The sequence below is a fragment of the Sciurus carolinensis genome, chromosome 4 (assembly GCF_902686445.1).
Source record: "Sciurus carolinensis chromosome 4, mSciCar1.2, whole genome shotgun sequence".
Classification (NCBI taxonomy): domain Eukaryota; kingdom Metazoa; phylum Chordata; class Mammalia; order Rodentia; family Sciuridae; genus Sciurus; species Sciurus carolinensis.
In genome coordinates this window covers 80,208,925-80,353,103 of record NC_062216.1, presented here as the reverse complement: position 1 = coordinate 80,353,103, position 144,179 = coordinate 80,208,925, and the positions used below count along the sequence as shown (strand labels likewise).

The 144,179-nt window shown below is 39.4% G+C and overlaps 3 protein-coding genes, 1 long non-coding RNA gene and 1 pseudogene across 7 annotated transcripts; 2 read left to right on the top strand and 3 right to left on the bottom strand.

The window, feature by feature from the left end:
* Positions 1-40,332: 40,332 nt before the first annotated feature.
* Cdkn1b (cyclin dependent kinase inhibitor 1B) lies at positions 40,333-44,266 on the bottom strand. Its single transcript, XM_047550368.1, has 3 exons — positions 43,245-44,266; positions 42,593-42,722; positions 40,333-40,451 (listed from the first exon to the last, which is right to left on the bottom strand). Exons 1-2 carry the CDS (start codon positions 43,717-43,719, stop codon positions 42,601-42,603), a joined length of 597 nt encoding a protein of 198 aa, XP_047406324.1. The 5' UTR covers positions 43,720-44,266; the 3' UTR covers positions 40,333-40,451; positions 42,593-42,600.
* Positions 44,267-61,925: 17,659 nt separating this feature from the next.
* Gpr19 (G protein-coupled receptor 19) lies at positions 61,926-99,839 on the top strand. 4 transcript variants are annotated; one of them, XM_047550367.1, is made up of 4 exons: positions 61,926-61,940; positions 63,126-63,178; positions 75,906-76,062; positions 98,514-99,839. In XM_047550367.1, the coding sequence occupies exon 4, from the start codon at positions 98,535-98,537 to the stop codon at positions 99,780-99,782; it is 1,248 nt and encodes a 415-aa protein (XP_047406323.1). In that variant the 5' UTR covers positions 61,926-61,940; positions 63,126-63,178; positions 75,906-76,062; positions 98,514-98,534; the 3' UTR covers positions 99,783-99,839. The 4 variants fall into 4 exon arrangements, with proteins under 4 accessions (XP_047406323.1, XP_047406322.1, XP_047406321.1 ...); XM_047550366.1 differs by lacking the exon at positions 61,926-61,940 and adding an exon at positions 62,327-62,539; XM_047550365.1 differs by lacking the exon at positions 61,926-61,940 and adding an exon at positions 62,327-62,769.
* Positions 65,534-66,647, top strand: LOC124983238 (solute carrier family 35 member C2-like; annotated as a pseudogene).
* Positions 72,877-75,861, bottom strand: LOC124983240 (uncharacterized). Its single transcript, XR_007108381.1, has 3 exons — positions 75,625-75,861; positions 74,640-74,716; positions 72,877-73,326 (listed from the first exon to the last, which is right to left on the bottom strand). It is a non-coding gene; the product is annotated as an uncharacterized LOC124983240 (long non-coding RNA).
* Positions 99,840-111,906: 12,067 nt separating the features above from the next.
* Positions 111,907-133,849, bottom strand: Crebl2 (cAMP responsive element binding protein like 2). The gene is made up of 4 exons (XM_047551106.1): positions 133,554-133,849; positions 118,169-118,366; positions 116,152-116,296; positions 111,907-112,046 (listed from the first exon to the last, which is right to left on the bottom strand). Exons 1-4 carry the CDS (start codon positions 133,566-133,568, stop codon positions 112,042-112,044), a joined length of 363 nt encoding a protein of 120 aa, XP_047407062.1. The 5' UTR covers positions 133,569-133,849; the 3' UTR covers positions 111,907-112,041.
* Between the last annotated feature and the right edge of the window lie 10,330 nt (positions 133,850-144,179).

Here is a 144,179-nt window from a genome sequence, read left to right as displayed (position 1 = left end):
AACATGGTTGAGTTCCATCCTGCCCTGCAAGAATGAAAGCTTGTGTTCTCTTGATCTGACTGGCTCCCACCGAGGAAAGAGTGAAACTAAGTCAATCATGCTCAGTTTATTATTCCAGAATTTATCAATCAGATCAAATCACTCTCCCAAGAACACAGGAAATATACTAAATTAAGTCCTTCACAAGCTGGGCACAATGGCACATGCCTGTCATCCTAGAAACTCTGGAGACTGAGGCAGGAGAGTCACAAGTTCAAGACCAGCCTCAGCAATTTAGTGAGGCCCTAAACAACTTGTGAGACTCTCTCTCAAAATAAAAAATAAAAAGGGCTCACTAGTTAAGTACTCCTGAGTCCAATCGCAGGTACAAAAAGTAATCTGGTTTGTTGTTGTTTGTTTGTTTGTTGGCAGTAGTGGGGGTTGAACCCAGGGCCTTGCACATGCTAGGCAAGGGTTCTACCACTGAACTATATCCCCTGCCCCTAGTACAAAAAATAAAGTCCTTCACACAGAAGGCATTTGAGTCTTCTGTTGCCACAAAGAGTTGCTTAAAATAATATTTATTCTCTTATAGTTCTGGCGGTCAGAAGTCCAGAATTCATTTCACAGGGGTAAGGTCAAGGTATCAGCAGGGCTGGTACCTTTTGCAGGTTAAGAGAAGAATATATTTTCTGGCTTTTTTCAGCTTCTCGTGGGTTACTAGTTTTCTTGACTTGCAGCTCCATCCTCCAACTCCAAAGCTCATTCCCAGTCTCTGCCCCTTTTTATCACATCACCTACTCTTATACTGACTCCTCTGTGGTCCTTTTGTAGGGTCCCTGTGATTACACCAGACCAACCAGATAACCCAGGATGACCTCCCTATCTCAGGATTCTTTCACAGTCTCAAAGTCCTTTTAGCCAAGTATGATAACATGCTCAGGTTCTGGAAGTTAGGATGTGGACAGATTTGGGGAGTCATTATTATTCAGTTATCACAGAAGGTAATATCAAGAAGCTGGGGCTGGAAGCACAAGGCCCTGGGTTCGATCCCCAGCACCCCCCCAAAAAAAAAAAAAAAAAAAAAGAAGCTGGGGCTGGGGTTGTGGCTCAGTGGTAGTGCACTTACCTAGCACACGTGAGGCCCTGGGTTCGATTCTCAGCACCACAAAAAAATAAAATAAAGGTATAAAAAAAAAATCAAGAGGTTGGTCCTGGTGACACATGCCTGTAATCCCAGTAACTCAGGAGGCTGAGGCAGGAGGATCACATGTTCGAGGCCAGTCTCAGCAACTTAGCTGAGACCCTCAGCAACTTAGTAGAACTCTTATCTCAAAATTTTAAAAAATAGGACTGGGGACATGGCTCAATGGTAGAGCACTCCTGGGTTCAATCTCCAATACCAAAAAAATGAAGAAGGAGGAGGAGGAGGAGGGGAAGGAGAATTGGTTAAGAATGGCACATACCTGTAATCCCAGCAGTTCAGGAGACTGAGGCAGGAGGACTGTGAGTTCAAAGCCAGGTTCAGCAACTTAGCAAGGCTGTTAGCAATTCAGTGAGACCCTTTCTCTAAATGAAAAAGAAAAAGGACTGGGGATGTGGCTCAATGGTTAAGTGCCCCTGGGTTCAATCTCTGGTACAAAAAAAAAAGAATCATTTCCCACTATTATCCTTGATTCTTGTCCTCTGAAGTCATTCATGTGACCATCCAGGCTATGCCAACCATAGGTGTAACTGACCTCCTCTGGAGAGGCTCTCAGTAGCCTGTCAGGATAGTCTACCCCATCTTCATGATGTTACCTCACCCGACTTTGTACCCTCCCAGGAATACTAGTAGGCAATAGAGACTTGCTCATGAAAGCTTCCAAAATAGTTCTTTATAATGTATTAATTAAATAGTTCAATGTCATTCTGTATCCAACACTTAAATTTAATTTGATTTTCTAATACCCATTTTTATTTTGTAATTTTTGTTAGGTGGGAGGTACTAGGGACTGAACCCCAAGGGCGCTTTACCACAGAGCTATATCCTCAATCCTTTTTCATCTTTTATTTTGAGATAGAGTGTAGTTAAGTTGCTGAGAGTCTCACTAATTTGCAGAGGCTGGTCTCAAACTTGTGATCCTCCAACCTCAGCCTCCCAAGTCACTGAGATTACAGGCGTGTGCCACCCCACCTAACTTTTGATATCCATTATTATTATGCTGCAGACAAAGGCATTGTGACACAGGACATATTGTTCGCATGGTCTATCAGGATCAGTAATGAGATCAAATGGCACAGAACACTACTTCAATAATAATATGCAGAAAGAAACTTCAATAAGTGTCAATCATACTGAGAGAAAAAACATATTTTAACATAAATGTCCTCCTTTTATCAGGTTTCCACAGAAAAATTAAGGTCCAAGAAATAAAATCCATCCCTAGTCAAAATCATGAGAAATTAAAGTTCAAAATAAAATTGTCTTGTTTTTTAGGGATTGAAATACAAAGAAATTAAAAATCCAAATTTGTCTCCCCAACTTCTCATTCTGTTCTGTCTCAGTTAGAGGGCTTCCAATGCTTGGGTAGGGTCACGGATTCTTTGGCAGCTGCCTCTTTAACTGTATCTCACTGGAGGTAGTTCCCTCAGGGCCTCCAATTTCAAAATATTCCACTCAAGGCTGTGATATGTCTTTTTTTTTCCTAAAGAGTCAGTAGATGTAGTTGAACATGCAAAAGGATCATAGTACTGTATCTATCCCCACCATATTTAGAAAACAAGTCAAGTTTTAGCATGTATCTCAAGCAAACTTATACACCAAGAATCAATACTTGGAGTTGCTAAATATGTTGCACAGATTTTATCCTCAGCAAGATGCCAGTGGATCAATGTCCAGAATCTAGTGCCTGTGAATTTAATCTCCATCAGTGGAAATATCCTAGCCAATAGTTTAATTTCAGTACTACAGCACCTCAACTATGACATCTGAGAAGATCCACCTCTGGGTACCATCTTCTTTTCAAACAGAGCACTTGAGAGGATGTTTCCTTCTTGCAAAGTTTAGAAATGTGCAATGGCTGGGGCTACGGTACAGCTCAGTGCTAGTTCCTGGGGTGGGGAAGGAAGGGAGGAAGGGAGAGATCGCATGCCCTAAGTCATCACATCTTTTTGGGGGGCAGGGACAGTACTGGGGATTGAACTCAGGGGCACTTGACCACTGAGCCACATCCCAGCCCTGTTTTGTATTTTCTTTAGAGACAGGGTCTCACTGAGTTGCTTAGTGGCTCTCTTTTGCTGAGGCTGGCTTTGAACTCTCCATCCTCCAGCCTCAGCCTTCCAAGTCACTGGGATTACAGGCATGCGCCACTGCACCTGGCCAGTCGTCACATCTTATTTGAGGAGCTGCTCTTTCCATCTATATTTTCAAAACCTTTCCATTTCCATGTCCCCATTAGCCTTTAGGAGCCTGCACTGCAGCACTCAATGAAGATGAACTCTGCTTAATAACAGAGCTCCCCCATGGCAGTGATCCTTATTCCTGTGTCACGATGCCTTTGTCTGCAGTCTTTCTGTCGAATTCCTTATGACTAAGAAAACCATTGCCTGAGCCAGGCAGAGTGGCACACACCTGTAATCCCAGTGACTCAGGAGGCTGAGGCAGGAGGATGGTGAGTTCAAAACCAGCCTCAGTAACTTAGCAAGAACCTGTCTCAAGGGACTGGGGAGATAGCTCAGTCGGTAGAGTGCTTACCTTGTAAGCACAAAGCCCTGGGTTCAATCCCCAGCCCCCCCCCCCCAAAAAAAAGAACCTGTCTCAAAATGGAAAAAAAAAAAAAAAATTAAAAGGGCTGGAAATATACCTCAGTGGTTAAACACCATTGAGTTCAATCCCCAGTACCAAAAACAAAACAAAACCCATCACCTGGAGTTTGTCCAATCAGTTTCTAGCAACTTCGAGAATGAGTAGAGGGAGTGACCCTTGAGCCACATGAATTCAAACATAGTTCATCCACCCTACCCTCTTTTGCCTTTGAAGATAGCTCAAAACAACATAAAAGAGGGATTAAAATTAGGGCAGTTCTTTTTTTTTTTTTTTTTTTTACATTATCTACCTAGACCTAGCCCTAACACATTGAATCTCTCTCTAATGCTCTGTGGCCCATAGAAAATCCAGCTGTCCCACAGTTTAAAAACAGCAAGTATTTTCATCTCCCTTAATTTCTAAAAGGGCGGTATGTGAAAAGACTGCCCTTCCCCATAACTGAATCCTCGCCTGGGCTGTGACTGCTTGTTAAGGCCTCTTCAGCCTGCAGGTCCCTGCTCAGGCCTCTCACAGCTCCTGTGCCCCTTGCCAAAGCCCTCTTACAGCTCCTGAGTGGTTTTTCCAAGGTCTTTTCCCCCAGGCCACAGCTGTTAAGAGCCAACTGCACCACCGTAAAAACCTACCTGGCCCAAGATAAGCCTATAGGAACTGCCAAGATCAAACTGTCCCGCACACACATGAAAGAACAAGGCCCGCGGCCAAGGCCAGGCCCTTGCCACTCCAGGAGTCTCCGGCTGTCCATATGTATTCACTTGCTTCTCCCTAACTGCTCTCCTTCTACTTACCAATTTTCTGGTCAATGCACCAAATGCTGGAATGTTGAAGGAGTACCCAATAAATCACACCCCTCCTCCTTCTCAGAGTTCAAAACAAACTCAGAAATAAGATAAGAAAATAAAAGGAAAAGTGCCAATCATTGCCTTATTCCTGATAGAGCTGGGTGGCAGGATGCAGTTTAACATGAGAGAGAACATCCCAACACAAGCTGCAGACTAAGATCCAGCAGTTCTGGTCTAAAGTAGATTTTACCCACTAGAGAGGGAGTCCCAGATTTGCCAATGAAGGCACCAACCCCGGGGGGCAGAGTTAGGAAGGAGCAGGTTTGTACTATTGCAACTCCTATCTTCTGAAAGGTCAGTTTTTGTTTGAAAATCCTCCCCCATTCATGCTGGAGATTGAAGTCAGGGCCTCACACATGGTAGGCAAAGTGGTCTAACCACTGTACTACATCCCAGCCCTGACATGATTTTACTAGTAAAACATGTCTGCATTATTTGGGTGATTAAGTAACTTGATTATTTTTAAAGCCAAGATGTTAGAGGCTGCTACTTGTTGCCATGGTTATAATCTGGAAGTCTTAAGATGTCTCTGATATTATCAATTAACATTAGAGAATGTTGTCTTATGTTCTCAAATAGATTTTTGCCGGGGGGCCAGGGCGAGGGGAGCTGTTATTGGGAATTAAACCAGGAGCACTCTACCACTGAGCAACAGCCTCAACCCCTTTTATTTTCTATTTCAAGACAGGCTCCTGGTAAATTGCTTAGGCTGACCTCAAACTTGTGATCCTCCTGCCTCAGCCTCCCAGGTAGCTGAGATTACAGGTGTATACCACTGCACCCAGCTAAAATATCCTTGGATTTCCTTCTCTTGCCTCAAAAAATTGTACAGTTCACCCATGTCTGCTTTCTCCTTTACATTCTTTTTCTCTTTTTTCCTCCTCAATCTTCTCAATCTAAGTATAACAGCAATCTAATTCATGCTTTGAATATAACCCTTGCTGTTCTAAAATAACTATATTTTTTCCCTCCTCTCTGACCTCTACTTCCTGATCATCTCCTCCCTGTTCTTCTCCTCCCTGATCTCACCTCCCTAATCTCAGGGATTCCTTTTTGATCAACTCTCTAAAATTCCTCTGCTCCCCCTGATGGGGAGAATCACAGGCTCTGGGACAGAAATTCCCTGGGTCTCTACAAGGAAGAGCGTGTCTCAATAAAACTTCTTTTTCCTTTTCCCAAAACCTTGCCTTGGTTATTGAATTAGCATCAGGGATGAGGACCGAGCTCCCTCATTTTATGTTGGGCAGAGCAACTTGGTCTCTCAGCATTTTAATTCTCCTCTCTGCAAATCACCCTGCTTAATTCAACAAAGGCCCTCTAGTGAGTTAAGTATACAAAGCATTCATTCTTCCTTGTAGACAAGAAAGGAGGTGTTGGCAGTACATCTTTTTTTTTTTTTTTTTTTTTTTTTTTTTTTTTCGTTACTGGGGATTGAACCCAGGGGTACTCTACCACTGAGCTACATCCCTAGTCCTTTTAATTTTTAGATAGGGTCTTGCTAAATTGATGAGGTTGGACTTGAGCTTGGGATCCTCCTGCCTTAGCCTCCCAAGTCACTGGAATCACAGACATGTACCACCATGCCCCACTATTTTTTTATTTTGAGATAGGATCTTATAAATTGCTGAGGCTGGCCTTGAACTTGCAATGTTTTTCTCAGCCTATCCAGTAGCTGGAATTACAGGTATACACCACCATGCCCTGCTAGTACATCACTTCCATACATATTCCCCTCTGTCAAAAAGACATAAACCAAATTCCAAGAAGACCAGAAGTATAGGAAAGAGAAAACAATGTCAGAGTGAAATAAATATGGGAGATAGGTAAGCCCAGGCTTATCATGATATTTGGCAAAGGGAAAGCAGATCAGGAATATCAATCTTGAGTCAATGGCAGACATTCTACTTAAAACCAGATTCAGAATGGGGTCAGATCACCTGTGCAGGAGTTGGGAAAGGATTTTCAGGAAGACTGAGCCTGGGTAACAGAAGTAAGTAATAAGCAATAAACCTAGTTGTAGTACAGCACCCCATAAACTCACTGCAAGCATGAGAATTAATCCCAGTAGCAATGACACTGATTCTGAAAATGGACAGTCAATTCTAGAGTCACCTGGCTAGAGTTGGGAGCTGAGGAATCAGGAAACCAAGCAGTTCTCTACACTTAATATCTTCCATTCGCACTTAAGGATACAGTCAACCCTCCATATCCATGAGTACATCAGTGGATTCAACAAACTGTAGATTGAAAACATTTGAAAAAAAATTGCATCTGAACTGAATGTGTACAGATTGTTTTTCTTATCCTCATTTCTCTACACAATACAATGTAACAACTATTTGGATAGCATTTACTTTGTAGTGGGTCTTGTAAGTACCCTAGTAATGATTTGAAGCAATGGGAGAAGGTATGCTGGTTATATGCAAATACTATGCCATTTCATATAAGAGACTTCAGCATCTGTGGAATTTGGTATCCTAAGAACAGTCCTCCTTGGATATCAAGGGTTGACTGTAACACAACCTCCTTATGTATCTCTCCTATGCTGTCATAACAAATTACCACCATAACAAATTGGAGGCTTGAAACAACACAAATTTAATATCTTGCAGTACTGTGGCTGGGAGTTCTGTGTGGGTCTCACTGGGCTAAAACCAAGGCATGGGCAGGGTTGCATTTCTTTCTGGATTCAGTGGGGGTCAGTCCACTTCTTGCCTCTTCCAGCTTTGGGGGCTGCTAGCTGCATTCCTGCCTCATAGTCGCCTTCTTCCATCTTCAAGACCAGCAACAGCAGGTTGAGTCCTCACAGCACATCACTCTGACCTCTGCTGCTTTCCTTAATCTCATGTCAGGACCTTATGATTACACTGATTCCTCTGAATGATGCAAGTTGATCACTGTTAGGGTTTGGATGTGAGGAGTCCCCCAAAAGCTCACATGTGAGACAATGCAGGAAGGTTCAGAGGAGAAAAAATTGGGTTGTAAGCGTCTTAACCCAATCAGTGAATTAATCCCTGGTGGGATTAGTTGAAGTGGTAGGGCATGGCTGGAGAAGATTGGAATTAGGGTGTGGTTTGGGGTATATATTTTGTATCTGGAGAGTAGAGTCTCTCTCTGCTTCCTGATGATGCAAGCTGCTTCCTTCTGCCACGCTCTTCCACGATGATGTTCAGCCTTATTTCGAGCCCCAAGGAATGGAGCTGACCTTCTATGGACTAAGACCTCTGAAACCGTGAGCCCTCAAATAAACCTTTCCTCCTCTATAATTGTGTTGGTTAGATCATTTAATCACAGTAGCAAAAAAGCTGACTAAAACAACCACCCTATTTGAAGGTCAGCAAATTAGCAAACTTAATTCTATCTGTAATTTCCCTTTGCCACATAACATATTCATAAACTCCAGAGATTAGGATGTGCCCCTCTTTGGAGGGGGGCATTATTCTGTTTCCACTTAGTGATAAGTTCTGAAGAGAAAAACAGACAGGAAGACGTGGTGACTATTCTTCTTTCCTCATATCTTCTTCTGACCACATATGGAAAGATTGTTCTGTGTGTCCCACCCCTGGTACTAGGGATTGAATTCAGGGGTGCCCTACATGATCTATATCCCCAGACCTTTTTATCTTTTATTCTAAGACAGGGTTTCAAAGTTGTCCAGGCTGACCTGGAACTTGTGATCCTCCTGCCTCAACCTTCCAAACTGCTGGGATTACAGGAGTGTACCGCCATGCCCAGCTAGGTGATCTGCTTTTTGCAGTCAAGGATTCATTTTATTAGATCAGGTTCACCTGGATCATCCAAGATACCCTCTGCATTTCAAGGTCTTTACTATCAGTCACATCTACAAAGACCTTTTGCCATTTAAGGTCACATGTTCACACATTTTGGAAATTAGAGTATGTCTATCTCTAGAGACCATTATTCTCAGTCACATCTTAAATATGAGGAATTTGCTAGGCATTTGGACTTGCCATTAACTCTTAAATTTGGGGGACAGGGGTTACTGGGGATAGAACTAGAGGCATTTACCACTGAGCTACATTCCCTAGTCCTTTTTATTTTTAATCTTGGGACTGGGTCTGGCTAAATTGTAGAGGCTGGCCTCCACCTTGCAATCCTCCTGCCTCAGCCTCTTGAATTGCTAGGATAACAGGTCTGTGCCATCATACCCAGCTGACCCTGAAATTTTGACTGGCGCTCAGTCAAAAGGCTTCGCAGAGAAATTGGATCTGATTATTTCAATTTAGTCAGAAAACAAGGTTTCTCACTATAAGATCCCTAGACAGGAGAAACATGTGCATCTTTTCTGTTGACTTGGAAATGAAGCAGCAATATAATGTCACCACCACCAAGACATAGGAGGGTTACATCAACCCAGATAATTCTCTAGGTTGTCTGTAATCAATACCTCTTCTAACACCAGGGCCCTAGCACCACTGATCTCGTTTCCATCCTTTTACTTTTGCCACATGTAAAAATACCTAAGTGAATCCCATCACCATGCCCACCCACAAGAATGGAGTCCTAATTACAATAAGATATATTCTACACTTGTATAATTCTATCAAAATGGATTCTACTTTTGCCATATGTAAATAGAATCATATGGTATATAGTTTTCTGTTGTTGTTTTGTTTCATTGTTTTTACGGGGGTTTGGGGGGTTTTGGTATTAGAGATTGAACCTAGGGGCACTGAACCACTGAGCCACATCCCCAGCTGCCACTTGCCGCCGACCAGCGGGACAAAGGACACGTACACTTCAGAAGTTCATGAAGCAGCTTCCGCTTTATTCGGATAACACCCTCAATATATAAGCAGTCTCATGCATAAGCAATTGTAATCACATACCTCCATCCAATCCTATTAAAGGTCAAGCGATCATGAGCTCAAGCACACATGTAAGATATATCTGTCCACGTGCTAGGCGGCTGAACTAATTATCATACAGCCAATGGTAAACGCTTCCTGTTTTTCTCAAGGCGCATTCAGCATGCCCTTTGGCTCTCTGCCAGTCACCATCTTTGTATGCATGTGGCGTAATCCTGGGCCCTGGGTCTCGCCCGCCACATTTCCCCCTGTTTATAAAGGAGACCGTGCCTGTCTTAGGTTGTCCACGGCAGAGCAACATCCTTACCTGTCATTGGACAATGAGGCTCTAGCCCTCATTTCCTGTCTTAGGTCGGTATGAGCTCCCCATGAATCTTACCCGTCTTTGACTACTGGTCCAGCATATTTAACCAGACTTGGGGGGATGAGCCAGCATCAATTGCGACCAGAGCTTGGTGAATAATGGCTGTTTCTCTGCGCCGATGTATACGCATTTTGTATAAACACTATATGCACAGAACAGATACAACACACAATAGACCTCCCACGGACAAAAACCCAAACCATTCTTCTCCCCATTGAACAGCAGACTGGAGAAATGTGACCAATTGTTGTAAAAATAGGAGGATATAGAATAGAAGAGTTGGTAAGGGGTACAGGATAGGGCCACGTCTTTACTATCCCCCATAGTTCACGCGAGTCTCCTCCATTAACTTGGTGAGAAATCGCCAACACCATCAGCGGGAGAAGCCTCCTCATCTTCTTCCTGTTTTGGGGTCTCTATTGAGGACTTGACCAATCTCTCCGGCACCCAAATTGGCCATTGTGCGTCCTGTGGGAAAACACAAACAGACCCTCGGGTCCAGATTAACACCGGATCTGGGCCTTTCCATTGTCCTGATGGAATGTCCTTCCAGAGCACTTGAGGTAGATGTTTTTTATTAGGCTCTGAATGACGATCAGCAGCTGATTGGCCCTCAGAATCGAGATTTTAAAAATTTAAGATGAACAAGGCAACAGATAATTTGTCTTTTGGGGATCTGTATGATGCCCCTATTCCCCCTTTTTGTTTATAAAGCATGTTTTTAAGTGTTAAATGGGCACGCTCAACAATGCTTTGTCCAGTAGGATTATAGGGAATTCCTGTGACATGTCGAATACCAAAGGTGGAACAAAATTGTTTAAAGGCCTGGGACGTATATCCAGGACCATTATCTGTTTTAATTTGTTTGGGAACCCCCAGGATGGAGAAAGAGTGTAAACAGTGTGTTATTACATCTTTGGTTTTTTTCTCCAGTATGAGCAGAGGCCATAATAAATCCTGAAAAGGTATCAATAGACACATGAATGAATTGTAGTTTTCCAAATTCTGAATAATGAGTTACATCCATTTGCCAAATATGATTGGGCTGAAGCCCTTTTGGATTTACTCCTAACAAGGGGTTAGGAATAAGTGTAGCACATTTAGCACAAGACTTGACTATGTCCCGAGCTGTTGCCTTAGTAATTTTATAGCCTGTATGTAGAATGGAAGCATTTACGTGAAATTTGGAACGAAAAGTGTTCGCATTTTCAAGCATATTAAAGATGTGTGGGTCTCTGGTGGCCGTGTCTGTTAAATCATTGTGTAAACTTAGAGGACCTGGAAGGCCAGTATGAGCCCGAACATGCCCAATAAAAAAAGGATCTTTTCTGTCCCAGATAAGTTTTTGTAAGCATTGTAAATATTTAGTAATAGTGGAGGTGAGGGAAATCAGACCAGTTAATTCTAAATTTTGAACAGCATTAACAATGTGTTTGCTATCAGAGAATAGGTTAAAAGCTCATGGTGGGTTTTGAATACTCCTATAGCTACTAATAGTTCTGTTTGTTGTGCAGATAGAGTATTAAATGCCAATGTTTCTGTAACATTATCTATAGTAATAGCACCCATACCATTTTTTGATCCATCAGTAAATATAAGGGTAGCTCCTACAATAGGTTCTTTTCAGGTGACTTTAGGGAAAATTATAGGATGTTGACTCCAAAATTGGAGAAGAGGATCAGATGGCAAATGACTGTCAAACACAGCAGAAGTACTACTAAAGACCATAGCCCATGAATTTGAATTATTAATAAGATATTGTATCTGATCAGTAGTATATGGAGTAGTGATTGTTGAGGGATGTGATCCAAAGGTGGAAAGGGATACTTTTAACACCTTAAGGATTAATTCTGCCACAGATTCAGTAAACAAGGATAAGACCTTGTTAGGGGCATAATTCATGTGAACCCATAGAATAGGACCCTTTTGCCAAAACACTCCTGTGGGTAACTTATTTCTGGCCAAAACAATGAATGATAAAGGCTTAGCTAGGTCAATACGATCAAGATGAACCTTTTCCATAGCTGTTTCAACAAGCTTGAGAGCTGTTCAAGCCTTAGGGGTAAGCACCAGCTTAGAAAGGGGGTCAGAATCACCTTTAAGAATATCAAACAGGGGGCAGTCCTTTTTCATGTGTCCAAATTGTTTACAATGATAACACTGTTGGCCTGGGCGGGAGCTGCTATTACCTCTAAGACCCTGTGCAAGCGCTGCAGCCATCACCTGACCTTGAATAAAAGTCTCATTAATATCCCTACAAGCCTTTAAGTAGGCTCCAAGGTCTTTGTTTTTCCAAGGTCTTATTGCTTCTTTACACCATTTATTTGCTTGCTCATATGCAAGCTGTTTGACTAAAGGTATAGCCTGGTCCACATCTCCAAATATACATCCTGCTGTTTGAATCAATCTGTCTACAAAATCAGCATAGGGTTCATTATGACCTTGAATAACTTTAGATAACTGTCCTTGAAGATCGCCAGCACCTGAAAGCGTTTTCCAAGCTTTAGTGGCAGTAGCACTAATTTGTTGATACACACCGGGGTGGAAATTAATCTGATTACCTTGCCCTTCATATGGTCGTTGGCCTGTCAGCATGTTTAGATTCCATTGAGGATTGCCCGCAACTGCATTATGTCAGGCAGTATCAGAGCATAACTCTTGGTTAGCTACCTTCCACATGAGATATTGTCCCCCAGATAAACATGCCTTTGCTAAATTACCCCAATCAGTCGGAGTAAGATTTTGACTTGCAACATTCTCTAATAAAGAAATGGTAAATGCAGCTTGTACTCCATAGGACATAACTGCCTCTTTTAATTGTTTTACTAATTTTATATCTAATATTTGATGGTATCTCTGATTGTTTTGATCTTCAAATACTGGGAATATTGGGAACAGGGAACACTGATTGAGATTCTACATCAGCCCACTGTCTAGGGGCTGCCCCTGTGCAGCAGGTACATGCACCCCTACAACTTGGAAAAGAGTGGTGATCTGGATTATACGCCAGAGGGTGTGGCACAGTAGGGGTTAAATGCCACTGAGAGAACTTCTTTTCTAGCTCTGTCTCAGATAGCTCCTGTTCTTCAGAGTCACATCCCTGTTCTGAGTCTGAACATCTACTTTCTCTTTCAGAAGCTCGACTTGATTATTCTTCTTTTACAGTTTCTAAAATCTTTTCCCCTTCTCTTAACTGTTCTTGAAATTTTGGTTTTTTGGAAGTCAGACAAAAATGAACTAATGTCCATATCGCCACAACAACAACAAACAGAAACGAAACAAGACAAGGTAACACAAATAACACCTTACACATATTCATTTACTACAGGACGTCCTTTGCTGTCTCTTAGGACAACCTTCCGTCACGTTCCCTCACTAGGGGAACCTTCCGTTACATTCCCTCACTAGGGGAACCTTCCGTTAAACCTTAAGGCCACCGTTTCCTCAAATAGGGAAACCTGCTGGTTGACTGCGAGTTGACTGTGCTAGTGAAAAATTTTCTCCTTTATTACTTACCTGAGTGCTCACTGTTCCCCAAACGGGCCACCACTTGCTGCTAAAGGACACGTACACTTCAGAAGTCCATGAAGCAGCTTCCGCTTTATTCAGGTAACACCCTCAATACATAAGCAGTCTCACGCATAAGCAATTGTAATCACATACCTCCATCCAATCCTATTAAAGGTCAAGCGATCACAAGCTCAAGCACACATGTAAGATATATCTGTCCACGCGCTAGGCAGCTGAACTATTTATCATACAGCCAATGGTAAATGCTTCCTGTTTTTCTCAAGCGCATTCAGCATGCCCTTTGGCACTCTGCCAGTCGCCATCTTGGATGCATGTGGCATAACCCTGGGCCCTGGGTCTCGCCCGCCACACCCAGCCATTTTTATTTTGTTTTGTTTTTAAATTTTGAGACAGGGTCTCACTAAGTTGCTTAGGGCCTCTCTTAGTTGCTGAGGATGACCTTGAACTTGTGATCCTCCTGCCTCACACAGGCCATCTTGTCCTGCAACATAGTCTTTTTGACCTAGCTTTTTTCATGTAGAAAATGTGTTTGAGATTCGCCCACATTTTTCCATGTATCAATAGATCTTCCCTTTAGTATTCAATTGTAGTATTCAATTGTATGGATGTTCCAGTTTGTTTACCCATTCATTGTTGAAGACATTTGGGTTTCCAATTTTTGATGACAGAAATAAAGCTGCAATAAACATTTATATATAGGTTGTGTTACCTTAAGTTTTCATTTCACAAGCATGTTCATTTTTTCCACACATTTTTTATTGGGCCATTATAGTTGTACATAATGATGGGAGTTGTTGTTACTCAAGCATGTTTATCTTAATAAAAAAGTACCAAACTGCTTTGCAAAGCAGCTGTACCACTTTGTTTCTATTAGTAATGTATGAGAGTTCCTATTGCTCTATGTCCTTGACAGCATTTGGTATTGTCCAGTTATTTTGTTTTGTTTGGGGTTTTTAGCTATTCTAATAGATTTGTGGTATTATCCCATCTTTATATTAATGAATAAATATATATGGGATGTTTTCCCACTGAGCTACACCCTATCCCTTTTTATTTTTTATTTCAAGTATCTTGTTCAGTTGCTCAGGCTGGCCTGGAACTTGCCATCCTCCTGCCTCAATATCTTTTTTTTTTTTTTTTTTTTTTTTTTTTTTTTGGTGCTGGGGATTTGAACCCAGGGCCTTGTGCTTGCAAGGTAAGCACTCAACCAACTGAGCTATATCCCCAGCCCTCAATATCTTGTCACTGAGATACAGGTGTGTGCCACTGTGCCCAGTTTTTGCTTTTTTTTTTTTTTTTTTTTTTTTTTTTTTGGTACTAGGGATCAAACCCAGGGCCTTGTACACGCAAGGCAAGCACTCTACCAACTGAGCTATCTCCCCAGCCCTTTTGCTCATTTTTAATTGGGCTACTTGTTGTGTTATTGTTAAGTTTTGAAAGTTCTTATATATTTCCCATATAAATCCTTTGGCTTCCTGTGAACTTTAAATCATCTCTAGATTATTCAGAATGCCTAATACAGTGTAAATGCTATGCAAATGACTTTTATACTATCTTATTTAGGGAATAATGTCAAAAAAAAAAAAAAGAAAGTCTATACATATTCAGAACACATGCAATTTAAAAAAAAATACATGGTTGGTTAAAACCACGGATTTGGAACCTATGGCTACAGTGTAAACTGGATGGTTTATAACAACAAAAATTTCTCAGTTCCAAAGTTGGGAAGTCTAAGAGCAAGGTTACAGTAAATTCAGTGTCTGATGAAGGTCTCTTTTCTGGTTCACAGATGGCACCTCCTCACCATGACCTCTCATGGCAGAAGGAGCTTGCAAGCTCTTTTTCATAAGGCCACAACTCTCGTCCAAGAGGGCTCGGCCCTAGAGAACTAGTCACCTCCCAGAGGCCATCACCTTGGTGATTAGGTTTCAAAATATGCATGTTGGTGGAACATAAACATTCAGACAACAATATCTGTTAATAAAACTCCATCTCAGCAAAGTCTTCCCAGAGTTGTCCTCTCCCTGTGTATTCTCATAGAAGATTATTCAAATCTATTTTATTGTTCAAAGCTCACAGTGGCACAGGCCTCTAATCCCAGTACCTTGGGAGGCTGAGGCAGGAAGATTACAAATTTGGGGCCAGCATCAATAACTTAGTGAGACCCTCAGCAACTGAGCAGGAACCTCCCTCAAAATAAAAAGGGATATAACTCAGTGTTAAAGCATCCCTGGGTTTAATTCCCAGTACCACCCCCCCCACCCACACACACATACACACACGCGCACCTACACTACTAAGTTCTTTGAAGGCTAGAGGACAAGGCTAATGTTTTATATAGTTAATGCCTAGCATATAGTAAGTGCTCAATGAATATTTTGGAAGCATAGAGTACTTGACTAGCATGCACAAGTCCTTGGGCTTTATCCCCAGTCCCCCAAAAAAGGAAAAGAAAGAAAAAGAAAAGAAAAATAACAGAAGGAGGGAAGAAAGGAAAAAACCGAACTGATACAGAACTCCTTTCAAGAAGATATTTCTATGAATTTTGTACAAATGTGTATCCTCAAACCTGTGCATACTCATACTGGTTATAACAATCATGATTCATATTTTACCTTTTTTTTTTTTTGAAACAGGGCCTCATTATGTTGCCCAGGCTGACTTCAAACTCCTGGGCCCAAGCAATCATCCTGCCTCAGACTCAGAGTAGCTGGCATTATAGATACACACCACATGCCCCAGTTATTTTACCTTTATTTTACCTCTCTTAATGGCTCAACCAGGTGACTGCAGAATGGTTTATACAAGCACTGATGTAGTTATAGCATCCCAATTTGACCTGAACCTCATTTGATCAAATATGTTCATGGTTAGGAGTGAGGCCCTGGCCCGAGGAAGCAGGCCTAACACCCCATCCCTGAATAAAACATACCTATTATTCAAAGTATGGTCCATGTTACATCAGATTATTAAGCAGTGTTACATGCTCCTGCCTTTGCATTGTTCTCAAAGTTCCCCAGATAAAGAAGTTTTTTTGTTTTCTTTTCTTTCTTTCTTTCTTTTTTTTTTTTTTTTTTTGCACTGGGGATTGAACACTCAAGGTTACCACTGAGCTACATTCCCAGCTCTTTTTATTTTTTTAAGACAGGGTCTCACTAAGTTGCCAAAGGGCCTTGAACTGCAATCCTCCTACCTTGACCTCCAGAGTAGCTGACATTACAGCATGCCACTGCTCCTGGCTACTAATCATGGTTTTCACGCAATGATAATTTTGTAAAACACTTCCAGATATGTTATTCTGGTGGATTATGGCAACAACTTTCTGAGGAGGATATTAGTTTCCCTCATAAATTTTGTGAGATTACACACAAAAATAATGCCCCAACCTTCATGTTTGTCCTGGCCAAGCAGAGGGAGCTATCCCACTGAGGAAAACTGCCTTAGATTTCAACTAATTAAAGCCACGTTTTTTCTACCTGCCCCCATCAGAAAAGCAAATGATCTTTCCAGAGTCTAAACCCTGAGGACTAAATGAAAGCTGAAAAAAAGACCTACAGCTCCTGGGAGGAATTCCTCCTCACTGCCCAAACTCCTGGACTCAAGTGAGCCTCCTGCCTCAGTCTCCCCAGCAATGGGAACTATAGGCACCCTAGGAGGTTTTTTTGTTTGTTTGTTTTGTTTTTTGCGGTGCTGGGAATCGAACCCAGGGCTTGTGCTTGCAAGGCAAGCACTCTACCAACTCAGCTATCTCCCCAGCCCACCCTAAGAGTTTTTAATCACACAAAGCAAATGACATTTTTAATGAGATCTTTGCAAAATAAACAAATTAGCAAACAACAATTAGTTGGCTCTCATCTACCTATACCTACCCCCAGAGTAAGCTGGATCTACCTTCTCAGGCAAATGATCTCTGGTGAGAAACCAACAAAGTCAAGTTTGGTAGCTACAAGGCTTCTGATCTGGGTAACCATGCTTCTCTTACCATACAATGACCTTCGTCCTGTGAGAAAAGGTTTCCCAAACTTAAAAGTCCTGTGGTAAAAATGGGGCGGGAGGGGATGAGAAAAGGAAAGATAGAACGAGACAGACAGTATTGCCCTATGTATATGTGTGATTACATGAATGGTGTGAATCTACATTGTGCACAACCAAAGAAATGAAAAGTTACACCCCATTTGGTACAATGAATCAAAATGCAGTCTGTAAAAATAAAAATTTAAATTAAAAAAAAGTCCTGTGGTAGTTGTTGACTGCCTCCCAAAAGTGGCTGCCCATCATAATAAAAGTGACATCCACTGTTTCTCTTCTTCCCAAAGTAACCTCAAAAAGTGATATTGTGTCAGGCATAGTGGCACATGCCTATAATCCCAGTGACTCAGGAGGCTGAGGCAAGAGGATCACAAGTTCAAAACCAGTTTCAGCAATTTAGCAAGGCCCTCAGCAACTTGGAGAGACCCTGTCTCAAAATAAAACACTAAAAAAACAAAACAAAAAAAAGGCTGGGGATGTGGCTTGGTGTTTAAGGGTCCCTGGATTCAATCCCTCGTTGAAAAAAAAAAGTAATATTATTCTTTCTATCTTGCCCCAGGAGACTAAGGCACAGTGAAATAAAGATTATGTTCCTACAATTATTCCTAACATAGCTGGGGCTCTGTTTTGCTTCTTAATGAAACAATTATTAAAGATATTGAGGTATCATTTTTCAATAAATGGTGGAACATTGCTGGCCAAAAATATTTAATCCCCATAAAGTCTTTCAGTCTGGCAGAGAGTGAAAGGATAAATGTGTGATCAAGTGTCACACCGAGCCAGTTGGCCTTGCTCTGGTGGAGATTATTTATAAGAATGACAGAAGAGCCTCTAAACCTAGGGTGGGAGTCAGCAAAACCTAAATCTATGTCCTTATTCTCCTGGCTAATGTGACCTTGAGCAACAGCTCCAAGCTGTTTCCTCATCAATACAGCTACTTCCCAGACTCTTCATCAGGATTTAAAAAATAATGTAGATAAGTAGCTTAACCACACCATTGCTGCATAAATATTGGCTACTGTTATGATTTATTTAACCCTAGAGAGAGAACATTTGTTTATCAGACTGTATGCCTTGTTTTGTTTTTTCCTGGGTGCAGACTCTAACAAAATGCAACCCAGGAACTCCAGGGAGATATGACTCAAAACCTAACACTTGGAATCATATAAACTGGGCACAATCCACATGCTATTAATAAAATTGAGTTAGTATGCCTGTAATCCCAGCAGCTCGAGGTTGAGGCAGGATCACAAGTTCAAAACCAGCTTCAGCAATTCAGCAAGACCCTAAGCATCTTAGTGACACCCTGTCTCTAAATAAAATATAAAAAGGGTTGGGGATGTGGTTCAGTGGTTAAGTGCCCCTGGATTCAACCCCCAGTACCAAATTAAAAAAAAAAAAAAAAAAAATTGAGTTACTAGAAAAAGTAGGAAGTTTGCAACAGGGAGTCCAGTTTAAAACCTAGTATTTGGTCATTTTTTTGAAACTGGGGGTTGAACCCAGGGTTGCTTTACCTCTAAACCACATCCCCAGGCCTTTTTATTTTTTATTTTGAGACGGGCTCACTAAATTGCTGAGGATCTCAATAAATCACCGAGATTGGCCTCGAACTTGGAATCCTCCTGCCTCAGCTTTCCAAGACAAAGGATTACAAGTGTGCACCACCACACCCAGTCATCATTTGCATTCTTGTATATTTTCCCAAATTGAGGAAAGAATGAAAAGACATAATTAATGAGTAAGAATTTCAGATAACACTGGGCATATCTGTCCTTCCATCTTCCATATGTGGGCAGTGGGGAAAGGAACCTTGAAATTTGTGGTTGCATTGAGGCTTCTAATTACCAAGTCCGGTTTGGAAAGCATTTCAGAGTAGCCAAATCATTTTTAAGGAAACAGAAAAACTGAACACTGTTAGCACAACTAGTTCAGAGGAGAATTATGCCCTGAAGTCAAGGTTCCTTCCTTCCTTCCTTCCTTTCCTTCCTTCCTTTCCTTCCTTTCCTTCCTTTCCTTCCTTTCCTTCCTTTCCTTCCCTTCCTTTCCTTCCTTTCCTTCCTTTCCTTCCTTCCTTCCTTCCCTTCCTTCCTTCCTTCCTTCCTTCCTTCCTTCCTTCCTTCCTTCCTTCCTTCCTTCCTTCCTTCCTTCCCTCTTTCTCTCTTTCTACTGGGGATTTACCCAGGGATACTTAACCACTGAGCCACATTCCCAGCCCTTCTTATTTTTTTATTTTGAGATGGGGTCTCACTAAGTTGTTTAGGGACTCTCTAAATTGCTGAAGCTGGCCTCAAATTTTCAGTCCTTCTATCTCAGTCTTCTAAATTGCTGGGATTACAGGCATGTGCCACCATGCCTGGCTAAGGTTCCTTTACTGTTAGGACAATGCAGAAAAGGGAGGTAGAAATGATGAACAGAGGCAGCTAGGACCTCATGGCTAAGACAAGAGTGTTCACAGATGATGAGATCTGAGAAAAACCCTTCTTAATGAACAGTAAGAGTTAAAGTACCTGAGTTTGTGATATTAATTATATCATAGCTATACCATCATATTTTTATAACCCATGTAAATGATAAACGATAATTATATTTCTTCTAATAAAGGTCTGAAATTGCCTGCCCAACCTCAAAATGAAAAGTTCACCATGACCGGACGCAGTGGTGCGTGCCTGTAATCCTGTAGCTTGGGAGACTGAGGCAGGAGGATTAATAGTTCAAAGCCAGCCTCAGCAACTTAGAAAGGCCCTAAACAATTTAGCGAGACCCTGTCTCAAAATAAAAAATAAAAGGGCTGGGGATGTGGCTAAGTGGTTAAGAGCCCCTGGGTTCAATCCCAATACCAAGAGAAAAAAAAAAAAAAAAAAAAAAAAAAAAATCACTATGCCCAGCACTGCAAAAAAAAAAAAGGTTTATTATGAAAAGACAGCCATTACTCAATGTAATTACGTGAACCTTAGAGCAAGTTGATAAAATAGATTTTCCCCTTTTATAAGTGCTTAGCAGATAAAATTACCTTTGCAAGTTATTCCCAGATTTATTTTTTAATGCTATTTACTGTTGCTATTCAGTAAAGGATACATTTCAAACGTATCTTGATTAGACAATCACATGTAACAAAAGTTCCTTTCTTGAAAATGCCTGCAGGAGTTCAGAAAACATAATAACTTCACTTTACTGTAACACTGATACGCTGTTCCTGCTCCAGCTTTTGCCTGTTTCTTTTTAAGGCACAAAGAGCACCCATCTTCTCAATCGCCCTAGCTTTCAGGCCAGTTGACAATAGCAGAATGCAAATTACTCAATAACTACAGATTTAAATAGCCACGGTACAACAGGAATTTAGCAGAGGTGTCCTGGGAAAAAAACCAAAACCAGTGACCCTGTGTAAGATGTGGATTCTCCTCATGTCTCCCCTCACTATCTGTCCCCCACTGCCAAGCTAACTTTATCTCCTAGTACTCCCCAGAACACTCCCCTCCTCAAATCTGTCCTGGCAGAGCCACCAATTGTACAGAATCAGCCCCTTGCTCAAAAATCCTCAAGGACTTCTATATCAGTTAAGATTTGCATTTGGCAGCCAGTAACAGAGCCCAGAAATAATAGTGGCTTGAACAAGATAAAAGTTTATTTTTCTTTTCCGTAAAGGAATTTTGGAGATAAGCAATGGAGAGCTGGTATGGCATCGCATATAGTTCCTGTATCTCTACTCCACAATGCACCTTCTATCCTCGGGAACAAAGAGGGCCTCCTCGGGTTGCACCATCTTATCCACCTTGTAGGCAGCTGGGGGAGACAGGCAGATGTCAAACTTCTTCACAAATGCCTTGAGGGCCTAATATAGTCCAGCGTACTTCATGAGCGCTCCATAAATAATCGCAGATGCAACAAAGTAATTCTGTGGTGATACAAATAAGAAGATCACTCATGAAACCTTAATAAATACCAAGAATATATCCAGGACACCATGTTAGAAATTACAGGGGATAATCTGACACTCTTAAAGTTAATGCTCCTTTAAAATATATGCATAATTAGGGGTATGGGGTGCAGCTCACTGATCGAGTGCTTGCCTATCATGCACAAAGTCTTGGTTTGAATTTGTAGCACCACACACAATAATAACAATAATAATAATAATAATAAATCTAGGTAATTGGTTCACTACAGCACCTGCAATTCCCAGGGGTAGAGATTTGTTCTGTTAGATTAAGAGCTTGCATCTCTGGTAAAAGGCATGGTATTGTTCTGAGAAAGTAGGCGGTTACAGTAAGTAGAGGGCAACTTTTGACACATACAAACTTCTTTTTTTTCTTGGTACTGGAGATTGAACTTGGGGATGGTTTACACTGAGCTACATCCCCAGCTTTTTTTTTTTTTTTTTTTTTTTTTTTTTTTTTTTTTTTTTTGCAGTGCTGGGGACTTGAACCCAGGGTCTTGTACCAACTGAGCTATATCCCCAGCCCCTAATTGTTTATTTTGAGACAGGATCTCACTAAGTTGCGAAGGATGGCCTCAAACTTGCAATTCTCCTGTCTCAGTCTCCCGAGTCACTAGGATTACCACACCCAGCAAGGCATATAAACTCAAGGCATACACAAAAAATACTTGGTGGCATCAAGCAGCACAGAAATGCCAATATCAACTTTAGAAGAGGCTGGAAGGTTTAGGTACAGCTTTTGGTAAATCTGTGAATGGAGTAATTCATTAATGCCCTAATAAGGCCTAGATAGTAAGATGTAGGGGAGGAAGGAGAAGATAGCTAGGGCTGGTCACAGAAGTTGTCTGCTGGAGGCACTAATGGCTCTGGGCTAGCTGTTCAGAGTGAAGGTACAGAGGCCTGAGAGGAGGGGATGTCAGACAACCTGCAAGGAGGAACAGAAAGTGCTGGCGAAACCACCTCTTATACCATGCAACCCAAGGACAGTCTGGGTGTCCTATAGAAAGCACTGTGGCAAGGCCCCAGGAGTCCTGAATTCCAGCCCTGCCTCCACTGCAGGTTGGGTAACCTTGGGCAACTGAAAACTCACCTCAGTTTTCTCAAAGGAGAGGTTTTAACTAGATGCCTAAGATTCACATAGCACTAAAATTACCCCACACTTTGGCCATTCTTGAACAGGTTGCTGAGAGCATTAGAATGAATATGTAAGGAAGAAGTCAGTTCCAACATGGAAAGAAAGACACAGGAAGCAGGTACAACTGTGTGTGAAAAAAGGAAGCAAATCAAAGAGGCATCCCTGCTGCTGCTCTGCTTCCAACAGCAGAGGTGTCATTTTAGAAGCAGATTTATAGCTTACCTGGCCAGTATGAGTCCCTCATAGTTAGGGGCACATTCCAGAGGACAAATATGATAATGAAGTAGTGAACACAAGTGGCTATTATTTTATGCAGGCCTTGTTCCAAGTTCTTCACATCTATTAAAAAAATTTTTTTTTCAGAGAAAAATATTTTTAAGAGAGAGAGAGGCAAAACAAGAACAGAATTAAGGTATGTGAGGTACTTAGTCCAGGGCCTGGCACATAGCAGGAGCCCATTGTTGCTGTTGCCCATCAAAAGGTATCCAGGAAACGGTCACCTTGCTCCTTCTGGATGATCACATTGTCGAGCATGAGCATGCTTTCACCGCTTTTCATACACTTTCCCACAATTAACCAACCTATCAGAAGGCATCATCAGGAACCACAGCTTCTCAGGTATGTAACACCATCCTTGTGCCCCAAGCCTGGCATTCGGTGGAGAGTCTACCCATGATAAGCGATTAGTTCCCTCCTTCTCACTTTCCATCAGTTCCACTTTCTTTCTTTCTTTCTCTCTCTCTCTCTCTCTCTCTCTCTCTTTCTCTTTCTCTTTCTCCCCTTTGGTACTGGGGACTGAATCCAGAGGCACTTTATCACTCAGCCACATCACCAGCCCTTTTTATTTTGAGACAGGGTCTTGCTAAGTTGCTGAGACTGGCTTTGAACTTGAGATCCTCCTGCCTCAGCCTCCCAAGTTTGCTGAGATCACTGGCATATGTCACCATGTCCAGCTTCATTATCTTTTGAGCAGATTTGTTTTATTTTTGTCTTACTAGAGAAGAGGAGAGAGATGGAGGAGAGAAAAGGAAACTAAGATGAAGCCATACAGGAGTTATTTCAGGTCTGGGTTTCATTTGGGACTGATTTTAGAGTTGTTGCTTTGAAGAAACATGAAAGACAAACACCTTTTCAAACGACTGAAAGAGAAACAATGTGACTGGAGCTGGGATTCATGGCTCTCTTAGATGGGCTCCCAGTCAACCTGAGTTGACAGCTGAAGAAATGGACAAACAGGGAAGAGTTTGTTAACGACTGTAGAAGCTTGGGGAACAGATGATAGCCACTAGAGCCCGTCGGGTCAGTGAGCAACTCTAGGTAATTATACCAGTTTAACCAGCAGAGGTCTCTCTCTTACTGATCTTCAGTTTTCAAAACAAAACACACACACACTGGCCGCTGCACCCCCACCACCTGGGGGGTGGTTCATTTTCATTACCCCTCTTCTGAAGTCCCGTTCCAAAGCTAAATAAATAACAAATTATTTGGCCCAAGCATCTGTGAACATTGAATCTAGTCACTCAGTAAAACTGAAAGACAAAAATGCTGATCTATTCAAAGAAAATGATAGTATCCCCCCTTAGCTATTTGCTTGTTTGGAGATTCGCACCAATTGTACAGAAAAACATGTTAGACCCTAAAATAGCACAGTCAGCTCATTATAACTATAAAAAAGCTAAAACCAGTGGCTGGGTAGAGCAATGGTCCTGGTGAGGTCCACCTCTTCACCTCTGGGACTCTAGACATTGCTCTTGCTGGGATGGCCTCCTTCATATACCTGAAACAGATCACTTAGACCAGGAGTCACTTGGATGTGCCAAGCACATTGTGTTGCATCCTCTTCACTTAATAGAGGCAGAGTTGTTCACAGAATTTTGCATTGTGTATGTTAAGCAGCATTATGGGGAGATACAAAGGTGCACGCCTGAAATTTCTTTCCCACATCCTACCAGAATAATTCCAATACAAGACTAAGGGTTTTAACTAGAATTAGACAAAATGAGGAAATAGTTGAATTTAATTGAAGCTGTTCCAGTTACTGTCTTAAATAGTCAGAAGACTTCCCTTTGCTCTTGGAGTAAAGTTCCAAATCATGTGACATAAAAAGCCCCATCACTCTGACCATAATAGTACTCGTTTCTTTCTGCCCTTAACTTACCAGGTCCCAGCTATAAGTACCTTTTTTCAAAGTCCTCTCTGACTTGCAGCTTTGGACCACAGCTCTGCCAGATCATTCTCCTTCCCCTCCTCTCTCGACTGGCTAATTCCTGCTCAGCCTCTGGGTCTCAACTTCAGGATCCTTTTAGAAAGGATATCCTATGCCCACCACCAGTTTGGGCTTGTTTTGAACTCAGCATCCTACAGGGTGGCCACTGGTACACAGGGGAAGGGACCACCTGTTGGGGGGGTGGGTTTTTACAGCCCCATTCCCCCCTTTTTTCTGTGAACATGGGCTGGCCTGGAGAGTTTCGATTTTAGCTCCTGCTTGTTCCCTGGACTGGACATCTTGTATGTCATTCAAACTGTTGGAGCAGAAAACTGAAGTTTTTCCTTTGTTTGCTTTTTTGTTGTTTTGAGTATTGGGGATTGAACTCAGGGGCCATTTACCACTGAGCTGCCTCCCTGGTCCTTTTTATTATTTTTTCTTTCTTTCTTTCTTTCTTTCTTTTTTTTTTTTTATTCTGAGCCAGGGTCTTGCTAAATTACTTAGCAAGAGGTCTCTCTCTCTTACTAATCTTCAATTTTCAAAACAAAACAACAATAACAACCCCCCAACCTCTGCTGGTGTGGTGCATTTTCATTACCCCTCTTCTGAAGTCTCTTTCCAAAGCTAAATAAATAAGGAATTATTTGGGCCTCTCTAATTTGCTGAGGCTGGCCTCAAACTTGTGATCTTCCTGCCTTAGCCTTCCAAGTCCCTGGGATTACAGGTATGTGTCACAACGCCCATCAGAAAATAGAAGTTCTAAGGTGCCCTCGTATCACGTATCCTTCAGAACTCTTACCTCAATTCCATTTAGTGGTTACAGTTGTGATTCCTCATCCATCTCCAACAGACTGGCACACGAGGACAGTGATCCTGTTTGTCTTGTTGAAGACAAGAGTCTGAGGCAGTGCTTAGCACCCCTAAGCAATCAATAGTCTGTATAGTCACATGCTTTTTTTTTTTTTTTAAGTTGTAGATGGACACAATATCTTCATTTTGTTTATTTATTTTATGTGGTGCTGAGGATTGAACCCAGTGCCTCACACATGCGAGGCAAGCACTGTCACTGAGCTACAACCCCAGCCCTCGTCACGTGCTTTTTATTTATTTTAGTAAGATCATAAGGGCTGGGGATATAGCTCAGTTGGTAGAGTGCTTGCCTCACAAGCACAAGGCCCTGGGTTCAATCCCCAGCACTGCAAAAAAAAAAAAAAAAGATCATAAATGCTCACTGTTCAGCCTACACTATTATATCTTTCTTTGACTCCTGTGAATATGTGGTTAGTGGTCAAAAATTAGGACCTAGCTTCCTTGGAAAATAACCTGATCCATGGGTATGGAATGCATGATCTTGAGCGGGAAGCAGGAATCATAGGATCTGAAGCCAGACGGAACCTCTACGTCATCTTTTCTAACCTCCTCACCTGACAGGAAATCAAGAATTAGAATTGTCTCATCTGTAAATGCAAAGATGGGATGAAGGAACCTTCCACACTCAATATTGGAGTCTCTGAGATTTGTCCCAGGTCAGTCACATACAGAGTGACAGCAAAAGATTGGTCTGCTGACTTGAAATTTAAAACGATTTTCCCAGCATTGTGTCCTAAGTAACCAATCTAAGGTAGAGAGCTGATCTCCCAGGTGGCTTCACTGGGCGTGCCAACTGCTGAAGATCAAGGAATATGAGTTTGGGGATAATGTTACCAGTATAATCCCATGTGGCAAAAAGATGAAATGGGCTCAATTTTCCATGGTTTGTTAAGATGCCCCTGAGTTCATCGGGATGATATTTATACCTCACTTATGTGCCCTGGAAGCCAAACCATATACACACACTAGCACATACTTCTCATAATTCATATATGGATTTAATGTTGTCTGAAATTAAATAGAAAAAAGGGAAAATAGTCTGAGAAGACAACCATGAGACATGAAGAAAAACTCTGATCCCATGTTCAAGAAATTGTAATAGTTAATTTTAAAATTCAAAATATCTGTTTTGGGTTTTTTTCTTGTTAAAAATTTAGCCAAGCCAGGCGTGGTGGTGCATGTTTGTAATCCCAGCTATGTGGGAGGCTAAGGGAAGAGAATCAGAAGTTTGAAGTCAGCCTCAGCAATTCCGTGAAACTCTGTTTCAAAATAAAAAGGACTGGGGGTATAGTTCAGTAATAAAGTGCCCTTGAGTTCAACCTCCAATATCCCCCACGCCCCCCCCACACACATAAAATACAGTTAATACATAAATGTTTAAAGGAGTTTCTTCAACATCCCATAATCATTATTAATGTAAGGGGATGATCTTCTCGGTCAATTTTATGCAATTCTAGTCATATGAACTTTAAATTTTCACAAAAATTCTTTCATGTCATAAATATTGCTCAGTACCTGCTCTTTACCCTAATATATTATAGACAACTTACCTATTAATACATATAAAGCCACCTAGGGTAGTTTGGGGGTTTTGTTTGTTTTTTGTTTTTGTTTGTTTCCTGTGCTGGGGATTGAACCCAGGCCCATGCATGCTCCACCACTGAGCAATACCCCCAGCCCTTCCTGGGATGTTTCAATGGGTGCATTGTGTGTCATTCTTGGATAAACTATAATTAGTTCAATCAAATATGCAATCCCATAATGTTATACTAAAGAGAGTTCTGTTGGTTGTTTACTTTTTTCTTTCTTTCTAAAACCTAGGGCTGGGGAGATAGCTTAGTCGGTAGAGTGCTTGCCTTGCAAGCACAAGGCCCTGGGTTCGATCCCCAGCACTTCAAAAAATAAATAAATAAATAAAATAAAACCTAATATATGCCAAGCAGAGTGGTGCATGCCTATAATCCCAGCAACTTGGGAAGCTGAGGCAGGAGGATTGCCAAGTTTAAGGTCAGCTTTAGCAACTTATCAAGGCCCTAAGCAACTTAGTGAGACCCTGTCTCAAAATAAAAAATAAGAAGGGATGGGGATGTAGCTCAGTGGTTAAGCACCCCTGAATTCAAGTGCCATAAATAAATAAATAAATAAATAGCCTAATATATAACATTACAATGATCATTCTGGTAAATATCTTTAGTCATAAATTGTATACCTCCCCAAAAGCAAATTTATAGAAATGGGATTGTGTACACATTTAAAACTCACAGTATGTAAAATACAAAGTAGAAAGGGGGTGTTTGACATTCTTCAAGTGGTTAGCTAGAACCATAACACCATTACCTAATATATTCTCTCTCTACTGATTAGACATTTCATGTTTATGCAATAAACATCATGCATAACATTTAAACATTTATGCAATAAATGCCACTTGAAGCTTAAAGGTGACGAGTTTACACAAAGACAAACAAAGGTGTTGATTTTGGAGCAACTGAGATTATCAGGAAATAGGGCCGTCAAAAGCAGGACTGGATGGGGATGTGCCTGCTCTCAGAGGCTGATTCAGGGGATTTGTAAGGGAACAATGAAGCAATGCACTCCAGGGTAAATGGTTTGGATGCTGATCCAGGTTGGATTTTACACCGAACCTGAAAAGAGGTCACAGATACTACATTGCAAACTCCTTGCTTCTCTGATCACCAGTGAAGCTGGAAAAAAAATCACTCGGCCTTGAACAGAAAGAAGGGAAGCAAAGGTGAAACTATCGCAGAAGGATAATGGCCATCTCTGTATCTGGAGGTGCTACGTGTGCCTCACATTAACCTAAATTTATGCATTCTATACGTAGTTTATATCCCAACAGTCTCAAATGACAATTGAGCACGTTTTGTTTTGTTGTTATTTGGGGGATTTTTGTTTTGTTTTGTTTTTGCAGTACCGGGAATTGAACCCAGGGGTGCTTTATCACTAATCTACATCTCCAGCCCTTTTTATTTAATTTTTTATTGACAGGGTCTCACTATATCGCCCAGGCTGGTCTTGAATTTATGATTCTCCTGCTTCGGCCTGCCAAGCAGGTGGGATTACAGGTGTGTGCCACTACACCTGGCTTCTATCTTCCTGTTTTACAAGTCTTTTGTACTTCCTTTTCTGAAACTCTTCATATCCTTTGCTTCTTTTTCTACTGGTTTACTTTTTTCATTGATTTGTAGAGACTATTTATTAGGAAAATTAGACTTTCATATATGGACTGCAAATATTTTTCCCAGTTTGCCATTGTCTTTGTATATGGGTGTGTGGTGTGTGGTTATTGACTTATTACCTCAAAAAAAGAAAAAAAAAAAAAAAAAAAAACACCTATGCCTGGTCCTTTCAGAAATCATTAGAGATGGTATTAAATTGAACAAATGCGTTTTTAAAAAACTTTGATTTTGGTAAAATATGCTTAATATAAAATTTACCATTGAACCATTTTTGTAGCATATTATTTCTGTAGATTAAATGTCAATTAAAAACACTCATTTCTCTTCAGGGTAATAACAGCAGTCATTAAAAATAAGAAAATATGGGGCTGGGGATAAGCTCTGTTGTTAGAGTGCTTGCCTTGCAAGCATGAGGCCCTGGGTTCAATCCCCAGCACCAAAAAAAAAAAAAAGAGAGAGAGAGAGAGAGAAAATATATTTCCAAGGTCAGCACAGTACTGGCTGTTGTTACTGTGAGAAGACAAAAACTGCATAGCTCATCAGGGGTGCTCATCAGGGGTGGTGGGCACACACCTGTTATACCAATCACTTGGGAGGCTGAGGCAAGTGGATCATAAGTTCAGGGCCAACCTAAGCAACTTAGCTTGAAACTGTCTCAAAATGAAATCAAAAGGGCTGGGGATGTGACTCAGTGGTAGTACATTTGCCTAACATGCATAAGGTCCTAGATTAATCCTGAGTACAACCACAAAAAAAGAAAGAAAAGAAAAAAACAAAAACCACACACCTGGATAACTGTTATTGCAGGGGAGTGGCAGATACTGGGAATTGAACCCCAAGGTGCTTAACCACTGAGTCACATCCCCAGTCAGTCTGTTTTACATTTTATTTTGAGACAGGGTCTCACCAAGTTGCTTAGGGCCTCACTGAATTGCTGAGACTTGCTTTGAACTTGTGATCCTCCTGAGCTTCTTGGATTATCAACTTGTGCCACTGTGCCAAGCTCTGGATAACTCTTTTAATTATGTTATTTAAAAATATATAAAGGGGGGGTTGGCAGAGCACTTGCCTAGCACACACAAGGCCCTGAGTTCGGACTTTGGCCCTGTGGGTCGGGGGGAGGGAGTGTATATATATATATATATATATATAGACATATATAAAATGGTAGCTGGGCACAGTGGTGCACATCTGTAACCTCAATACAATAGCCCAGGAGGCTGAAGCAGGAGGAGGATCACAAGTTCAAAGCCAGCTTTAGCAAAAGAGAGGTGCTAAGCAACTCAGTGAGACCCCGTCTCTAAATAAAACACAAAATAGGGCTGAGGATGTGGCTCAGAAGTCTAGTGTCCCTGAGTTCAATCCCAGGTATCCATCCCCCAACACACACAAAATATATATACACACATATATATGTATATATACATTGGTATATGTATATATATCATGGTTATTATCTATTATATACCAAACATTGTGAGCATTGTGTTAAATACTGCAAATATACTATCCCATTGAATATTCTTAATATCCCTATGAGAGTACTATATGCAGCCTCATTACATAAACAAAGAAACAGAAACTTTAAAAACCAAAGTAGTCTGCAAAAGGCAGTAAACACAAGTGATTAAACACAAGCAGCAGTTGGGTTCCAGAGCTTGGAATCAAACCATTGCCACCAGTGTCTCACAAATAATGGGGCCCAGAATACCGAGTGGCACTCTTTAGATAATATGGAGAAACTTAAACTTTTCAGAGAGGCACCATGACACACACCTGTAATCCCTGCTATTCAGGACACTGAGGCAGGAGGATCATTCAAGACTAGCCTCAGCAATTTAGGGAGACCTTGTCTCAATATAAAACATAAAAAAGGCTGGAGATATAGGCTTAGTGGTATAGCACCACTTGGTTCAATCCCTAGAACTGAAAATTAAAAAAAAAAAAAAAAATTCCCAGTAGTTTTTGTGTATTTTTTTATTGCAGTTAAACATGCAACATAAATTTTACCATTTTAAACCATTTTCTAGTGTACAGTTCATGGCAATAAATACATTATTGTGCAACTATCACCAATGTGTCATTTCCTTTTGACTTTGCTTATTTTGTGGTGCAGGGTTTTTATTTTTGTCATTGAATTTATCAATATTTCATCTTATGAATGTTGTGTTTTGGGTTACACCTAGAAAGACCTTCCCCACTCTGCAATTTTATTTTGAAAAAATCTGTTATGTTTATGGTTTTACTTTTTATTCTTCACCTGTTAATTTTTCAGAAATTTATCCTGGTGAAAAGTGTGAGATAAAGATCCCACTTCATTATTGCTTTAATGCCAACAATAATTAAAACTTGACAAATTCATTTAAATCCACACAGGGGAGAAGGGACAAGCAAAAGCAGCCAGGAAAATTCTGGGAAAAATTAAAGGAAAAAAAAAAAAAAAAAGACTCACTAGAGCATGGAGGACTAGACTCACCAGAAATTAAAACAAATTCTAAATTTGTAGTAGTTAAAATAACGCGGTCATGTGTGCACAGACTGATTTAATAGAACAACGAAACAAAGTAGGATGATGAGAATTTATCATCAGAATTTGGGTTACAGGTATAGATTAATTGGGGAGAATTGCCATCTTTCTCACATTGGGCATTCCTGTCCTACCCTTTTCATTTGTTCAGGGCATCTGTTAAGAGTCAGGACCCCAGAACGAGAACACTGCTCCATCTGCCCACCATCTTCCCACCACCTTCCTGTCCCTGGAAGAGTGGTAGTGAAAAGTCACCTGTTAAAGCCTTGTTTAGGGTTTAATTTTTTTCCCCAGAGTCATTCCTAATAAACTGGACTTCCCAGTCTCCTATTTACAGAATGTGGGAAGCAGTGATAATCAAGTTTGATTCCTCTGGATATACAGTAACATGTTACCTAATGATGGGATACATTCTGGTAGGTACATTAAGTGACTGTCATTATGTGAACATCACCAGTGCAGTTTCACACAACTAGTCTGTACAGCCTACCACACACCAAGGCTGTGTGGTATAGCCTATTGTTCCTAAGTTACAACCCTGTACAGTGTGTTACTATACTATGTACTATAGGCAATTCTAACACAACAGTATTTGTGTATCTAAACATATTTAAGCATAGGAAAGCAAATATACTGTATAAAATACTTTCATAAACATTCAGTATAAAAGGTTAAAAAAATGATACACATGTGTAGGGCACTTACCTTGGAAGTTGCTCTGGGTGAGTCAGTGAGTAGGGAGTGAGTGAGAGGCCAAGAACTATACACCACTACAGAGTTCAGCAACACTGTACACCTAGTCTACACTTTGTTTTATTTTGCTTTTGTTTTATTTTTTTATGGTGCTAGGAATTGAACCCAGGGCTTCACACATGCTAGGTAAGTGCTCCTACTACTGAGCTACATTCCCAGCCCAACACTAATTTTTTTTTTTTTTTTTTTTGTACTGGGGATTGAACCCAGGAGTGAGACAGGGTCTCACTAAGTTGCTGAGGTTAACCTTGAACTTGAGATCCTACTGTCTCAGCTGCCCACGTCACTGGGATTACAGGCGTGTACCATGACACCCAGCTATTTTTAATTTTCTTTTTAAATAATGTTAACTTACTTTTTTTACTTTATAAACTTTTTAATTTTTAAAAATTTTAACTCATGTAATAACATTTAACTTAAAAGACAAATAAAGATAAAAATAAAAAATATTTTCTTTATATCCTTATTTCATAAGTTTTTTTCTAGTTATTATTTATTTTTAACTTTAATTTTGTTGTTGTTGTTGTTAAAAAGACATTAACAAACATGTTAACCTAGGCCTACACAGGGTCAGGATAGTCACTATCACTGTCTTCCACATCCACCTCCCGTCCCACTGGCAGGTCTCCAGGACAGAAATGTGCTTAGAGTTGTCAGCTCTCTGACATAGTGCATTCTGGAACCCCTCCTAAAGGACACAATGAGGCTGTTTTACAGTTATAACACACATGTGCACGCATGACAATAAAAAGTACAGTAAATACATAAACCAGTAACATAACCATTTATTATCAAGTATTATGTTCTGTACATAACTGTATGTGTTATACTTTTTTTGTGCCAGGAATAGAATTCAGGAGTGCTTAACCACTGAGCTACATTCTCAGACCTTTTTTTTTAATATTTGTTTTTTAGTTATAGATGAACACAATCCTTACTTTTATTTATTTTTATATGGTGCTGAGGATTAAACCCAGTACCTCACACTTGCTAGATAAGCACTTTTCTACTGAGCTACAATCCCAGACTCCCTTTTCATTTTTATTTTGAGAGAGAGCCTCACCAAGTTGCTTAGGGCCTCACAGAGTTGCTGAGGCTGGCCTCAAACTTGCAATCCTCCTGCCTTAACCTCCCAAATCACTGGAATTATGGGAGTGCATCACCATGCCTGATTCTGTGCTGTATTCTTATTCAACTGGCAGGACAGTAGATTTATTTACACCTACAAACATCACCACAAACACTTGAATAATGCATTCTGTTATGATATTAGGACAACTATGATATAACTAGGCAATGATAATTTTTCAGCTCCATTCTAATCTTATGGGGCCATCGTCTCATACATGGTGCCTGACTGCATCTGTACCATATTTCCATAATTTGGGTTCAAACCTATACCTTGTCAAAGTTTACGTGTTAGATAATTGTAGAATTCTACTTTATGGTTCCAGAGTCTGAGTTTGGGCCTACTTTAACTCGTAAAGATCGGCTGGGTGCAGAAGCATGCACCTGTAGTCCCAGCTAAACCACAGGCTGAAACAGAAGGATCGCTGAGCCCAGAAGTTGAAGGCGATGCTAGGTAACACAGGAAAACCTCTTCTTTAAAATAATATAAATAAAATGAGGATACTTATTTTAAATTAGGGTGCCAGCTGGAAGTTACCATTACTCCTCAGTATTATTAGTGACCACTCTTAAAGATGGGGCCTCAAGTTATCATAGGCATTGGTCTAGAACAGCAATATCCAATAGAAATGTAATTTGAGCCACATTTGTGAATTGTCTGTTAACCACATGTTTTACATTACTGTGACAATTTTTAGTTTATAATCACTTATTCTCTAAATCACACTATCTCCAAGGGAAGTTAGCATATAAACACATCTTTTTTTTCCTTCTGTTACATTTAAGACAGTATAGTAGAATGAAACACAGTATTACCCTATGTATGTTTATGATTACATGAATGGTGTGAATCTACATTGTGTACAACCATAGATATGAAAAGTTGTACCCCATTTGTGTACAATGAATCAAAATGCAGTCTGTAAAAATAAAAAATTTAATTAAAAAAATTAAAATAAAAATAAAACAGTAAAAAGGATGAAATTCATTTTAATAATACATTTAATCCAATATACCAAAAATATTACCATTTCAATATAATTAACATAAAAATTATTAATGAGATGCTTAACTTTTTAAATACTAATTCTTAGAAATCTGGTGCATGTATCACACAACAAACAAATCGGACCAACCACATTCATGTGTTCAGTAGCTATATGTGGCTACTGGCTATTGGACAGGACAACTCCTCAAGATGATAATGAGCAAGAAAAATGGCCTAATTGAGTGGAAATCTAGAAAGTCCAAAGTTGGAAATCTCAAGGGTTGGAACAAACTTTGAAACTAGTTCAAGTACTCATTTGATTTTGAATCTTGTCTACAATGTCCCTATCAGGGGGTCATCCAGAGTAGTGCTTGATTCATTTCTGGGTGAGCTCAAAAATTCCCCTTTCTATTAAGTCACATGCTACCTTGCAGTATCCCCCTTGGCTGGGTAAGTGCCCTAAAGGTCAGGGCTCACTAGTGGACCCCTATGAAGTGGGATCAGAGAGATTAAAGAAATACAGTCGTGCTAAAGGCACAATCGGGTGTTTTATGGTAATTCATGGAGCTTAACGAGGTGGCATAGTTGAGAAGTTTGTTAGACTAAGAAGGATTGGGGCAGTTATGAACTAAAAAATGTCACCAATGGGTTAGGAACTGTTAGAAGGCTATGGCGACATCTGATTAAAATCAACCACTACACCAAGAGTAGCCAACAAAAAAAGGGATTAAAAAAAAAAAAGGAGAAAAAAAGGTATGTTTATATGCTCACTTCGCTTGGAGACAGTATGGAGAATAAGTATGATTATAAACTTTAAAAATTGTCGGAGTAAACTAAAACATACTTGGACATAAAGTATCTAATTATACTATTTCTATTAGACCCTGTAATACAAGTAACATTATCCTAAATCTTAAAGTACTTAATGAAAAGAATTTCCAGACCCAGAAATCAAAGGCACTTAAAAGTTTTATTTGCTATCTCCATTTTAATATATTCCTCACTCAAAAGCACTCTGGAAATCAGACAGGAAACAAAGTAAAAAGTGACTCTGACTGCCTGAATTATGATAGTTTCTGAGTGAGTGACCCCTGAAATAATGCATTTTTGCTCTATTTCCATTTCTATCGCTCTTTTATTCCTTGGTTGCAAGGTGGTGTTCTTTTCCAGACCACCGTCACCCTTCCGCCCTCCCGAAATCTACCTTTCCAAGGCAGGGGAAGGTGCATCCTCTCCAGACTCCTGCCCGCGCCTTCCTACCTCTGGCCAGCAGCCGGTGAAACGGCGCGCCCTGGACATCCATTAACGTTTTATACTACATCTCAGCCTCAGCAGAGGCTTCTCCCGATTGTTTACAGCTGCCCCACGTTCCCCAGCCCGCCCGCACAATACAGTCCGCACTTGGGGGGAAATTTTTGGAACAGAAGCTCCGCCCAACTTATTCCCTCCCGCTGCACAAAACCAGCTACAACACCCCACCTCGAGCTGCCCAAGTAGGTTTCGTCACATGATCTATGGTACTGTATTTTTCACAAGAAAACAAGCATTAAAAAAAAAAATTCAAACTGCACGCGCCCGCCAATGGGGAAGCGGAGGGAGGTGGGCGGGGGAAGTGCTCCGCGGGCAGGGCGGGGGCGGGGACGCGGGTGAGCGCTGAGGCCGGGACCGCAGGGGATTCGTAAAGCGCGCCTGGCGCACGATTTGGGGCTTTTTTTTTTTTTTTTCTTTTTTTTTTTTTTTCCTCCAAAACCGGCCTAAGCGCGAGACTCCGCCTGAAGCTGCAGCTTCACGGATCCACCTTAAATCTTCAGTGGACTCGGCTTAGGGGTCAGTGGGCGCAGCCAATGCCAATCAAGTTTACAACCACCAGCACGGGAGGGAAAAAAAGCAAAAAAAAAAAAAAAAAAAAAAAAAAAAAAAATTCAACTTCTCTACACACACGCACACACACACGTACCCAGGCACACACGCACACAAAAGAAAGGAGGGGTTGGGGACAGGCGCTCGAGAAAGGGGGAAAATATTTGCAAACGCTCAGTCGAGGCTCGGTGGCCGCGGCCGGAGCGCTAGGGTACTGCGCGCGGGAAGCGCGGCCCGTCTCGAGCGCCATGATGGTCGCCGCGGTTCGGAGCCCATTTTCTGGAGGGGGAGTTGCAATGATGCAATCCCCCGGCCCGCGCCCCGACTGCGCGCCCTTTGCTGTGCCTTTTCTTAACGTTCCTTTTGAGGCGCGTCGAGGTTTCGCGCCCAAAGCATTTAATGATTTATATATTTCCCACTTTCTGATTCCTGCCTAGTCTGTGTGCCCACGCGTGACGGGTCGGGTATGCGGACAGCGGCACAGGAACTTGAGTTTATGTGGAAATACTGCACTTTCGGTTCTACGCAGTTGGCCTGCGGCTGACCCCACCCTATCCCAACCCCCACACGAATGAGATCTGGGAGGTGCCCCCAGAGGTTTTCTAGCATGATCGTAGGCCCCTATTGCACCAGCTCCCAGTGCAGGATTTTTGCCTTAATTTTTTGGCCGGGAAGGAGGGGGTGGCAGGCCGTAGGTGTGGCTCAGTGAACGAGATGGTAAATTTAAAAAGAAAGATCCATACTCCGAAAAACAGATTGGTGATTCTAGACGAGCTTTTAAACAATTTTAAATCCAAAGAGCTAGAAGAGCAAGTGTGTACGCTAACGATGATGACGATGAAATGGCGAAGGCAGCGTTCCCTGACGTCCGGGAAAGGTCGCTCGGTGCGGCCAGGGCGGTGGGCGCACTATGGCCTGGAAGGCCGCCTGCCCTGCCCCCTCCCACTCATTGAAGTCTACGGTCCCCCAGGTCCACAATCATGCCCCCAGACCCACATTTCTGCAATCCGGCCCCAGTCCTCTGCGCTGGGCAGCCGGGGATGCGATGGCGGGGGGTACCTTGGAAAGCAGGGACGACCCCCGAAAGTGGCTATGGCTCTCCGCCCGTCCTGAGCTCGGAGGTGTCCCTTCCTGGCAACCGGCGAGCCGGGAAGCCTTTCGAAATGCGCGGGGCTGCGGATCATTGGAGCCTTGAGGTAGGGGTGGGAGCCGGCTACCGCCCTGGAGGGTCCACGAATTGGAAAAAGTTCTCCCCTTTGCTCAAATTCCCCCACCACGCAGGAGGTGGCTGGGTACTAGTATGGAGAGGAGTGGAGACTTCACTTCTTTCTTAACCCAGAGGAGTGAAGATGAAGAAGGAAAGTTTCTAAGAAACTGCCCAACCCCGCTGCGCGGACAGAAGCGCAGCAGCCCTCCTCGGCCTGCGGGAGCCGGGGGCGCGGGAACCGCGCGCCGCGACCGGGCCAGAGTTGAAGCTGCAAGTTGTAGACCAGGAGCGAGACTTGATGGCCTTTTCGTCCTGAGGCACCAGCCAGCCCGATCGCGCAAACGCCACGGCAGGCTAGCCAGAGCGGGGCTACTGGACAGTTGAGGGAGACGACGGCGCAGTGGCCCGGGTGGTGGGTAAGCGGGTGGCTGGCGCCGGAGACTGCATCCCCCCAAAGGGACGCTCTTTGCGAGCCCCACAGTCGGGCTCGGGAAGAGGGCAACCTGAACCGCGATGTCGATTTTTTGAGGCTTGACACGGAGGTGCAAAGGACGAAGGACAAGGTGACTTGGGGGCTGCGTTCCTGTGAAGTGCCTGGCGTGGCGAGCATCCACTTCTTCCCGGCCCAGAATTCCTAAAACGCAATCTCTAAAAATTCACATTAGAGAGACCTCTTTATGAAAGAAAAATGAGATTCAGGCTGCAATTAAGAGGATGTTTAAGGGTACTGTCTGAAGTACCTCTTTTTTACCCAGATCTTTAATTTATTTATTTCCCGACCTTCCACTCCTTCCTCCCCATTTGAATTGTTTTCCTTTACTCTGTCAGTCTCTTCCTGAAAAACACCCTGTATGCGTGTTTTAAAGTCACAAAAAACACCTTAATCAAAATAATACCTGCTTTAAGTACATGGACCAAACACCAAGATACCTATTTTTCCCCTTCCCGGCAGCAGGAACTATTTTCTAAGAAATAATGATTAAAAAAAATAAATCTTCTGGTCAAAAAATGCTGAATCTATCTTGTTTATAGCCCCTTTGGGGTGCAATGATGAAAATGGTAGTATTTGAGTGAAACAATTTAACCCAAATTCAGATTTTTACAATTTATCTCTTTGCAGATTACTATAAAGAATAATTTACTTTTACACCTTAACCACCTTTTTTTCAGAGATTGTGGAATTACAGGAATAATTTTCTAAGTGTCTTTAAAATGCCTTGTCATAAATTTTTTTCCTTAGGTAAAAAAAAATATATATGTATCTACTGTAAGGATACAAGAACCCAAAATGCTCAGATTTGGTATTTTGATTACCTTGTTTTCAGATGTGTAAATTATCCCAGGATATTCAAATACTGAGGAATTTGTGTATGATAACCAGTCAATACCTATTTCAAATAGTGTGGAATACATACCAATTTAAGAACCCATATGTTTGAATATTTTGCACAAGTTTGTTAGATTAGATGGTCTGAACAATTGCTTTTAATGCCTCACACTTCGAATGTGTAAATACAGAATTTAGAGAAGTCATCATGTTACTTTCATTTTCAATCCTGCAAATGTGTGATCAGTCTACAGTTAGGTAAGGGTTTTGGGTTCTGACACATTCATATCCTATAAGACATAAATATTTTAACTAACAGAGTTTAACAGTGTTATTTATTTGAAAATGGAGCTTTTCCACCTTCTATTTCTGAAGTTTTGTCCAACCATACAGAAGGGGAAAACAGTAACTACTAACTATTCGGACCCACATAAAATATTATCTGAGTTGTGGGCCTGAATTATGTAGATATTTGTCACTTCATATTATATTTGTATAAATGACTAGAATACCAGATCTAACACCTGAAGCTTTGTAAAGCACATTACAGTTGCACTCAATGAATAGCTATGGAAGTTTTCTTTATTGATTGCTTGATGTGTAACAATAATTGGCATCTTTTTCACACATTACAAAAAATTATACTTGGCTCAGTATGCAACCTTTTAAGCATAGCCATATTATTTAACAAAAGAAGGGGAAAACCTATTCTACCCAATACAGCATTTACAAATGCACAAAACATGCCACTTTGGCTTGTATGTTGTCTAGATTAAAAAAAAAAAAAAAAATCTCTTTTTAACATAAATAAGTTAGTATAATTTTTCAGTGTCTTTACAGAGTTATGTACACAGGTACACTTCAAATGGTTTTGTTTCATACACTTAACACAGGCAATGAAGAAATACTGTTTAAAGATGTAGTATCCATTTCACTTATTCCACAAGTGTGCTTTTCTTTACATGTACTTTCCTTTAAAAACACTATTTTCCTTTGGGCAAATTAACAAATAGAGAAGCTTTAAATTAAAAATTATTTCATTTTTTTCGTGTGTGTGTGTGTGTGAAGCTACTTATCAATCTTTAAAAATACCTAGGGATTTTGAATTATTTTTGCTGTGTCTACACAGCTTAAAGGGAAAACTATGACACTTTCTCAACAAATTTGGTAAATACAGATGGTCAGTTCTGAGCATTCAGAAATCTCCACAGAGTGCCCCAGATTTTTGCCGATTACTTGAAGTGATTACCAAACTGCTGAATAATTAACTGGTAAATTCCAATTTTAAGGGAAACTGGGTGTGGCAGGGGAGGCAGGAGTTGGAGACACTGAGAATAGTTGTTGCTGTTTTGGGGGGTTTTGTATTTAAAGACATTTGCTGCTACATAACAGAATCGGAAGAACTCCCAAATAAGAATAAGCTTCATGTAAAAATAAATAGCAACTATTTGTAGCCAGTTTTCAAATTTTGATGATTTTAAAAATGAAGTATCAGTCTCACTGAAAGGGACATTACATCTTTAAAGAAAACAATTCAAGCCCTTCCCCAAAATTGCTTCTCTTATGTAAATCAAATATTTTTCTCCTTGCTGTAAAAAGAAGCAAGTTCTTCATCCCCACCCATGCCAATTCCTCATCCCCACCCTGCCCTCCCTTCCCAATGTTTATGTGCTACATAAAGGTAAAAACTATATACACAGGTAGTACAATGAAGCAAATAAGGAAAAACCTAATTGCACAATGCTACATCCACGCTTTAGAGGCAGGTCATTTAAGAGTGCCTAAAATTTTAGTGTTATTGTGTTGTTGCTTTTTCAGTGCTTATACAGATGTCATTCCATGGAGTCAGCGATATGTATTTAAATTTTTTCATGTATATCTTCCTTGCTTCATCAAGCAATGATGTATCTGATAAACAAGGAAACATATCCTTAATTCTGCAAAAAAAAAAAAAGAAGAAAGAAGAATTAGGGGAAAACACATTACCAATAAACTGACATTCCCAATAAAGTACAGGAATATTTTGTCATTATCTCATTTGGGAAATACCTGAGTGATGGCAGGAGAAAAGTATGTACCAAAAAGTTTGATGACTATGGTCATCTCCACCGAACACTGTCTTAACTGGATTTTTGTTCTCCTAACACAGGGGTTCTTAATAAGTGGGCGATTTTGCCCAGCTTCCCCCACCCCCAGGGGATATTTGCAATGTTGAGACATTTTTGGTTGTCACAACTGAGGGAGGAGAACTGCTACTGGTATGGAGTAGGAAAGGCCAGGGATACTGCCAAATATTTGAAAATGCACAGGACAGCCTCCCGCATCAAAGAATTTTTCAGCTCAAGATGTCAATAATGCAGAGGTTGAGAAATTCTAGTCAAGAATCTGGGTCAAAGATAGTGAGAAAGAAAGGAAACAGGAAAATTCAGAAACTGTTAACACATAAGAGTAGCATAATTTTCTAAATTTGAAATTTCAAATTTTCTAAATTTGAAATATAATTTGTGAAGGCCTCCAGAGGAAAATTCTACTAACATCAGGGATTTTCCCTCAAAACATTCTACTTTTGTATTCATGTGAATAGATCATATTCTATTCATTCTGAATAGATCCTCACTACTATTTCTAGTATTGTCTGAATTGACAACATTACTAACAAATGCCTCTTTGCATGTCAGAATGGGGGCAGATCAAAATCCAATAGCTATGATGCACAGGGTTCATGAGTTACATGACAAGTAACAAAAACCAAGAGAGCTACAGATGTTAAAACTGATCCAGAAAATTTTTTATCCAATTTTCCCACTTTATAAAGAAGTATAATATAGAGGGTCTATAATGCCATTTTCTATTAGTTTTGGAAAATACCAGATATATGTGAAGAAATCGTATTATGACATTATGATTTAAAAACACAACAAACCTGAATCCCAATTTAACTCGGACAGCCTTTATTTTTAATTTTTGTGAGAATTTTAAAAATTAAATTGGACATTCGTTAAGATATTTTTACATGTTAGGCTATGAGTGTGTTTTGGGGGAAATAAGGATAATAGTCCTTGTTTACAAGAAGCTTATAAACTATTCATATATGTACTTTTATCATTATGGATAGCCAATCTATGTAAATTTGAAGGCTAAATTATTCAAATTAGCTATTTGGGGTGATCAGATTTTTGTACGTAGAAAAAAATCTCCACTTGTGCTGGGTAGACTTACCCTCACCAGTCCTAACATCTACTATCCATTTCCCCTACAAACATCCAAATCATCCTGTTAACAGCACAATGAGCATACATAGGCTGGTGTTCCTAGATGACTATTCTGGCAGTTAATTTAACTTCAGCTTTGCAACTTCAGTGTTATCAGAAACTCTGTAGGAACTTTAGTACTTTTGAGCTTCCCATTTTGCTTTTTTAAAATACAAAGTTTCCTTCTCTCTCCCCAAAACTTACCGGAAATCAGGGAAAGTGACAATTTATGAAAATGATAAGGTTAAAAACACAGCACAACACCCTATTCACATTCCTAACTCCTTGCCTAACCAAATGTGAGCTATTTGCACCTAACTTTTCCCTCAACATTTAAAAGTAATCATGTATTTACCATTTTTCCATGTATGGCTCAAAATGTGACTCAACTCGAACCTCTAAGAAATGTTTTCTCATGAAGTGGCACTGAGGGATACCCCAGTTCTTCATCAGATAGGAAAGAATCTATTGTTCCCAACATGTTTTGGTGGGACTCACAAGGGACATTGCCTTCCTACCTCTGGGGCCTTAGTTATAAGCACTTGCCTGGGACACTGACTCTGGTTGATGAATGTTTCAAGGGAAAATCATCCTGGGAAGTAGATACTTTGGAGAATTACAGTATGCCACACAGTGTTTTCCAGCCTTCCCCAGTGCTACTTTTTTTAATCTCAAAAACAAAACAAACAAACAAACAAAAACCTGCAAGTTACTAATATGCCAGCAACCAGAAAAATCAGATATTGTTCGGTTTGCAGGCCCACAGGGTGCAGGGTGCACAGCCCAGTTACGGTGTCAGTTCTGAGCTCTTTTAGTGATCAACCCACCGAGCTGTTTACGTTTGACGTCTTCGGAGGCCCGGCTTCTTGGGCGTCTGCTCCACAGAACCAGCACTTGGGGAACCGTCTGAAACATTTTCTTCTGTTCTGTTGGCTCTTTTGTTTTGAGGAGAAGAATCTATGGGTATAGGAAAATTTTTAAAAAGAACAGACACAATCTTTATTAGTAAAAACAATGGCTGACAGAAGTTCAGGGAATGAAAAACCCACCACCTCCACCCACAATCTTAGAATCGTCATCCCCAGTGGCCTTTAAGGGCACAAAATGAGGTTGTTTCTACACAACAGAAAGTGCATTCTACACCCCACATATATCTATCTACCCCTCCCCCCGCCATAGCTAAGAGGGAGACGGTCGATAAACATCTCAACTTTGTCACATAACTACAGTTGGCTAGCGGGGATGCGATATGTTAGGTTTGGGAAAGTATAGGATCTTACTACCTCCGGTTTTTTACTTCAAAATCATGAACAGACAAGAAGTCAGCCAGGTAGCAGTTAAAATACTAAGATTAACAAAGCCTGCTCGACCCCAAAAGCTAAATCAGAATGTGCTGGAAAGCAAGCTGAGGTTAACACGATCAGGCAGGCACAGATACTTTACAGAAAGACAATTTTACGTTTTGGAAAGGGTCATTACCATCTGTTGCGGGTCGCTTCCTTATTCCTGCGCACTGCTCCGCTAACCCAGTCTGGCTGTCTGACGGGTCAGTCTTTTGGTCTACCAAGTGCGTGTCCTCTGAGTTTGCCTGGGACCCAATTAAAGGCACCGCCTGGCGGTTCCCGCTGACATCCTGGCTCTCCTGCGCCGGCACCTTGCAAGCGCCTTTGGGGGGCCGCGGGGGTCTGTAGTAGAACTCGGGCAAGCTGCCCTTCTCCACCTCCTGCCATTCGTATTTGCCCTCCAGGGGCTTATGGTTCTGAAAATCGAAATTCCACTTGCGCTGGCTTGCCTCTTCCATTTCTCTGCAGTGCTTCTCCAAGTCCCGGGTTAACTCTTCGTGATTCACAGGGCCGAAGAGGTTTCTGCAGGCGGAGGGCTTAGGGTGCTCAGCCTGCCTGGCGTCCATCCTCTCCAGGCTCGGGCTCCCGTTAGACACTCGCACGTTTGACATTTTCCTCCCGGTCCGGTCTTGACCGCCTAGCTCGCTCTCTCAAAAAAACAAAATCGAACAAAACAAAACGCCCCGACGCAGCCCGAACTCCTCTTACAAGCCCTGCGTCTGCCCTCAGAGCCAAGAGAAACAAACCCCAAGGAGTAACTGCCCAAGCTTCAGGAGCGCGCAGGGTCTGGGGGAGTGAGTGCGGGGACGCCCCGGACAGGCAGCCTAAAGTCTCCGCCGATCAAGTGTACGGGCGAGCGGGAGGGCGGGGAAGGGAGGGGAGGAGGAAGGAGGAGGTGGCAAAGCCAGTCCAAGTCCAGGCTGGTGCAATCCCGCGCTCCCGCGAACCCAGCTGCTCTCCAAACCTTGCCGCGGTCGGAGTCGCGGAGCCGTGAGACAGTGGGGAGAAGGGAGGGGGAGAAAAGCGCCCCGAAAAGACGAGCCCCCTTTTTTAGTTGCCCAATATGGCGGTGGTAGGGAGGCTGACGAAGAAGAAAATGATTGACACGGCAAGTCTATTTAAACAGAGGAGGAGATCCATTGGTCGCGGCGCCGGGAGCCGCCCCGCCGAGGCTGGCAAGCGCGGTCTTAAGGTGGCCCGGGCGCGGTTCCGACGCCTCTCCGCGTTCGCGAGCGCGCGACTCCCCGAGCGCAGCCAGGAGATTGGCTGGTCGCGTGACTGCTGGAGGTGTACTGCTGCCAACAAACCTGCTCTGGCTGGCCTCGGAGAAATTACAAATAAGACAAACAAACTAGCCAAACGGCCGGGAAGCTGGGGAGGGGCCTGGGAGGCGGCCAGGCACTGCCGGCGGGGCCTGGGGTTCTGGTCCTCGCGCTGCGTTAGCTGGCGCGCTGCCGCTCCTGAGCCGCGAACTCCCGCTCCTCGCCCGGGAAACCAGGGTCTGGACCGTATGATCTCCCAGGTCGCTGGCAGCTCTTTTGAGCTTCGGTGGCCAACTTATTTTGCCCTTACTCGCCGAGCCCGGGATGCGGGCGACTGCGGGGCGGAAGCAGGAGATAGGAGTAGTAGCACCACCTCGGCCCTCCCGGTGGCCCCCTATCGTGAACTGCCGGGTGACCGGGAATCCTTAGCTGAGCGCCTGGGAGCCCCCTTCCTGGGTGCCTTCGCTTGGGGCTTAGGGTGGGCAGTGGTTAGCTCAGCCTTCACCCAGAAGTTTCTGCTATCCTAGAGGAGGCCAAGAGCTTAGGCAAGAAACCAAAGCGAACGTCTTTCTGTAAATTAGCAGGGAATCGACGCGGCATTTGTAATGCATTCTGAACCCAAACTCTCCTTCAGTAAAAAAAAAAGAGCGTCCCAAGATCAAAAACACGACTGGTCTCACAAGTTCCTTAATAAATTCTATAGCGGTCTCAGTCACATTTAGTTTTGAAAGCAAGATTACACCCTGGCTCAGGTTTTTGCCTCCCAAGCACAGTTAAGGCCATTGACATTGGCTGCGTGTGGGAACTGTCTTTATACTTTTCAGTTCTTTCCCGGGTTGTGGCCATTTCCTCTACCTGAGTCCAGTCGCCAAATACAACAGCTCCTTCCTCCCCCTTTCCCTCTCATATTCGCTGCTCCAACCCACACTGAACAATAATTCAGATGCAAAAGAATGCTTTTATAAGACTGCAAGCTGTTAAGTGGTGAAAACATTTCCCTAAGAATCTAAGTTCAAATTATGATTTATAAAACCATCACAACTTTGTCTTAATATCTGATACTACTATCCGGACATTTCTCTGCTCCTCTTTGCAACTTGGATTTTATCTATCAATGTAGGCTTGAACAAGGTGAGGAAAATTATGAGAGGATGAGCAGGACTGTCATAGCTGAGACAGAGCTTAATGGGGTTTTAACTGCCTCCTCACTCACATTACCAATATGGATAATCTTGGTTTGGGCCAAACTAATAAATGTTATTGGAAACTAACCTTCTGTTTTAATTTTTCACAACAGCAATGTATTCTTACCATTTATGCTATGGATGTGTTTGATTTTAACTTGTTTTCTTAGTCACATCTTATTTGTCCATGTTGTATGCAGGCCTCACCTCATAAACTCAGAATGTTACAGCTGGGACTGCCCTTTGGGACCCTGTGGTTTAACTCTCTCTTTTACACTGAGGAAATTGAGATACAGAGAGGTTTCCTGTCCAGGAACATACACAGAGTTGGTAACATAGCCAGGACGAGCTCAGGTCTCCCCACTCTCAGACTCGTTCTCTTTCTGTTTCTTTCCTTCCTGGTAATCCCAGCCAGGTTAGGGTTTTGTCTGGATTTACTTGTGTTGAAGTCTGCAGGTCCTCCTCTCCTACAGGGATCCAAAATGGCTCCTTCCCAGCCCTGAGCAGCCTGCAGATGATTCCTTGATGTTGCTGTGGTCTCTGATATTTAAATGCAGATGTCTTTGGCCTTTGGTATCACTAGCCACTAATTCAACTAAAATACAGATTCCAAAAATACAGGAGTGATACCCAGAGAATAGTGAAGGTGGTAGCATCCAGAACTGGCTTTGATATCAGGACTTCCTAACACAGAAAAGAGTTCACCTGGGGTCAGAGCAAGAAGTCTCATCATCTTTATTTTTATTTTTTATTTCATCTTATTTCATTATTTTATTTTTTTTGAGACAGGAATCTGGCTATACAGGCTGGCCTTGAACTTCTGGACTCTGCCTCCCAAGTAGCTGAGACTACAAGCCCACACATCATTGCATTCCCACTATTTTTTCTACATTTAATGCTCCCACTTAATTTATTAGAGTGGGGATGAGGGGAAGAAGGAAAATTAGTGTGGGTCTTGCTACCATAAAATATACCCCACCCTTGCAGTTATATAATATCCAAATTTTAAAAGAAGTGCTAGACTGCAGAGACACACATATGTACACAAACTAATGGAGAAATTCCAGAATACTTCACCTTGTCACACTTGTGATTTTACTCATGACATTTATATCTATATGAAAAAGAAAATACTTCCATTCCCTACACAAGCTGAATCTTTCAACTGATATATAGGAGCTCCATTTTGTTACTCTGTTAATCTTAAAGCAAACGAGTCATGGTCATGCCACCTTAAGAAGTCTGGCTGCCAGCAGAAAGGCTGTGCTTACACCGACCTCACTATGATCTAAAGTGTTTTGTTTACAGTCAAGGCACCCGAGATCTGTACAGCAAATAATGAGAAGGCAGGCGTCTGCTGTAGTAGCGACCAAGCGTGAAAAAAATACTATGGAGTCCCTGAAGCAAAAGGGAACGTGGAGATCAGAGCGCCATCCTCTTGTAGGAAGCTGGCAGCTGCAAAAGGGTAAACTAGGAAGAAAAATTTCACACAGACAGTGGAAAGGCGCTGCTTGGGTAGAAGAGAGAAAGTTCCATACTACACTGCTCTAAAGTGGGTTCTGCTTCCCCAGTACCCCCAATCTTCTGTAATATTTTTCTTGTCATTTTCACTCCTGGTGATTTCCTACTAAGAGATGAGAAGTGTCACATAGGCTATCCCAGATTTCTGTGTCTTTCACAAGATCAGGAGCGAGAGAGACAAAGATAGAACAAAACTTAAAAGAAACAACAGTGTAGTAAACAAAGAGTCCAAATGGGCTGGTTGAGCAAGCAGTGCACGTCAGCCCGGCTCCAAGATGCATCCTCTCATGGGGAAATTATGTAGCCCCAACTGTTTCTACAAGGATACAGGTTACCTTACCCAGTTGTCCCTCCCACCTCAAGTACACAATTTTAATCCTATCTCAAGGATGTTAAGCAAGGCAACTTTAAATCAATTTACCATTCCCCTAAACTGACATATTTTTAGAGTTTGGCAATTTCACAGTCATCTGTTTCTGACACTTTAAATTCAATTTAACAAATATTTACTGAGCACCTTCTATTAATTTGCTAGCCATTTCTTTCTTTCAACATATATTTATTGAGTGCCTCCTATATGCCATGCATTATCCTAGACTCTGGGGATACAGAAGTGAGCAGATTTAAACTAGGATAAAACTTAAATTTTAATAAGGGAAGGGAAAACAGAAAATAACACAATAAATAAGTGAAATATTATGTAAGGGGGTGATACACATTATGGAGAAACAATAAGCAGGGAAGAAGGAAAGAGTGTTGTGGTGGTCAGGGAGGAAGGCATCATTAACAAGTAGCCTTTAAGACAAAGCCCTGATGATGTGAGAAAGCAGTCAAGCAGATATCTGGGGAGTGTCCCCAAAAAGGGAACAAGTGCAAAGACTCTGAGGTGGGATCTTTCCTGATGTGTTGTCAGGAGGTCTGTGTGATGCACAGGGAGAGCAGGGGAGAGTAGTATCAGGGGCCATAGATCCTCTAGGACCACACAGCCCTCTGTAGGGCTTTTATCATTGACTGAGTGATAAGGGAAGACACTGGGACTTTTTTAATAGGGGAATTATGTGATCTTACCATACATAAGGTATTTCCCAGATCATTATTCCTCAGTATAAGGAGTAAAGAGATAAATAAGTCATGAATCCTGCCTGTGGGAAGCATACACCCTAGATAGGGACACCATCATGTACACAAAACTTAGAAGTAAAAGCAATACAGGGAAAAACACAACGCTATGGAGTACAAGAGAGAAGGATGGGAAAATCTTCAAGGAATAGGTTACGTGTTAAGATCTTGAAGAATAAGAGAAATATTAAGATTATAAGCACAAGGGGCAGGAATGGGGGGAAATGGGATCAGTTGTAGGCCTGGCAAGGGTACTCTTTAAAAAAAAAAAAAAAAAAATCTATGTTACTTAGTCAGTAGGGGGAACCAATGGGACTTTGATGAAGAGAATGTCATGATCACTGCCCAAACTCCTGAACAGAAGCAAGCCTGGGTCCTGGGCCTGGTTTGGAGTTCTGAGTTTGGATTTGTGAGATGGAATGATCTGAAGAAGGTTAGGCTGAAGGTGATCTGAGAAACAATGTCTAGGGACAGAAATAAATGAAAAGTTGAGCAGACAGTCCCACTGTGATTTAGTCAGACAGGAGCTAGGATATGGGCAGATTACAGGTGGAGGCAGAAAGGCCATGAGACAAGGTTTGGAGCAGAGAGTAAGAAGTCATCTGGCTTCACCTCCTAACTTGCAAAGGCATAGCTGCAGATGCTTTTTGGTGCCTACAGCCTTAACTGTGAGTGGTAAGGTAACTGTTAAGGGGCCTAAGCTGTCCCAGACAATCAGATCTTTGTGTTTGGAAGTGGTCTGACAGCAAGGTAAAGAATGAGTGTGATGAGCCTGGAGAGGCTACACAGGGAGGCAATTTGGGAGGACGCTGCATGCTGAAGCAACAGATATGATGGCCTGAAGTAATGCTATGGAGGCAGGAATGGAAAGCAAGGAACACATGCAGATTGCAGAGGTAGTTGGAACAGAGAAGAAGATGGGATGATGGAGAAATGAAGGATGAATTTAAGTTCTTAACCATGGGTATAATAGTGCCATTAACTAAAGATGTGATATGATACAGAGGCAGAATGTAACAGAGATTGCTAGCAGCTTATCAAAATTCACTGTCACTTTTTCCCCTTAGTATCAGAATTGTAACTGGGCTTACAGTTCCCCAGCTACATGAAATTTCCCACTCTCCTTTGCTGTAAGCTGTTGCCTTGTTGTGATGAAGTATAGTCCAATAGAATATAAGAAAAAAATGAAAATGTGTCTTCCAGGACTAATGCATAAAACCTGCCACTCTCTTCCCCACCAGCCCTTCGACCCATGGGCTGGAAAGGCAAAAACTAGTGTAATCTTGGAACATGATAGAGTACCATCAACCTGGGTCCCCAACCTGATCCAAGAGAAAAATTTCTACTTTGTTGAACCATTACATTTGTGTTTATTTGTTTTAGCATATTACAGTCATTCCTAACTAATACAAAGGGAAAAGTTTGGGAGGTAGAGGATAGGGAAGATTAATTTAGTTTGTGCCAGGCAAGGTGACACATGCCTGTAACACCAGTGGCTCAGGAGGCTGAGGCAGGAAGATTGCAAGTTCAAAGTCAGTCTCAGCAATTTATTTATTTATTTGTTTCTTTGTAATATTTTTAGTTGTACATGGACACAATAACTTTATTTTGTTTATTTATTTATATGTGTTGCTGAGGATCAAACCCAGTGCTTCACACATACTAGGGAAGTGCTCTACCACTGAGCCCAACCCCCAACCCATCTCAGAAATTTAGCAAGGCTGTAAGCAACTTTAGGGTCTCAAAATAAAAATAAAAAGGGCTGGGGATGTGGCTCATTAATAAAGCATCCCTGGGTTAAATCCCTGGTACCCACCCCCCAAAAAATTTTGGTTTGTATCTGGACATGGTGGCTTCCTTGGAAGCCGAGGCAAGAGGATTGAAAATTAAAGACCAATTGGGTGCAGTGGCACACCCTGTAATCCCAGCAATTCGGAAGGTTGAGGCAGGAGAATTACAAGTTTGAGACCAGCCTCGGAAATTTAGCAAGGCACTCATAACTTAGCAAGACACTATCTTAAAATTAAAAATAAAAAGGGCTGGGGATGTGGTTCAGTGGCAGAGCACAAGGCCTGGGTTCAACCCCCAGGAACCACCACCAATACACACAAGAATTTGGTTTATTACAGCTAATATGCATTGAAATTAATTGCATTCCCAGAGAAAAGAATAAAGAGTATGTCCTTAAGGGGAGAAGAGAGACAATACTGAGATATGAATCTGACAAAAAATGTGAGGGGATGCCATGGTTAATGGCACTCTCTGAGATCTACCCATATTTACAAATGTGCCACTAATCATATGGCCAGGTCAGATCCTAAGTAGATTAAAGATTGCATGGGTATGGAATAAGAATGCATGTAGTAGTATTCTTAGTTCTTTTATGTCACTTTTGAGGTGGGTGCACTCATTGTTAACCCACAGTCCCACATACCCTACTGTCAGAGTCAGCAGATTGTGCCCTATTTCTTTCCTGAAATTGACCAGATAAGGGGAGACCAGAGGTGGCTATCTGACCTAAGCTTGGCTAACTAAATTCTTCCTCCAGGAAATCTGGAATCAGGTCTCAGAAATTTCAATTAGTAAGTTGCAAGTTAGAGACTAATAAGGTAATGTAGACTTGGGATTGGAAGTGCCCTTTTAAGAACATTATCTTCAGCCCATGTGTGATGGAGATGCAGATAAAGTCTGTCTGCAGAGTGTCAGAAGAGAGAAAAGGACATGCAAAGAGGGTCAGAGAAGAGAGATGAGTTTTTAGAAAGGCAGATAACCCTCAGTAACCAAAGCCTCCTCAGTTTCTGAATTCTGCAGCCCATAAGATCCCACTCCCTGCATTTAAGTTAAAGGAGACAGTCCTTGTACTTAGAGAACAATTTCCCCCCTTTTGCTCCAAGCTAGTTTATTGTTTCTGTTAGTTGAACCCAAGATATCCCTGATTAACACAGTACTTTACATATTTGAAAGTAGCTTCCTCTGGCGTCATCACATTTGATTCTCCTAAGAACCTAGTCCTAAGGCGAAGGCTACTATCTTTTCTTGCAGATGAAACCCTGAGATAGAGGACTGAGTGTTCCAAAGCCACAAAAGAGAATAGAGGTGGCCTAGTACTAGGGTTGCTGCTCTTACAAAGTCCATTTGTTTTATTTTTTGTTGTTCTTATTTGTTTTTTAAGAAAGAGGTGCTGGAGATTGAACCCAGGATCTCACACATTTTAGACAAGCACTCTACCAGTGAGCTACATCCCTACCCCTTTCCAAAGCCCATTTTAGAAGATACAATGAGTTGGTGGGTTTGTAAATCATCACTGGCTTCATTAGCTTAATTTATTTATAATGAACTATTCACAAAAAGAAGGTTGTGGGGGAAATCTGATTCAAAAATCCTGAAAAAAGAAAGGTTGCATATTTGGGGGGAAAGTTATATTCAAGCAAAGTGCTTTGGTACATTACACACTTATACTCCTAGCTACTTGGGAGGCCGAGGCAGGAGGATTGCAAGTTTCAGGCCAGCCTCAGCAATTTAGCAAGACCCTGTTTCGAATTTTTTTTTTAAAGAATTTTTTTAGATGTTGATAGAACTTTATTTTATTCATTTATTTATATGGGGTGCTGAGATCAAACCCAGTGCCTCACACATGCTAGGCAAGTGCTCTACCACTGAGCCATAACCCAGCCCCTGTTTCAAATTTTTAAAAAGGGCTGGGGATGTTAGCTTAGTGGTAAAGCACCCCCAGATTCAAAAGAAAGAGAGAGAGAGAGAGGAAAAACAAAACAAACAACAACAACAACAAAAAAAAAAAAAAAAAAAAAAAAACACTAGACTCAAGAAAGGTTTAAAACTGGTAAGGTCAGAATTTAAAGAAAAAAATGCATTGGCAGTTTTTAGCAAAAGAAAAATATTCATTTTCAAAGAAGGTGTAGTAAACGAAAGTAAGTTTACTGATATTGCCAGTGTCATAATAATAGGAAATAAATAATAAAACTTGAATTCATGAACATGTACATAATTTAATTTCCATGACTGAAATGTCACAACTTCTGTGACAAAAATATGGAAATTGGAACAATAAACACATTTGCCACAAATCCACCATTTTAAACTACATTCTGTTCTTCACATTGAGAAAACATGAAGGAGAAAATCTCCCTTAATTCTAATCTCAGTCTTCAGTCTTTTTTTTATAACACCTAAAAAAAAAGAAAGAAAGAAAGAAGGAAGAAACTGTCCACTTTTTTGCTTCTGATCACTCTCTCTTTCTCTCTCTAAATAATGATTCACATGGGTATTTGTTCATTCCTTTATTCATTAAATTTTTAATGAGCTCTTAGCAGATGCCAGACTCTCTGGGGACACAGCAGAGAACAAAGATAGCCAAAGTTCCTGCTGTCATGGAATGGAGCTTACATTCAAGTGCAAAAAGCACACAATCCACAAATAAATAAGCATAATATGTCATATTTTTATAAATGCCAAAAAAGACAGACACACTAGTTAAGGGTATAGAGCGATATGAAGGGAAATGTCATATTAACAGGAAAGAACTTTTCAACAAAGGGACATTTAAGTATAGACCTGAATGAAATGAAAGCATGAATCATGTAACTTTCTGTGTTGGAAGAAGAGCAGATAGCAAATCCAAAGGCTCAAAGGTAACAATGTACCTGGGATGACTGAGGGAGAACAAGGTGATTAGTAAACCCGAAACAAAGTAACTGGTGGCTGGGAAAGAGATGGAATCAGAGAAGAGTTGGGAACTCAGATTATGTAAACTTTATAGACCATAGTAAAGATTGGATTTTGTCCCAATGGAAGTAAGTCATCTTTGAGCAGAGTCTTGATCTGACTTTGACCAACCTCAATCAGTTTGACTGTTAAGGAGGAAGAACTTCAAAGAGGAAAAGGAGAAGTAGGGACACCAGTTTATAGACTGCAGTAATCCAGATAAGAAGTCATGGTATAGCAGTATAGGTAAAAAGAAGAGTGGAGTTGTTAGATGTGTTTTTTGAAGATACAGCCAATGGGACTTGCTAAAGATTTGGAAACAGACTATGCATGAGAGAGAGAAGAGACCATAATGACTAGGGCTTTTTTTAATCCTCAGTAACTAAAGAAATGTGAGGTCTCAGGTGGGGTTGATGGAGAAATGAACAAATTTTGCTATGAACATGTTAAATTTGAAGTGTCCATGGACATCCAAATGCAGATGCCAAGTAAGGAGTTGGTGGAATTCAGGGAAGTCTGTATTGTAGTAGAAATTTTTCAACACTTAGGTGGTATTAAAGCTATGAGACTAGAAAAGGTCACCAAAGAAGTGGGTTTAGACAAAGAAGAAGCTAAGCAATAGGCCGTAGGGCACTACATGACCCACAGACCAAGATTAAATCTTTCTAGGAGGAGAGAGAAATCAACAGATGGAACAAAGCTGGCAGTTCAAGTGAAACAAGGACTACAAACTGACCATTGTACTTGGCTATTGGGGTCACTGCTGATCTTGATAAGAGTAGCTTTGGGGCTGGGTGTGGAGGTACACACCTGTAATATCAGCAATTTGAGAGACTAAAGCAGGAGGAACACACGTTCAAATCCAGCTTCAGCAAGTTAATGAGACTGTCTCAAAATAAAAAATAAAAAAGGGCTGGGGACTGGGGATGTGGCTCAGTGGTAGAGTACCCCTGGGTTCAATCCCCAGTACCAGGGGGTATGGAGGAGAAAGTAGTTTTGATATAGTATGCATGCTGTATATCCACATGAATAAAATATGCACATGTGTACCTAGTCTGAGCACAGAAAAACTAGGTTTTAATAACAGGAAAACAAGCTAGGAGCAGGCCAGGTAGGGGCAGGGTAAGATATGAATGGGGTGCACATTAAAAATGTGCCACATATTAACTGTCTTCTCTTCTGTTTCCCTAGTTTCACGCTTCTTCCTTCAATATCTTAACTTTCATTTAAAAATTGTCAGGCTGATGAATGATCTTAAGCCTATTTGCAAGTAACCACTTTTGGAGAAATGCTAAGGAAAATAGCACAGAATTAGGTTGACTTGCAAGTCTTAGATTTCAACCAGCTAATGTTCTGCTTAGCAAATCACTGCAGAACAGCATCTTCTGAACCTACCATAATAAACTATCTTGCTTATCAAACAAACCATGTAAGTCTTCTTACAAATTATTAGCATATTAAAAGAGCAGTAAGTTTACTTCCATTTATTCTTCTTTTTTTTTTTTTTTTTTTTTTTTTTTTTTTTTTTAGTTCTTGGTCACTTAAGATTCTTTTTTACCTTGATTTTTTTTGTGTGGAGGTACTAAGCATAGAACCCAGGGGTACTTTACCACCAAGTTATTTTTTAGTTTTTATTTTGAGACAGGGTCTCACTAAATGGCTTAGTACCTCACTAAATTTTTTTTTTTTTTTTTTTTTGTACACAAATGGGATACATGTTGTTTCTCTGTCCATTTATTCTTAACAAAAAGCCTTTTCCAGTGTTAGAATAATGGTTCTCCAAATCTCAGTAATCTGATTAGGATCTTCCTGTTTCAGTGGATCAATTATATCTCCAATGTCAAATGCAATTTTGCCATTTGCAGGATACTGCAGGGCATGGTGGCACACACCTGTAATCCCAGTGGTTTGGGAAGCTGAAGCAGGAAGACTGCAAATTCAAAACCAGCTTCAGCAACTTAGCAAGGCCCTAAGCAACTTAGCAAGACTTTGTCTCAAGTAAAATATAAAAAGGGCTTGGAATGTGGCTCAGGGGTTAAGTGTCCCCGGGTTCAATCCCTCATAAAAAAAAAAAAAAAAAAAAAAAAAAAAAAAAAAAAAGTTTTCTTTAACTCAGAATTAGATTTTTCAGAGTAGTTTTCTTCCTCTACTGAAGAAACAGAAACACCAAAATAGTTAGGCCCTCTGTGGTCACAGGAGGACAGATGAGGGTTAGTAATAAGACAGGATATGCCCTCCAATCCAACCTTACAACATTCAGGAAGCAGGGAGGTAACTGATCTGTTCCACTGTTCAAACAGCACAGGAGGACAGCATAATGCCAGGACTATCAGCTCTGCTCCAATCCTGCAAATACTTCAAAGCACAACCATATTTATAATCTACTTTTCTAAATGTATATACAAGAGTTTTAATCCCCACAAAATTTAATTGAACACTAAATTTGCAAAAAGTCTACCTATTAAACATTTTCAAATCATTATCATACATTACTCACATGGTAATCTGAATTTAACATTTATTTCATGATGAAGTATAGTAATTATTATCTGTGCAATTGGTATTATAACACTTAATAAGTGAGGTAGAACAAAATATAAAAGGTGACTTGTCTATAGTCACACACAACTAGTTGTAAAGTCAAGATAACAACTGAAACCTGATCCTTTTTCCACTAAACCTAGTTCCTTTTCTTCAGAAAGCTCCCCACTGTGATACATGCACTGCTCCATGACATATTCACCTTGACTTCAGATATAAATCCGTAGTCCTTAACCTTTTTAGTATCTTCCAAAGAGGCCAATTCCAATGTTTCAAATAAAATAAATACAATGTTGGTAACTAGGACTCAGTAGATATTATTCACAAGTGGAGATCCCAGAGAGAGCTTCCAGTGTATTCTATCAGGAATTCTAGACAAGACAGTCATGGAAACTAGCACATCTACAGTCCCTATCCAGACAAAGTACCCCAACCCCAGCCTAGGGCATGGGTTCTTGATCAAGAGCTATGGGGCCTAGTATAGACTGCTCTGCCAAAAGAAGGAAGAAGCTAAGCCAATCTTAAACTTTCACTCAAGATTTAGGACTGGGAAGTACAGAAAGAACCAGAGGATTGTATTAAGAAGAAAACAGACAGATGCACAGTGAAGATGTGTAGGGACCAGCAGAGTCACCATGTGTGGAATGATTAACCATGGACTTCAATGGCAAAGGTGTCTAGATCGCCCAGATTTCCAATGACCTCCAATTCCTATTTATATGTGACCCTTTCAAGGCCCCATAGTTTAGCTTTTCATGTTTTGAGGACTTGGTTAGATAGTTAAAATTCCTGTCACAAATGAACACACATGTACACACATTTCATGTATTACTTGCAGTTACAAGTAAGACTTTCTCACAATCAAAAGGCCTTTCTCACAATCAAAAGGCCTTACCTAACCACCACCTCTCAGACTACAGCAGGTCCAAATTGTGCAATGGAACCCTCATAGAGCCAGAGTCAGGTTCAAATTACTTAACAGTTACTTTCATATCCAATACAAGTACACAATTAACCCCAACCAAGTTCACATGAACTATGTGGTAGTTTGATCAAAAGTATATTTCATTCACTCATTATGTATCTCTTGATTACCTACAATGTGTCAGGCATGCTGGGTGCTAGAGTCATGTAAACAAACAATAAAGACAAGACAAAGCCTCTGTATTGAGGGGCTCTCAATTCAGTGGGAAAGGCACAGAAACATCACATATAAAAATGGAAACAAATTTTAGAAAATTTAGAGAAACTATATAGTTCTGACTGCTTAAATGGTAGATTCTCTTTTGCATCTAAGTCATTCTAAATACAGCTTTTCTACCCAAGCCCAACTTGTCAGACCTGATGAGATTTACGTCAGTATACTGTTTAACCAAGTGAAAAGACAGGAACAGAATTAAATCATTCTTCGGTGCCTTGATCACTGGGATATAGCTGGCATAATTAGATGGCCAGGGTTAATAACTACTAAGTTCAATATTATTATTTAATTATGACACAGACCTCTCAGGATTTTAAATGTGATTGTGATATTTTAGACTTAAAAGTTAAACATCCCTTACTGTTTTCTGTTTTGAGTGATTACTAAGACATAGAAGCAAAGAAAACATAAGTTCAAAATAGAGGAGAAAAAGGAGAAGGCACTGAGTAAAGAGGAAAAGGGATCTAGAAAACAAGAGTCTTAAAAATATGAATCATCACTACTTGGATCCAGATTTATCATAGGTCTATATTTACCACAGATTTAGTCATAATCACTTAAAATAAAATTTTTAAAATCTACCAGTACTACTCTATCTTGTTTAGTCTAACTTTCTAACACTATTCTATACTGAGAGTTCTGTTGTACTTTTTTAAGCACTGGAGATGTGCATCAAGCACCAACTCATGCGGCAAGGAGTATAGCTCAATAGTAGACCATGTTCACAAGGCCCTGGGTTCAATCCACAGCACCAAAATGACAACAACAAAAATCTTTGCGCTTTTCACAACAACAAGTTATGTGGTAACTGCTGAAAGTGTAACTGAAGGTTTGAAAACATATTCTCCTGAGTAGTGGTGGTTAGGGTCTGTTTGAGAAAAACAGCAAAAGCCTGGATCAGATTTTAAATCTGCTTTTAATTGCACCAAATGTCCTTGATTGCATATATGTTCAAGAAAGAAGCACATGCTCCATAATTAAAGATCCTAAAGCAGCATTGTTCGATAGAAATATGAGACACATATACAATTTAGGTTTTCTAGAAAACATTTTTAAAAAGTAAAAGTAAACAGAAGAAATGCCATTTCACAGGTAATCGATATAAAAATTAAGATTTTTTTCATTTTTTCAAAATAATTTCTTAAAATCCAACATTTATTTTTTACTTACAGCACATCTTAATTTGGATTAACACATTTAAGTGTTCAATAACCATATGGGAGCCGGGTGCAGTGGAGCACACCTGTCATCCCAGCAGCTTGGGAGACTGAGACAGGAGGATCTCAAGTTCAAAACCAGCTTCAGAAACTGCGAGGCATTAAGTAACTCAGTGGGACCCTGTCTCCAAATAAAATACAAAATAGGGCTGGAAATGTGACTAAGTTGTTGACTACCCCTGAGTTCACTTCCCAATGCCCTTCCCTTCCCTCTCCCTTCCCAAAAGAAAACCTATGTGGCTGGTCACCATCATATTGGACAGCACGGCCTTAAAGGATGACTGTGATATTGAGTACAAATGCCAGTGGAAACATAATTGTTCTAGTATTTTTTAACATAGTAATTTTTATAGTCCTTATGTAAAGTTTTGGTGGTCTGCTTTTACCTCTATATTTGTTATTTTTAGTGCGTCACTTTAAAGAACATACTTGTTTTCCCCGTACATAGTTTCTTAGCCTCCCTTGCAGTTAGAGGTAGTCATGTGATACAGGTCTGGGCAGTGAGGTGTAAAGGGAAGTCCATTAAGTCGTATGGGAAAGATTATTTTGCCCTGATAGGAAGAGAGATGCCTCAAGAAGAAAGCCCATGCCCTTTCCTTTCTGTTTGGAAATTTTCATATGGAAACATGGTGTTTAGAGGTGTGGCAGACATCTTGGGACCATAAAAGTCTCTTTAACACATTGAGGATAACTGAACAGAAAGGTATGTTTTCTTACCAGAGATATAAACAGAATGAAGAAGCAAGTCATGCACAGGAGGCAGAAGAAGGCAAAGGCAGAGTTCCCTAGCAGAAGGGACAGTGTGTCAGCAGAGATGTCCTCAGTGGGCTTTGCTTCAATAGGCACAACCAGTGTGCTCTTCTTTCTTCCATTTCCCTCCTTTGCTGAAGATTCTCTTTCCTCTGATATTGATACCACCAGTTACCTTTGACGAATTATGCTTCTTCCAATGTTGAAGTATAACACCAGAGAAGAGCAGAGGAAAGCATAGAGTAGAAAGCAAGAAGTTTTATTCAAAGAATAGTAATACAGATTTCTCCCAGGAGGAAGAAGGGGACCCAAAGGTGGAACCCACGGATGAGGAAGTCCTGTCCCTTTTATACATCTAAATTTCCTTTGTTCTTCTTCATTCTTCCCCTTTATCTTATTAATTTCCCCCCATCCTACATATGTAACTCGGAGATGTCCGTGGGTGGCCAGGGGGTGAGCAGGTGGGCTGGAAGGGCCAAGGTGGAGTGCTGGGCAGGAAGGGAGTGGCAGCCCAGGGAACTTCCTGTCTGTTCAGGCATTGCTTTATTAATAACCTTTTGGGAGGGGTAGTATAGGCAGGTAATCTTGGTAATCAAAGGATTCTGGAAACATGACAATTCCAATAGCCCAGGGATGGTCTCCAACTTCCCAAACTTGAATCGGCCTCCATTTTCTCGATCTGACTCGATCACCTATCTACACTAACTGCCTGTCTTTAATTCTTGCTTCAGTATTCTTTCTTTAGGTATGACAAGAGTACTGAATTACTCCAAACACTTAAGGGAAGGTACAGCAAAATTTCTTTGAAGTCCCTTGTTTATTGATACTTTTGTTGTTGTTGTTGTTGTACCAGGGATTGAACTCAGGGGCACTCCACCAATGAGTTACATCCCCAACCCTATTTTGTATTTTATTTAGCGGCAGGGTCTCAATGAGTTGCTTAGCCCCTCGCTTTTGTTGAGGTTGGCTTTGAACTCATGATCCTCCTGTCTCAGCCTCCTGAGTCACTGAGATTACAGGCATGCCCCAGAGAGCCTGGCTTGATACTTGTTCTCACACAAGCACTGCAATTTGGTCCCAATCTGTGCCCTTAAATTTTTTTTAATGCTTTATCTATCATGAAAAAGAATGTCCTATTACTCAGTTAATAAGTGAGGTTATGGGGCTGAGGTTATGGCTCAGCCTAGCACATGTAAGGTGCTAAGTTTGATCCTCAGCACCACATAAAAATAAAGGTGTCTACCTACAACTAAAAAAAAAAAAAAAAAAAAAAAACACTTTCAAAAAATAAGTGAGGTTATGCTGTACTGATTCACTAAGTTTTGGTAATTGGGAATGCACATCAGATTCATTGTTCAGCAATTTTTCTTATTTGTTTTGGAGTCATAATAATTCAAGAACCCAGATTTATTTACCTAAATATGTAGATACATATGGAGTCATTTTTCACTATCTTACAATGTCAGGATAATCATAGGGGATCATGCCCAGAATGCTGGCTAAAGAAATGGATGGTGGGCTAGAGTTGTAGCTCAGGGGTAGAGCACTTGCCTAGCATGTGTGAGGCACTGGGCTTCATTCTCAGCACCACATATAAATTAATTAATTGAAATTAATTGAAGGTCCACTAAAAATACATTTTAAAAAAAGAAATGGTATGATTAACATTTTCATCTACTGATTGAGTTCCACAGTAAATGGGTAACCAACTAGTTAGCTTCTTTTATTTATCAAAAGATAACTTTTTTCAGTAAAGAAATATGTTTTGTTTGACCATTTACCAGTCTTACACTATAATTTTCATCATATAAATAAACTGAGTCTCAAAGGACAGTCAGTTTTTTTTTTCCTGTGGTGCTGGGGATCGAACCCAGGGCCTTGGGCTTACAAGGCAAGCACTCTACTGACTGAGCTATCTCCCCAGCCTGGGTAGCCAGTTTTTTTATCAACTCTTCATCCAACCCCCATACCTAATTTTCATTAGAATTATTTCATCATCATGTGCAATAAAAGCATTCAGTTTGTCTAAGATAGTTGTTTGTCTTGACAAAGTAAGCCCTCTGAGTCAGTCTTAATCATGAAGGTAAACAAGAAATTCATTAGCCTTATCTGCACTTCTCCTTTATGAAGAAAATGTCAGTTCAATACTGGCTTGGAAAACTGGTTATCATCTTACCTCAACCAAGTTAGCACTAGAAAATGGAGAATTTTAAAATTACTTTCCATTTTGGTACACGTTTGTTAAGAGGTATTCAAACTATGGAATTTACTGAATTTTGCTATCATATTGAACATAATAAGAAAATTCAGAGACTAACTTTTTGGGATCACGACTTCTCTGTGACTGCTCCTGGAAACATGCAGTCTTCAAAATTTGGTTCCACTTACTCACATGTGCATACATTTACTTAATTTCTTGTTACTGAAAAACTCACTTTCCTTGTAACAAATTTCTTGTTACAAATTAAAGCCTTCAAATTTATCATTCAAAACATAACAGAATCCAGTAAACTTGCCAAATTATTAACATCTATTTTTTATCCAACTCTTAAGATCCAGGTTTAGTTGAATCTACTAGTTAAGATTTTTTTTTGAACATATTAAAATTCATCATTAGAAATCCTTTCATAAACCTACTTTCCTGTGTCTTTGTTCTCAAATGGAGCCAGTCACATCTAAAACAGTTTCACCAGATCTCATTTTAAAAGCATCATTGTCTTCTAAGTCCTTCGAAACCGACTTTGAAGGGAACTTCAAACCATTTTCTAAATTGGCTTGTTGGTTTGTGCTTTTTTTTGGCTAATGTTTCTAGAGTCATCTCTTTATGGTTTCAAAATTTGCATGGCTGCCTTCTTGATTTTGCTTGAATCAGTCTTAATTATGCAGGAATTGCTCAAGGTTTGTTTGAACAAGATGGCCTTAGGTTTAGGCTTACTTGCATTTTTACCATTGCAGAGCCCATATTTTAAGTAGATACCTAAATGCTACCCTATGCATTTGGTTTACTGTTGTTAATTCTTGGTTCTGGTTAAAGTGGCTATCATCTTTGTTACATTCATTATAAACACCTTCCATGACAGCTTTGTGATGGCACCAATTTCTGGATGTTCAGTTTTCATTACCATTCTTCTTTCCACTGGTTTCGAGCTCTTACACTTCAACTATCCTGTTTTTAGCCTCCGGTCCGTGTCTCCATTTGAAAACATGACTTTCATTACGAATTACACGTCACGGCCGCAAACGAAGGTGCTCCCGGAGGCTGGAAGAACCGGGTCGCTCTTCGCTGGTTGGTAAACACCTTGCTGCGCAGGCGCGGTACGTGCTTGGTAGCTAAAGGGATTTTTCTGTATAGTGAGAAAAAGCTAAACAAATCATAGTGCCGTACGGAGATAAGTTATTCAGCTTTTTCTAATCTCACTTAAAAAAATTTTTTTTTGGCTCTTGTTTCTGAAAAACTGGTTGTGCGGCCTCCAGGGCCTCGCAGAGAGTTCTGCGCAGAATTCCTCAGCCCCTGACAAGTGCCACTAGCCTCCGGGCTAGCCACAACAGCCTCCTCCATTCCCTCGCTGACTCTCGACTTTGTCGACCGCTGGCTGCACTACCGCGCTGGGGAGGTGCGGAGGCCGGAGAGGGTGGGGCGGGCATCGCGGCGCCACATAGAACCTCTCTACGCTCCGGCCTCCCCCAAACAACGCGAGATCTGCTGCGGCGAAGTGGGACGCCCCCCGCCCAGCCCACACACCCGGTGGACTTTGCGCATGCGTTTGACTTTTAGCGCGCAAACGTTTCAAGACTTTCCGCCTGGTACTTGGCAGCAAAACTGGGCCCTTGGGAACGACCGTCGTGTTGGTACCGTGGATTCAAGTGCACAACACCCCAGCTTTCGAAAATTTCAGCCAAAACTCCATTTGGTTGTATGGTGGTCCCTTCTTTCTATTTGTAAATTGATCGTGTATTCAGAGTTTCAGCAAACTCTGTGGCAAAGGAGCGGTAGTGGGAGAGAGCCCATCAAGGTTTTTAAATAAGAGCAATGAGTTTTATGTGTTTGGAAACATAACTCTGGGAGCTCCATAAAGGAATGATTCCAAGGGGCGAAAGAATTTTTTTTTTCCTTTGAAGACTTTGATAGGATGTGTGTACTAAGGTAATACAGTGGGAAGATCCTGGGAATTTTCGAGGTAAATGAAGAGAGTAAATAGCATACCTGAGAAGTGAGGCTAGAAAGAACTGCTGGCATTGGAGAAGTTTTTTCTTAAAATGTCTGTGCATGTTCATAAACAGAAAGGCAGAAATGCCACACATTTAGTCCATGATGTATCAAGTGGAAATGGGAATGTCCCTAAGTGAGTGGAACAAGTTAGATTCTAAAAATCCCAAGTTCTGAGCAAGGGCTCAGAAGTCCCAAGGGTTGGGACTGAGTAGAACAGTTGAGATAACCAACAGGAAGAATTTAGGAACTGTCTTGAGGCTTCTGGCTAATCTGGCCTCTTTCTCCCTCAGGATACTTGGAACACCTGCACAAGCACTGGATTTTGTCCAGAGACATCTTAAAGGTACTATGTAACTCCCAAAATATCCTCTTCTTTCTAACGGAGTCCCCTGGTCCCTATTACCTCCCACTAACTCTACCCTTCAGCCCAATGAAATGTACATTTCATGTAATGAAAGGTGGAATTTAGCTACCAAGTTACTTAGATGCTTTACTGACACATTACAGAATTACATACTTCTAGCCAATAACCTCCCAGAGTTCCACCTTGATAGAAATGCTTGGGAGCAGTTCTATGCAGCTTAACCACTGGAGTCATCCCTCGGTATCCAAGTATTGCTTCCAGGACCACTCAGGAATGCTGAAATCCATATTGCTCAAGTTCCTCATATAATATGACAAAGTATTTGCATATAAGCCTATGCATGTCTTCCTGTAAACTTTAAATCATCTCTAGATTACTTATACTACTAAATCAACTTAAATGCTATGTAAGTAAATATTATATTGTACTGTTCAGGGAATAATGACAAGAAAAATATCTGTACATGTTCAGCACAGATATACATTTTTTTCAGATGTTTTCAATCTTTTGGTTCAGTCTGAGGATGTGGAATCCATGTATGCAGAGGGCTGACTTTCTGTGTTTGTGTGTGTATGTATGCACAAGTGTATTTATCTCTCTATATTGAGATGCGGGTCTCACTATGTTGCCCAGGCTGGCCCCAAAATCCTAGTCTCAAGCAATCCTCCTGCCTCAGCTCCTGAGTAGCTAGGATTACAGATGTGTACCACCCTGCCCATCTTGCCTATCTTTTGATTCTTTGTATAATGTCTGAAGTATAAGGCAGAGGTATGCTAATGGAATTCATAGTTTTACTAGTCCCAACAAAGGAATGAATGACTGATAGGTATGCAATATGACTTTATGTGTAAGAACACTAAATATGATAAACCACAGGATTAAAGCTAACTATGATGGAGGATGATGTAGGTATTAATATATAGAATGGAAGTATTTAATAAGCCAGATATGGAATCCAGGGGTGGTGATACATGCTTATAGTTCTAGCTACTAAAGAAGCTGAACTAGTAGGATCTGTTGATCCCAGGAATTTGAGGCCATTCTGGGCAGCATATTGAGACTCTATCTCAAAAGATTTTTAAAAAGAAGAAGGAGAAAGAGAAGCAGCAGCAGCAGCCAGACAGAACTTCTCCTGGACCACTTTATTTTGGCATCTTAAAGTATATCCTGGTGGCTAAGCTAACTATATGAAATTCATAGGAAAATGCTGCAGGAAAAAAATCCATGGATATAATAGAATAGTATTTCTGGATTTTAGGGATTGGGATCATCCAGTTCTGAGGCATGATATCTAAGTATGATGTCTTAGAAAGTATGTAGACTGGGAATGAGATGGGGTTTGATTTTTTTTAATTTTATTTAATTTTATTTTTAGTACCAGGGATTGAACTCAGGGCACTTAACCACTGAACCACATCCCCAACTCTTTTCTAAAATTATTATTATTTTTAGATTTGAGATAGGGTCTTGCTAAGTTGCTTAGGCCCTCACTGGGTTGTTAGGCTGGTTTTGAACTTGCGATCCTCCTGCCTCAGCCTCCCGAGCCACTGGAATTACAGGCATGTGCCACTGTGCCCAGCCTGGGGGTTGATTTTTGAGTCTTCCAGTCATTTTGCATGACCTCTCAAAGTCTCAGTTTCCCTAATTGTAAAATAAGAATAACAGTTCTTATCATATATTATTATTATTTTTTAAAAATATTTTTATTTGCAGATGGATACAATACCTTTATTTTATTTATTTAGTTTTTTATGTGGTGCTGGGTATTGAACCCAGTGCCTCACACATGCTAGGCAAATGCTCTACCACTGTACCACAACCCCACCCCCACATATTATTATTATAATGACAAAATAAGGTACTATTAGAAAGACTACTTGAGTTTCTTACATAGAACTTGGTGTATAGTATGTGATAAAAATGAGTTTCATCCCTCAACCTCCTGCAACATTTTTGCACTCTACCTACCCAGTGAACTGTGGATGCTCTATGGAACATAGGTCCATCTTTATTTAGAGAGCATTAAGACAAGTTCTCTACCTTTCCTGCAAGTTTGAATTACCAGGGAGCCTGGCCGTGAACACTCTGGTGGAGCAGCAGAACTGGGGTCCTTTTAGCCCTGCATCCAGCTAACCATGGACCACCACCCCTTAGGTTAGGACTCCACCTAGGGCTCCATTGACCATTCCAAACATGGAGGTGAAGAGGACTCTTCCAGCCAGGGCTTCTACTCATTGAAAGTCATAGTTCAGCTGCCACTTTTCCTGTGGGCAGTCTTCAAGAGACGTACCTGTCTCTCATGGCTTAGGAGCTGGGGCACCATAATCTGTACAGATGGGGAGTCGGACCCTTGACTTGGCCTTTGTATGGAAAACGGTGTTGACTCTGGGGTTGGTCTTTCTCTACTACTGCTTCTTTATCAGCATCACCTTCTATAACAAATGACAAAGAACTTTCACTTCCCCTTCTTTATGATGATGCTGCACCTGGCTGTGATCTTCCTCTTCTCTGCCCTTTCCAGGGCACTGGTTCAGTCTTCCAACCATAGGGTCCTGTGGTGCTGGGCTGAACTGACTACCTCAGAAGAGTGACCCTCATAGCACTGGCAACAGTACTTGATGTGGACTTGTCCAACTGGAGCTTCCTTTATATCACCTTCTCACTGTGAGTACCAGCCACACCTTGCCGCCTCCCTCTCAGGTTAAGCTTTTCTTACCGAGAAGTCTCCAGCCTCTTCCATATACCATGACCAAGTCCTCTGCTGTACTATTCATCTTGATCTTCTCTCTGGTCTTCAAGATGGAGAAGAGAGCTGTATGTAGCACTGGTCCTGGTGGTTCTCCTCCTTGCTGGGAGCTGCTTCATGTTCATCTACAAGTCCACACAGTTCAACATGGAAGACTTCACCATGGTGCTGGGGGCTTCATATGTCAGTGGAATTTGCTGGACCCTCACCCAGATGCACCTGCAGAAGGCTGAGCTGGGCCTCTAGAACCCCATCCACACCATGTTCTACTTGCAGCCACTCATGTTTGAGGCTGTTCCCTCTCTTTGCCATATTTGAAGGATACAAGCTGCTCCTGCAGGTACTTGGGAGTATCTTTCTTGGTGGGATTCTCACCTTCAGTTTTGGTTTCTCTGAGTTCCCTCTGGCGTCCAGATCTTTCAGCCTTACTCTTTCCACTGCTGGCATTTTTAAGGAAGTCTGCACTTTGATACTAGCAGCTCACCTGCTGGGCGATCAGTCTCCTGAATTAACTGGGCTTCCCCCTGCCTCTCGGGAATATCCCTGCATATTGCCCTCAAAGCTCTACACTTCAGAGGTGATGGTGAATTTAAAACCCTGCAGGGCCTGGGCTCCACCCCTGACCTGGAGCTGCTGCTCTGGAGCAGCCAGCAAAAGGATGAGAATAATGAAGAGGAACAGTACTCTATTGCCCAAGGGTAGCAGTGAGCCGCCATCAGAGCAGCTTAGATACAGGCTGATCCGTGACAAGCAGTGCTGCTCTAAGCACTTGGTAGCAGCCTGGGACCCTTGTGACTCTTCACAGCAGCTGGGCGCAGTGGCCTGGGAGTCCCCTGTGGTGGACTAGGTCAGGGGCTCGTGGGTCCTATCCTTCCCCTCTCTTCGGAGCTTAGTCAATGGGGTGAGTGCCAGGCCAGCCTGGGACCTGGTTGGAACCAGGCCCACACTGTGCTGTGCTGGGATCATGGTGGAGAAGGAAGTGGGTGGGTCCTTGTCAACTGCTGGCCAGCCTCTGAGCCCAAGACTTATTTCAGAAGCATAGTGGCTCTCTAAGGGGACTGATTTTGTACTGCAGGGCAGCTGGGGATGTGAAGAGGTTGGGGCCTCATCACCTGGACAGCATCTTTCTCAGCAGATTTATTTATAGTTTGGAAATAAATGGTTTATGGTGAGAAAAGAAAAAAGAATCACCAGGGAGCGTTAAAATATCCTAATACCCAAATACCCATGTTTCTCCCTAGACCAATTCAATCAGAATCTCTGTGAGTGAATCCTGGATATCAGTATTTTTTAAAAAGTTCTCCATTTTGGAACTAAGACTGAGAACCACCACTTTAAGAATTCCCTCCAGAGCTAGGCACAATGGCACAAGTCTGTAATCCAAGCTCCTCAGGAGACTGAGGAGGAGGACGGCTAGTTTGAGGCCAGTGTTAGCAATCTAGCAAGGCCTTAAGCAACTGAGTGAGACCCTGTCTCCAAATAAAAAATAAAAAGGACTGAGGATGTAGCTCAGTGGTATAGTGCCCCTGGGTTCAATCTCCAGTATCAAATAAACAAAAACTCAGTTCCTTACAGAGGGGAGAAGAAATTAGACCTTTAGTTTAGACTTTTTGATCTGAATGGTTGTTTATTTGAAAACTTTCTGGAGGGACAAAGGCTAATGCTTGGGATGGGTGGATGAGTAGGGCACCATAGCTATATTCTGGAAGGAGGACACTATAATAAGAGAGGAGTAAGCATAAGGAAGATCAGTAATGAAGTCATTGATATAGATGCCAGGAATATGCCGGATTGCTGTAGAGATGAAAGGATTTGAGGCTGGTCCTTTAATCTAGCACTGGCAACACAGATGATGATGTCTTCATTGCTTTTCTACATTCTGCTCCATGGGTTGGAAAGGGCTTCAAGGTATGAGTAAAGGGCATTCTCTAATGGGAGGGGTCAGGTGGGAATGTTTGTGCAGCAGGCCTTTGGTTGCGAAGCTCTCCCTATAGCCTATCAGAGTTGACGTGACTGTGCTGACCAGTCAGGTGGTTTTCTTGGTACTGACATAGAATAAAAGTGAGATGTCAGCCTGTCTTTGTAACCTCTCAGTGAATAGAGAATCATTTAGGAAAGGTGGCATTTGTGGGAGAAGAATTTCAGCTTTGAAGAGACAAGTTACTCTCTAGTAGGACAACTCTGATTTCTAGAGATATGAATAATTCAGACATTGAAACCACCATAGTTCTTCATACCAAGACCTAGTGTTGTAATGGCCAGGAATATCTTTTGCTACATTGGGTTACCTGTCTTTTTGTGGGTCCCTTCACTTGAGAAACAAGCACACAATTAATGAGTCCTTGTGGGATAGGCAGCCATGCTGAACAGATTGGTCTCTGTCTCTAATTTATTTTTTATTTTCTCCTCCTTCTCCTTTTCCTCCTCCTCCTTTCTTCTTTCTTCTTCATGTGTGTACTGGGGATGGAAACCAGGAGGGTTGTACCTCTGAGCAATATCCCCAGTCTTTTTACTTATATTGAGACAGGGTCTCCCTATGTCACTCAAACTGGCCTTGAACTTCCCATCCTCCCACTTCAGATATCAGTGTTGCTAGGTTACAAGTATGCACCACTGCACCAGGCTTCAGATGGTTCTTATGAGTTATAGTGATCTAAAGACAAGTAATGCTTCAGGTTCTTTAGAGCTCTTCCAGCTGCTGTAGGCCACTAGTACTTTTGTGCAGGAAAAAGCTTAGGCCCGGCTGGAAGAAAACTGTAGTTAGAGGTCTTTTCTGCTTTGTGGATGTCAAATGCCTGTTGACCTTGTTTAAAAAAAAGTTTCATATTATACCAATATGGTGTTCTGGTCCTACATAGAAGGGTGCTAAGTCTTTCTTCCTCTTTTTGAGGATTGTTAGACATAAAATTCTATACAATTAATACAGTTCAAGACTTAGATACAGATACAAAACTTGGAGAGAACAACATATATACTGGGAAGAGGGAAAAAAGCTTAAACTTTAAGTTGGTTGCCGAATATTGACTATTATACAAGAGTGGATATTTTTAAGTATTAACATAGTTTAACTATAGATGAACAGAAATAGTAATGGGACCACCCAAGTTTTAATTTATGGATAGGGAGGCAACCAGCCCCCTACAAGTTGTTTTATTTTTCTTTTTCAATATCAGGAATTTTTTTTTTTTTTTTTTTTTTTGCGGTGCTCTGGATTAGAACCCAGGGCCTTGTGCTTGCAAGGCAAGCACTCTACCAACTGAGCTATATCCCCAGCCCTTGGTACCAGGAATTTAACTCATTGCACTTTACCACTGAACCACATCCCCAGCCCTTTTTATTTTTTAGTTTGTTTGCTATTTAATTTCACTAAATTGCTTAGGGTCTCACTAAGTTACTGAGGCTTGCCTCAAACTTGGGATTCTTCTGCCTCAGTCTCCCAAATCATGGGATTACAGGCATGCCCCATGCCCACCCCTACATGGTGTTTTCAAAGGACAGTGGGAAATAAAAATTAAGTTTCTTTAGGTTAATTCCAAAAGTCGTGCTAGTTCAATGTGCTAGGAAACTGTTATTGAGTGCCTACTTGATTTTTTGAGATCCTAAAGGTATAAAGATAGTTTGAATAATTTTCCTCTTTACAGAATCTGTGAACATAGTGCAATGTGATATATTCAGTAATAGAAGTAAATGTATGAAAATTAAAGAAGTACTATAGGAAAAAAGAAGTTTTGAGGTTATAGCTCAGTGGTAGAGTACATGCTTAGCATGCCCCAGGTCCTGGTTCAATCTTCTGCACCAAAAATAAAGGAAGAAAGAAATGTGAGTATAATTTGGAAAGGTGGGGAGTGAATGAGGCACAGCCAGAGAGAAGATGAAACCCAGCACTTTGAGAGAGAAGTAGATGTGCCGGGTGGGGTAGCACATGCCTGTAATCCCAGAAACTCGGGAGGCCAAGGTAAGAGGATTGCAAATTCAAGACCAGCCTCAGCAACTTAGCAAGACCCTGTCTCAAAATAAAAAGGACTGGGGATATAACTCAGTGGTAAAGCACCCCTGGGTTCAATCCCCTCTCTTTCTCTTTTTTTCTCTCTCTTACACACACACACACACACACACACACACACGCACGCACGCATGCACGCACGCACACAGAATGGGGCGGGGCGCTGAGAAGATATTAGAACTCTTCTCTATCTTGGTACCCCAAAACTGATTGGACCCAGCTCTATCTATGACACAGGCTGGGTCAAACAAACCCTGCCTCCTAAGAATTTAGAACCAGAACATGAGACTAGGTTATTTAGATAGGAACATTGACTTTGTAAAGTCATGTACTTTTCAGATCCAAGGCTGCCCTTTGTGAGCAGGCAGCCATTTAGGGGCCAGTAATGCAGTGTGGACCAAGCAAAACTAGCTGATTTCCTCAGATAAGCAGATGAATGCCTCAAATGAAGAAAGAGAGAGAGAGGAGAAATTAGGGACAATAGACCATGTGACCCCAAAGGGAAAGAAATAGCTATCTTGACTTTCACAGCTTTCTGACCCCCTGTTTCTGTTCCATCTAAGATCTGGCTGCCACTTCTTACTATGTTCCCTGAAATTCCTGAGTCCTTGTGGCTTTCTTTTCTTTATTGGACAATAGTGTTTTGTACCTAATGTGTTCTTCCCTTAATGTTCTTGTACTAATGAAACCAGATAGCCTTCCACATCTGGGACATGTGTGTAGTACGGACCCTTATTTAACTCATTACAACTCACATATCTCACAAAATTAGGTCTCTTATTTTGTCAAGTTTTCATCTGTGCATTAGTCACCTAATACTGCATAACAAAATAGCCCACTATTTATTATCTTAAAGCAATAGTAAACATTATCTTATAGTTTCTGTAGATCAGGAATTAGGGAGCAGCTTAGCTGGGCCTTCTAGCTTAGGATCTCACAAAGCTATAGTCAAGTTGTTGGCTAGGCTGCAGTCACTTGATGACTGGAGGATCTGCTTCCAAAGCAGCTCACTAATATGTTTAGCTAGTTGGTACTGGTTGTAAGAAGCCTCCATTTTCTACATGTGGGCCTCTTTACAAGGCAATAGGATTGTCCTTATAACATGATGACTGGCTTGCTCCAGAATAATTCAAGAGGAAGAGAGTCAACTAGAAACTGTCCTCATTATGATCTTGCCTCAGAAGTAACATAGAATTAGTTATGGCACATTCTATTCTCTTTCTGACCATGCTGTTATAAACTTGCCGTCAGCCCAAATGGCCATAGAAAATGCAGGGATGATGTATGAAGGAATTAGGAAGTGGTCCAAAAGTAAAGAAAGGCCTCACACACTCATCTCAATATGGGCGTAACTCACTGTGGCAGGCCGCTTTCTTATTTCATGACATTGACTTTTTGATGAGTTCAGGCTAGTTCTCATAGATATTCTGTATTCTCAATTTGACTGATTATTTCCTTGTGGTCTTTTTAAAAATTTTTATTTATTTATTTATTTATGTGTGGTCACACATGCTAGACAAGTGCTCTACCACTGAGCCACAACCCCAGCCTTCATGGTGTCTTCTAACTTGTTTCTCCACTCCTTGACTTAAAAAAAAAAGCTAGACATTTATATATAATATTTGATTAGATTCAGGTTAAACGTTTTTAGAAAGAGTACTTCATCAGTAATGTTGAGTAGAGTGCATCACTTCACATCAGAATAAGTTTAGGTTATTCCATCATTAGTGATGTGAAATTTGGTCACTTGGTCAAGATGGTAACCCCCTACCCAATAATCTTTCCATAGAAAACAATTCATTTCCCTTTATACTTTATAAATGATTTGCAAACAACCTGTTCCCTAGTAACTTTTTTGACATATAATAATTATACATAGTTGTGGGGTAGAGTGTGATGATTTGGATCAGGATAACTAGCATTTCTGTAAATATTTATCATTTCTTCAGCCAATTACTTTTCACTAATGATTTGAACACCCATCATGATGTTTACCTGAATCAGTTATTTTATAGGAGGCTGCAAAAATGGTGTTCTAATTATAAAACTCTGTATTTATTAGCTGACATTCTTCTTTTAAAAAGAGCTTTTCAGGGCTAGGGATATAGCTCAGTTGGTAGAGTGCTGGTCTTGCAAACACAAGGCCATGGGTTCAATCCCCAGACTGCCAAAAAAAAATAAAGAATAAAAAGAGCTTTTCAAAAAGAAAACAATTTTAATGAATCTCTTAGTGGACAGTTGAATAGAAGTTTGTTTTCAATTTTGTTTAAAGCACTGGGAAGTTCCTTACTTCTAAAAGAATTTGTTACCCAATTATTGGAACCATTCACTTTCTCAATACCATCCCCAATAATTCCAGTTGTTCTTCCGTTGGGTCCTCAAGAGGTCTGCAAGTTCAGAGAATGCATCATTGTGGGGTTTGAGGTAACGGTGGGTGAGAGGTTTGACATTCTATGGCAAAATGGAAGAAAAACTACCAAATGGAGATCAAGAGCAGCATGGCGTCCTGACTGCACCAGTTCTCAGGAAAAAACCATTCCAGAAGGCATGCACGTGGACATTGAGGATCTTGGAATTAGTTCCCTTAAGACTGTACTCTTTGGGAACCTTGGAAAGGTTTGCATGAAGATGTAACTTTACTGTACAAAATACTTTGAGCAATATCTAGATTTGGTTGATGACAAGTTAAGGACAGAATAAAGGAATTTAGAGAATGACTGTCAAGACAGAGGCCTAGATTTCAAGCCTATTTTGCTCCTATTTTAAATTAAAGAAGCCAAATTGGTTAATACTTTTCCCCCTACTCCTTTTGTAACTTTCAAGTAGTGCCGTACTATCCAGGGGCAACTGGATTCCCCAGGCCAGGGAGGGAAAAAAAAACACATTCTTTCTTTCTTTTTTTTTTTTTTTTTTTAAAGATACCTCAATTATACAAGTGTTTGTGGGTGTTGCGGGTTTGGATAGACGACAACCATCTACAAATGTAACATTTAAAAACAATTAGCATATTATATAACATAGATTATAACCCCTTGTAAATTATTTTTATTATTCTGTCATTAAAACATTATGTACACATACAATCATCTTTAAAAAGATAAATAATTTGGTCTTTTTCTTTTCTTATTTTCTTTCTTTTTTTTCTTTTTTGGTCTCAAATAATTTAAAAAGATCTTTGAGATTTCTCCTGTCAAAGAACTATAGTAGTGGATCACATTGCATTAATTTGACCAGTTATTTTAATCTAGTCCATTATTCATGACAAAGAACAGTATAGTACACTGTGCCTCCTCTGGAGTAGATGAGATGTTTCCAAGTCCTAGCTTTCACTCTAAAGCTATGCAGCTTCTTATCCTCCTTGAGTCTCAGTTTCCTTATCTATAAATCAGAAATAATAATAATAGACAATTAAGGACACCATGTATGCAAATACTTGGCCCATGTTAAAATATTAGTTGTTCTTATTGTTATTATTTGACCAAGTGAGGAGACAAAAACCAAGTTACCAGCCTGCTGACTCTAAGATTTTTTTTTTTTTTTTTTTGGGTGCTGGGGATCGAACCCAGGGCCTTGTGCTTGCAAGGCAAGCACTCTACCGACTGAGCTATCTCCCCAGCCCCTAAGATTTTTTTTTAAGGTGTAGGATTTATCCAAGTGAGAAGGAAAGAGGCAGGGCAAGAGTGAACCCAACAGGGATTGCCCTAAGAATTTCTTAAACACTTGTATCTAGCTTTCTTTGTCTTTTTGTGGTACTGGGAATTGAACACAGGGGTATTCTACCACTGAGCTAAACCCCATCTCTTTTTATTTTTTATTTTGAAACAATGTTTTGCTCAGTTGTCCAAATTGGCTTTGAACTAGCAATCCTCCTGCCTTGGGCTCCTGAGTAGATGGGATTATAAGTGTGTGCCACCAGGCCTGGTTTTGCATCCAGCGTACTTTTTTTTTTTAATTTTATAAATATATATATATATATATATATATATATATTTATTATTTATTTATTTATTTTAGTTGTAGGTGGACACAATAACTTTATTTTATTTTTATGTGATGCTAAGGATCAAACCCAGGGCCTCATTCATGCTAGGTGAGTGCTCTACCACTGAGCCACAACCCTAGCCCCTCCAGCTTTCTTGATAAGTGAATTTTCTGAAAGTGGCAAGTATTGGAATTAAGAGTTAAATTTCTTTGAGTCTTATATGGAAAAACTAGAATTAACTTGACTCTTCTAAAATAAAAGTAGGAAATCCATCTTAAACTGTGGATATTGAGCCAGGGTCTTAAAATTACACTTTAGCTCCCCTATGCCACCTTTCTCTTACAAAGTTGTATTTATGCACATTGTAAGTTAGTATTTCTCCTCAAAAAAATAACAGTTAGAATGGTCTTCATTTGGATTCTCAGAAGCAGTTATATGTCAGCCGTATGAAACAAAATTTTACCTAGTTTAAATTCCTGATTTAGACTCATCGAAATGCTTCCAATTATTGAATTTATATTTATTTAAAATAACTTAATAATTTGTATTCAAAACTATTTTTCATTTCCCCCTAAAATTGTAAAGCATTTGCAAACTGTTTCTATTATCAACAATTAGGTTTGAGTCTAATGTATCTCTCAATTTAAGATCATTTAGACTCAGATGAATGACTCCCCAAAGTCAGAAGTCCCAACCTACGGAGAAATACCTCTCGTGTTCTTCCCTCTGCTCTACGATGGCACTCCACAATCGTTCTACACAGCTGGTATTTTCATCCAGTTGCACCTAGATGGAAGCAATGGAGAATGGGAGGAGTTAACATTTCAGTGTCCATACAGATTCCTAGAATCCTTTCAATATTTAGGGTCAGCAACAATTCAGTAAAGGAAAGGTCCCATTAGGTAAATTTGGTTCTGAAAATACTAATTGAAAGCCCTTCTCAGCAATTCAGCCTTTTCCTTGTTCCTTTCTTTAGTCATCAGGGTCCCATGGTGACTGGTTTTGAAAGAAATCATCCCCTTCAGCAGTTACCTAGCACCATGGCAACCAGGCCGTCAGCAAAGCAGGATAGACCCACACAAAATAGCGCCAGCCAGGCTCCCATCTTGCCTTTAATTCAATCCTGCCTGAATCCTAGGGATGGGGCTAAAGACATCTGGACTTTTACACCCAAGAATTCTTGTATTGCTAAGGTTTTTCCCATAAGCATAGATGTATGGACATATAGTAAAACTGTTATGAAAATCCCCAACCCCCCCCCCAAAAAAAAAAACAGCATATCTAAAGGGTAGGGTTTAAAGAAATATAAAAACTGTGTTTATAAGGTAAGTTTGTAAATAAGTTGACAGTAGAGGAGTCAGAACCCCAAATATATGGTATAATTTATATTTAGACAGAAGACCTCAGGGAAATATTTTAAAATATTTTTATTTACCTGTGCGAGAAAGGGACAAATGACTTTTAACAAGTGCTGAAGGGGTTGTAATGCTGTCCGTGGTGCTGAACACTCAATTATCCCAGCTGTGCTAAGGGGGCTCCACAGGGAAGCTAAGGAATACCTTGCCACGTCAGGATATTGATGATGATAGAGAAAAAGAAGGGCTGGGGAGAAAGCATCATTTCTCTCCCATACCAAGCAGCTCTACATGCTCAGAATGAAATTGTCAGATAAAAAAAAAAGAAAGTAGAGAAACCTGGAGGTTTGGGTGGTTGAATCTTCCCCTTTTCATATGGAGATTTTTGGTCAGAGCCAATCAGGTCACAGATTTCTGCTGCTTTGCTCCTGAAAGGAAAAGTGGGGGAAGGGAAGGAGAAGATGGCCACATTCTCCCCTTGAGCCACATGATCCATTTCCCATGTGACACATTCCAGAGCCTTGGAAAGGAGAAGGGAGGGGCGCCTAGAGAGTGGGACTGGGGGCGGGAAGATGGTTTAACAGTCAACCCAGCTCAGCGTCATCTTGTCTCCCTACCAGGAAGCAGGCTGTGAGCCAAGGGGAAGGCAGAGGACAGATATGAACGTGTTCCCAAGATTTCCTGGTGGTTTATGGCATTCTTCAAACTCCTATGCAAGGGCTGTGCCTGACCGAGAAGACCCAAGGAGACCGTCTCTGAAATCAAGTCCGGATGAAGGTATGTAACAGAGATCATTCGGTTATCACAGCCGAAATTTTGCTCAGAAGACATATTTTCTCTTTACTTGCAGGCAATTTGGAGATTTTGTCCTGGCTTAGATACTCCTTAGGAGCTTGAGATTTGTTACAGGTCTAGAAAAGATGCTTAGCTAGTTCTGTAAAATGAAAAATCCTCCAGAGTAAGTGCCTATTGAAAAAAAAATTGGATGGAAATTGTGTATAGTAATTGATAATAAAATGAAGCACTCATTGATAAAAATAATTTTTGGGGGGCTGGTGAGATAGCTCAGTTGGTAGAGCACTTGTCTCACAAGCACAAGTCCCTGGGTTCAATCCCCAGCACCGCAAAAAAAAAAAAAAAAAAAAAAAAAATTTCCCTAGAATCCTGGAAAGAAAAAAAAATATTACCAAAACCAACTAGATTTCATTGCCACTACAATAAAATCCTGTCTCATCCCTTTTCAGCTGCTTATTCTGTGCCCATTTTCCCAGAGGTTATTGGCAGTATCTTAGGGAGCCTGAGTGGGCAGTCATGCTGTTCCTTTGTGCTGTGTGATCATCTCCCTTCTGATGTTCTTGATACCAGGAGCACTTGTGATTGTTCCCAGCTCTGGTTTAGGACAGAATTCTATATCTTATAGAATTACTATCCAGAAGGCCCTGGGGAAGTTCTCAAAAGAATCTACCAAAGTTACAGGCTAAAATTATCTGCCATGAACTCAAATCTTGCTATCTGATTAATTCTACCCAGCATAAAGAGCTGCAGCTAGTAGATTTCATTTTTCTTTTGTTTATTTAAAAATACTTACAAACTTCTTGCTATGTGCAAGGTACCATTCTAAACACAATAATCAATCATTTAATCCTTACAGCACACATTTTAGAGATGAAGAAATTGAGGCACAGAAAAGTTAGGGAATTTTTCCAAGGTCATACAGCTAACAAATAGTAAAACCAGAATTTGGGTCCAAGAAACTTGACCCCCAAACCCATGCTCTTAACCACTAAACTATGCTGCTTCTCTGTGTATTATCTCAAATGATGTCAGTAGTCTATTTGGCTACAAATTTTGTTCAACTGACGCTATAAGATTAAATCATCTTGCCTGGCTAAATCAGATCCCCAGTGAAATTTATATTTCATCTTGAATTATCCCAGTAGTCACATTCTGTACCCCCAAATAACCTAGTAAGTAATTGCCTGTTCTTTCCCTTGTGTTGTGTAGATATCTGGTAGTAAAACACTGTGTTACCATGGTGACCAAGTGATGTCTAAAGGGGGAAAAAAAAAGAAATCTGAAATTACATCATGGTTGATGTTTTTAAAATTGTACCTAGAAACAGTCTTCCAACCTCAGAACATATAACAAGTCCAACCTCAGAATATTGTCTTTAAAAGCACTTACCTAGTTCTCAAAACAGATTAAAACTTCCAAAATTATGCTCATAAGCTATGATATCAAACTGACTGGATTTATTGCTTTAAAATAATTTTGTACTTTGAGGGGATAGAACTCTCTTTGCAAATTATTTTAGATTTTTAAGGATAAAAGAAGAAATTTGTTAATAATTTTTAAGTGTTGGAGATTTCTGACATAAAAACATTTTCTCCCTTTGATCTGTGTAAATTTCCTTCTCACCCGTGATAATTTTGGATGACTAATTTCATTCTTATAATCTATGGGAAAACTAAAAAAAGTTGCTACATCTAAGATGCAAAGAGAAAGGAAAGGCACAGGAGTCTTAAATTTGTAAAATTCTTCACCAAATGAGGTGTTTCTCTTCAGATTTGTACCCCCTATGATACTGAACATTTTTTTAGCATAAGCCTTTGGTCCTTGCTGAAATACATATTTTTCTGGGACAGGTAACATTTTATGCTCTGATAGTGTAGCCTGAAGTATGGTAAGCTTCAGCCTGACTTGTGAAAGAAGAATGAGAAGACTCAAGACTCTGTCCAAATTCTCCTAGAGCCAGTTTGGGGCTCATGTCTGTTGTTTTTGCATATGTTTGTAGGGAGGACAGTGAACAGGCAAATATATAGTTAAGAACTTGGCAACAGTCACAATTATGCTTGAAGTTTATATACATTAACTAGGTTGGCCCTGGAGCAGCAAACTAGAGGTCAGTAGGTGTCCATAAATTTTTCCTGGGGATCCTGATCTTCCTGACATTTTTCTTTGCACACAGAATGACGTTCTGATATTTTTATTTGTATTTAGATGGAGGCACCCCCCCAAAGTCTTATATTCCTCTGATGCATTTTGCCTGGCACAATTTCCCAACATTGAAACAGTTCACCTTGGGTGGAGTGTGAATGTCTTGAGAGGTCCTGCCAAAATCATCCTCCCTTAATGCAGTCTGGCTTCCAGTCCCCAGAACTCTGCTCAGAAAAATGGCAGAAGTACGGGACTCCTCCCTAGGGACCCCTGGGGTCCTGCATGTCAGCATGGATTAGGACCACACTACCTTTTGCAAACCATGGCATTTAGGACCTGAATGGAAGGTATTGTCTCAGGACATTCTAAAAGCTTGGTTAGGATTTGAAGTTAAGCTAACTAGGATTAAAATAGTCACTCTTCTGATAACATATCAAAAAATAGAGCCTTTGTTCTATTTTTTTTTTAATTTAATTAAATCATTAAGGAGAGGACTGTATGTGACTTTAGGCAGGTTGGTGAATCTCTCTGAGCTTCACTTTCCTTATTGGAAATCAGAAATCAGGGCTAACAATGCATATCAGAGAGAGCTGCTCTAAGAATTAAAGATGACAGACATCATGCGTGACCATTCAGCCTCCTCACCTCCCGTGTTGCCTGCTGAGTGTGCTGCACACAAGAAGTAACAGCCCTGCTAGAGGGACAGACCAACTGAACAAGAGCCACAGAGCTAGTGCACACCAGAGGCCTAGCTGGGCTTCCTATTCATCCCTCTTGAATCTAAATGGGGGCAACCTACTCAGCCAACTGAGCAGAAGATGGAACAGAGAGAGAGAAAGAGAAAATGGAGAGACTTCTCCCCATGGAGACCTTGCCAAGTGTGCTTTCGGTTTGGAAGCTAGGAGTGAAAGAGGAGATAAGCAGGGCTGTAAGCCTGGTTGAAGGGTGTGAGGAAGTGATGGGTAGGTCCTGCCTTTCAGAGATAGTAACTTGGTGGCTGATATACCCTGCCAAATGAGTCAGGCCCTGCCAATGGAACAATCAAATCCCTTCCTAATGTGTAAATGTCAGGAGGGGAAGGAACAGAGAAAAAGACCAGAGGGTGAGTGTAGTTTTTCTTGTGAGCATGGCAAAAATGGAATGAAATGGGAGTAGTCCTCTCACAAAGGAGGATAGTTTAAAAAGAGCAGTTGAGGGGCTGGGGAGATAGCTCAGCTGGTAGAGTGCTTGCCTTGCAAGCACAAGGCCCTGAGTTCGATCCCCAATACCACAAAAAAAAAAAAAAAAAAAAAAAAAAAAGAGCAGTTGAAATGATTACTCTTTTTCCCTATTTGTAGGTCATTTTCCCTTGGCTAACCCTTTAAAGCAGCATCTCCTGGAGCCTTTCATTCAACAAACTCTCAGGCACTTGATTGATGTTGATCATGTTTCCTGCTCATAGGTACTGTCGACCATATTGGTTTTTGGATCCCATTTCTGATGAGGAAGCTGAGGCTCAGAGAGGTTAACTAACCTGCCTGAAGTCATATGGCTAGGAAAGCCAGGATCTAAATCTAGTTCTTTTAGTCTGTGTTCTACTTAGTAGATCACAAGTAAAATTCTTTGCTCTTTTTTTTTTCCCCCCCAAAGAATACATGTTTTAGGGCTTGGTATGTGGCTCAGTGTTAGAGTGCTTACCAAGCATGAATGAGGCACTGGATTTGAACTCCAGCTCTGCAAAAAACAAACTTAAAAAGAGCCGGGCACAGTGGTGCATGTCTGTAATCCCAGTGGCTCAGGAGTCTGAGGCAGGAGGATTGCAAATTCAGAGCCAGCCTCAGCAAGCAACTTAGTGAGACCCTGTCTCAAAATAAAAAATAACCAGGCACAGTGGTACATGCCTGTAATCCCAGCAGTTTGGGAAGCTGATGGAGGAGGATCTTGAGTTCAAAGCCAACTTCAGCAACAGCGAGGCACTAACTCAGTGAGACCCTGTCTCTAAATAAAATACAAAAAAAAAAAAGGACTGGGGATGTAACTCAGTGGTTAAGTGCCCCTGAATTCAATCCCTGGTACCCCTTAAAAAATAAAATTAAAAGTAAAGATAAAGGGGTCTGGGGATATAACTCAGCTGGTAGAGTCCAAGCCTAGCATGCACAAGACTTTGGGTTCAATTCCCAGCACCACCAAAATTAATTAATTAATTAATTAATTAATTAAAAGGGCTGGGTAGTAGCTGAGTGGCAAAGCCTAGGTTCAATTCCCAGTACCAAAACAACAATGGAAAACAATGTGTTTTTTTGGATATCAGACAAATACAAATATCATACTCAAAACTTTGCAAACTATAGAACAGTATAAAAGTATAATGAAAATAAAAATTTGTAATCTTGTCACCTAGGAACAACCACTGTTAAAATTTTAGCATATTTCTTCTCAGCAGTTTTCAATGCATGTAATGATAACAAAACCAAACATTTGGTGAATACCTGTTCCAGACTTTGGCATTGGGGGTTGAACTTGGGCACTCAACCACTGAGCCACATCCCCACCCCTTTTTGTATTTTATTTAGAGACAGGGTCTCACTGAGTTACTTAGTGCCTTGCAGTTGCTGAGGCTGGCTTTGAACTCACCATCCACCTGCCTTAGCTTCCAAAGCCACTGGGATTACAGGCATGCACAACTGTACCTGGCCAGACTTTTTTCTTAGCTCCTTTATTGCTAATTTATTTTGTTCTCACAGAAAATCAATAAGGTGGGTACTGTAATTTTACTGAAGACACTCAGTAAGTGCAAAGATGCTAAGCAACTTGTCAAATGCTACCCAGATTATAAAGTGGGAGATCAATCAGGTATCTGCAAGATAAGATCATTAGTAGACTCCTACAACAGAGTCTACTGGTTTGTAATATTCCATAGTTTCCCAGTGGGGAGAATAGCTAGGTTTCTACTTTTATTCCCTTTCCCTCGTTCTCTGTACCAAGCACCTTAGCTTTCAAGAATTCAGATTTCAGAGGCATAGTTGTGTGTTAGCAGGGCTGTGCTTACCATCCAAGGCGTCAAAATGCATTGCTGTGACCCAAACATAGGATATCTATTGCAAATAATTGCTTGCTAATAAATAAAGTACTAAAGATTGTTAATGATGTCTTCCTTTTTTTCTTTTCTTTCTTTCTTTCTTTCTTTCTTTCTTTCTTTCTTTCTTTCTTTCTTCTTTTTTTCTATTTTATCTCAGTACTGGACATCAAACCAGGGCTTTGTACATGCTAGGCAAGCACCCTTCGGCTCTTTATAAATTTTATTTTGAGACAGGGTCTTGCTAACTTGTCCAGGCTGGCCTCAAACTTGCAATTCTCTTTCCTCAGCCTCCCAAGTAGCTGGGATTACAGGGGTGTGCCACCAGGCCCAGCTAATAATTTATTTTTTAAAATCAATTAGAATAAATTTAAGGTCATCTACATAACAATTTTATTTTTAACATGATTTCTTAGGTGGAAGATTAAAGGGTCAGAGTTATAGGTCAAACTCTTGGAGTTGCCTATAATTCTGGATATATCTGTGAGAGTGTATCACTCTTCTGAACACATTTGTCATGTGTGTTTCTGAAAACCAAAGGTTAGCAATCACTGATTTGGGTGATTTGGGTCAACCATTATTGAATGCAAAGATCGTTGAAATAGGCACTGAAAAATGATAAGTGTAACATATTAACTTACACAATGTATAAAAGTGGGCAGCATAAAATACATATTGTGCATGTGACATATATGCAAATACATGGTCATATTTTCAATGACATCTGATTGCATATGGTTGCATCATTTGTCCATGGAAAATATTTAATAAAAAATTAAATCTTAAATTTCAGTTTCATGAACTTGAAGATAGTTTTCTGGAAAACCCTGATTGAGGACAGTGGTGCAGATAAAAATTTGCACAGAGCGAGCACTGATGTTAATATGATGTGAAACAAGTTCTTAGTAGCTCTCTGTTCAGTGCTTATACTTGCTTCTTAATGAATCCTTTACCTTCTTTTCAAAATACAGTTGCCTTGGGCTGGGGTTGTGGTTCAGTGGTAGAGTGCTTGCCTAGCAAGCATGAAGCACTGGGTTTGATTCTCAGCCCCAAATATAAATAAATAAATAAATAGATAAATAAATAAATTTTAAAAAGGTCCATCGACAACTAAAAAATATTTTTAAAAATACAGTTGCCTTTCCATGTCCTCAGTTTGTGTATCCTTGGATTTAACCAACTGCAGATTTAAAGTACTTCCTCCAAGTTAGGCCTGTTTCATGCTTGTAATCCCAGCTCTTCCAGAGTTTAAGGCAGGAAGATCCTAAGTTCAAGGACAGCCAGGGCAACTAACTTAGTGAGACTTTGCCTCAAAACTTTAAAGAAGGGGTCTGTGGTAGAGTGCCCCAGGGTTAAATCCCCAGTACTGCAAAAAAAGAAGGAAAATAATCCCCTCCCACCAAAATTGTGTCTGTATGAATATAAACAGGCTTTTTATTGTCATTATTCCCTAAACAATTCAGTGTAACAACTATTCATGTAGCTCTTACATTGTATTAGGCATATAAATATTCTAGAGATGATTTAAAGTATATGATGATGTAAATACTACACCATTTTATGTAATGGACTTGAGTTTCCACACATTTTGGTGTCTGAATGGGTCCTGGAACCAATTCCTTCTCTGTAATATTGAGGGACAACTATAGCTGTAAATCATACCTACCAGATAGCTCTTTGCTTTGAGTGTAATGAGTCTGGTCTTTGCCTCCCTATCTCCTTCACATTTAAGTTGCACTACTTGAGATACTGATACTGAAATCAGAGTTTGGAAATGAAACCAAACCTTACCTCCAAAGCATCTGGTTTCCTCTATCTTAACTGAATGAGCCACAGTAGGCGTTCAAAAAATGTGATGATGGGGCTGGGGTTGTGGCTCAGTGGTAGAGCACTTGTCTAGCATGTGTGAGGCCCTAGGTTCGATTCTCAGCACCACATATAAATAAATGAATAAAATAAAGGTCAATCAACACCTAAAAATATATATTTAAAAAACAATGTTGTGGGCTGGGGATATAGCTCAGTTGGTAGAGTGCTTGCTTCATAAGCACAAGGCCCTGGGTTCAAATCCCCAGCACCGCAAAAAAAAAAAAAATGTTGTGATGAATTAAATTATGTTTGGCGAGGTGTAAATTCCTTGTCCAAATTGTTTCCTTTGGAATATTGGTAGAGGATAGACAGGTGTTGCAGTAAATGTTTCCCCCTCTGAGTGGTTTGGTATTAGATGGAATGAAAGCAAACACACTTCTTGGACCAGACTACATCTTACAGGAATCTTCAATAGAGATTGTTGACATATCCATGATAATTATTGAGGAAGGCTAGGCTGAACTCTAGGTAAGAGTCATCTTTCTCTTTGAGATCCATACCATCAATCTTGGATGTTGAAAGAGCCCAGCAGCCCTATGCAGTTTCCATCTCCTCTCATCACATTGTACTCTCAAAATGAGCTCTCTGCTAGAAGCAAGTGGTAGGTTATAAAGAGTGTGTGTTGCTTATTCCAGGTAGCATTGTGTACCCATCAGTTTGGGTGCCTAGAGTTAAGATGACCTTACAAATCATCTAGGCCAACTCAATTCATATTTTAGACACAGTAGTGGAGATTTAGAGAGACTGATTTACTTAAGATTCTTATGCTGATATGAAAATAGAACCAGGGTCTCCTAACTTGTTCAGTGCTTATGGTCAGAATTAGAACCCAGGTTTCTTAGCCCCTCAGTCCAACAGGCAAGGTGAAGTAGAAAACACTATATATTCTCTTTTTGGGGTTTCTAATACCATTGCACATGCTGGTGGGGTAATTGAAAGTAATAGAATAGCTGGAATTAATTTTAATTTTTACACTCAATGCATATTGAAAAATGCTACATTGAATTAGTTTCTGTTGCTTGTTGTCCAGCACAACCACTCTCGGGTCCAGTGAGGGGCGAAAGCGGATTGGAAAATAAATATTGACAGACACAGATCTTGAAGATTAAGCTGGGATCAGGTGGAGCCTTCTTTCTGATTGAGATGGAGGTTTAAAGAGTTATGCCAGCAATCTTTATTTATATATGTCTCATTATCAGGTTAAAGACTATGCAACCATTATTCTTTGTATACAGGAAAGTTCAGAAACTAGGACAGCCTATGTAGCTTTTCCATAGGTGCAATCCATAGTTGTAAAGTGCAATGTTAGGAGCTTTGTGTAGCTCTCAATAAAGTCCATTATTTAAAGGACAGTGTAAGGTGGGCAGGAACTGGAGAAGTGGAGCTAGTGAAACACTGGTGGTCTAACATAAGAATTCCTTTCTTCCTTGTAACTGTGTGCCTGAGATCAAGGTTAGAACTGATGGGGCTCTTGCATAGAGCCTCCTCATGCAGAGCATTGGTATAGCAGCTAGGCATCCTGTGCCCTTGTACAGAAACATTCCCAGGAACCCGGCATGCCACAGCCACGAGCGCATCCGAGACCCCTGATCTCAGTAACTGCTCTCCCATCCTCCATCACATCACTCAACATCTCTCCCTTTCTTATACTTTAAATGTTGGACACACTTTAAATGTAAGTGATGGATTAAGACGTGGAATCGCTGAATTTCTCCTCAGAATATTTGGCATCCTATTGTTATGACACAAAAGATAATTAGTAGCAAACATATAATTCCAAAAATGTACCATAATGTTTGTTTTCATGTATTCCAAAGATTAAAGCCATTTAGATCATCAAGTATTTGTTTAGCAGCCATGCAGGATCTACAAAATCAATTTTACTTTCTTGAATGTCCTGGATATGATGATGGAACTCTATAAGATCCAGGCTATCAAGTGATTTCTTACTTTCTCCCAATCTCATATTATCAACCTTCAAAAAAACCAGGCTCTCCTTATTGACTTTTAGAAGTATATTTAAGTTTAACTCTCAGTGTAGAGAGTAATACAAACTTTTTAAATTTATGACATTATTTTTTCTAATTATAAAATATTAAATCATATAATTTATTAACTAAATTTGTTATTTTTATAATAGACCATTGTTACAGAGAATACCAACTTTATAAAATGTTCTCCTAAACCTTATATTTAAAAGACTTTATATGAATATTTTTAGAATACAAAGAAACCAGTTAACAGCACCACAATTACACTGTTTTCATATTAACCAAGTTTAATTTTTGAAGAAAAATTTAGAATCTGGAATATAATTAAATACTCTAATAGTTATTGTTTAACCAGAGTTGGACACACAATATATTTTTAAGACTTTTTTATAATATTTCACAGATATAAGAAATTATCTTGATAAGAACAAATTATTTTTTAAGAAAACCTTATTACTTTAACATATAGAGCATTAAATTTTGGTTGACATCAGAACATTAATATTTTACTTGTGTCTGGAGAAGGGATCACCTTTATAAACTTTCTACAACTTGCACATATCTTTTTGTCATTTACACAAACCTTCCTGTCACATACTTAGACCTTCTTTCTCTTTCCCTTCATAAATTTTATTATCTCTTTGCCTTCACAAGCCTTATATCTCTTTCCTTTCATAAACCTTATCTCTTTCCTAGCCATTGATCCCTTTTTAAATTCACATTTTGAAACAATCCTTATGAAATTTCTGAACTTTTTTTCAATTACTTCTCTTAATAAGATGAAATACTTTATGCTAATTATAGTACTTTAATTGAAACTTTTTGAACCCTTTGCATATAGAATTATACCTGTTAGAACTTTAACTCTTAGTAAACTTACTTTAGTGAAGATCCAAAAACAAAGCAATCCTAAACTCCTTTTTAAAAATTTATCAGGGCTGGGGATATAGCTCAGTCAGTAGAGTGCTTGCCTCACAAGCACAAGGCCCAGCACCACCAAAAAAAAAAAAAAAAAAAAAAAATTTATCCTTTAAGAAAACACATTTATGAAGATTAATCCCATTTATGTTAAATCTAATTTACTCATGTGGACTGTTATAATTAAAATATTAGACAAATGTAATTACAGAATTAACCTTCTTGTTCCTATTGAAAGAAAATCTTAGGAGTAAAGGATATTACATAACAATATAGACATTTTATAGAAATCACCACTTTATTGTCTGACCACCTAGAAAAAATTTGTGAGTTAGAATGTTAAAGACATTTTATCTGATTATTTAATTTGAATTAAATGACTAGGATCCATCTCTTTATTGAAATTTTAATTGTTGAGCACTTATGTGTCTAAATGCCAATTTTGATACCATGTATAATATGTAGACACCACAACACAATACACAGGTGTGCACACATACACAAAACAAACAACAAAGATTTTGTAACTTTTGTAAGTGGAGCTCCACAATTACTGTTGTAACAATTGAGAACAATTTGGTGGTTTAGAATAACACCCCTTTATTATTTTCCAGTTCCATAGGTCCAAATTCTGAGTGGACTTATTGGTTTCTCTGCTTAGCATCTCACAGGACTGAAGTCAAGATGACAGAAGGATTGTGATCCTTTTTTAGACATCTGGAAATGACTTCCATTCCAAGCTCATTCAGGTCATTGGGAAAATCTAATGACTTGTGGGCCCTTCCCCGCACTGCCCCATGTCTGTCAGCTGGGAGCCACCCATAGTTCCTAGAGGCCACCCATAATTCCTAGAGGCCTTCCCCTAGTCTTTGCATGTGGGCTCTGCATCTCAGAGCCAGCAGCATTATGTCAATTCCTTCTCCTGCTTGGAATCGCTTTCTGACTTCTACTGCATCTCTCTGCTACTAGTCAGAAACTAAGTTCTCTGCATTTAAGGGCTCATGTGATTAATTCTAATTTAGGATAATCTCTTATTTTAAGGTCCTTAACCTTAATTATATGTGCAGAGTTCCTTTTGCTACTTGACATAACAAGTACACAGATTCCAGAGATTGGATCATGGATACCTTTAGGGGGCCATTTCAATGTACTATACACATGATTTCCTTTAAAATTAAAGCCAAGTCTCCATCCTACCCAGCTAATAGGAAAGTCAGTGACGAACTTTACTAGGATTCCTTTTCTCTTTCTAGGTCCTGGGGTGCTTACACAGGATAAAATGTATGGAGTGGTCCATTGGATACCCTCTGATTATGATAGAGAAATAATTGTGGTCTGAGCTAGTATGGGACCTTGAAGGCTGCTGGATCTGTTGCTTCGAGATTGCCCCTGGGGCAGGTGGACTCTTTCCAAGCAGGAAACTCCATGTCTTGGATCAACCTTCAGAACTGTACTCCTCCATTATCTCCTGCCCTGACCTGGTACACAGTGAGGAAGTGAAGCATGGGTCCCAGGCCTCCCCTTAAAAAACAGCCACCACCAGCTTTAGCAAGGTCTTATTTACACCATAAAATTCACTTATTTTAAGTGTATAAGTCAATGATTTTTGCTAATCATGCAGTTATATAACCATCACCATAACTCAGTTTCAGAACATTTCCATTATTTCCAAAAGATCCCTTGTGCCCATTCAGGTCTACCTTTTGCATGGTTCCCAGGAGCATAGTCACATTGCTCATTCAGAGGTCCATGTTTCCCCTTCTCTCCTCCAAGAAAACTCTCAGAGAATTTAGCTTCCAAAAAATAAGAGGCAAAAAAAAAAAAAAAAACTGATTTGTCTCAAATCCAGTGATAAAACTCTCTTCTAAGGAAAGGCAGCACTTACAATCCAGGTTTATTCTCAGAACACAGCACATCTCAATATCTCAGTGATTTATCCATCCTCTAGGATGGCAGAGTCCTCAAAGTGTACCTAGTAGGTAACCTCTGACTTCACTGAGCAGTGATCTGCAGGTGAGAAAGTCAGACTTCCCCCCTTTTCCTGCTTCTTTCCTCTTCTAAGAAGAAACTAAGGTATTCTTCCCTTTCCTGTGTGTGACTTAAGGGGGACAGTGTAGCATGGGATGGGAGGGTCAAGGAACCAATTGTCCAGGGTTAGCCCTGCACCAGGGCTTTGTGTTCCTTGTTCCTTCTGCCTAGATTGCTATGATTGGCTTCTTGTCACCTATACAGAGACCCTTCCTTTAACCTCCCCATCTAAAATAAAACCTTAATCTAGTCAGGATGCTTTCAGAGGCAAGTAACAGAAAACTCTTAAGCCATAATGACAAGTGCTGGTTATTTAATAAAAAGTCTGGAGGTACCATAATGTCAGGGCACTGTGTGATATTTCTGTGAGTCTCAGGAACTGAACTCAATACGATACCACCCAGTGTCCTGACAACTTCATACAACAGTTTACAAAGGCAAGCATCAGAGAAGCAACCAGCCCCATGAGAACACTCCCCAGATGCCTCTTTCCTTTCATCAAGGAAAAAATATTTTCCCAAGAGCCTCTCAAGACCCTTCAGGAGACTTTCTCTAGTCTCTGGCTGATGTCGATGTGACCATACCTAGCTGCAAACAATGATGGAGAAGACTATCTGGTCTTGTAAGTCTCTAGGGTGAGAGACAGGCAAGGGAGAACTTGAGAATGGCCATTAGGCAACCAGACAACCATGTGCCATTCCATTTCTCATCAGTTCTTGGTTTTGCATTCTGCTTTATTTTTCTCCATAGCAATAACCAGTTCTGAATTATTTTTTCATTTAAATTTATTTTAATTGATACATAAAAACAATTTTGCATATTAATGGGCTACTTTAATATTTCAGTCACATATACATTTATGTAATGTTTCAATTGGGTTGTACGTAATCTGTCTCCTCAGACATTTATGATTTTTCTATGATGAAAATATTCAAACTCCTTTCTTCTAGCCTTTCAAAATAAATGGTACGTCATCATTATCTGTAGTCACGCTGCTGTGCAATAGCACACAAGAACTTCTTACTCCTGTCTGTCTATAACTTAGTACTTATTGCTCAACCTCTCTCCTACCAACCTCTCCAACCTCTGGTCCCTGCTCATCTCAGCCTCTGGTAACCATCATATACTCTTAACTTCTATGAAAATAACTTTTTGAGTGATGTTTTAGTCAGTTTTTTTGCTGGTAAAATTAAGATGACCATATGGTTTTGTCCTTCACTCTGTTGATATGTTGTATTGTATTTATTGATTTGCTTATACTGAACTATCTTTACATCCCTAGGATGAATCTCACTTGTTAATGGTGAATAATTTTTTCTGGGAGGAGGGTACCAAGAATTGAATTCAGGGGCACTTGGCTACTGAGCCATATACCCAGCCCTATTTTGTATTTTATTTAGAGACAGGGTCTCGCTTTTGCTGAGCCATCTTTGAACTCATGATCCTCCTGCCTCAGCCTCCTGAGCCACTGGGAGCCAGCAGTTTTAAATTTGAGAGTTCACCCCATTTGAGAGTTTGTCTATCCTGTTTACCATCTGTTCAGTTCCTGACCTTATTTTGTCCTTTAGGTGAAGTTATGGTTCCCAGAAAGTATTTTTCCCCCTGGAAGTTCTTGATGCTTATTGGTGTGTAATGTAATCTACACACTGAAGTAGTATTTATTTAAGTCTTTATAATCAAGGTTTTGTGTTTAGCCTGTCTTTCTATAAATTCATGCAAGATGTTTATTTTTCTCTTAAGCCTGCAGTCGCTTCCTCTGTTTCAGCACTAGATGGTGCTCTAAACCCAGGTTTATCACAGTTCACTGTTGGTGTGTTGCCACTGTTTTAGCACTAGAGGGCAATCCAAGGTGAGGTTTGCCCCAAATCTGCAATTAGTGTGTTATTCAGCATGAATTGGGGGAAAGGTAGTCAGTCCATCCCCATAAACCCCTCTCTGGGGCCAGGTTGAGCCCAAATGCCTCATTCATAGTCACCAGCCTGTGGTCTGGCACCAAGGAATTTTGTCCAGCTCTGGACATAATCAATGTGGATGTACATTGACATTCCTGTGACCACAAATGCCACAATGCTATCACCCCCTGAACCCATGGCCTGCTGAGACCAGCCTGTCACTAGATAGGCTAGTGTATTTGTCCCCGTATTTCAGGGGGGGAAAGGGTCTCAGAGATCACTACTGATAAAATGTAAAAATGTGTGCTCTTTAAGAAGCATTTAAAAAAAAAGAAGCATTTACACGAAGGGACCTTGACTTTAATAGAATGGTGTAGTAATAATGACAGGTCAGAGGAATAGAAGGTTTCCTGGCTACATGAAACCATGCCATGGATGCTGACCTTGTTTCTGATATTTTTAAATCTTGTGAAGGACAAAGAAGTAAAGATGGTAGAAAGAGTAACAGTTCCTTAAATATAGATATCCAGAATTTCTAACCCAGTAATGTCCATTGGTTGTTGTACCTATCCTGGAAATTATAAGAGGCTCATTTGAAAATCCTTCTCTTTTCAAAAAATCATGTTCCCCTTGAAAGTGTAACCACTATCCAAGCAAGGATATGCACCCAGACTAATCCTGGGAAACTGCTTGATCCCAATTGGGAAACTGAGAGCCAGGCATGGTGGTACACACCTATAATCCCAAGCAGCCTGGGAGGCTGAGACAGGAGGAAGGCAGGTTCAAAGCCAGCCTCAGCAATTTAGTAAGGCTATAAGCGACCTAGTGAGACCCTGTCTCAAAAACAAAAAATAAAAAGGGCTGAGGATGTAGCTCAGTGGTTAAGCACCCTTGAGTTCAAATCCTTGGTACCAAAAAAAAAAAAAAAAAAAACCTATTTGGGAAACTGATTAAAAAACACAGAACCAGAAATACTGTGAAGGAATACTTACAGTTATGTTACATAAAAGAATGAAAGAGAAAAAAGTATACAAGAAAATTCCAAGTGTACAAACCTGTGACACTAGGAGTATCAGGTGGTAGAGGGAAGCTCTGTTTTCATTGGCATTGAGATATTATTTTGCAATTATTCAGATTATCTAGTGAAAATAATTTAAGCTGAATAGATTCTGTATACTTTTGAAAAAGACATTCAATCCAGTTATATTATGAACTTTAGTATATAATGTAGAAAAAGTTTGATCTGGCTAATATGTCACTATTAAATCAACCCCAACTTTGAGAAAGTTAGCTTTTATATATTTGGGCCTCAGTGAATTTTTTCTGCCTAAAAAAAGTACTATAAAAAATGATTAGTTACTCATATATATCTCTTCACAAAAGCCATTTGCCCTTAACAAATCTAAATTATGTGATTTAGCATTGTAACAAAGTGCTAATTTTGGCAGGGTTCGGGGGTTCCAGGGATTGAACTCAGGGGCACTTGACCACTGAGCCACATCCCCATCCCTATTTTGTATTTTATTTAGAGACAGAGTCTCATTGAGTTGCTTAGCACCTCACTTTTGCTGAGGCCATCTTTTAACTCGTGATCTGCCTGCCTCAGCCTCCTGAGCCACTGGGATTATAGGCTTGTGCTGCTGTGCCCAGCTCACGTGTGGCTATTGAACAAAGTGCTAATTTTTGAGGCACTTCCTGAGTGCCAGACACAGAGCTAGGTGATGCATAGAACTGTACAAGGATAACACTTATTTTCTTCATACCAGGCACATTTATACATTTAACTCACTTAACTCCTAAGCATAGTCTCACTTTTAATTCACAGAATAATCAAATGAAACAGAACTAATTATCCTCATCTTACAGATAAGAAAACTGAAGTTCAAGAGGATAAAGTGACTTGCTCACAATCACACAGTGAGTAAGTGACATAGTAGGATTTGTACTTCAGCCATCTCAATTTTGAAGTCTGAATACACAGTCATCTCACAGCATGCATGTTGTTCAGCAGAAGACTGTGTTCTGGGTGCAGGTTTGCCAGGTTTCACAAATAAAAATACAGGATAGCTATTAAATATTGTATGGGACATACTTAGCTAGAAAATGATGTGAAGTTCACATTTAACTGGGCATTCTGTATTTTATCTGGCACATGCGTCTGGGTGGCACATAAGAAGAACATGTCTTAACCTCACGGGTCTCCTGTTTCTCTGCTATAGTTAAGCGGGTGGCTACCTGGGCCTTAAGTAGTTCAATAAAACATTTAGCTTGGTATCCAACACCAAAGCCTTAGCTCTTGGCCAGAAAGCAAGACAGCAACATAGAGCCCATGTGGCCTCCAGAGCCATGTTAAGTTCAGGGGTCCATGTAGGTTCAGAACTGTAGGATTGGTTGCCCTATAAACCCTGCTCTCCTGGAAGTGGTGTGCTGATAAATGTTTAATAACTGGCAATGCAGAGAAGACCCCTTCTTTGTGGTGTTTGTCTGTTTTCCTCCTGTGAACATTCCTATCATAGCTGATGCTTGACACCAACATGAAGGCACTGAACCTGCAGTTGGGAAGAAATGTGTACAGTTGGCTCAGGGGAGCCCCACGCAAGCCAGTGCCAGCCCACTACTGCATTTTTCTCTTTTTATGTGCAGGCAACTCAAGCCTAGGTAACAAGGAAAGATTTAAGAAAAAATATCTACCACCATATAATTTTTAAATAAAACAAATAAAATATAAAAGTTTCCTATGTAGGTAATACCGTTGACCAAACCTTTACATCACTTCAGTTCAGACTAAAGTCTGGAGCTCTGGTGGGGGTGATTTTTTTTTTTTTTTTTTTTTTTTTTTTTTTTTAAGTGTTCACTGTGTCACATATTTCTGAGCTGGCATATTGAACAGATGTACTGTGGGTAGGAAGAGGCTGTGGGAATAGCTTCATCTTCCTATGTTTGGATGAACAATCAAGAAAGACCTACCCCTGTACAGCCAGTTTGACCTTCTGAATTCAGATCAAATCCTTTCTGGTCTCAGTGGACATGAAGCCCTGATGGCAGTTAAGGACAAGGCAGTCCTGAGGTGACCTCTTTCCAATTCTATGACCTGGGGAGAAGAACTTCAGGCTTTTAACTTTTAAACAGGGTAATAATATTACCTATGTTGAAGAGTTATGCAAAGGATACCTGATTATAGCAAGTACTAACTGGGTGATACCAACACTATACCTCCTGTCATCACTATAATTAATCTTCCTGTTCTGCTCTTTAGGAAATGGTCTTATGTATCTGCTTAGGTCTACTAGATACTTCCTATTCTATAGAAAATGTTTCTTTTTAAAAACTATGTAAAAAATGTAACATGAAAATTCTAGATAAATCAATAAAATGAATTTTATTTATGTATGTATGTATGTATGTATGTATTAACGGACTGGGGATTAACCCCAGGGGCGCTCCACTACTGAGCTGCATTCTCAGCCCTTTTTATTTTATTTTGAGACAGGGTCTTGCTAAGTTGCCTCATTTATTATCTTCATGTTTCAGCCTCTCCAGTAGCTGGCATTATGTGTCACATGCCTGACTGATATTAAATTTTTAAATAAATCTCAGAAATAAGAATGGTCTTCCAACATGATAAGAATGTTTGTGAATCTTTATAATTTCATGAGGGAAAAAATCAGTTGTTAGGGTTTTTGAGTCTTTAAAACAAACAAAACCCTAACCAGCAGTTGGTATGTGTAGTCAGGAATAGCCCTTGGCAGAATGCAAGTTTGCCACTTGTGCCCCTCTTTTTCTCTTTGTGGTCTTCCCCTTCTTATTAGCTTCCACTCATCCATTCATTCAGCCAGCCAGCCATAAAAAGTATGATTTTCAAAAAGTTAAAATTGAGGGCTGGGGAGATAGCTCAGTTGGTAAAGTGCTTGCCTTGCAAGCACAGGACCCTGGGTTCAATCCCCAGCACAGCAAAAAAAAAAAGTTAAAATTGTAACTTATTACAAATATAGAATGAACACATGTCAAATATTTATTAACTTGCTACTTAAAGAATAAGTGAGATAATAAAGCTAGTTCCAAGAACCTTTGAAGAAATATTTATAGTCATAAAAAAAAAAAAAAAACAATGTCAGCTAAGTAGACAGAAATTAGTTAATGTTCTGTCAGGCAATAAGTCCATTAATTTGGGGTCATTTTTTCTGTTATACAAAAATCTATACATTGACATATAATCTTCATAGTCTCTGTGTGCAAATAGCAAATAGCAAAATAAGCACAAGCTCATTTTTCCCAGAAAATTAATAATCCCTAAGAAGGCCCATTTAAGAATGCCTTAAATGAGCTGAGGGTGTGGCTCAGTGATAGAGTACTTGTTCAGCACATGGAAGTTCCTTGATTTGCCATGGCACTGTGTGGGGTGTGCATCCCAGCACAACAATACAATATAAGGATATATGTTGTACTCTTTTTTACCACCTTTTCAGGTATTGGATAATTTTTATTAACATATGTACCTTCATTGTATTCAGTGAATCTTTATTAATATCTAAATGTCCCAGGGATATGGAGATAAAGACATAGTCCCTGAGACAGTTGTAACCTAATGGAGGAGACAAACATATAAAATAAAAATTACAATACCAAGTGATGAGGCCTGGTAATCTCTCAGGCTCCCCCAGTTACCTGATTGCAGAGGCCTATCCAGCCCCCAGTTCTGTCCCCATCACCGTTTTCTCCACCTATATATTGAATACATCTCTTAGAGCCTGGATAGATAGGTAGATAACTTAATAAGGAATGATTCCTCTTTTAGAAATATAGAGATTAATGGGCCTTCAGTGTTCAACCTAATGGAGTATGACACATGGCAGTCTCAAAAGTGCCTGTGAACAATAATTTGGAGCAGGCAAGAGATGAAGAATTTTGTCACTCCTGGAATGATCACATATGGGGGGCTGTATGATATAATTACTAATTAAAGAGCACTTGTATTTCAGAAACACTCCCTGGAAGACATGTTTGTTTCCAAATTGATGGAGCAGAGGAGGCTTTTCTGAAATTTTACTTTGGAACCCTAGAGTTTAATATGGCAGACTAGTTTCCCCGGGAGTGGGGTGCAGGACCTGTCTACCATTCTTCTCTTTGGATAAGGCTTCAGCTTCATGTAGCTGTTGACCTGGGTGACTTCGATTTCACCTTATCAGGAGTTGTGTTTTCCCTTAACACAGTGGTCACCAATGTTTCAATTCCCTAAGAATGCACAGTGATTTTCTATCCCTGTGTTTAATTCTTCTAGCAGAGCCATAGAAAATAAGGAGTCATTTATTTTAGTTCTCTGTCCTTACGAATCCAATTTACTAAATATTTAATAAGAAATTACTAATGTAAAGAACTTAGATAGAAGCTGTAGAGAATAGAGAAAGAATAACACCTCCCCCAGGAGCCCATAGTTCAGTGGGGCAGACAGAAACATGGAAATAATTGTAAAGCAGTGATTCTTTGTTTTGTTTTGTTTTGTTTTGTTTTGTTGTGGTACTGAGGATTGAACCCAGTGGTGCTCTATCACTGAGCTACACCCCCAGTCCTTTTTATTTTTTTATCTTGTGACAGGGTCTTGTTAAGTTGCTAAGTCTGGCCTTGAACTTGAGAGCCTCCTTCCTCAGCCTCCCAAGTAGCTGGGATTACAAGCTCGTGCCACCATGTCCAGACCCTAAAGCAAAGATTGTAAATCATGGCTGCATATTAGGATCACCTGGGGAAATTTGGAACATCCTAATGTCCAGGTTGCATGTAATACCAGTTAAGTTAGAACCCTGGAGTGTGGGACCAAAGTATCAATATTTTTTTACGGTTCCCTGGGAAATTCTGGTGTATTGCTAAACTAGAGTGAAATAAACTTGGGAAATGCTGCAGTAGTGCTCAAACCTCAGTTCCTTTGTGAAACCTTTCCTTTCCTATCCCAAAATTGAGTCTTTATTTTTTTCTGTTACTTAGCTCCTTATAAATATGCCTGTTTTTAGCAGTTAATTATAATTATTTTGAAATTGTTGTAATATGGCAGACTGATTATTTTCTAATGCCTTCCTATTCTTTGTTTCTACAGTACTAAGCAGTGTCTTAGTTTATCGAACAAATAAGTAGAGCTGCAGCAAGAGTAGGAAAAGTCCTGTCCCCTTTAGGGAGCCCTAGACTCAGAACTCTTGTGACTGTTTCTGAGCATCAGGATCTTACACTTCTAGGTGCTGGGGCTGGAGAAATCCGCATTCTCGATGGGGTAAAGCAGCTGGAGAAAATGATGGTAGGAGGCCTCTCGGGGCTTCAGCTGTGGCAGTGAACTTGACTTTTCTTTGTAGTCTTGTATAAGAGGTAGAAGAAATGGAAGTTCATCAGTTTAAATATGTGTGTGTTGATGAGGGAAAAGTGCCAGTGCCACTGACTCCTGTTTTTTTGTTGTTAAGGCCCAAGCCACTTAAAAAAAGCCTTTAGAACAGCTTTCTTTGTGGGAAAATTGCTTATCTGTTTTATTTTTAAGCTTTAAATCTTTTTTTAAAAAAGTGTTTTTTGGAATTTTGTAGGTTGTATACTTAGGAAAGTAAAAAGATTATTTTGACACAAGTGGGGGTGGTCATGCGTTCCAGGTTTTTCTAGAGCATTACTAACTTTAATTATGTACTGTTTTGACACTTTATATCCTGATTTTGTAATATGGAAAGTATTGGTTGTGCTTGGCACAATTATTATGTGTCAGTTTAAATTATTTTAAAGAGAAAAGACTTGGCCAACACAACATGTAGAAGGAGGCCTTAGGGTATAGGAAGGAGTTTAAGGTTATTAGACTGGGGAAGGCAGAACATAAGCAGAAAGTAGTTATTGGCATGGGAACACTCTTTCTTGACTTGGAACTTCACATCCTGACAGGGATACCTTAAGTCAGTCCTAAGTGCTGTTGGAATGACTCCTTGAGGCTTATGAGTCTACTGTGAGATAAAGAATATTTCTTAATGTTACAAGAATTAATTCATCAACAAGATGTAATAGTTGGACTTGGTGCATATCTATAATCCCAGCTATTTGGGAAACAGGAAGATCATGAGTTTGAGGTCAGCCTCAGAAGACTGTCTCAGAATAAAAAATAAAAAGACCTGGGGCTATGGCTCAGTGGTAAAGCATCCTTGGGTTTAATTCCAAGTACCAAAAAAAAAAAAAAAAAAAAAAAATCTTTCAAGGAAAAAATGTGTCTCTAAGAAGAGTTCCTTTATTAAAAACTTTAGTCCTACCTTTCATTCCAGAAATGTTTCTTAGTAAGGTGTAGTTACAGGAATGCACCAAGAGGAAAATAGCTCCTAGAGAGCCTGTTGCTGGACCCACATCCCCTTGTGGCATAGACTGGATGGACTCTGAACAGCAAATATGGGGGCTATAACCCCACATGAGCTTTTTACTTTTAAATATTTGAAAATATCTATGTTTATCCTTATCTCTTACCTTAATAATCATAGTTGCGATAGTTTTTGTGGATTCAATAGTTAACACTTTCTCTTTCTGCTTAATTAATTCAGACCAAATTAAACCTTTACAATCCCACTGTGACCAAAATCACCTCAGTTTTAATTGACCCACAATTATAGAAACTCTTGAACCTAGAAAAAGTGTCAATTTTTTCTCACTGATGATACAAAAGAAGTATAAAATAAAGGCTAAACTTTACAATATTATTTTATATCTAAGGATCATAAGCTTTTAAAAGTTGTTTGGTAATGTTAACAATTACATCTTGTTTTGAATTGTCTGTCTCTGGTAACCTGCTTACATTCCTGAGAGGATTTCTCATTTGTTCTTCAGTCAGTATGTTCTTTCATGAAGCAGTAACAACTTCAGGGCATCAAAATAAATGTCATTGGTAGGTGGCACACTGTTAGTACAGGGACTGCATCATCTTCTAGGAAAGGAAGCTGTTTATAGGTGTCATTAAATTAAGAGCAGTGTTGGTTGTTCCATGTGTTACCATAATGCTTCTCTAATAGAAAGTCTGCAGTCAGTAAGGGCCTTTCCCATAGCCAGCCAGTCTGTTTTCACAGAGTCCAGTTTTGCCTTTTCTGCAGCCAATGTCTGTGTTTCCCTCTGCCCAAGCTTTCCTCTCTTGCAGCTTCATTATGTCAGTGTTATGACATTTAGGAACTTGTCATGTGGTTGACCAGACTTCCAACACTTCTTCAGTTAGTGGTAGCATACTTACCATGAGTCAGATTTGAGCTCCCCTCCTGTCTGTGAACGCCCAGTGGGTAAAGGAGACAGTGATGTGCAGAAGTGGAGCTTGACATGAGTTCTACCACATCTGACTAAGGATCAGAAGATGGTGAGGCCAGAGAGAGCCTGAGCTGTTTCTAAAATGAAAAAGAAATGGCAGACAGAAATTCTTCAGGTAGTAATTATGTTTTCCTGCTAGTACAGAGGCCCCACTCATTGATGACCAATCCGTCAATAAAACTTAGTTGCAGTAGTCAGCCTATATGACACCATTTTAACAGAAGCCCTCATTCTTCTTTTCTTATCCAGAACTAAGAGAAAAAAGTGAATATGGTTTTTGCTCACAGAATGGATCACAGCAAGCCACTTACGGTTATTCCTACACTTGTGGTGTCCCTCCAGAACCACAGCTGCACTGAAACAGCCACACCTCTGCCAAGCCATGACCTAATGGATTTATACGAGGACCCCAACTGGATGAGCAACAGAACAGACCTTCAGTATGGACTGAAACCCGGGGAAGTGGCTACAGCCAGCATTTTCTTTGGGGCCTTGTGGTTGTTTTCTATCTTTGGCAATTCCTTGGTTTGTTTGGTCATCCACAGGAGTAGGAGGACTCAGTCCACCACCAACTACTTTGTGGTTTCCATGGCCTGTGCTGACCTTCTCATCAGTGTGGCCAGCACACCATTTGTTCTGCTCCAGTTCACCACTGGAAGGTGGACACTGGGTACCGCAATGTGCAAGATGGTGCGATACTTTCAGTATCTCACTCCAGGCGTCCAGATCTATGTTCTCCTCTCCATCTGCATAGACAGGTTCTACACCATTGTCTACCCACTGAGCTTCAAAGTATCCAGAGAAAAAGCCAAGAAAATGATTGCAGCATCGTGGATCTTTGATGCAGCCTTTGTGACCCCCGTATTCTTTTTCTATGGCTCCAACTGGGACAGTCACTGTAACTATTTTCTCCCTTCCTCTTGGGAAGGAACCGCTTACACTGTCATCCACTTCTTGGTGGGCTTTGTGATTCCATCTGTCCTCATAATCTTATTTTACCAGAAGGTCATAAAGTATATTTGGAGAATAGGCACTGATGGCCGAACAGTGAGGAGGACAATGAACATTGTCCCAAGGACAAAAGTGAAAACAGTCAAGATGTTCCTCATTTTAAATCTGTTGTTCTTGTTCTCTTGGCTGCCTTTTCATGTAGTTCAGCTGTGGCACCCCCACGAACAAGACTATAAGAAAAGTTCCCTTGTCTTCACAGCTATCACGTGGATATCCTTTAGTTCTTCAGCCTCTAAACCTACTCTGTATTCAATTTATAATGCTAATTTTAGGAGAGGGATGAAAGAGACTTTTTGCATGTCCTCAATGAAATGTTACCGAAGCAATGCCTATACTATCACAACAAGTTCAAGGATGGCCAAAAAGAACTATGTTGGCATTTCAGAAATCCCTCCCATAGCCAAAACCGTAACCAAAGACTCAATCTATGATTCATTTGACAGAGAAGCCAAGGAAAAGAAGCTTGCTTGGCCCATTAACTCAAATCCACCAAATACTTTTGTCTAATTTCTCAGAATTCTTTCAATTATTGTTATGTGTCAGAGATTAAAAAGCTTTAACTATAAAAACAAATGATTTACATTGTTTCACTCAGCTGAGTTATTTTGTAAAATGTACCCATTTATTGATTATACTTGTGGTTTTTATTCTGGTTGCTTTTTTATTTTTTAGTTGTCAATGGAACTTTATTTATTTATATGCAGTGCTGAGAATTGAACCCAGTGCCTCACGCATGCTAGGTAAGTGCTCTGCCACTGAGCCATGAGTCCAGCCCTCTGGTTGCTTTTTGTTTTAGGAAAAGCTTTCAACTTCAAATGATAGTTAGCTATCCTTTCACTCAATTAGGTGTATAAAAAATTCTTACCTGCTTTTTCCTTATCATTAGGTCCAAAAAGCATATACACACTCTTTGGTTAATGATTCCACCTCATCCTGTTTTGTTCATTTTTTCTTCTCCTACTGAATATTTTAACTACTGGCTCATATTCATCGAAACCCCCATGTCATACATTTCAGCTACTTGCATGTCTTGTACTAGGCAGCATCTGGGAAGAGTTAATACTGTGTGTGTGTTCACATTACCTTCTTCCAAGTAATCACTGACTAAATCCACTATAAAAAGTGCTCCATATATTGGAACTTGCTGGGAAGTGTGCTGTGGCTGGGTGATTAGGATTCTCAAGGGAAGAATGCTTACAGAGTTGCCTAAAGTTCTGTCTTGTTTTCATCCTTCCTTAATCCAAGCAGCTGATGAAGCCTTCAAAATTCAAAGTCAATATGATGCTTTCCCCGTACCTTTGTCCCATCTAGGCTGTTTCTAAAACATTTCTTTCCCTTTTTTGAATTATTACAAAATGAACAGGTACCCTGTTAGGCATGTCTTGAAAATGCCAAAGGGAGAAGGGACAGCATTTCTCTGAGTTCTGCAATTCAGGGGGGAACCTTTAACTGCCCAACCCTACTACAGTCTACTAGGACATTCAGGTAGGGACCATCTTCTCCCTTTCTCCCAGAAACTCAGACACAAGGCCATTCCCAGCCACAGCCTCCCTCCCTTTCTCTCAGCTCACCACAATATACCTAGCCAAACTCATGCTCTTTGCCTGTGATAACTCAGGACTTTTTTCTCTGGTTCCCAGTTCTCCATTTTTTTTAAATCTAAAACTAGCATATTCAGAAACTTTTTTTTTGTTAAACAATAAAGGGCTTACAGTCAAGACTAGTATACATTTCATACTCTACAAGAGCTGTGAATATTAACTCCAGTTGTTTAGCAATTTTACATGAATTGTCTCAATTTATCCTCAACAATTCTGTGATGTATTTATCATTATCTCTGTTTTATAGCTGAGGAAAATAGAACTCAAAATTATATGACTTGCCCAAATTAGAATGTGACAGAGTTGGCAGTTAGACTTAGGTCCTCTGACTACAAGTCTGTGACTCTTTCCTTGACATTTCAAATGTCTTCTTAGAAAACACAAATGGCCACACCCGGCTGTTGATGGCTTTCCTGACCACCATGTTGGAATTGTAAGGTCTAAAAAATTTGACTATTCTTAAAAAGTATAGACAGAATTTAATGAGCTCACTTTTCCCTTGGCTGTGGTTGGTTCTTGAACTTGGGCTGCTGAATGTCAGAGAGGGAAGCTGTCCATTCCCATTTCACAGATGCTGGGAAATAACACAAGAATAGGTTTGGTATTTGGGGCAAAGAACAACAACAAAACATTGAATCTACAAAACATCTAGGAAGTTGAAATTTTTAAGTTAAGATGCTTTCTTCAACCAACAAATTCAAAAGACAGTATATGTATTATTTTTCTTTCTCCCTTTTCCTTCACTTCAAATTCTTAGTTGGCAAATGGTACTCTAATTAACAAAAGAGCCAGATATAGTTATCTCATTTGGACTTGTTAAAAAGTAGAAAAGACACCCACAATAGTTTTCAGCTTTTGTCTTTTTTAATGGAACATTATTTGTAAAAGTTATATTGTAAAAAGTTTGTTTTGATTTTATTTTTACTTATCTTTAGGTCTCAGTTTAAAGAGTTATATTAGATGTTTTTGTTTGTGTGTGGGGGTGGTAGTGGGGATGGAAGCCAGGAGTGTTCTACCACTGAGTTACACCCCCAGACTTTTAAATTTTTTTTATTTTGAGATAGAGTTTCTTAAGTTGCTGAAGCTCATTTTGAACTTGCAATCCTCCTGCCTCAACCTCCTGAGACACTGGGATTGCAGGTGTGTGCCACAGGACTGGGCTCTTCTAAGCAATTTCTAAACTTTATTCTGCCTTCAGTGTTCTGTGAGATACCCAATAGGTATGAAACAGCCTCATCTTGCTGTTGTAGAGTTGTTTTTTTCAAATCCCCCCAAATGACAAAAGTGTTAATCAAGTCATAAGCAAGCATCAAAGTCTTATAAAACTTAGCTATGTTCTCTAAGAATGTTGTAATAAATTGTGTTTTTGTTTAGTTTAATATTCAAGATTTCTCATATCTTACTTGATCCTGAGGTTGAAGGAAACTGGATATAATGCACAAATTGACAATTTGCTTAAGTCTCAATGACAAAAGAACAACATTCACCACACCTCACATTTATTTGGAAAGAATTAGAATTAAGCCACAATGATACAGGCAGTTGGAGAGAATAAGAAAATGACCCCAATCTTTTTTTTTTTTTTTTTTTTTGCGGTGCTGGGGATCGAACCCAGGGCTTTAGTGTTTGCGAGGCAAGCACTCTACCGACTGAGCTATCTCCCCAGCCCGACCCCAATCTTACCAGGTACACAATGAGGTGCACTGTGCATCCAGTCAGGTAGACCCCCCAAATAGGTGTCCAGGGTGGGTGACCATAGGAAGCAGGATTCAGAGCACAGCAATGCTCCCACCTGGCTCTGGGGTCTTGTAGGGGAAAGAATGCATCTTTGGAGGTGGAATTCTAATGCTCCCTTTCTTCTAATCCTCAGTGAAAGCATTAATCCCACTAACCTGCTACTGAGAGCTAAGCACATCCTACTCAGATATACCCCCCTGTGAGTCTTCCGTCACAAGTTTCCCCCAGGTGCTGGAAGCTGATAGCCCAGGCCGGACTTCTTGCTCAGGAAGAGTAATTTTACCAGGTCTATTTTCATCAAGTACATGGGGAGCAGAGTCATTTGTTAGATAAGGTTAGCAATCAAATCCCTCCTTGTGGGAATAGTCCCTCCTTGCTTCCATTTGCTTAAACTCCTTAGAAGTCACTTAACCAAATTTTACTGGAGACCCTTGACCAGGATTAGCTTTGAGCTTATGCTGCTCCATAAGAACTATATATAAGAGAAGCAAAGAAATAAGAGACTTAGAGCAGAAGAGATCTAGTAAGACTTAACCCAAACTCCTCATCATTTCAAAGAGGATCTCAAGACCAATGTCTCTGACAATCCAATTTGGCATGCTTTCAACTTTGCCATTCTGTTTACTGTGGCATGATTCATTTATTGGAGAAAAATATTCTTCATTGTGTATAGAATATAAAAAAAAATACACAATTCTCCAATGTTCACTTAACCTGCTAATTCGTCTGTAAAAGAGACGAGTTTAGAGAACAGTGGAAACAAACCGATTTCCTCTAACAGTTTTGCAAAATGACCACTTGATGGCACTGTGGCTAGTGGGCAGAACCCAGCAACTCTTCACCATGCCTGTCACATTGGCAAATTCAGAGACGTCCTTGTCTCATAGCAACAAGACAGTGAAAATTGCTGAGCACCCAGAAGCAGCTGTAGATTAACTAATCAATCAATGTGTTCAAAACACAAAGATTCTAAACATTGGATAAAATTCCCAATTAATACCCTTTGCAGACATGAAATTACTAGTCAAAATATTGTGTTAAACTCATTTTACAAATGTGATCATTTTTGAAAAGCCCAATCCAACCACTAAACTGGCAGTAGTACCACCCACACTTAGCAGAGCCTTTCTGTCTCCTGCTTTTATCATTTGACTCAAAGAATTAATGGACTTTTTCATAGCAGTGTAATCTAGAGTTTTCCTACAAGTGAACATGCATGCTGCTAGTAAGTAGAAAGTTGAATTTACTTTAGGGTGAATTCATTTTAAGCCCATCTTATTCTGACCCTTTTAAATATTTTCAGCCCCTACAGTCTGGACTATTCTGAACTTTTTTAAAATTTTTGTACTAGAGATGGAATCCAGAGAGGCGCTTTACCACTGAGTCACCTCCCAATCCCTTTTTAAATTTTTTAAAAATATTTGAGACAGTCTCACTAAGTTGCTCAGGACCTCCCTAAGTTGCTGAGGCTGGCTTTAAACTTGAGATGCTCCTGCCTCAGCCTCCCAAATCACTGAATTACAGGCATGTGCCATGGTGCCTGGCTTCCATTCTGGACTTTCTGTACAACTACACACTTCAAGAACTCTGTATATTCTCTCAAAATAAGCCTCTTTAAAATTATAGTTTTACCAACTATCTAATTGAACTATACATTAGCATTACATAATTTGGACGCATTTATAATTTGAAGAATGTGATTTTAGTTCTTAGGAAGAATGACCAACTAGTGCTGGGCTCTGCCATGATTAGTGCATGGGTATCTGGTTTCAGGATAATGAAGCAGGTCTGGAGGTTTGAAAACAACCTGGTTTTCAACGGGCAGACAGTCAATAAGGCAGATCCAGCTCTTTATCCACAACAGTTAGATATAAGAGATTAAAACTCCTTTATGGAAATTTTGAGGTCAGCTATCAATAAGGGTTACCTATTATCACTGTTTTAACTTAGTCACTGCCCACCGAATGGATTTTTATATCTTTTGAGTTAGCACCACAATGACATGTGCTAACTCATAGGAACAAGTTTTTTTTTTTAATAACTATTTTGTTTATTTATTTTTACATGCTGCCTCACAGGTGCTAGACAAGCGTTCTACCCCGAGCCACAACCCCAGCCCCAGGAATAGGTTTTTAACATCAGCCTCACACTGTAGCCTTGCTTTCCTTCTTTAGCTACTTTTTCAATTCAGCCAAGAGTTTGAAGACTTGAGGAGGAAGGAAAAAATTGGAGCAGGAGCTTATGTGGAAGAGAGATGGGTAGGTCTACTTCTATTCTCCACTCAGTTCGAAGGAACTTTTCCCCATGGAATAGTTCTTAAATAAGGAATGGTTTAAACCTAAAAACCAGGGTGCACAGAATACATAAGAATGAAGACATTAATCAGCATCTTCTGTTGGGATTTCCACATATACAAGTGAGTACAAATGGGGAAGAATCAGTTGACTGATAATTCTGCTATGCAATCTAGTGAAATATGAAAAAGCTATGAAATGTGACTTAAGTCACTCTTGGGCAGAATTAATTGCAGTCTGTTGTTGCAGGAAAAAATACGGGACAATTGCATATTTTCAGCTAAACCAAGCAAATTATGCTTATATGTAGAAACCTAAGTGAAATCAAGTGAAAATGAAGTCAAGGTGTTAAAAAAGGCTATCTGTAACTAGAGGGAAAAGGGAAGAAAAACATGAAAAAGTCAAATGCTTAAACCCTTGAACACAAAATTGTAAAGCACTTTTATTTTGATAAAAATATTGGAACTAGCAAAATAGTTTATGGCTTTTTTTTTAAAGATGTATGAGCCTACTTGGGTACAAAGCAGGAAAATAGTACTTGTACTGAAGAATATTGTTGGTTTTGTGCTTTAAAGAAACCCTCAACTGGGCTGGGGTTGTGACTCAATGGTAGAACACTTGCCTAGCATGTGTGAGGCACTGGATTCAATTCTCAGCATCACATATAAATAAATGAATAAAATAAAAGTCCATCAACAACTAAATATATATACATACATATTTCATATATATATATGAAACACTCAATTAAAAAGCCCACACTCACTGAGCTGGAAAATATCATGCTAAGCGAAATAAGCCAATCTCCCCAAACCAAAGGTAGAATGTTTTCTGTGATATGCAGATGCTAATTCACAATAAGGGGTGGTGAGGCTAGGGAAGAATAGAGTTACTTTGGATTAGGCAGAGGGGAGTGAAGGGAGGGGAGGGGGGATGGGGTTAGGAAGGATAGTAGAATGAATCAGACATTATTACCCTATGTACATATGACTACATGACGGGTGTGATTCTATCTCATGTACAACCAGTAGAATAAGAAGCTATACTCCCATTTACATATGACATGTCAAAGTGCATTTTACTGTCATTTATAACTAATAAGAACAAATTTTTTAAAAACTCAAAGAGTCCACATATTAAAACATGATTGAATTTGACAAAGTAGAGCTCTGTAATAGTAACCGTTTCAGTTGTTTCTGTTGTTGGTTTATAAAAGCTGTTACAGGTGAAAGGGAGACCCTGTCCCTGGCAACTGAGGTTGCCAGCAGGATGAGTGGAATTATTACCAGGCCTTAGATACTACCAAGGAGCTTAATGGAATTATCCCAAACTGCCACATGTCACAGAGTTGATCTGCTATGCCAGGGTTGATACTCTTCTCCCTAGGTTATCTTGACAGATGATTCAAATATTGACCAGAAGACCACTGTCTTGATTTTCAAGGGAGTATATTCCTTTCCAGTGACCAGAATGCTTAGATGACTCATTTAAGGCACCTTCTTACCAGTTTGGGAATAACTGGGAGCCTAGAAGGAAAACATGAAGGTTGCCTGTGAATATGGAATCTGAGAAAAAGGAAAGTGAGGCAAGTCAGTATTGCTTTTGTCTTTTTGGAAGGTGGGTTTTTTTGTTTTTTGTTTTTGGTACTGGGGATTGAATCTAGAGGTGCTGTACCACTGAGCTACATCCCCAATCCTTTTTTTTTACTTTCAGACAGGGTTTCATTAAGTGCTTAGGGCTTGCTAAATTGCTGAGGCTGGCCTCAAACTCACAATCCTCCTTTTACAGCATTCAGAGTTGCTGGGGATTACAGGTGTGCACCTGGCTGGAAGGTGTTTTTAACTAATTTATTCTTTCTTTTAATCACTTTTTTTAGTTGCAGATGGACCTTTATTTATTTACTTTTATGTGGTACTGAGGATCGAACCCAGTGCCTCACACGTGCTAGGTGAGCACTCTACCACTGAGCCACAACCCCAGTCCCAATTTAATTTAATCTTTTTTACCGGGGAGGGGTGCTGGGGATTGAACCCAGGGTCCTGTGCTTGAGAGGCAAGCACTCTACTAACTGAGCTATATCCCCAGCCCTTAATTTATTCTTAATTAAACATGAAGTATATATGTTAGGAAAAAAGAAATAGTTATGTTATTTATCATTGAATAACAAATAATCCCAAATTTGGCAGCTTAAAACAGCACACACTCCATAGTTTCGGTGGGTTAGGAATCTGAACACAGGCATAGCATTTGCTACTTCACAAGGCTGAAATCAGGGTATCAGCCAGGGTATGGAAATCATCTGAAGACTCAGTTGAGGTAGATTCTGCTTTCAAGTTCATGATTGTTAGAACTCATTTCATCTGGGGCCGTTGGATTGGAGGTTGCCTTCAGGTCCTTACAGGCCTGTCCAGAATGGCAGCTTGCTTCTTAAGGCATTGAGGAGAGTCTGCTATCAAGGTGGAAGTCACTATCTTATGCCATGGAAGTAACATCCCATTACAGGTACTGTGTTCTGTGGGTCAGAAGCAAGTAATGAACAGGTTCTGCCTATGCTGAAGGGAAGGGGATTATAAAAGGGCATGAGTTGCAGAAGGTAGGGATTGTGGGGGCCATTTTAGAAGGTGACTACCACAATAACAGAATGATGTGTAAAAAATAATCTTTTTCCTAAACTTGTTTCCCAGCACCCCTCTCTAGAGGTAAAGGTTATTTTGTTTTTAAAAAAACAATCTTGTGAGCTAGGGATGTACCTAGCAGAAGAATGCATGCCTGGCTTGTGTAAAGTCCTGAATTCAATCCCTAGCACTACAAAAAAAAAAAAAAAAAAATCACATTTATAAATTCAGAAAGTCAATGCACATAAAATCAAGTATATGGATATATGTACTATCCCCATTAAAAGTATAATTAATAACTTATCAAACTATTTAGGACTTTGCTTTTTTTACTTGTTATTTCAAGAATCACTTCTTGTAGCCAAGCACAGTGGCACACACCTGTGATCCCAGCTACACAGGGAAGCTGAGGCAAAAAGATCATCCATTCAAGGTGAGCCTGAGCAATTTAGCAAGACCCTGTCTCAAAATAAAAAGGGCTTGGAATGTAGCTCAGTAATAGAGGACCCCAGGGTTTAATCTCCAGTACTATATACATACATACAAGGTGAATAAAAGCCACGAATCCAGTGTCACTGAACATGGAGATGGGAAAAGATGCACATAACTGGCCATTCTCTGGGAAGCCAGCAAAGCCAGCTGCCAGACGCCACTGTTGTGCACATTAAAAAAAAATTCCCTAGTTGGGTGAAGGAATTAAGAAAGGGATCCACTTTGGGCAAATTATCAAAAGCACCTCTTCTGGGCAGTCCCTCAGTACATATATGCTTGGATGAGCTGATGGTGAGTACCTCTTCCTCTACATATGGCTTGTTGAGGGGAATATGAACTAAATTTTAGACCCACTTACCTTCTTAACTGAATGCCTTTGTGCAGAACAATCAGTACAACCTCATGCAATTCTAGCTCTGATTAAAGACCACCTGCAGTTAAGAAAAATGAATGAAATGGAAAAGGGAGGACCAAGTTAACTGGAAGCCTGCAAACCTGCTTTATGTAGATGATAGGATAATATTGCCAGTTGGAGTATTAGTTCTTAAAATTAGTCTAATTTATAGAAGGCTACTGTTAATAAAAAGGGCATCCAGAATCCAACTATACCATTCCAAGGACTGACATAACATAGCTAAAAAGACTTGGGAAATGTGATACCTGCAACACTGCATTTTTAGATTCCAGCTCTTTAAAGAACTATATTGATTACTTAAATTCAAATAATACTCAAACAGGCATAATATGAACATTTAATATAGGTCTGCACTATTTAACAAGCAATTTCTCTTAACTCCTAACTAGTTTAGCTACTCTGTCAAAGTTATTCTCCCCCGAGACCCCATATTCTTCTACAGACATATTTCAGTATTGTGAAACAGACAACTTGAGACAACTCTGGTGAAGATATTTTATTTCTCATAAAAATATAATTGTACAATGCTCTTAAGAGAAAGAAAAATTCCTTCAATATCCCCAAATACCATGTGGTTTACTAATCTTCCTCCTTTTACAAATGAAATATGTAATTGATGGTATGCAACTTATTTCTTGTGAAATACAGCATTTTAAAAAATGTTTGCCTTTAACTAAAGAAAACTCCAGTTTAAACCTGTACTTTCTATAATTAGTCAAATCAATCATAATTCAAAGATGATAAAATGAAAAGCTAAATGGTGACACTAAGTACTATATTAGTTGGCAAACAGTGATATGAATTTGCTGCAGTGAGATAGTTCTGATTTAGATTTAATAGAAAGATTTTAGAAAAAATAGGTAAAATGTTTAAGAACTTCAACTAAATCCTAAAATTTGGCCTGGTCAGATTCATTCCATATTACATTCAGTTGACCTAATATATGGAATGTTGATATTAAAATAATGACATAATATGCCTGGTCTAAATATACAAATATATATTTTCCCTTACCTTTCTTTCTTTGGGGAAAAAAGGAAAAGGAAACATTACTCTGTACTCAGAGTGCAAGGAGAACAGCCTTCTCCTGAACTCACTGGATCCCTCACTGCCTGTCCTCTCCCAGCCCTGCTATCACAGGTAGGGAGAGATTTCGGTATGCTGCCCCTTCACTGGATGAGGAGGGAAGTGCTCTGTTTTAATCAGTGACATTTATTCACATGCTCCAAAGTGGCCAAAGCGTGCAGTGAGCACAATGCCCAAAGCAATCACAACAGTCCTTTTCAAGACCAAGGAACAGTCTCTTAGTTTGATCTACTCCAAGATACCAAATAGATAGGTTCAGAAATAAACTCAAATAAATTATAATTTACTTTCACCCAAAATTATATATCCTCTACCTGAGGACAAAGTCCCTGCTCTTATAGATACTAGAGAGGAGGGGAGGAAGTGCAAATGACCCTGTCATTTAGAATTATAACCAGAGAGAAATCCTTCAATCACAATGGAGACATTCCATTGAAGAGCCACATTCATTTTGGAATGTTTGCTTTGAAAATAATTCTTCTGGGGAATTCAGAAGGTACTGAACAAAGCAACACAAAGTCTTGGGTTGTTTTGCAAAATAAAAATATACAATTGAGTAGACTAGATGGCAAAAACATACCCATTACAATCTGAACACTACATTTAAAACACAGATTCTGAAGGTATCAACAATCCTTAATCTATCTACATTTATGGTCATAAGAAGACATTAAATACTCTTAAAGAAACTATCTTTGAAAACACAGAGACCCAACAAGCTGGGCTAGTGATTTATCAGTAGTTACACACAACTAGCCTAGAGATCTGAATTGCAGCCTAAGCACAAGAGGTCTTTAGGAACTCAGGCTAAGGGGAGGCACTTTATTCAAATGCATGACCTGACAGAAGGGGGAAAAGTAACTTAATCTTGAAATGCATGGTCCAACTTATGTCTCATTCAACTTATGTTCCACCTCAAAGACAATCTAGAAGACAGTGCCTCCTATTAAATTGCTAGTCTATAACAAAGTATATCTTGTTTGGAAGCCAAACATTTGCGCCATTATAGTGAAGAACAATTATAATTTAGCAGCAATAGAGAACACAACTGATTTAACTATGAGAAAGAGTGATAAAGTGTCTGACTGGGGAAATCAAAAGATTCCTAGGTCTGAGTGTATCATATTATGAGCTTGATTCCTCAACCATCACTCCATTTGGTGGTCAGGAAGAAGGTTAGATGTAGTTATGACAGGAATTTCAAAGAACTACTCTGCACTTGCACACTTTCTGATGGACCCACTAGCTGCACTGCTGTGCACAACTCCAACTCCAGTGCTTCACACCAGTGGAGGCATAACACTGAACCAGATGCATGACCACAGTGTTTTTCTTTCTAGCTCAGAACACGTTCATAAGGAAACTCATGTCAGGGATGACACTAAGTATTCTGCTTATGGCTACAGTCATTAAATTTACCAACGGTTTTCCCCTTGTTTTGTTCCAGATCTCAAGGCAGAAACTCAATCTCAGCAGCTAGTTTCTTCATCTTTTTTTTTTTTTTTCCTTCCCAGTGCTGGGGACTGAACCCAGGGCCTCAGGCATGCTAAGGCAAACACTCTACCACTGAGCTACATCCCAGCCCTCATCCTATTTTCTCCCGAAAAATTCTCTAGTAACTCTCCAATTTAGTTGAGTACACAAGAAAATGTGTGAACATTCACTTTTGTCCTCCCCACATACGTATATAAACATAAAACAGAAACATACATACATACTCTTAAGTTGTCAAGATAATGTATACTGCTGAAATGCCTGAAAGGTTACTTCCTGCTTAAAAGTAAAATTTGACTATTCTCCAAGTGTGGACCTAACAAACTTTTATAAATACATTTTGATAAGACAGCAACAAGTTTTAAATAGAGGCTGTCTTAAAGGTTTCTTGATGTATTTTTTTAAACATGTACATTATTTAAAACAGGCATATCTATGGATTATAAAAATAGAAATGTATATATTTGTTAATACATATTCACAGCTTATGCTGGAATGGCTCACAGGAGAAATCATGGTTCATGCAGAAATAAACATTACTCAAGTAAATATAAAGAAATCATATTAGGTCCATAAAGGCTGAGAACTTACAGTTAGCCATCAGCCCATTTGGTTTCTCTTTGTAGGGCAATCAGAAACATGAAAGGAGGTGACACATAAACACACATACACATACAATTACATGAATTACATGAAAAGAATATAAATTACCAACAAAGCAATGTGGAGTTAAGGTGCAAAATACAATCGTCACTTCTCTCTACTCTTGTGTTTTCAAGCTTCATGACATGTTAAATGTCATGGGTAGCAGTACAGAACAGATCTGAATGTTTATAATTTTCTAAGAGTTGAAAGTTAAAGCAAGATCTTTTGAGATCTGTAATCATACATTTTGGTAAAATTGCAGATTTACAGAGATGACTACTGAGCAGTAGGTAGTAAATGGAGCCAAGAAGCATAATCTTGCCTATTCATCCTCCATGGAAATTAGAATATTGGCTTCAATCACTGATTCATCATTTTACATCATCTTCACCCTGAAAAATAAATCGAATTCGAATGTTAGAATGCTTTTAAAGTCAATGAAATTTGACTAATCTATTTTAAAAGGTATGAATTTCTTTTCAGGTTAGCATCTATAGAAAGGGTTTTTTTTTTTTTTTTTTTGGTACCAGGGATTGAACTCAGGGGCACTTAACCACTGAGCCACATCCCCAGTCCTTTTTTTGTATTTCTTATTTAAAGACAAGGTCTCACTGAGTTGCTTAGCACCTCACTAAGTTGCTGAGGCTGGCTTTGAACTCATGATCCTCCTGCCTAAGCCTCCCCAGCTGCTGGGATTACAGGCCTGCACTACTATACCTGGTAGGAAGGCTATTTTTTAAATACAGACCGAAAGATAAATAGCTGATTTGGCTTTTACAGTAATTCAACTTAGGTTAAGATCCAGTGTTACCTCATCTAATAAGAGTCATCAAAAAGCCAATTTTGGGGCTAGGGCTGTGGCTCAGTGGTAGAGCGACTGCCTTGCACGTGTGAGGCACTGGGTTCGATCCTCGGCACCACATGAAAATAAATGAATAAACAAAGTTTTGTTTTTTTTTTTTTAAAGTCAATTCTTTCAGAAAACAGAAATTTGAAGATTAAAAACTGGATAATATTTCCTAATAACTACATCAAGTGCTCCCAGAGTAATCACAATAATCAAGGAAACACCTGACACCTTCATTCTACAATCTTTATAAGTGAGTACAATGGCATACATCTGTAATCCCCGCAACTCAGGAGGCTGAGACAAGAGGATTGCAAGTTCAAGCCAGCCCACACAATTTAGCAAGACCCTGCCTGTCTCAGTATAAAATTTACTTATATGGTACTGATATGGTATATAAAATTTACTTATATGGTACTATGCTTTGCCACTGAGCTACATCCCAATCCTGTTTATACTTATTTATTTATTTAATTTATTTTTTTTGAGACAGGGTCTCATTAAGTTACTAGGGCCTAAATTGCTAAGGCTGGCCTCAAACTTGCAATCCTCCTGCCTCAGCCTACCAAGTTGCTGGGATTACAGGCATGTGACACCATGCACAGCTTCAGAATAAAATTTTTAAAAAATTAGAGCTAACACGGGTGCCCTTCAACAGATGAATGGATAAAGAAATTTAGTGTATATATATATATACAATGTATTTATTGTGTGTATATATATATATATTATATATATATACACACAATGGAATAATACTCAACCATAAAGAAGAATGACTTTATGACATTTGCTGGTAAATGGATGGATCTGGAGACTATCATGCTAAGTAAAATAAGTCAATCCCAAAAAATCAAAGGTCAAATTTTTCTCTGATATGTGGAAGTTAACCAACAAAAAAGCAGAGAGGGGAATTGAAGTTCAGTGGATTAGACAAAGGAGAATGAAAGGGGGATAGGAAAAGGAAAAACAGTGGAATTAATCTGACATGACTTTCCTATGTACATATATGAATACACATAGTGAACCAATCATCATGTACATCTACAAGAAATTAATTTAAAAAATAATAACTATAGATAAATGGTAGGAAGATCAATAGAGAGAAGGGAGCAGGGAGAGGGGAAAGATAAGGGAAAGGAGAAGTACTAGGGTTTGATTTAGAAAAAGATATATTCCATGCTTGTATAATTATGTCAAAATGGATTCTATTGTTATTATAACTAAAAAGAACCAATTAAAAAAAGAGAAAAAAATTTTAATTAAAAGGGCTGTGGATGTAGCTCAGTGGTAAAGTGCCCCTGGGTTTAATCCCCAGTACCCAAAAAAAAAAAAAAAAAAAAAAAAAAAAAAAAAAAAAATCAATTAATCAATCAACAAAATTGTTAGTCTATTCAACAAATGGTACTGGGCCAATTGGATATCCATATGCAACACATGGACCCTGTGTTCACACCATAAAAAAAAAATGAACTCAAAATGGGTCAACAACCCAAATAAAGGACCATGAAATTCTTAGATGAAAACCAAGGGGTAAATCTTCATAACCTTGGATTTGGCAATGGAATCTCAGATATGACACAAAAAGCATGAACAATAAAGGAAAAAAAGGTAAAGTGAATTTCATCAAAATTAAAATATTCTGTGTATCAAAGGATACTATCAAGAAAGTGAAAAGAGCTTAAAGAGAGAGAGAAAAAAGTCTAATACCTAGAAAAGAATTCTTACAACACAACAACAAAATGAAAAGCCTAAATAAAACACTGGCAAACTTCAGCCAAAGAAGATATGCAAATGACCACACAGCACATGAAAAGATACAAAATGATTAGTTATTTAGGGAAATGCAAATCAAAATCACAATAAGATGCTACTTCACATTCACTGTGATAGCTATTGTTTTTAAAAAAAAATCCAGCAAGGCACACGGGTACATGCCTGTAGTCCCAGCAACCCCAGAGGTTGAGAAAGGAGGATTGCTTGAGCCCAGAAGATAAAGGCTAACCTAGGTAATATAACATAACAAGACCCCATCTCTTAAAAAAATAATAATGATAAATAATAAAAATGAAAAATAACAAGTGTTGGCAAGATGTGGAGAAATTAGAAGTTATATATTGCTGATGGAAATAAAATGTTTTAGCTACTACAAAAACTGCTTGGCAATTTCTCAAAAAGTTAAACATAGAATTTCCATATGACCCATCAACTTGACTCCTAGGTATATACTCAAAGGAACTGAAATTAAGTACAAAAATACTTGTATGTACATGTTCACAGCAGGACTGGCCACAAGAGCCAAAGGGTAGAAACAACGTTGCCCATCAACAGACAAGCGGATAAATAATAGTGGTACACATATACGTAAGAATATTATGTGACCACAAAAAGGAATAAATACTAATACATGGGAATTAACCTTGAAAACATGCTAAGTGAAAGAAGCCAGACAAAAAAATATCATATACTGTATGATTCCATTTATATTAAATATCCAACATAGATAAATCCATATAGACAAAAAGCAAATTCATAGTCTTAAGGGGTTAGGTCGTAAGGAGCTAGGGATAAAGGGAAATAACTATTTAATGGGTTCAGAGGTTTTTTTTTTTTTTTTGGTATACAGCATTGAACTTAAGGGTACCTGGTCAGTGAGCCACATCCCCAGTCTTGTATTTTATTTAGAGACAGGGTCTCACTGAGTTGCTTAGCACCTCGCTTTTGCTAAAGCTGGCTTTGAACTCAAATCCTCCTACCTCAGCCTCCCAAGCCACTGGGATTACAGGTGTGTGCACAACCATGCCTAGTCAGGGTTCTCTTGTAGGATGATTACGTACTGAATAACTGGAGGCTGTATAACACTGTGAATGTACTAAATGCCTCTGAATTGTTACTTTAAAATGGTTAGTTTTTTTCTTAAATGGGTAATTTTGTTATATGAATTTCACCTCAAAAAAAAAAAAAAAAATCATAGGCTGGGGGTGGGCTCAATGGTAGAGTGCTTGCCTAGCATGTGAGCCCTGGGTTTAATCTCCCACATGGCGAGAAAAAAAAATCCTTATCCTGATGGACGACCATGCTAAAAAGAGCCTGGATTGGTGAGGACAGGTTCTAATATTATAGTTGTGTGACCCTGGGTATCTTACCCAGACTCCTGCTATTTCTCATCTATAAAATAAGTGTAATTTGTTTCTTCGTTTTTGTTTTTTGGTGCTGGGGACTGAACCCCAGGTCTTGCACATACTAAGCACATGTTCTACTATGGAACTACACCATCAACCCAAAAAGTAAAATTCTTTAATATGATTATTAGAGTTTATATTTAAGATAAATATAAGGGTAAGTACTTTGTAAGCTGTAAATAAAAATACAAATAAATATAAAGTTATCATTAACAATAACTAGAGCAGTGTCATTCCTACTTATTATCTTAATAAAATAATCTCCATAAATTTATCAGTTGCCCTTTATAGAACTCATGTAAAGGGCATGTCAGTATTTAGAATCTAAAGCTATTTAACTTGCTTACTAGTGCACTGCAAATGACATCAATCTTTTATTTTATTTAAAGACATAATAAGGAAGTGGTCGACAGAAACCCTACCTTTAGATGCTCCCTTAATAAAAATTCTCCCATGGATCATACTCACAGGAATTGCTATTAGTATCTGTCTTCCCAGCTTTGGTGTGTCTGCTTGAGTTCTGCTGAGATTTGTTCTGCTCTTCTCCAGTGAGTAGGGCCTTTATTTCAGAAGGGATTTTTCCTTGGTCCATTGCCATGCACCACTGCTTGTACTGAAATATATAAAATATACTTAGGTAAAATGTTAATAGACCCGGTGGCTCACACCTGTAATCCCAGCTGAAACAAGAGGATCCCAAAGCCAACTTTTCAAGCTCCTGTCTCAAAAAATATAAAAGACTTGGGATGTAGCTCTGGTAACACCCCTGGTCTCAATCCCCAGTGCCAAAAAAAAAAGTTAACAGAATTCAGGAACCCCTAGTAGAAATCCTAGATATAAAAAAGCCCACAATTAGAGGTCAATAGGTTGCTGAGAACCCCACACTCCACGGTATTACTTTTTTATGACATAGGTCATATATGAGATTTGTCATCTTTCAGAAGAGGCCAGAAAAATTGCTACTGAATATTTCTGCAATGTACTGGAGGGTTGCTCAGATTAAAGAAGCCCCTCTGACTAAAAGAACATGTTTTCATAGTATGCCATTAATTAGAATTCATCTCAATTTTTTAATAATTGTCACAGTATTATTTCTACCCCTAAAAAGAAAAAAAATTAATTCTAGTAATTTCCCTTCTTTCACAAACATTCACAAAATATCAACTAGAGACCAGATGTATACACTACCATGAGATATATGACAGGAAACGTACATATTCTACCAGAGTGTATCCTATGGTCTTTGGGGGTACACAAAAATGAAGCCCTTAAGTGACCTATACTGAAGGTAAAAAATACTTTATAGCACCGGTCAAATTCAACACACTACAAAAATCAAATGGCCGGGCATGGTGGTGCATGCCTGTGATCTCAGTGGCTCAGGAGGCTGAGGCAGGAGGATCACAAGTTTAAAGTCAGCTTCAGCAACTTAGCAAGGTCCAAAGCAACTTAGTGTCTCAAAATAAAACTGTTTTAAATCAAAAAATAAAAAGGGCTGGGGAGGTGGCTCAGTGGCTGGTTCAATCACCAGTAGCAGAAAAAAAAAAAAAATCAAATGAAATAGCATATATTTGGAATATATCTGGATGGTATAAAAAAGAAAGACAGTAATAGGGTGAGGACATGAAGAGAGAAAAATGAATAGCATATATACTATCCAGATATATGCTATTTCATTTGATTTCTTTTTTTTTTGCTTTTTTTTTTGGGGGGGGGTACTAGGAATTGAACCTAGGATACTCTGCCACTGAGGCACATCCCAGCCCTTTTTAATATTTTATTTAGAGACAGGGTCTTGCTGAGTTGCTTTTCACTTTTGCTGAGGCTGGCTTTAAACTCATGATCTTCCTGCCTCAGCCTCCTGAGCCACTGGGGTTATAGGTGGTGCACACCTGTAACCCCACCTTATTACTTTCTAAAAACATGAGGTATCTGCCCCTGTTTTGCAATGATCATGGTAGTATCCCATCTGTAACCTCCTGAGTTTATAGTAATGGGTTTCAATTTTGTTATACATTTCTATAGCTACTACCCAAAGTGTGAATGAATGAATGAATAAAACATGTAAAATAAATAAAATTCATTTAAACACAATTGTGAAATTACATATTGTTACACAGTTTTTCACAATTAATATATTGTGAATATCCTTCTGAATCAGTAAACACATATGTGCCCTGTGATTTTTTAATGGCTACAAAGCAGTCCCATGTATGAATGTAGTATAATTTATTTGACTTAGGTTGTTACTGTCTGGATTATTTTCCATTTTTTCCTATCACAAAAAAATTCCTCAATAAAAGTCATATACATTTTGCTCCCACCTAAGAAAATGCCTATTTGCCCACAGCATGGCTAACAGATTAATATTCTTTCTAATATTTGTCAAATGTATTAGTAAAAACTGGTATCTTCACGTTTTAATGTACACTTCTTTTGCCAAGATGAGACTGATTTATTTTATGTGTTTATTGAAAGAATTTACCATTTCCAGTTCCTCTCGGAGGGCACATATAGCTCTTTCTCGACTGGATACTAACTCTTCCAAATACTGATATCTCAGCTTTTTTCTGGCCCGGCATTCCCTTGCGCTCTGCCGGCTCCTCTCAAGTTTTGCTTTCAAGTCTATTTTGGCTGGCTTCCGACCACGTTTACCAGGCTTCTTTACTTTGCCTCCGACCACCTTCAGCAAGAGAGAGAAGAAATAATTATTTTTTAATCTTAGTTCTCTATGTAGCGAAGTGGCTATGGATACGTATTAGCAAAGAGAACATTTACAAATGATAAATAAGTGAAGCCTCTGGAACTAAGAAAGCACAATTCCATCAAATGCCTTCTGGGTCTTTGTCTCCTTTTTTTATGATACTTTTGGTACCATGAATGTGAGAGAAGACACAACATAAGCTTTTATTATTTCTTCAATAAGTTTAAATAGTTTAACAGTAAATTTTATAAACCATATGGAGGTGGATAATAAAAAACTAAATAGTTGGGCACAGTGGCACAGGCCTGTAATCCCAGCATCTCAGGAGGCTGAGACATGAGGATTGCAAGTTCAAAGCCAGTCTCAGCAAAAGCAGGACGCTAAGCAATTCAGTGAGACCCTGTCTCTAAATAAAATAGAAACTAGGGCTGGGGATGTGGCTTACTGGTTGAATGCCCCTGAGTTCAATCCCCGGTACCCACCTTCCCACAAAAAAAAAACCCATAAAATATCACCATTAAATATTTTGTTTATGAAGAATTTTTATTGCCTTGAAAAAAACTACATTAAAATAAGCAAAACACTCAAAATTGCAAGTTTCTTATGATTTCAATGTTATGATACACAGAAGAAAGGAAATTAACAAGGTCAATGATTTCTCAGATGTGATTATAAATAGTTTTTACACATCTGTATTTTTATGATTTTTAAATGTTTGCAATTAGACAAATATATGTATTAAATTATACATATATATAAGTAAATATGTATCCTAAGTGTTTGAGTTTTAAATTCCCTCTTCAAATTTCAGCTGAAAGGAACACACAAGAAGTCCTTGAAATCTTCAGAAGGATAATTCTCTTTTGCCTTTAGAAGCTGATAATTATAACCCTAGACTGATTTCTACTTGCTCCCACTAGTGTCAGAACTAACATCCTCTATCTCTGTTATTCATTTACCTGTCTAGGCACAATTATTAGGTGACTGACAAAGTGATTTAATCTTCCTCCTTGCTTAGTTTTGAAACCTTCCCAAGGTTTTATATCAGATCTAACTATGTGGTAAAGATAATAAAGTTTTAAATACATAAACCTAAACTTGCACATCAAGTAAATATGCTTTAAAGCAGTAACCTTGAAAGGGGATGCATTTATTCCAAAGTACTTTTTTAGAAAGAACTATTGGAGCCAATTTTCATACTATGTCTCATTACTGTAGAGTTATACATTATTTTTTAAATTCCCAATGTGATTGTCCATCTTATTTAATAAAGTTCTGAATGATGATGAGTTTGTTGTTTGTTTGTTTGTTTCCTGAAAATCACCCTCAGAGAAAGGCCGGGGATATAGCTCGGTGGTAGAGTGCGGACTTCACATGCATGAGACCCTGGGTTCAATCCCCAACACCACAAATCACTCAGAGAATGTAAGTTTTATACCTTCAGTGTACTGACAGGAATACTGCTAAGGCTTTAAAAGTAATTCTAAAAGAGAAGATGCAAAATTCAAAACACTGGTAAATAACTGAAATAAATGTAGAAGCTTTCCCAAGTAACAAAACTCTGAGTTAATATTCATTTAGATACAAAAACTGATTTATTTGTTCAAAATCATTATTAATATCATATACCAACAATGCCAAATACCCTATAAAGATCAAATCAATACTAAGCATAATATATATTAAAAAAAGATAGCTGCTTCAGTACTACTCTTAAGGAAGTTTCAACTTTTCAAAAACTGGTCTTGTGAAGTTTTTCTATTGTGCATCATCATGTTTTTATTCCAATATAACAATACATTCTTCAGGAAACTTCTCAAAGCCAAATATTTGATAGCAATTACAGGACGGCCTTGTTGAGCCCAACACCACTAATTTTTAAATTTTAGGTCATACTTATATCTCAACGGTATAATTTTAGTAAAATATTTTGATTGCCCTGCATTAAATCTATTATCACAGTTTTAAAAAGCAATATGTTACAGTATAAATGCAAGTATCTTGTGAAATAAATGTATAATGACTTCTAATCTTTTTTTTTTTCTTTTTTTTTTTTTTGGTACCAGATTGAATCCAGGGGCGTTTAACCACTGAGTTATATCCCTAGCACTTTTTAAAAATTTTTCCTTTCTTTTCTTTTTATAACATTTTTTTAGTTGTCAGTGGTCCTTTATTTTATTTATTTATGTGCAGTGCTGAAAATTGAACCCAGAGTCTCACACATGCTAGGCAAGCACTTTACCACTGAGTCACAACTCCAGCCCCTTAGAACTTTTTTATTTTTTATTTAGAGACAGGGTCTCACTGAATTGCTTAGGGCCTCGCTAAATTGCTGAGGCTGACTTTGAACTCACAATCCTTGTGCCTCAGTCTCCCAAGCCACTGGATTACAGGCATGCTCCATCACACCCAGCTCTATTCTTTATGTAGTAAAATGAGTTAGCAATTACACAACAGTATAATCCAATATCTCATATACTGTTCTTTTCAATTAATTCAGGAACGGCTGCCTCTGAGAAGCCAGCAAGAGAACACAGTATATTTCATGTACTTCTTTGATATTTTTTTAAACAAATCTAACACAGTCACAAAAATCAAACAACAGTTATAACCCTTTGTTTAGGTTTCATGATAGTAAAATATTTGAATTAGAGCTACTTTATTCCTTTTTTGAATTATAAAGGTACAGTAAATAAATCAGTGGTTCCTATATTTTATGTCAATTCCTATAAAATTGCATTTAAAACCATGTAACCACCACTTCTCTAGTTGAACTTTTCTTTAGTAATAGACTAAATTATTGGTTTTCGGTACCAGATAATGTCTGATATGTGTATCAGTTTTCAAGAAATTCATGTCTATCAAAGGACTATAATAAATCTCTAGTATAATAATGTATATGAGAGCACTTTGTAAAGAAAAAATATTAGACAAATGTTGGTATTACATTAACTGCCTTTAACACCTGAACTTTTCCTATTTCATAAACCATAAAAATTGAAGAATAGAGAGGGAATGTTAATTAGGAACCAAGAGTCAGAAGCTAAAACTGAAATCAACCCTGCAAATTCCTTAAATATCTCTGGACCATGCATAGTGGCGCATGCCTGTAACCCTAGTGGCTAGGGAGTCTGAGGCAGGAGGATGGCAAATTCAAAGCCAGCCTTAGCCATTTAGCAAGGACTTCAGCAACTTAGCAAGACCCTGTCTCAAAATCAAAAATAAAAAGGGTTGGGGATGTGGCTCAGCAGTTGAGCACCTCTGGGTTCAATCCCCCATCCCCTACATCAAAAAAAAGAAAAAAGAAAAAATCACTGGACCAAAAAATATATTCTTAACCAATACATCAAATTTTTACAAATTTATATATAACCGCTTTGTCCCCCTGCTCTCTCCTTATACTTATTCTGTGAGGAAGCACTTTAATATGGCTAAATAGAAGTACTGATTTTTATGTACCAACACAACTCCAAGAACTATAAAAATAAACCCAAACATTTAGCTTTTCTCCTGTTTTGATTTCTATTGACTTAGAGCCATATGATAATTTAAATACCTGGTTTTAAAACAATGTACCTCTGTACCACTATTCATTTTGCCTTTTTCCATCCCCAAACACTTGAGAGAAGGGATAACAGGCCCTAAGGAAACACTCAAGAGGACCTAAGTCCCTACCCTCTACCACCAAGAAAAGAAACTTGCTAGCCACTTTTTCTTATCCTCCAGAGAAATTCTTTCAGACAGGTAAGATATTAAAGACAAGTTAGATTTCAGTAGGGCCTCTGCAATACTGTCCGTTTTCATTATGTGTTAAAAATGTTAAAGGCTATCGGTTATAAGGAAATAAGAACAAAGGTCCTATTTTTCTGTTAACTACCTTATAAGATTTTATAAGATTTTCTCTTTTAAGACAAGCTAAAACTAAATATCATGATTATAACAAAGTAAACACCTGGGACAGTGTATTCTTAATACATGGTAATAAGTATTAAATAAATATGAAAGATAAAAAAACAAAAGTCATGCCTTAATAATGGATCAGAAAAGATTATAATTATAAAGAAAATTAGAAAAATATTTTGAGGTGAATGAAAAGGAAAGCATAATATATCAAAATCTCTATGAGATACAACTAAAGCACAGGTTCAGAGAGAACTATGAACACCAGTATCAAAAAGGTTTTAAGGGCTGGGAAGATAGCTCAGTTGGTAGAGTGCTTGCCTTGCAAGCACAAGGCCCTGGGTTCAAACCCCAGCACCACAAAAAAAAAAAAAAAAAAAAAAAAAGGTTTTAAAATCAATAACCTAATCCCCATTTTCAGAAACTAGAAAAAGATGGGCAAATTAAAACCAAAGCAAGTAGACAGAAGGTAATAATAAATATTAAAGCAAAAATAAATACACAAAGAATGGAAAAAAACAGAAAAATCAATGAAACCAAGATTCTTGAAAAGATCAACGAGATTGATCAACCTTTAATTGACTAACCAACAGAAAGAGAAAACTGAAAAATACTAAATCAGGATCAAAGAAAAGCCCAGGTTCATATGACTTCACTGGTGAATTCTACCAAACATTTAATGAATTAACACTAATCCTTCACAAACTCTTTCAAGAAAAGGAAGAGAAAACATTTTCCAATTCATTCTATGAGGCCAATATATGCCTGATACCAAAACCAAAGAAAGATATCATAAGAAAACTACTGACCACTATATCCTGTGAATATAGATGCAAAAATCCTCAATAAAACACTAGAAGACTGAATCTAGCAACATATAAAGAGAATTATACACTATAACTAAGAGGGATGTAACCTAGGAATAAATCAATTATTCTAATTGTAAATCAGTTTCAGATAGAATTATTAGTATTGTACAGGGATAAAGCATATGCATGAAAACATGTCATGTATGGAAAATTATACTATTGCAGTTTCAGATAAATTGTAAATCAATTATTATAACACACCAGAAAAGAGGGCCAAATTTAATAACACTAAAAAAAAGGTTTTTAAAGCACTCAACAAATCCAACATCCTTACATGATACAAAAAACAAAAACAAACAAAAAACCTCAGCAAACAAGGAACAGAAAGGAACTTCCTCAATCTGATAAAGGAATCTACAAAACCCCACAGCTAACATCATACTTAATGGTGAAAACACTGAATGTTTTTTCCCCAAAGATCATAAGTAAGACAAGGATCATGTCTTCTCTCATTACTTTTATTCAACCTTATACTGGTAAGAAAAAGAAGAAGGCATTCACATTAGGAAGGAAAAGTAAAACCATCTTTACCTTAAAGATGACATAATGTTGGATACAGGAAATCTGAAAGAGTCCACACCAAAACAAAAAAAAAAAAAAACCAACAAGAGCAAACGAATGATTGAAGCAAGACTGCAGGATATAAGATCACACAAAAATTAGTTGCATTTCTATATATTATCAATGAAGAATATGGAAATAAAATTAAGAAAAACAGCCAAGCTGCATGGTTCACACCTGTAATCCCAGCTACCTGGGAAGCTGAGACAGGAAGATCAGAAGTTAGAGGCCAGTCTGGGCAATTTAGGGAGACCCTGCCTCAAAAATAAAAAGAAAGAAGAAGGAAGAAAATATTTTAAAGGACTGGGAAGTAGCTCAGTGGTAGAGTACCAACTCCCAGTATTCCCCCAACCCCCCACAAATCTATTCATAATAACAGCAAAAAAATAAAATAAAATATTTAGGAATAAACACAAGTACAAGATATGTGCACTAAAAACTATAAAACATAATTGAAAGAAATTAAGAATGATCTCATGCATGGGAAGACATCTCAAGTTAATGGATTGAAAGACTTAACACTCTTAAGATGGCAATACTCCAAAAACTGATTTATATATTCAAACGATATGCTATGAAAATTCCACCTGTCTTTTTGCAGCAATTGTCAAGACAATCCTAAAATTCATATGGAAATACAATGGATCCAGAATAGCAAAAACAATTTTGAAAAAGAACAAAGTTTGAGGGTTCACACTTTCCAATTTCAAAACTTATTATAAAGCCATGTAATGGGCTAGGGATGTAGCTCAGTGGTGGAGCACTTGCCTAGCATGTGCAAGGCCCTGGGTTTGATCCAGTGCAGGAAAGAAAGAAAGAAAGAGAGAGAGAGAGAGAGAGATATGAAGAATACGAATGAGAAAAGGAAGGATGGGAAGGAAATCACAGTACTCAAGACAGTGTGATAATGGCACCAGGATTGATACGCAGGTCAATGGAAAAGAATCTAAAAGTAAATCCTTACATTTATGGCCAAATGATTTACAAAAAGGTGCCAAGGTGGGATAAGGGTGTAGCTCAGCAGTAGAGTGTATGCTTAGCAAGTGCAAAGCCCTGGTTTAATCTCCAGCATCCCTCTCCCACAAAACAGTGCCAAAACAATTTAATGGGGAAAGACTAGTTATTTCAAAAAGGGTGCTGGGACAGCCACAAGCCACGTGCAAATTTGAACTCCTACCTCATGCAGAACACAAAAATTAACTAAAACCAAAACAAAGCCCTAAATATGAAAGCTAAAACCATAAAACCATTTTGCTTTGTTTTAATGGCACTCTACCACTGAACTACATTATCAATCCTTTTTATTTTTATATTGAGACAGGGTCTTGCTACGTTGCCAAGGTTGTCCTTAAATTTGTGATCCACCTTCCTCAGCCTCCCCAGTCACTGGGATCACAGATGTGTGCCACCATGCCTGGCAAAAACTATAAAACTCTTAGAAGAAAACATAGGATCTAATCTTCGTGTCCTTGGATTGGATGACAGTTTCTTAGATATGACACCACAAGCACAAACAATCTTCTCCCCCCCAAAAAACTGTACCTTGTCAAAATTAAAATCTCTGTGTTTCAAGGACAGTATCAAGGTAAAACAAGCCACATAATGAGATAAAATATTTTTAATCATATGTATGCTATAGGACTTGTATCCAGAATATATAAAGAACTCTTATAACTCAACCATAAAAAGACAACCCAATTAAAATGGGGGTAAATGATTTGAATAGACATTTGAAGATACACAAATGGTCAATAAGCAAATGATAAAATACTCCTATCACTAGTCATTAGGGAAATGTGAATCAAAGCCACCTGATACCACTTTATAACCACTAGGATTTGGCTATATAACCAAAAGGCCATAACAAGTAGGCAGATGTGGAGAACCTGGAACCCTTATCCATCATTGGTAGGAATGTAAAATGGTGCAGTCATTTTGAAGAGCAGTTTGTCAGTTTCTCAAAACATTACACATGAAAAAAAAAAAAAAAAAAAAAAAAAAAAAAACACAAAAAAACATTAAACATGGCTCAGAGATAGAGCACCTGCCTGGCAGAGGCCCTGGGTTCAATCCCCAATACCTCAAAAAAAAAGGGGGGGGGGAGGGTAAATATAAGATATCATATAACCCACTCCTGGGTATATGCAAAAAAAAAGAAAACGTATGTCCATGGCTGGAACTTTACAAAATTGTTCAGTGCACCATTATTGTAATAGTGAAAAGTGGAAACATTGGGCTGGGGATGTTCAGTGGGCTGGGGATGAACATTGGGTAGTTCAGTGGTAAAACACTTTCCTAGCATACATGGTCCTAGGTTCAATCCCCAGCACCACCAAAAGGAAAAAAAAAGTTAAAATCAACCCAAATATCCATTAGCTGATGAAGCAACAACAAATATGGTATATCCATGCAGTGGAACATTATTTAGTCATAAAACGAAATTAAGTACTAGGGCTGGGAATGGAGCTCAGTGGTAAACAGCCTGCTTAGCATTAGCATGTGCAAAGCCCTTTCATTCCCCAACACCAAAAAAAAAAAAAAAAAAAAAAGCATGAGGTACCGATACATAGTACAACATGGATGAACCTTGAAAATACCGAGCTAGGTAAATAAACTAAAGGCCATATATTGTATGATTCCATTCACATGATTTGTCTAGAGAGACTAAAAGTAAATTAGTGGTTGCTTAGGGCTGGGAAGTAACAAATAGGGCTAAAGAATTCTGCTTTTGTTCCATTAATTGAATAGATTTTATTTTTTTAGAGGTGTTTTGGGTTTACAAGCAAATTAAGCAGAAAGTACAGAGTTTTCCTGGATCATACCCTCTTTCCACCTTACAGTTTCTCCTGTTATTAATATCTTGCATTGGTAATGAACTATCATTACTTTACTGTTAACAATCAAAGTCGCAGTTTACATGAAGGTTCACTTTTGGTGTTGCACATCCTATGGATTTTGACAAATGTACACTGTCATGCATCTACCACTGCAGTATCATACATTGCCTTTAAAATCCAGTGCTGAGGGCTGAGGATATGGCTCGGTGGTACAGTGCTTGCCTTGAATGCACAAGTCCCTGGGTTCAATCCACAGCACCACAAAAAAAAAAAAAAAAAAAATCTAGTGTTCCACCTAATCCTTCCTTCCTCCTGTGAAACCCTGGCAACCACTGATCTTTTCATTATCTCTAAAGTTTTGCCTTTTCTGGAATGTCATATCATTAGAATCATATAATAGTTGGCCTTTTCAAACTGGTTTCTTTCACTAAGCAATATGCAGTTAAGACTCCTCCACGTCTTTTCATGGCTTGATATCTTGTTTCTCTTTATTGCTGAATAGTATTCCATTCTAAGAATGTTCCATGGTTTTTTATGAGTCTCTTTTTAGGGTGGTGAAAATATTATATAATTAGTGATGATCTTTGCATAACTCTGAATATACTAAAACCCACAGAATTATACACAGCAAGAGGGTGAATTATCTTTCAACCTTCAAAAGCAAAATGAATAATAGGGAAGAATCAAGATGGTGCATAGGCTGGGAATGTGGTTCAGTGGTAGAGTGCTTACCCAACATGTATGTGGCCTTGCTTTCCATCCATAGCACCACAAAAAAGGGATACAAAGACACAAAAGTTTACCTGGAAAGAGTATTATGGAGGGGAGGGGACAAGCATAAGAGTTCTAATTATGAGCTTAAAAAGGGAATTAAGATAAAACTATTGGATTTAGCCTACAGGGAGATTCCTGATAATTATAAATTTAAATACTACAGTAAAAGAAAGAAACTAGTCTACAAAGACTTGAGGAGATTGCTTAGGCTTCATAGTGAACAGGTTTAACTTCAGCAAGAGAAGACATGATTGTAGTTGCACTAATCTCATTAATCTAAACACATAATTCCCTGGAAAGGCTCTAAAACTGACACACGCTTTAAATGCATTGCTATATCAATGCTATACAATCATTCATCTAATCCATCTCACTTTGACGTTAGGTACTCTATTAAGGCAGGTGGAGAGGTAAGGAGGATAACAGACATTTCCATTTACACTTCTTTGAACTCTTTACTATAATGACTATTAATGCCCATCCACTGAAGTCATGCCAATATATTCCCTGATAAAATCTGATTTCTCTCATCCCCTCCATTCCTATTACACCAACACTAGTCAGGGTCCATTCATAGATGGGACTCCCTGTCATCTCTTTCCTCTCTATTTCTGCTTCCCTGGTCAACTTAGTATGTTTTTCTTCACTATAAAAAAGAAATACCTGAGGGCTGAGAGTATAGCTCAGTGGTAGAGCAGATGCTTGAAGCCCTGGGTTTGATCCCCAGCACCACTAAACAAACAAGTACAAGGCTGGTAATTGAATAAATGAAAAAAAAAAAAAAAAAAAAAAAGGGAATATTTTGAAATTGACTTAAACTGACACCAGTATCAAAAAAAATTATAAAAATTGTTTTTTTAAAAATGCTCCCTCCTGGGCTGGGGAGATAGCTCAGTTGGTAGAGTGCTTGCCTTGTAAGCACAACGCCCTGGGTTGGATCCCCAGCACCGCAAAAAAAAAAAAAAAATGCTCCCTCCTGAGAAAAAAAAACTGAAAACAACACAAGAACTCTTTATTATTTAACCATCTTTTTTTTGCACTTATTTTTACATCCTAATGCTCTAATTCTTGAGGCAACTCATAAAAGTTTCAAGTTAAGTCTGAGAAAAATATTTTATTTACATAAAGTGGTACCAGCAGTTTCAACTAAAAAGGAAAAAAGCAGGAGGACCTTTTTCACCACTCCCTTTTAAAAATGTGAAGTGAAAAGGTATCTCCCACTGATAAAAAAAAAAAAAAAAAAAAGTTGCATGCCTAGCCACTGCTCTTTACCACTACAAAGAAAAAACAAAGCAAATAGCAGCATCTTCATTCAATGCTAGGGCTACCATAACTTCCTTCACCACCACAGCCTAGGTCTTTATTTAGCACATCTTCAGAAAGTGACAATGTCTAATCACTTCTTCCTACTGCTAACCTTTCTGCCAGTTTTCTCCAATCAGAAGGAGAAAGAAGATAAAGTAGGCATCTCTAAACTGAGGGTTAATTCCTGCCCCTCCTCTTTCATTTCAACTCCATGCCTTTGCCTTTCTTCTACCTATTCTTTTCTGAAGCTGAAGCTAAGTATATCTTCACCGAAATATAAGACTACACCTATTTTAACATGCCTGAAGTGGTTACAAACTGTCTCAGCAAGATGGTTTATATTTACTGCCTTTGCTTCTTTCCCACCCAACCCTTCTCAAATTGTTAGCACAATGAGCCACTCCCTGGGGAACTGTTAAATCCAAATTTCTAGGTCTCATTCCCAGAGATTCTGATTCAGCAAGTGTCTTCTACACTTAGAAAAATACTGACCCAAAATTATCAAGCCTAACTTATCAAGCACATCATAATTTGGCCCCTGATTATCTTTCCATCCTTAACTCTGATGACTTTTATGTGTGCCTTATGCTATAATCTCAGGGTTAGTAAAGTCTGCACTGATAGCAAGCCAAATTAGCTTGCTGCTGGTTTTTGTAAATGAAGTTTTATTGAAACACAGCATGCCCTTCTAATACATTCTTCCTACAGTTATTTTTGTGAAACAATGGTAGAGCTGAACAATTACTAGAGAGATCATATGGCCTACACATATTTACTATCTGGCCCTTTACAGAAAGTTTGCCAATCCCTGTTTTACAAAAATAATTATTTTCCTATGCAGTATGCTTTAGGATATTCCACTTTTCCTGTTTTGGAGGACCCCTTCCTTTTAGATTCATTCCTATTGGGTGAACCCATGTCGGACATACCTAGACAGACACTCATTCTTAGTGCCCCCAAAGCACTCTGCCTTTATTATTTTCATTTCTTACCTGACTATACTGTAAGTACTTTCTATTTATCTGCCTCGCCCACAGAAATGTCAAAGATCCTGGAGATCAGTTGCAAAGACATTCATTTTATAACTACTGCCTAGAATGGTGCCTGGTACATATTAGGTGGTCAACAAATAGTTAATGAATAATTATTCTGACAACCTTAGAGAGAAAGACATTCTGAATAGTCATTTAAGCTTAATATTTCAACTGGTTTCTATAGTATTAAAATTATTTGCCAGGTACAGTGGCACATGCCTGTAATCCCAGTGGCTCAGAAAGCTGAGGCAGGACTAGAAGTTCAAAGCCAGCCTCAGCAACTCAGAGAGGCCCTAAGCAACTCAGTGAAACCCTGTCTCTAAATAAAATATAAAAGAGTGGGGATGTGGTTCAGTGGTTAAGCATCCCTGGGTTCAATCCCTGATACCCAAGGGGGGAAAATTATTTCCTAGTTTTAAAACTGTCTGTAGAGGTAACCACGTTAAATGTGCACATAACCTGGAAAGGAAAAAAAGGCACACTTATGTCTATCAGAATTGTTCAGTAGATGAGCTGGTTCTTCTGTCTTGAACTTGTGTAAAGTGTTGATGGAGTAGGACAGTTGTCTGGGAACCCAGGTCCAACTATAGCAGAGTATAGCTAAAGGGCCAATTAGGGGATTTCAGAGACAGGTTTAAGAATGTTAAAAAATTTTGGGCAGGGGCGGGAGGCCAAGTTAAATTTTTTGCAAGAGACAACACCACTTAGAAGGCAAGGGATAAGTATAAGAAACCTCAGTTCCAGATAATCATGTGTAGCAAAAGGTGGAAAGGAAGTATGGAAACAGCAGCCAATATTAGCATCTTGTAGCCAGTGGCTGGCCTGTCCCACAACCAACAGTTCTTCAGCTAGAACTTGTGCCCTTAACTGTCAGGCTGGGCAATATAATTTGGTGGTCTCTTACCAGTTTACAGTATAACAGGAACTCATCTGATTTAGGATATTTCAACTTATTTATTCAATAAACGTAAAAATAAAAAATAAAAACCTTTGTCTCTGACCAAAGGCTCTGAAAAATCACACATTTCTGTTTTCTTTGTAATTGAACATAGCAAGCCAAGAAGAGGCTTTCATAAAAATAAGAATTATTTCCTAGTAGACATGTCTTTCTCACATCTATTTATTTATTTATTTTTGTACTAGAGATTGAACCCAAGGGTGCTTTGTCATTGAGCCACATCCCTAGTTCTTATTTTTTATTTTGAGATAGGGTCTTGCTAAGTTGCTGAGACTGGCCATAAACTTGAAATCCTCCTGCCTCAGCCTCCTCAGTTGCTGGTGTTACATGCTTGTGCCACCACACCCAGCTTTGTCACATAATCTAACAGTTAAGGACAGAGGTTACATTTCTTTTATATTCCATCCTTCCACCATTTGGGGTATAGGGCAAAGTGTAGTATAAGTATAGACACAGTTACAAATGTTATACAATAAGAATACATGAAAGAATTACCAAAAGAAGGATCTCAGGTACCTACTGCAATATAGTGAAGCTCACAGAAGTCACTGCTATGTAATATAACCATGGCAATTTTTTTTCCCTTATGGGGGTGTTCAATGATGGCCTCACACATGCTAGGTAAGCACCCTAGCACTGAGTTACATCCCCAGCCTCACAGTAATGATTTTTAGTACCAACCATGTGTTAAGACTGAACTAGATTCTTTATGTGATTCATTTATAATCCTTACCAAAGCCTGCAAAGAAGGTATTGGCCTCATTTTTTTTGGTGGGGAGGGTTGCAGATGGACACAATACCTTTGTTTTATTTTATTTTTTTATGTGTTGCTGAGGATTGAACCTAGTACCTCACGCATGCCAGGCAAGTGCCCTACCACTGAGCCACAACCCCAGTCCTTGACCTCATTTAAAAGAAAAGGAAGAAGAAACTCAGTAGGCACTCAGGAGGCTAAATAACTTACTAAGATTTTTTTTCCTTCCCAGCTAGCCTAAGAGGAGACCTGGTAAGATAGTTTTTCACTCTGGTTAACATGTTCCCAAACTCCCTTTTTAGGTGCCCAATCTATCTCTTGCTCTATGTCCCCCTATTTGCTATTATATGTCTGCTTTTGCTGTTTTGCTCAACTAGAGCACAATGAATAAAGCCCAGGCACTTCTGGGCAATGGCCATAATGTTATTCTGTTCCAGTTAATCATTATTAACTAGTACTTTCTGTTGTTTGAGGTATACTACTAGATGAAATTTAATATCCTTCTTCTACTATTATGTGCTAGTTTTTAAAATAACGCATTTGTGATTTTATAGGTATGTGGAATAACTCAAAATCCTGTAAGTTTTTCTTGGACTTATTTGAGATTACTGAAGATTTTAAGAAAGTTGTTGTGCTTCAAAGATCTGAAAAGGAAGCAACTGAAAATTAGGTAAAATACAGTATGAGTCACAAGTTGAGAAAATTAAAGAACAATATGTTCTTTTAGCATCATTAAATGGTTACAAAATTATTATTTTCTGGGAAAGATAATGGACAGAATTCAGATATAATTTCAATATTAACCCTTAAATATTGAACTAGCAAAGACTATGAAAAGTTATTTCCTAACTTTTCTGGAAAACTTTTGAAACTACCCACTTATCTTAGAAATACCAATTCTATTAGGAAAGTTTTGCTGCTTCACAAGCAATCTGTTCCTCTGGGTGAGTACTAAGTCCAGAGACCAGTGCTAGGTTTTCCCTTCTATCACTTTTCTCAGAGCCTTCTACATGAAGATGAAAAGCAGATAATGTAGAATAAAACAGAGAGCACAGAGAAGCTAGACACTGTTTTGTTTGTTTGTTTGTTTGTTTGATCTGAAGATGTGTGAAACAAAACAGCAGCAGCAAAAATTTAGTAGTCTGGCAGGGGTAAAAAGGGCACCCATTGGGGCTGCAGAGATAGCTCAGTCGGTAGAGTGCTTGCCTTGTAAGCACAAGGCCCTGGGTTTGATCCCAAGCACCCAAAGGAAACCACTATCCCAAAGAGTACAAAGACTGCAGAAAATTAGGCTGTGAAAAAAACTGGGAAGGGCTGATCTCAAAAACTGGCAAATTTTAAAACTTTGACTCCTAAAATAAATAGGCCCAATTCTTAAACATCCTAAAACACCAATACACAAATCCTTGACCATCCCTATCTTCATGGAATAAACCTAAACAATATAAACTTTGGTAGAAATGAAGACAGTATGAATAGGTTCAACTGTATAAATTAACCAACAATGAACATTATCTATTATCTTAAAATCACAAAGAGGGACACATCGGATAGGAAAAGTGGGATGGAGATGGAATATTAAGGTAAATTAACAAGAATAAATTCACTACTTTTCTTAGAGACAGGCTTTCTAAAGGAGATTAGATTCCAGACTCTGGCCAAATAGCAACAGGAGCTTAGCAGTGTTCCAACCAACCACAGGAAAATAGCTCAGAAGGGGAGTGAACTGATTATATGAATGGGGCATTGAGTGAGGAATTCTGAGAAGGGGAAATAGTCAAAGGGAATAGGGCTGGTTCAGGGTGCACTAGTTAAGGTCTTCGAACAGAAGACGGGCTGAGAGGGGGCAAGGAAGGGAAAAAAGAAAACGCACTATAGTTTCTTAACTTATTTAGCTAGGCAGGTCAAAGAGGAGGGTTAGAATTCTCTGGAAGCGCTGGCAAACAGGGTTGCTCGGGAATAAAGACAGGGCCCTTCCTGGAAAAACACAGGCTCGGTGTTCCCTGAATTTTGATTGGGTACCATCGGGCAATAAGTGGAGAAGAGCAGGGATGTCTAAGGCAGGTGTTGCTTGGGTGTTGGCATGGACTTCTGAGCTGAGGCTCAGAGGCAGACTAGTACTTAGCGACAAGCAGGCGGCGGCGGCAGCTGCGCGTGCAAACCACAGGACTTACCTTACTGTCATCCATTTCGGCAGACAGGCCGGCCTGGCCAGGCACTCCCTCCCCCGGCCCTCCCCTGGCTCAGCCGGCCCGGCCCGGCCCCCGCCCCGGGGAAGAAGGGGATATGGTTCTGACTGCCTCCTCCTCTCGCCTAACAGTTCACTTCCCTGATGCCAGTCACGGGGACCAGGGACTAGTTCAGGAATGGCAGATCGGACCTTGGAGGCAGCCCAAAACGCCTCCCTTCACCGCCGCCGCCTCCTCCTCCCCCTCCATGACAGTCTCTGGGTGTGTTTACAGACGCCCTGAAGAGGCGCCGAGACCTGAGAGTGGGCGGTAGTGCCGCGCGAGGAATGACCTCTTCGGCTACCGTAGCGCGGCGGTAGTGGTGGGGATTGTAGTTTTCCTTTCCGTAGTTGCTGCACAGCTGACTGGAAAGAGAACTACAACATCCAGAGAGCCTCAGAGAGGAGCGTCTGTTTTCCCGTTGGACCTCAAGCACCAAGGAGGCGGAGCCTGCGGGAAGCTGAAATTACGTTTCCCACAGCGCGCTGGGCCTTCGGTTGGTTCTGGATTGCCTGCGGCCGGCGGATAGGAACAGTGGGAGTTTGGTGCCCTGCAAAGCAACGGTGGACGCAGGGCCCTGGGGCGGGCCTTTTCTGGGACTCTAGGAAGATGCTAAATAAAGTTCTTTATTTTTAAAATTTCATTTATGTATTTATTTTTGGTACCTGGGATTGAACCCAGGGACGCCTAACCCCTAAGCCACATCCCCAGCGCTTTTTAATAAAATATTATTTATGTGTTTGATAAAATATTTAGAGACAGGCTCTCTCTTAGTTGCTTAGGGCCTCGCTAAATTGCTGAGTCTGGTTTAGAACTCGTAATCTTCCTGCCTCAGCCTCCCAAGCCGCTGGGATTACAGGCGTGTGCCTCCAGGCCCAGCTTAAGTTCTTTATTTTAAAAAATTATAATTAGAATGTAAAATGGTTCAGCTGCTTTAGAAAACAGTTTGGGGGCTGGGGATATAGCTCAGTTGGTAGAGTGTCTCTCAAGTATAAGGCCCTGGGTTCGATACCCAGCACCGTAAAAAAAAAAAAAAAAAAAAAAAAGAAAGAAAGAAAGAAAGAAAACAGTTTGGCAGTTCCTCGGAATATTAAACGTAGTTCTACCATATGACCACTCTTGGGTAGCTACCCAAGAAGAGAAAACATGACTACACAAACACTTGTATACAAGTGTTCTCTCCTAGTAGTATGATTCCTAAATAATCAAAAAGTGGAAATTACCCAAATGTCCATTGATGGATGAACCGAGACACCATTTGTGGACTATAGCTATAAAAGAATATTACTGGGGCATAAAAAAGAATAAAGTACAAATACATACTACTATGTGCTTTTAAACCTTGAAAACAGTGTGTTAGGTGAAAGAAGCCAGTCACCAAAGGCCATGTAGTATATGATTCAATTTATAATGAAATGTCCCAGAATGGACAGATCTAAAGGAACGAAAAGTCCATTGGTGGTTGCCAAGTGCTCAGGTTGAGGAATAGCTGGGAAAGAGGGAAGCTAGACCAGGAGATTGAATGTTAATAGATACTGGGTTTCTTTTTGAGGTGGTGAAAATGTTTTTAAGTTGATTTTGGTGGTCGGTTGCACACTCTGTGAATATACTAAAATGTCACTGAATTTTATGCTTTGAGTGAATTATATACTTCAATGAAATTATTGAAAAATAACTAAAAAATCTGGGTCCTAAAAAAGTCAGTGAACTTGTTTTTGTTGTCATTGTCTAAGTCTATCATAGGCCTTTGTTTCTTTAATTTCTTTTTTTAGTTGTAGATGGGCACAATACCTTTATTTTATTTATTTTTATGTGGTGCTGAGAATCAAACCCAGTGCCTCACATGTGCTGGTGAGCACTCTACCACTGAACCACAACTCCAGCCCCGTATCATACAGGTCTTTGAGAAACTGACTGTGTGTTTACAGATGTTACTCCAGTAAAGCTTTGGGCTCATACATTTTTAAAGACTCCTAAAATGTTTTGGTAACCCTTCCAAAACTCAACTGGTTTATTAATAAATCTATAGGACACACAGTTACATTTGTATTTCAAATAAAAATAAATATATTTTATATAAGCATTTCCAAATGCAATATTGGAGATATGCTTTGACCATAAAATAATTATTTGTTGTTGATCTGAAAATCAAATGTCACTGGATAATCTCTGTTTTATCTGGCAACTCTAAATTGAGGAGGAATAACAGAAAGTTTGAATGGTCTCTGTTGGATTCATACAATGTTTCAGGGGGGACTAGCAGTCAGTTTCCCCTCAGGTGACAAAAATTCACACAGCCCTCTGAAAAGGTGCTTATCCATAATGTCCTTCAGCATTCAGGAGACCTAAGAGTTACATGCTTGGCTGTGTGTGAGCAGCTCTTGGGCTCTAGAGTTCAGCCTGCCCACTCAGGATAGAGGACAAGATATCTTGAGCCATGTAATGGACTCTTAGACCCCATTTTCAGGAGAATGTTTATCTCTTGGGGGGAGAAGGAGAGGAATAGGATAAGGAAGCCTAGGGCAACTAGGTGTATATTTAACTTTTAAAGAGAAAAAGCAAATGTGTTAAATATGGTGGTGGTTGGTATGTGGTATATGTCATTTTTAAAATATATTTCTGAACATTTTAAATGTTTCACGGAATTTTTTTTAAAGTATAAGTAAACCTGCTCACTTTAAATAAAAGTGTAGGGCTGGGAGTGTAGCTCAGTGTTTGAGTGGATGATTAGCATGCCAGAGTCCCTGGGTTCAATCCCTGGCACTCACACACAAAACAGTGTGGAAATACTTGTAAACAATTCTTAATTTGGAACATATGAATCCTAATCATGCCATAAAAGACTTGGTAGAAGGAAAAAATTCTTATGAAGAAGTATTTCACAGTCATATATTAAGAAGTACTCAGAGGGCTAGGGAGGTAGCTCAATGGTAGAGCACATCCTATATGTGTAAGACCCTAGGTTCAAACCCCAGCACCACAAAAACAAAACAAATAAAAAATTTAGGTAAAGTAGCGGGATATAAGATCAATGCACATAAATCTAAGGCATTTTTATACATAAGTGATGAATCTTCAGAAAGAGAAATCAGGAAAACTACCCCATTCACAATAGCTTCGAAAAAAATAAAATACTTGGGAATCAATCTCACAAAAGAGGTGAAAGACCTCTACAATGAGAACTACAGAACACTAAAGAAAGAAATTAAAGAAGACCTTAGAAGATGGAAAGATCTCCCATGTTCTTGGATAGGAAGAATCAATATTGTCAAAATGGCCGTACTACCAAAAGTGCTATACAGATTCAATGCAATTCCAATTAAAATTTCAATGATGTACCTTACAGAAATAGAGCAAGCAATTATGAAATTCATCTGGAAGAATAAAAAACCCAGAATAGCTAAAGCAATCCTTGGCAGAAAGAGTGAAGCAGGGGGTATCGCAATACCAGATCTTCAACTCTACTACAAAGCAATAGTAACAAAAACGGCATGGTATTGGTACCAAAATAGAAAGGTGGATCAATGGTACAGAATAGAGGACACGGACACAAACCCAAATAAATACAATTTTCTCATACTAGACAAAGGTGCCAAAAATATGCAATGGAGAAAAGATAACCTCTTCAACAAATGGTGCTGGGAGAATTGGAAATCCATATGCAACAGAATGAAACTAAACCCATATCTCTCACCATGCACGAAACTAAACTCAAAATGGATTAAGGATCTCGGAATCAGACCAGAGACCTTGCATCTTATAGAAGAAAAAATAGGTCCAGAGCTTCAACATGTCGACTTAGGACCAGACTTCCTCAACAGGACTCCCATAGCACAAGAAATAAAAGCAAGAATTAATAACTGGGATAGATTCAAACTAAAAAGCTTTCTCTCAGCAAAGGAAACTATCAGCAATGCAAAGAAAGAGCCTACAGAGTGGGAGAAAATCTTTGCCAATCATACTTCAGATAGAGCTCTAATCTCCAGAATCTATAAAGAACTCAAAAAACTCTACACCAAGAATGCAAATAATCCAATTGACAAATGGGCTAAGGAAATGAATAGACACTTCACAGAAGAAGATATACAAGCAATCAACAAACATATGGAAAAATGTTCCACATCTCTAGTAATAAGAGAAATGCAAATCAAAACCACCCTAAGATTCCATCTCACCCCAATTAGAATGGCGATTATCAAGAATACAAGCAACAACAGGTGTTGGCGAGGATGTGGGGAGAAAGGTACACTCTTACATTGCTGGTGGGGCTGCAAATTAGTGCAGTCACTCTGGAAAGCAGTGTGGAGACTCCTTAGAAAACTTGGAATGGAACCACCATTTGACCCAGCTATCCCACTCCTTGGCCTATACCCAAAGGACTTAAAATCAGCATATTACAGAGATACAGCCACATCAATTAGCTGCTCAGTTCACAATAGCCAGATTGTGGAACCGACCTAGATGTCCTTCAATTGATGAATGGATAAAGAAAATGTGGTATATATATACAATGGAATATTACTCAGCCATAAAGAATGATAAAATTATGGCATTTGCAGGCAAATGGATGAAACTGGAGAATATCATGCTAAGTGAGATAAGCCAATCTCAAAAAACCAATGGACGAATGATATTGCTAATAAGTGGATGATGACAGATAATGGGGGGTGGGAGGGGTGAGTGTTAGGGTTAGAATTAGGGTTAGGGAGGGGGGAAAGAATGGAGGAAGGAAGGACTGTATAGAGGGAAAAGAGGGGTGGGAGGGGGGGGAAGGGGAAAAAAATAACAGAATGAATCAAACAACATTACCCTATGTAAATTTATGATTACACAAATGGTATGCCTTTACGCCATGTACAAACAGAGAAACAACATGTATCCCATTTGTTTACAATAATAAATAAATAAATAAATAAATAAATTTTTAAAAATGCAAAAAAAAAAAAAATTAGAAAAAGAAGTACCCAGAATTAGCAAGAAAGAGGTGAAGAGAGAACAAGATTCTCTAAGTACTAATCCTCAGGGACTTTATAATCCAGGAAGGGAAGTACACACAAGCATGAGACCAAGATCACTCACTAAACAAGCACCTGGTAAAAATAATACAAATCAACTTTAATATCTATATGGTGAGTTGAGGTTAAAGGGATGTTTATAGTAGATAGGGAGAGCCAAGCATCAGACAGATTGGGGGGTGGCAAAGAAAAAGTGAACACAGCAAACAGATTTTTTTAAAAGGGACTGGGAAATTTAGAAGAATGTGCTCTTAGGATCCTGGGGCATTCTTTATATCCATGGTTCTCAATCTTTTCTTTCTATATTGTCTTCTCAAAAGAACCCTCCAACGCATGCAATTCCTTTTTAAAAAATGCAAGTATTTCTCCTTCCCTCACTCCTTCCCCATTACACACAAACACATTGCACATACTCCCAGGCACCCCACACAGAGGCACTGTTGGCCTATGATGCATCCAGCCTCCACTGCTGCTGAAGAGTTTCTTGTAGGAGCATCCAAAGGAGCACAGCCTTACGCCCACTTCCACTTTGCATGCCCTGCCTGCCCTCATTTCTCTCTCTCCCTCTGTTCATCTCTCTTCTTCTGCTCTTTCTCTTACTGCAAGGCTAAAAGAGCACACAGGTGTGTAAACAGAGTCAAGATGATCATATTACTCCCAGAGCCTCATGGGTCTGCTTAGGCACGTATCCCCAGAGGAACATCAGAAAGAAAGGAAGCTCATTAAAATAGCTTGTTAGACTCCAGCTGATGTTCCATTAACTTTGACACATATGAACTTGAAAATTTTAATAATGCCCTGCCCTTTCCAAACTTCCATTGAAAATGAAAATTGTTTGATGCAATTTTGGCATAGAAAGTTTTGCTAAACCCATTTCCAATATAATCTAGAAATAGCAATGATTTAAAAAGAAGGAGAAGGAAAAAAAGAAAGAAAGAAAGAAAGAAAGAAAGAAAAGAAAAGGGCTATCAAGAAAGAAGCTATGAAATCTATCTGTACCACACACGGTAAACTTGGGGAAGAAAGTATCCCAGGATTATTCCAGAAATGACCATTCATTACTTCTCTGTTCCTGGTTTGTCTTTTCAAAGATTTGATCAACTGTGCTGAGTGATGAGGATGTTAAAATGTAGAGTAGTTTGCATGGTGAATTTTCAGATAGTTAAAATCATGACTGAGAGGAGAAAGGAAAGGAGGAAAACTATTCAAAGGAAAAAAAAAAAATCCACTGATTGGAGAGAGGTAGGGGGTGGCATGGAATTAAGAGAGGAGGGTAAGAGAACAAAAATTAACCTTCTAATAGAAACCACAAATGAGGCAAACAGTAGAATATTCTACTTTCAGGAATGTCATGGCTACGTTGATATGTAAATCTGGCACTTGAACAACAGAGTATTATTTCTGCTGATATGGTAATCTTCAGAGGTACAGAGGAAAAGTGGGTGGGTCATGTGAAATTCATGAAATGCTTGAGGTGAACTCACTGTTGAAGTATTAGTCATGTTTTGTTTTGTGTGTGGTTGTTTTCCTCCCAATTTATTTTATAGATAAGTATTCCTCTGTCCTTTTTGTTTTCCAAAAGTGTAGCTTATTTTCAATGATGCTACAAAATATTCCATCTCAAAAGTTTGGTTTTGTTCTAAAGGCATTTGGCAATATGCCTCCCCTCCTTTTGGCCTACACAGACAAATATGCCCCCGTTTGCATATAACACAGTACCTACTAACTCTCTGCATTGGATAGAAAGTTCAGAGCAAGTCTGAAGGAGCATTTTCAGAGTGAGCACATAACTAAGCCTCCAGCTTGTCGGCAGGAACAAAATAAATAAATAAAGCCCAGAAGTACTGAAACAGTTTGTTGACAGAGAAGGAAAAAAAGACCCAATCAGCATAAAAATAAGGAAGAGAAAATGAAGTTCAAGGAACCAAAACCTTCCATTTAAAAGGTTCCTTCACTTCTTCCTCTTCACCCAAGTACTAAAAGCTGCGTCTCAAACTCAACAGCAGCTGTTCATAATACTGTCCTAACTACCCTTTTCTACTTGAAATATTGCTGCCATTCTCAAGCCATACACATGCCTTACCCAGTGGAAAAGAACAAGGTGTGTCCTTGTTCAAGGAAATAATAGGAAATTTATTTATTTAGCTAATAAGCACCTGTTTAACTAAACTAGTGGCTCTGTAATGTGTGGTTTATATGGGAAAGAAAAGAAGAATATATGATTTTGAAAGGGGTAAATCTGATTGCAATGGTGGAGATTTGAGCATTTAAAGATCAGTAAGTAGAGGCTGAGTATCTGTTGGAACTATGGTGGGGAGATAGGAGATTGCTGAAGAGAGAAGTAATCAGGTACTTTCTTTCTTTCTTTTTTTTTTTTTAAAGCATTCTTTTTTTTTTTTAACCTTTATTTGTTTATTTATTTTTATGTGATGCTGAGAATCGAACCCAGTGCCTCACACGTGCTAGGCAAGCGCTCTACCACTGAGCCACAACCCCAGCCCCCAGGTACTTTCTTTCACAATTCTCTGAGGGTTTAACTAATTTATTCTACTGACTCAGCCCTGAAGGTGTCTAAACTTATTGCAGCATGTTATAGGGCAGCATGTTATAAGTCAAAAAACTCAGCCTGCATTGATAGTGTCAGGGGAGAACAGATATTTCTGGAAGAGAGCCCAGAGGAGAAAGGGGAACTCAACTCAGGGCCAGTGGGGTCCTTGACATATGGGACAGAAGTGATGGAAAAGAATTTCGGCATGTGTCACTAGAGGCGCAGATTTATATATGAAAGCAGGAGTAAACATTAGGGAGAATGTGGACCATTTTGAGAGTAAGAGACATGCTTTTGGGGTTCCTGTCTCTTCTTTTAAAGGAAACTTGGTGAGGGGTGGATATGGGAAGGTATGTGAAAATGACTTCAGTCTGCTGATCTCAAGATGGTTTATGATGGTTTATGATGGTCTGCTCATTTTCAGAATCCTCAAGCTAATGTGGTCTCCATTGTCTGATCCAGTAGAAAATGTTGGAAAGCCCCCTTAGACAATAGGCTTCTTAAAATGTCATATCTCTTTTTACTTATTCTCTTTATTGATGGGCTAATAGTGCGCAAGATAGATTTACAGATTTCCCAAAAATTTGGAAGCAAAAGACCTGGAAGAGAGATTGTCACTAAGGGAGTGACAAACCTGGAAAAGGATGCTCAACTTCTGAATTAACATCTTATTTCCTTGTCCTTTGTTTATATTTCCTTTTTTTTTTTTTTTTTTTTTAATTTCTCATATTCTACCTCACTAGCTTGAAGACTTTGTTTTGGTGCTGGGGATTGAACCCAGGGCCTTGTGCATGTGAGGCAAGCATTCTACCAACTGAGCTATACCCCCAGCCCCAAAAGAGACTTTGTTTTTAAGAAGCAACTTCCTTCAAAACTCACTTCTGCATTGATAGTGTTGTTTCTAGCTTAAAATTTGATAAATCCAGAGAACCTTGCTGAACAGAAATCTGACAGGGCTCCTCTTCTGGATCTTGCTCCCCCATCCTGCCCCAGTACTGGTGATTGAACCCAGGGTACTCTAAGATCTCCAGCTCTTTTCATTTTAAATCTTGAGACAGGGTCTGCTAAGTTGCCCAGGTTGGCCTTGAATTTGCAATCTTCCTCCCTCAGACCTCCAAGTTGCTGCCACCACCACCACTGTTCCTGGTGGGATCTTGCATTTTTAAGGAGTGAAAGATAGGAATCCTGGGCCATTCAGCAAGAAGTGTCCTTTTAGCACCTGGAAACTTAGCAGAGGAACCATCTTATACTTTATAAGTAGTCTTAACTATTCAATCTTTTTTTAATCTTCCCTACTTTTGAGGGGGAAAAAAAGTGCAAACTAAAATTTACTAGTGAGAGCCTATCAAACTTAAAAAGATATTTTCAAAGGGCCACAAACAATATTTACCAGAATGTGAGTTCAGTATTTCCTGCCTCTAGTTAGATCCTCTCTATTGCTAGAGGAACATACCTTTGACTCTTTTTGGCATTACTTTGTAATGCTGTGGGTATTCTGATTTTTCTATTTGGTATAATATAATAGTCACATATCTTTGCTTATTCTTTTTATTCATTTACATATTTGGGTTAGGTACCCCCCCCCACAAGAGATGGAGTCCAGGGCTTTGTACATGCTAAACACATGCTCTACCACTGAACTATATCCCCAACCCCAATAATTATTTTAAAGATTGGTTAATTCCTTTAATTTTAAAAGATTTTTCTTGCCTATACAGGAAGATTTCCATTCCAGGATATATCTTTAAATTTTTTCTGCTTATACATAGACCTGTTCCCTAGCCCTATTTTCTTTTCTTTTTCTTTCTTTATTTCTTTTTTAATCTGAGTAAAATAAATATTCTGTTTCTATTCCTGTTCCAGGTTAGATGCTAACCTCCCATTTTCTGAAATCTTCAGCTGGAACTTTTTGGACAAAGTGGTCTATAGGGACTTTGTATAGGCAACTACATAATTTTGACACAAATACTAAGCTCTTGGATTCTTTAGTTTTTTTCTTTAATTTAGATATTTAGACAGCTACCTTGTTTCCCTAATAAAAGAGCATTATCAGAATTGAGTTTATTCAATTAGCTCTCCCTTCACAGGAGTCATTTAACAATGTACCATAAGAATTTTAAAGTTCCAAGTGTTTAGGACTACAACCTATCCTGACACTCCTGCTCCCCTCAGAATTACCAGATTAAAAAGACAAAAGTAGCCGGCATGGTAATCCCAGTGGCTCAGGAGGCTGAGGCAGAAGAATCAAGAGTTCAAAGCCAGCCTTAGCAACTTAGTGAGACCCTGTCTCTAAATCAAATATAGAAAAGGGCTGGGGTTGTAGCTCAGTGGTTAAGCACCCCCTGGATTCAATCCCTGGTATCAGCAACAATAACAATAACAGCAAAGAAAGAAAGAAAGAGAGAGAGAGAAAGAATGAAAAATAAGCAAAACCCTCCTTCCACTGTTTACCAGGAGAAACATATCACTGCACTTCGTAGATTTACCTTACATTTAAGCTCTGGTTTCTAGGTTTTGGGGTTTTTTGGTTTGTTTTTTTGGTTTTGGTCCTGGGAGTTGAACCCAGGGGCACTTTACCACTGAACTACATCCCTGACCCTTTTTATTTTTTATTTTGAGACAGAGGTTCACTAAATTGCTGAGGCTGGTCTCAAACCTGCCTCAGTCTCCCAGGTATTTGAGATTACAGGCATGTGCCACCACGCCTGGCCTTCTAGAAGAGAAAGTCATTGTGTTTCAATGCCGTATTCCTTAAATAAGCTTCTTTGTTATATTTTGTGGTACTGGGGATGAAACCCAGGGCCTTCCGCATTCTAGATGTGCTCTACCTCTGGGCTTCAAGTCCTAATCTTCAGATAAGCTTCTTGAATGGTCCTGTTGCCAGTTCAAGTTGACCTTGTGCTGGCTGATATGGACAAGGACTGTACAAGAAATGTTGATCTTGCAGCGTGTGGCATTCAGTTTGGTTATCCTGGACTTTCTTATGGTCTCCTCTGCAACTTCACCTTT

Bases quoted from the DNA above. Each gene is read 5' to 3' on its own strand.
- Crebl2 (XM_047551106.1), bottom strand. The intron at 116,297-118,168 runs GTAAATTCTTTC...TATATATTTCAG, and splicing joins TCCGAGAGGAACTGGAAATG to TACAAGCAGTGGTGCATGGC.
- Cdkn1b (XM_047550368.1), bottom strand. From the start codon at position 43,719: ATGTCAAACGTGCGAGTGTCTAACGGGAGCCCGAGCCTGGAGAGGATG. The intron at 42,723-43,244 runs GTAATGACCCTT...CTATACCCATAG, and splicing joins GAAGCGACCCGCAACAGATG to ATTCTTCTCCTCAAAACAAA.
- Gpr19 (XM_047550367.1), top strand. From the start codon at position 98,535: ATGGTTTTTGCTCACAGAATGGATCACAGCAAGCCACTTACGGTTATT.